The sequence below is a fragment of the Cetorhinus maximus genome, chromosome 17 (assembly GCF_964194155.1).
Source record: "Cetorhinus maximus chromosome 17, sCetMax3.hap1.1, whole genome shotgun sequence".
NCBI classification, from domain to species: Eukaryota; Metazoa; Chordata; class Chondrichthyes; order Lamniformes; family Cetorhinidae; genus Cetorhinus; species Cetorhinus maximus.
This window is the reverse complement of record NC_135895.1, coordinates 89,320,091-89,464,269: the sequence shown is the minus strand read 5'-3', so window position 1 is coordinate 89,464,269 and position 144,179 is coordinate 89,320,091. Positions and strand designations below refer to the sequence as shown.

The window sequence follows — 144,179 nt, the reverse complement described above, 5'->3', positions numbered from 1 at the left end:
ATTTACAGGGAGCGAGTGTGAGAGAAACAGCGTGGTCATTTACAGTGAGAGAGTGTGAGAGAAACAGCGTGGTCATTTACAGTGAGAGAGTGTGAGAGAAACAGCGTGGTCATTTACAGTGAGAGAGTGTGAGAGAAACAGCGTGGTCATTTACAGCGAGAGAGTGTGAGAGAAGCGGGGCCATTTACAGTGAGAGAGTGTGAGAGAAACAGTGTGGTCATTTACAGCAAGAGAGTGAAAGAAACAGCAGGGTCACTTACGGGTGAGAGTGTGAGAGAAACAGCGTGGTCATTTATAGTGAGAGAGTGTGAGAAACAGTGTGGTCATTTACAGGGTGAGAGTGTGAGAGAAACAGTGTGGTCATTTACAGCGAGAGAGTGTGAGAGAAACAGCGTGGTCATTTACAGGGAGCGAGTGCGAGAGGAGCAGGGCCTTGAAAAGTGAGAGAGTGAGAGAAGAGTGTGAGACCATTAGAGAGCACAAGAGGGGAAAGAGCGTGGAGAGCAGCTGATTGGTAAGTAGGATTGGTGAGTATTTCTAGTCTTCAAAGTAAAAGTAAGGTCTTTAGTTTGTGTTTAGATCTCTAGTCTTTTTTTTCTCTTTTTCTTAAAGATAGTTTATTAAGTACAAGGTCGATACTGGTGTGTATGAAAAATAATTATAATAAAATGTAAAGAGTGGGAAGATTAGAGTAATTAATTAATGAATTGAATAAAATACAATAGTGATGGCAGGATGGGTGATGTGTTGCTGCTGCAGCATGTGGGAGTTGCTGGACACCAAGGTGATCCAGAGTGAACACATCTGTACCAAGTGTTTGCAGCTCGAGGAACGTCGGATCTGAGTTAAGGAGCCGGAGTCTGAGCTGCAGATATTGCGCCACATCAGGGAGGAGGAAAGTTACCTGGACACTTTGCTCCAGGAGTCACACCCCTCAGATTAAGTAATTCAAATTTGGTCTGTGATCAGGGACAGGAAGGCGTGACTGCAGGTGAAGCAGGTTTGGGGGCCCAGAAGATAGCGTTGAAGGAGCTTCAGCCCCTGCAACTGTCCAACAGTTACAAGGTTCTTGTAAGCTGTGTGGATGAGAGTGGGGACTGCAGGGAGGATGAGCAAACTGACCGTGACACCATGGTACAGGGAGTCATTCAAGTGGCGGGAGGGGTGAGGTGGACATGGGAGCTTAACAGTGGTGGGGGACAGTATAATAGAGGATAGACATTATTCTCTGCAGCCGTGAGCGTGAGTCCCGAAGGCTGTGTTCCCTGACCGCTGCCAGGGACATCTCCTCAGGGCTGGAGAGGAACTTGGAGTCGGAGGGGAGGGATCCAGTTGTTGTCGTCCACGTTGGTACCGACAACATTGATGGGACTAGAAAGGGGGTTCTGCTGAAAGAATTTGAACAGTTAGAAGCTAGTTTAAAAAGCCAAACCTCCAAGGTAATAATCTCGGGATTACTACCTGAGCCACGGGCAAACTGGTATAGGGTAAATAAAGTCATGGAGTTAAATGTGTGGCTCAGAAATTGGTGTTGGAGGAATGGGTTTCAGTTCATGGGGCACTGGCACCAGTACTGGGGTGGAAGGTAGCTGTTCCAGTGGGACAGGCTTCACTTGAACCATGCTGGTACCAGTGTCCTGGCAAACCGAATAACTAGGGCTGTAGAGTGGACTTTAAACAAAATAGAAGGGGGAGGGTTCTGAAAGGGGATATGTAGGCTTACAAAGCAAAAGGATATGGCAGCCTTGCAGGGCAGCTATTTATGTAATGACACCCAGACGGTGACAGGAATGGACAGAGTTTACAAACATTTTAAAAAAGCAGCAAAAAGGGTCAAAGGGGGAAAATGATAAAAAGGCAAAATTAATGGCCTTTTACTTAAATGCACGTAGCATTCTGTACAAAATAAATGAATTAATGGCACAAATAGAGGTTAATGGATGTGATCTTATAGCCATTACAGAGACATGGTTACAAGGAGATCAAAGCTGCGAATTAAATATTCAGGGGTATGTGACTTTTCGAAAGGACAGGCAGGAAGGAAAGGGTGGTGGGGTAGCTTTGTTAGTACGAGATGGAATAAGTACAATAGCAAGAAAGGATCTTGGATTGGAAGATGTAGAATCCAGATGGGTGGAGGTAAGAAATAACAAGGGCAGGATTTTTCCATCGGTGTGCCGGTTGGGAGGGGAGACCGGACACGCCGACGTGTAAAATGATGCGCGATGGCGCCGGGTGTGCATCCCGACATTGACGCACGCCATCGCGATATTTTGTTCGGAGAGCGTGCGCCGGAGTCGGCTGCGCGCCCGCCGAAATGCAAACAGCCTATTAAGGCCACGAAGAAATTAATTGAAGCACTTGTGAACGCTGCCCGTCCAACCTTAAGGTTGGCGGGCAGGCGAAAAGCCCAAGCGGCCTTCACGTTTTTCATGTAACCTCATCCACGAGTGAGGTGAGTCTCCCTGAAGCTTTTATTACATAAATAAATAAATTTTCATAAATACAAAAACATGCCCCAATTCATGTGACACAGTTACAGGAGGGGACCTGTTTAAATTAATTTTTAAATCATTTATTTGATTATTTTAATATCCATTCAATCTCCCTGAGGCAGTTGTGTGACTCAGGAAGATTGCTGTGCTCCTTGGTGCGCATGCGCGAAAGAGCGCTGGCCCTGACTCTCCCTCCTCCCCTCCGCCCGCACAGGTAGCACTGAGTGCTACCGGCCGTGTAGTACACTGGGTGGGCCTTAATTGGCCGGTCCACGTAAAATGGCAGCACGGAGCCCATTGCAGGCGGCAATCAGCTCTGCGCCTGCTCCCGCCAAGCCCACCCGCCATATGAAAAATCCTGCCCAAGGGGAAGAAGTGGGAGTTGTCTATAGGCCCCCTGACAGTAGCTATACTGTAGGACAGAAAATAAATCAGGAGATAATGATGGCATGTAAAAAAGGCAGTAGATTAATCATGGGTGACTTCAATCTTCATGTAGATTGGGAAAATCAAGTTGACAGAGGTAGACACAAGCAAGAATTCATAGAGTATATTCGGGACAGTTTCTTAGAACAATATGTTGTGAATCCAACCAGAGATCAGGCTATTTTGGATCTGGTAATGTGTAATGAGGCAGGTTTAATAAATGATCTCAGAGTAAAGGATCCCCTAGGAAACAGTGACCATAATATGGTAGAACTTAGCATTCTATTTGAGAGTGAGAAACTTGGGTCAGAAACAACTGTTCTAAACTCAAATAAGGATAATTACAAAGGAATGAGGGCAGAGTTAGCTGGAGTGGACTGGGAAAGGAGTTTAGCAGAAAAGATGGTTGATGAACAATGGCAGAATTTTAAGAAAATAGTTAATGATCTCATCAAAGATATATCCCAGTGAGGAAGAAGGATTCAAGGAAGGGGATAAACCAACCATGGTTAACCAAGGAAGTTAAGGACAGTATCAAACTGAAAGTAAAATAACATACAATGTGGCAAAGATAAATGGTAATCCAGAGGATTGGGCACGTTTTTAAAACCAACAAAAGATGGCCAAAAAAATTATAAAAGGGCGAAAATAAACTTTGAGGGTAAACCAGCAAGTAATATAAAAATGGACAATAAAAGCTTCTTTAAGTGTATAAAAAGGAAGAGAGATGTCAAGGTGAACTTAGGCTCCTTGGAGAATGAGGCTGGGGAAATAATAATGGGGAACCAGGAAATGGCAGAGGAGTTAAATAAATACTTTGCTTCAGTCTTCATGGTAGAAGTTCCTAATAGCATTCCAAAAATACTAAGTAATCAAGCGGCAAAAGTGGGGGAGGAAATAAATACAATAACTATCACTAGAGAAAAAGTACTAGGGAAACTAATGGGGTTAAAGGCCGCTAAGTCCCCTGGACCTGATGGGTTGCATCCTAGGATATTAAAGGAATTAGCTACACAGATAGTGGATGCACTGGTAGTAATCTTCCAAGAATCCTTAGATTCTGGAAAAGTACCAGAGGATTGGAGAATGGCCAATGTAACACCCTTATTCAAAAAGGGAGGGAGACAAAAAAACAGGTAGCTATAGGCCAGTTAGCTTAACATCTGTCATTGGGAAAATGTTGGAGTTTATTATACAGGATGTAATAGCAGAACTTTTAGAAATACATAATCTAATCAAGCAGAGTCAGCATGGCTTCATGAAGGGGAAATCATGCCTGACAAATTTATTTGAATTCTTTGAAGAGGTAACAAGCAAGATAGGGGAACCAGTAGATGTAATATATTTGGATTTTCAAAAGGCATTCGATAAGGTACCACACATAAGGCTATTTGATAAGATAAGAGCCCTTGGTTTTGGGGGTAGTATATTAGCATGGATAGAGGATTGGCTAACTAATAGAAGACAGAGTATTGGGACAAGACGGGCATTTTTGGGATGGCAACCTGTAACTAGTGGAGTACCACAGGGATCAGTGCTGGGGCCTCAATTATTTACAGTGCATATTAATGACTTAGATGAGGGACATGAATGTACTATCGCCAAGTTTGTGGATGACACAAAAATAGGTGGGAAGGCAAGTGGTGAGGATGACACAGAGTCTACAGAGGTATATAGTCAGGTTAAGTGAGTGGGCAAAAACTTGGCAGATGAACATAATGTGGGAAAATGTGAGGTTATGCACTTTGGCAGGAAGAATAGAGGAGCTGAATATTATTTAAATGGAGAAAGACTGCAGAAGGCTGCAGCACAGAGGGATTTGGGGGCCCTTGTGCATGAATCCAAAAAAGCTAATATACAAGTTCAACAGGTAATAGGGAAGGCAAATGGAATGTTGGCCTTTATTTCAAAGGGAATAAAAATAGGGAAGTCTTGCTAAAACTATACAAGGCACTAGTTAGACCACACCTAGAATACTGTGAACAATTTTGGTCCCCTTATCTAAGGAAAGGTACACTGGCATTGGAGGCAGTCCAGAGAAGGTTCATTAGGTTGATCCCGGGGATGGAGGGATTTTCTAATGAGGAGAGGTTGAGTAGGTTGGGCCTGTACTCATTGGAATTTAGGAGAATGAGAGGCGACCTTATTGAAACATATAAGATTCTTAGGGGGCTTGACAGGGTAGATGCTGAGAGGTTGTTTCCCCTTGTGGGAGAGCCTGGGACCAGAGGGCATAATCTCAGAGTAAGGGGGTGCCCACTTAAAACAGAGATGAGGAGGAATTTCTTCTCTGAGGGTAGCCAATCTGTGGAATTCTTTGCCATAGAGGGCTGTAGAGGCTGGGTCGTTAAATGTATTCAAGGCTCAGATAGACAGATTTTTAATCAGTAAGGGAATCAAGGCTTATGGGGAAAAGGCAGGAAAGTGGAGTTGAGGATTATCAGATCAGCCATGAGCTCATTGAATGGTGGAGCAGACTTGATTGGGCTGAATGGCCGACTTCTGTTCCTATGTCTTATGGTCTTATATGTGCTTCCCCCAGAGTTACAGAGGCAGTAATCAGAGAGCTTATGTAAGCAGATGATTATGTCCCAGCTTCCCACAGTAAGGAAGATATCCAGGCTATGACAAACAAATTCTCAAGCACTGCAAATATCTTCAGTCTCCAAATCATTGTCTCCAAGACCAAGGTTATGTACCAGCCAGACACACACTATGAAGCACCAGATATGATTGTTGATGGCACCAGTCTCAAGGCTGGTAGAAACATTCTCATACCTTGGCAGTGTGCTCTCTAATGATGCCACGTTTGATGAAGATATCCATGCACAAATCCAGAAAGCAAGATCTGCCTATGGTCAAATCCATGGTCGAGTCTGGAAGCAGCATGGCATTAAGCTGAAGACTAAAATCAAACATGACCAGGCTATTGTCCTTACAACCCTGCTGTATAGTGCAGAATCCTGAGTCTGCTATAGACGCCACACCATAGAGTCATTCTGGCATAGAAGGAGGCCATTGAGTCCATGGCGACTCACTGTAGAACAATCCAATCAGTCCCATTGCCCTGCCCTATCCCTGTAGCCCTGTAAGTTCATGTCTCTCAAGTACCCATTCAATTTCCTATTGAAATCATTCATCTTCTCCCTTTCCGCTACCATAATTGTCAACAATTTCCAGGTCATTACCACTTGCGGTGTAAAAGAGTTTTGGAAAAAAAAAAGCTTTGGAACAGTTCCACCAAGGACACCTGAGGTCCATCATGAGAATTCGATTGCAGGGCCTTTTTACCAGTTAACAAATGTGCAAGTTTCAAAGGACATTCAGTACTCAGAAGGCTTAACCTGTTCACGAAGGCTCCTGGCTGCTCTGAGGGAGCCTTGATGGCCACATGTGTGCAATGAATTACACCCTGCACCTGAGGGAATCCAGCCATGCCCTCCGCCATTGCCTCACGCTCTGCAATCCCTCCAAATGTTCAAACCTTCATTTATCTGCATCCCAGCCTGGCTGGTTGACAACACAGCTTTACTCAATGGCTCCCAGGCAATCTGCCACTGTGCACTCACATCCTCTGAGCAGGCAAGCAGCTGATGTTCCGTGGAAGCTGTGCAACCCATGGAAAATTTAAGAAGCACTGTAAAATCATTCTCAAGTGGCTACTTAAGAGCCTCAATTTCCTTTCACCTGCCATCCTGTGTGTTCCCAATCCTGCTGCCCAATTGCCTCTGGGAAATTTTCCCGGTGGTGGGAAGGTCTCAGCAATGTGCTCCGACTTGGTCCTCCACCAGCCCCATCGCCACGAGGCTAGTAAAATTCAGCCCAACGTCTCTATTTATGAGGCCAAAAATCTCCTATGCCTTTTTAACATCCTTTTTAATTTGTCCAGCCATCTTCACAGACATGTGTTCTTACAGGCCAGGTCTCTCAGTTCCTGGACCCCTTTAAAATTGCAGCATTTAGCTAATATTGTTTCTCATTCTTCCTAGCAAAATGAATCATTTCACGTGTTAAATTTTATCTGCCCGTTTCACCATTTCATCTGCCTGTCCTCATGAATTTGTTTACTTTTCCCCTCACTGTTTAATATGAGCAGGACCTTCCCCCTCCATCGGGGGCGAAGTTGAAGTGCGGGCGCGCACAGGCGCGCTTCCGATTGGAGCCCCCGATCGGGGGTGCGCCGCCATTTTACGTGGGCGGGCCAATTAAGGTCCACCCAACATAACATCCGCACGGAAGCTCTATGCGCTCCCTGTGCGGGCGGGGGAATCCCTAAATCTGAGAGTGCACTTTTTCGCGCATGCACACGGCAGAGCGCACTCACCTCCCTGAGGCTAAGTGCAGCCTCAGGGAGATCGCCTCCACTGTCAAAAATATTCAAAATAGGAAAAAAAATCCCTGACATGTCCCCACATGTGACACTGTCACATGAGTTGGAACATGCCCATAATATTTTAAAAAAACTTTAAATTTTAAAAAATCCAAATGAAACCTCATCTTGCCGCTGGATGAGGTTTCATGCTTTTTCTAATGCCCGCCGGGGCTCCTGGCCTGCCTGCCAACCTTAAGGTTGGGCGGGCAGGTTCATTAATTAGCTAAATGACTCTATCAATGGCCTCAATTGGCCATTGACAGGTTGGCGGGCGCACAGCTGATTTTTCTGAGCGAAAAGCGAAAAACTGTGGATGCTGGAAATCCAAAACAAAAATACCTGGAAAAACTCAGCAGGTCCGCCAGCATCTGCAGAGAGGAACACAGTTAACGTTTCAAGTCCGTATGACTCTTCAACAGAACAGTTCTGTTGAAGAGTCATACGGACTCGAAACGTTAACTGATTTTTCTGAGCCCCTGCCTCCCTGAAAATTTAAAAGGGGCATGGTGACATCAGGAGTTCCGCCTGACGTCACCACGCATCAGTTAACGTGTCTGCAAGTGGGCCCCGCCCCCCGCTCACCGACGGGAAAATCCTGCCCTATATTTCTAAGTGTTGTGACACCGGCAAACTTTAAAATTCAGCCTTGTGTACCCAAGGCCAGGTTCCTTCACTTTCGGCTCCTGTCTCCCTCTACCATTCATGCGATGGTCACCTACTTCTCTTTCTCTGCACTATCCTTGTGTTCTGATATGTCAAGCAGGGTGACCATCTTCTGCCGAATCTGATCCAGAAATTCCAAATCCTCTCCAATAGTGTCAAGTGGTCAATTCCTCCTTAAACACAGAGATAATCTGCTCCACACGCTCAATTTTCCAACGCTTAATGCAAGTGCTCACCGTCTATGTGCACTTCACGCATGTTGCAAGGTTCCCTGCATTGCCACCCCTCTGTATCCACCTGGCTAAAATGTGGATCATTAAAATCTGAACTCTCACAAACTCTCACAAGAATGAAGCTCTGCTGCATCAATTTAGACAAGCATTAATTATCAAAAGAACAAGTTCTCACTTCCAGTCCTCACCCTGTAGCTCCAATCCAAATGTCCTTTCAGTGCAACTTTCTGAAGCTCCTCCTTTAAAACTAACACCATTATATTTCGCCAAAAATAAATTGCAGCTACCTTCTTTTATTGGAGAGGAGGTGGGGAGGGTGAGACAAAACAATCCAAAAGATTTTTGAGGCTTTGGTTAAAACAAAACATATTGCTTGCTTCTGCTGAAGTGATTCCTTATGTAAATTATTCAAATAAGCTACTGAGTTTAGGGAACTATCCCAATATTCACCTGCTCCAATTGTGTTGAACATGCAAAGATTACATGTGCTTTGAACCTGGTAGGCTATCTGCCATGTTTTGCTTCCATTTCCCAGATCCCGATACCATCATATTATCAAAATGACGCTCAATCTTTGCCATGTCTCAGCCTGCTGAAAATAATGTGCATAATGACAGGAAGAAGGCTCAGGTTTAGTTAGAAGCTATTGCGAGAAGGAATTGTTTTTCGGAGTGTGAGGAAAAGCAGAAAGGATGCACAGTAAAATCTTTCTTGTGCATAACCAGCAACCACAGGAAGAAGGAAAGACTGGGTAGAGTCAAGGGTTGGGGCATGCTTTGCAGAGTTGAAACAAAGAGAGGGGCAAGTAGGAATTTCCTACCTTAGTGGACCTGGTGGGGCCATTGAAATTCATTCAGCGTTGCAGCCAGGTCCTGGTGTGACCTCATGCCAAGCCCATTCCCTAACTTTCTGTATGACACAACAGCTATCTGAAGGTTCTTCCTCTCACCAGTTTGCAATACCAACCTACCTATGGCTATGTTCCATAAACTAGGTACACTGCCTGTCCCACAACTGTTGCCAGACATGCTTCTGATGCTGTTTCCTGTTGTAGGTACAAAAGGCACTATTTCTCTCCACTACCTGTTCTGTCCCTGGACAAAAATTGTCCTTTTTAGCATTATTCGAAGATTTCATTTCCAAGAACCACAGAGAGACCTGGTTCTCTGTTCTAATCATCCTTCGAAAAAAAGATTATGAATGCTGGCTTTTGGGGTGGGGGGCACATCTCTACAGCTCAGTGGCAACACTGGGGTTTAACTCACACTTTGTGCTAAATTTAACACACCAGTTGTTACACTTGGGGCTGGATTTTACCGTCGGCAAGCGGGGACGGGACCCGCTCGCCAATGTGTAAAATGATACGCAGTGATATCGGGCAGAACTCCCGATGTCACCGCACCTCATTTAAATTTTCAGGAAGGCAGGGGCTCAGCAAAATCAGCTGCACACCCACCAACCCATCAATGGCCAATTGAGGCCATTGACAAAGCAATTAAAGTAATTAGTGGACCTGCCCGTCCAACCTTAAGGTTGGCAGGCAGGCCAGGAGCCCCGGCGGGAATTAGAAAAAACATGAAACCTCGTCCACAGGCGGGATGAGGTTTCATGTAGGGTTTTAAAAATTTTAATAAAGTCCTTTTGGAAATTATGAACATGTCCCAACTCATGTGACATTGTCACATGAGGGGACATGTTAGGGAAATTTTATTTCTCTATTTTGAGCTTTTTCGCATTTAGAGCCGATCTCCCTGAGGCTGCACTTAGCCTCAAGGAGATGAGTGTGCTCTTTTGTGCGCATGCGCGAAAGAGCGTACTCTCGATTTTAGGAATCCCCCTGCCCGCACAGGGAGCGCCTAGCACTTCCCTGCACTTAATTGGCTCGCCCATGCAAAATGGTGCCGCACCTCCGATCAGGGGCGCCGATCGGAAGCTCGCCCGTACGTGCTCACCCATCAACATCCCCCCCAACAGGGGGAAAATTCAGCCCTTGATGATTGCTATTTTAATGCAGTGTGAGCCTTTTTATCAAAGTAGCTCTCAGTATGACTGCAGCGGTTCAAGAAGGCAGCTCACCACCATATTCTCAGGGGCAATTAGGGATGGGCAATAAATGCTGGCTTAGCCAGTGACCCCCCACATCCCATGAATGAATAATAAAAAAAATCAAACCCACTGATTTCCTCAGGCCAGGGAATAAAGTAATATTTTTTATAGCTTTGCAAGCTTCCAAAAGACAATGGGCTCCTGACCATCAAAGACTTTTCAAAATCTGAATATGCTTCTCAGAAAGAAGGGCGTAAATGGTAATTCAATTTCAAAATTGGGTAGGAGTCAAAATGTACATGAATTCTTAATGTATGTCATCACTGTGGTTTTATGTTGTTTGTCCAGAAGAAAAGTGACCCCTGGTTAATTTGAGCTTTTTTGTACATTACTGCCTACCTAATCCAGCAATGAAGAGGCCAGAGCCATGTTAAGGCCTGGGCCTCGATTAGGTAGAACCAGCATCACAGCCAATGAATCACAATATATTGTAATAATGATTGCTTAGCAGCTCTCAAACAGTTAATGAGACCCCTAACCAGTAAAAATTGTCAAGTGTTTTGCCAATGCCATTGTGCAGTAGACAAAACCTCCATCGTTGCCCCATGACAGAAAAGGTTCATATGGCTCCAGCGTGGGGGGTCTGGGAGGACACACTTAAAGGAATAGTCATCTCTAATGCATTTTCTTCCTATACTTTCTCCCTTTATCCATGACTAAGGAACATAATGCCACAGAATTCTTACTGTCACTAATTTTACTTCATTAAATTCAATGCAAGTGCAAAAAGGACAAATCTATTTTGTGGGAAAATTAGCACAAAATATAATATGCACCCCCCCCCCTCCCACAGAAGTTATGAAAATTGACCTTCTGGCGTGAGTTGTATAAATTAGGGAAGTGGCAGAACCAACATATAATATGGTCTATGTAAAGAGAGGAACACAATACCACGGCAACTGATAACGTTTGGAGAGGGGGGGTTGGGGGTGGTCATCTATGATATTCATTTGAATTATAGTGGAAAAAAATGTCAAACTAAACTGCCCCCAAGCCAATTCTGATTAACTGGTTTGTGCCAGTGTCTAAGAGCACTCCAGGATGTGTTACAGCTTTTTTGGCCATTTCAAAGAGCTGGCTCACAGCCTAAAACACTTGTAAATCTTTTAATCTGCTTTATTTTCCAAAAACCTGTCTAAACAACCCACTAAATAATGTTTAAACATTACTTTGATCCTTAACTAGAGATGGGTAAAGTGCTTGATGCATATTTGTTAAATACAGCGAAGCAAAAGCTGCCACAATCCACTCACTGAAATCTCTTAATGCTGACGTATTAAATGCTGTAAAAACCTTGAAAATGAGATAACACTGGCTGTATCATCTCTTGATCTGTGCATGTCCATATGCCGATGAATTCTGGTCCTTGCCCTGCTAATTGTGATTTCTTTTTTTTCAAAATCTTGATTAGAAAAGGAAATGTGTATTCATCATTTCGACTCCTCTTTCACCCTGATTTTCATTTCTTCCGGTGACATTGTGTTCCAGGAGCTTTGCTGGTGCACGGTACCAGCAAGACAAAGGGTCGGTATTCCTGGCAAATGTGCTTTCCTCTGATGTAGCACTTGGAACCATCCTGTACACTCAGTAATAAGGTTCCATTAACGGTACCTTTAGCATAATTACCACATGCCTTCATTTTTCACTTTGGATGCAACACTGGTCTCAAGCATTACCACTCAATACAACAGTGACTACACTTCAAAAATAATTAATTAGCTTTAAAGCACGTTGAGACTTTTGGTGGTCATAAAAGGTGCTATATATATCCAAGTCTGCCTGTTTTTCTTTCTTTCTTTCTTTCTTTCTTTCTTTCTTTCTTTCTTTCTTTCTTTCTTTCTTTCTTTCTTTCTTTCTTTCTTTCTTTCTCTCTTTCTTTCTCGCTTTCTTTTTTCTCTCCTTTTTCTTTCTCTCTCTTTCTTTCTCTCTTTAATTCTCTCCTTCTCTCTCCCACTCTCATTCTTTCTCACTTCCTTTTTCTCTCTCACACTCTCTCTCTTTTGTTCTTTCTCTCTCTCTCTCTCTTTCTATCTCTCTCATTCTCGCTCTGTTTTTCTCTCTCTCTCAATGGCCACAATGCTAAGCCAATTGTTCAAGGATCATTCTAATTAAAATATTCCAAACTGTCATTTCCCATATTTTTATATCCACTATGTGTTCCAGCTTACATTTGCCAGCATATACGCAGGCTTGGGCTACCAAGCCACTCTACATTAGTGCAAAGTAGTGACTATCTCCATAAGGAAAACATCCAATCACTTTTTTGTGACCTTCAACAGCACTACCATTGCCAAATCTCCCACCATCAAGATCCAGGAGTCACCAATGATAGGAGCTTAACTGGACCAGTCCCATCAACATGTGACAACAAAAGCAGAGTAAATCCTCATTGTCCTGTGACAAAGAGACTCAAAACCTAAGCCCTCAAATGCCTATCCACCTCTGACATGGCTCAAGTCAGGAGTGTGATGGAATATTCACCACCCATCAGGATATTTTCAGCCATAAAAACATTCAAGAAGTTTGGCACCATTCAGGACAAAGTCTGCTTGATCCGGACCTCTGCTACCGGACTCAATATCTGTCTGCCCCACTGGTAGTGCACTATGGCTGTGGAATAAGCTATCATATGATGCACTATAACAAATCACCAAGTTTAGTTTGACACCACAACTCAGCCCTCCAACTTCTAAGACATAAAAAAAGACTTACATTTATGTATGGCCTTTCACGACCATCAGACCTCCCAAAGTTCTTTACAACCAATGAAGTACTTTTGAGGTCTACTCACTGTTGTAATGCAAGAAACATGGCAGCCACTTTATGCACAGCCAGATCCCACAAACAGCAATGAGAAAATGGCACGGTAACAATGTTGGTTGAGGGATAAATATTGGCCAGAATGCCAGGGAGAAGTCCCCTGCTCTTCTTTGATATAATGCCACGGGATCTTGTAGGTGCATCCGAGAGAAAAGATGGAACCTCGTTTTGCATCTTATTCAAAAGAAATCACATCTGACAGTGAAGTGCTCCCTCAGTGCTATACTGGATTGCCAGCCTAAATTTTATGCTTAAGTTCCTGGAGTGAAGCTTGAACCCACAACCCTCTAACTCAGTGACAATAGCACTACCACTGAGCCACAGTTAGCATCGACCACCCAGAAGGACAAGAGCAAAAAATCTCATGGGAATACCATCACCTCCAAGTTGCCATCCAAGTTAATCGCCATCCCAATTTATACCACCATTCTTCAGCTTTGCGAATTAAAATCCTGGGATTCACCACCTAAAAAGGCATCATCGCCATAAAGACTGCAGTGGGTTCAAGTAAAAGGTCAACCACCACCATCTCTGGGTGATTAAGGACCATCAATAAATGTAGCTTTGCCTGTGTCATCCACATTATATGAACAAATATAAAAATAAATTGAAGTAGTGGTAAACTTTTCCTGATCTTTTCAATTTTGCTATAAATCTGCCATATCATTTCAGCTAAGTATTAACCTACTGTGATTCATATAACCATAGGGAGTTATTAAGATTCATAATGGTGCAATTTTCGGAATACTGTTTTATATTTGAAAGATATTAATAATGGTATTAACAATTATCTAGATGAAAACTAAAAATAAAATGCAACAAGTTACCTGGCGCACAGTGAGCTACCTTCTACGTTAAGATGCCCCATGTGTTCAGAACATTCCAGAAACTGAAAGTAGAGCCACACCTCACACCATAGGTTCTTGGTTTATTTAAAGTGGCATCTAGTTTCCTCCTCATTAAAAAGAAGCAGAATGAATTCACAGGTGGCAAAACTATCGGGCCAGGGTTTTCTCATTAATTCTGACAATATGCCCAACTTGCTTTTGTCAAGTTGCACCCGAGGACCCACCCCAAATTCATTAGAACGCACCAGAGGTTAAAATAGGTTGAGATCAGCATAAGCAATTGGGACCTAAGTAAATCATAATTCCACCTCTTGGAGTCTTAAGTTGAACGTTTTAACCCATTTAGCAATCTTTCATGCACATCAGGCATAGAGTATTTAAGGCCAGAATATTGCCATTGTGCAAAATGACAAGCGATAACATCAGGCGTGTGGCGGTTAAATCAATTAAATGGCGGCGCTCAGCCGATCGCGGGTGGCGATCAGCTCCGCACCCACCCCTGCCCGCTCCCGTCCAGCCCGCCCGACGCACGTAAGTTTCTGGCCTAAAAAGCTGAAATTGGGGAAACTTTCCAATTGTTAATTAATTTGACACATTTATGGCAAAAAATGCATTAAAATAACAGAAGATATAGAGTAAGTCTCATTGAGGACAAATGATTCAAACTAAAAAAAAATTGCAGTTAAGCCCTAGGACAGCACCATAGATCGTAGCATATGAGTCGACCTTTGAAACCTCCCAAAATCCTCCCAAAATGGGGATCAACTTATACACCGAGTAGACAATGTGAACCACGAGTGTGGATGGTCACCGTTTTGAAATGTGATTAAAGAAAACATAAGACTAGTAATTCATCATAAATTAATGTGGCACAATTTGTTGAATGAATCAATTCTACAAAGAAACCTTTAATCACAATCAAATTGTTTTAAAACTGTCAAATTCATTGTCTCCGGCATCCAATCAAAATATTTCATTGAATTCAATCTGAGCCACTATGGCTATGGCATCATCGTAAGGATCCCACTCTAGATCAAATGTGGTGTTTTTTGTTTCATAATCATCCCTCTACATCAAATCATCTTCCTCTCCAGCCATTGAATTGGATATTCCATATTTTTTGAATGATATGATGACACTGTGCACTAATAACGAAATTACACAAAACCTCCAGTGGGGCAGCATGTGTATTTCCACTCCTTGTGAAGGTTGATTTCCTGTCAATCATCCACCTAAATCATTCGGCATGAACATGATCCTTGAACCAGCTTGTTGAAGTACATATACAAAGTTTGAGCTGTTAGACTCCCTGGGATAATTGCAATTTGGATGTTATCTCTCCACAGGCACCTCTTGATCTCATCAGTTATGTGTGATCTCAACATGTCCCACACTTACAAGCTGCGTTCTTTACATGGACCACCGTGACATATTATCAGCCCATAACTTCACTCCATCCTCATCCATCTGACAATTATCACGGACATGTGCAAACACTCCTGCAGGGATCTTGATTTTCGGTATGGTTGTACATTTGAAGATGATCATAGGCTTTAATTTTGTTCTGTTGGCCATGCAGTCTCATACCACCATGTCTTCTTATGTCCTGTCATTTTTACTAGATCTATTTTTGAACCTTTCCACAACACAGTTCAGTTGCTGGGCAAATCGAAATTCATGAGCTTTTCACCCATGTTGGTGATGTGACATAATGGGTACTCATGTTTTTGCAACTGTCTGATGATGAATTGCTGGAAACTGGTAATTTTTGAATCAAGGTCTTTTGGTAGTCTCTGAGTAATTTTGGTCTTCTGCTGGAACACTACACTGTTTTGTTCCATAAAGTGGCTACACCAACTGGCTGTTCGTCTGAAACCTTTGCTGGACTCAGGGTTTGATTTGGTCCACTTAGAGCATATATATGCATTGCATTTATGGTGACAATGGCCGGGATTTTCCATGCCCGCTGGCATGGGGTGTGTTTCGTGGCGTGAGCGGACAATATGGCGAGAAGGCCTGAAATCGGCTTCACGACGTTGTGAAACCAGTTTGCGATCGTCCGCTCAGTTCGCCAATGGCAGGCTGCATTCCCCACCATTGGACGTCGGGAACCTCATTGTAATGCATCTGCATGTCATTATAAGGCCAGCCTGGTGGACTCATCCTTGCCACCCCTCCCCCAGCTGGATTGTCCCCCCACCCAGCCGACATGTTTCACAATATATATAAGGCGTGCACTTGGCGGGCTGCACTTCCCTCGGGACTTCAAGGTTTGTTTGTCTACCTTGTTTCAGTCAGCACTCGCAGTCACCAGCGCCAGGCTTCACAGACAGCACCACATCACTTTCAGAGGGGCTCACGGGTGGGTCTCTACCTACCAGATCAGCCATATGTGGGTGGCTTTTCAATGGCTGCAGGGCAAGGTCTTGCTTGGGGAAGGGAGAGAAGTGGCCTCAGGCAAGGGAAGAGGCTGCAGGACGAGAGCTGTACTGGGGAAGGAGGGTATTGTAGGGTATGTGTGGGGGCACATGTTGATCTGTACAAGTGGTGAGGGCTGAGGAGGCAGTCCCCAGAGGAGATGAGGCCAGATGGACATGTAAGGTTATGTGTGTAAGAATAGGTGGTGATGTCCCTTGAGCAGGCAGTGAGTGAGATGCCAGTGAATGTGTGATGGGTTTGAATGTATGAGTTTAGAGTGATGAGATGGTTGCCCTAACCTGGCGGCACAGATGAGATCATTCATCCTCTATCTGCATTGGATGGCCCACCTCTTCTGTGCAACACTGGCGCTGATCACCACTGCCATCGCCTACCAAGCACGAGTGGTAATGTAGCTGCCCCTCCTGTGGCCAGACCTTGGGGTAGAGGACATCAGAGTGGGCCTCCATGGCACCCAAAAGGCGCTCGAGGGCTGCAGTCTTCTTGCCTTTTGGGGCCATGTCTTTGCTGCAGTCCTGGGCTGGAAGCACTGAGTGCGGCTGTACTTTAAATGTGGTGCCTGGCGTGATGAAGCGACGAGATGACGGTGCGGCAGACGAATCACATGTTGGTGATGGGGCAGGCTCAGTGGACCAACTGGTTTCTTCCTGTCGGTATATTCATATAGTCAACAAATTACTGATACAATCCTATATGCTTGGCTAACCACCCAGCCACCTTGTCTTACACCACATTTTCCACCCTTCATGTTTTTCCATCTCTTTTCCCACGGGTAGGGGAGTATTTTCTCAAATACCCCGAAGGGAAGAAACATGTATGGCTGTGGGGAAAGGTCGGGGGAGTAGGACCAACTAAACTGCTCTTTCAAAGATCTGGCATAGGCTCAATGGGCCGAATGGCCTCTTCCTGTGCTGTAACCATTCTATGATTCTTTGGTTCTATATTCTCAGCAAACCTATCAGCATATCTGATGGAAAACATCATCAGCTGCTGCATGGCAGACCCATGAAAAACCATTGCCAGTATGTGATCTTCAAACTGGCCAAATGCTGAAATAATTATATTTATTTTAAACCTTGAACACGCATGTCACAGAGATTAACTTCTCACTTTGGGAATGCGATCCATGGTATACATTCAACCTTTCCCAGAGTGGTTGAGGCACAAGAGCATCCCCCAGACTCTTCCACTCCCTCCCGCATTGATATTACACTAATGAAAAACACATAAAATGAGATGAGCAGTAAAGTATTACTGTGCTGCAGGGAATAACGTCTTAGTTTCCCTAATTTTGAGGTGAGACGCTAAACTTCCATAGGTTAATGTGACTATTTATCTGGATGAGATTCTTTATTTATATGCTGTCAGTTTGCATTGAGACTCAAATCCATCGCCGTAAAGGTTTAAAGAAAAGCATCTTAACTGCCAAGCCACTATCCTGATAATGGCTGTTCGATTTTGGATAAAAAGAGCCACAAAAAGAGCCACAAAGATCATGTGGCATTGCAGGGCCTTGAAAGTTCCAACACGCTTTCGGGAGAGGCATGTGGAGCTTTCAAGCCACTTCCTGATGTACAGAGAAGGAGAGAAAGATTTTCAACGTTTGGCTCACCTTTCTTAGTAGCTAGTTACATGGTAATATTAAGTTAGGCCTGGGATCTGCTCTGATGTCCTGGTGAGGGGTCATTGCCTTGAAATGTTAACACTGTTTCTCTCTCCACAAGATGTTGACAGACCTGCTGAGTATTTCCAGCATGTTCTGTTTTTATTTTAGGCCTGGGATCAATCAGCCTCATAAGCATCAAAGGCCTTAAAAACAGAATTGAAGAAATAAATTATTTTTACTAAAATGGCATAAATACAACAGGGAATTGTATGACATAAAATATCAAGAAATAAACCAATTCAAGATGGCTGGAAACCTGTAGATATGTTGTAATCTGATATGTAATATACTTAAGACAAGTGTTGCGATGTAAGATCACATGATCTTAATACCTAATAGCAGTGTAGCAAGGGCTATCTCTGTGGGAGAGTCTTCAGTCAGACACTGTGGAGTGAAGACAGAGTTTTGAGTAGTGAGCACGTAAGTGTAGTTGCTGAGTTTAGTTTGTAAATAAACAGCATGAGTTTATTCTAACAATGATCTCTGGATGTTCTCTGTCTCTGTACCAACTCGGACACCCCGAAATAAGCGTGCAATCTGGATCCTCTAGCTCCTACAAACCAAGGGCACTGGATCCAACAAACTGGCGATGAGAGTAAAAGCACGAAAAGTCATGGAAAGAACAAGGTAAAAAGCAAGGAAGAACAAAGAAAATCAGAAGAAGTGAAATCAGGCCATATCTCGCATGGTACTTGTAAGTGAAAAAAAATTTCCTTCTTGATCATCAAAGTAATCCTCTCAGAGCATGCCACAATTTGGAAGAGTGGAGCCTTTTGACCTGACCTTGGACATCTGGTCTCACTATGTTGAACGCCTAATGCTCTTCTTCCAGGCAAGCGACATTGTTGGGGAGGAGAAGAGGTGTGTGATCCTTCTGTCCACGTGTGGGAGTAAGACATATGGATTAATTCGAAATCTATTGGCGCCCAGCGCCCCAGACTCAAAAAGTTTTGATGACTTAGTGAACCTCGTAAAGAATGATTACCAACCCAAGCCGTCAGTGACGATGCAAAGGTTTAGATTTAACTCAAGAATTAGAGCTGCGGGGCAGACAGTTGCTTGTTACGTGGTAAGTCTGAAGCAATTAACTGAATATTGCGAGTTCGGTACATCTATAAATGAAATGCTTAGAGATTGTTTGGTGTGCGGTATAAACGAAAATGCGATTTACAAGAGATTACCGGCTGAAACAAATTTAGATTTTCAGAAGGCATTGGAAATCACGCTGACAATGGAAGGTGCAGTGCGAGGCTTGGAAGCCATACGAGGAGCGCAAAATAGCACCATCCTCCATGTTGGGTGGGAAGCCTCAACCAAAAAGAACGCGAAAGTGCAGAGCTTTACTTAGAAGCGGGAAGCAGCCACTGCTAGCAGAAAGATTAAAAGATATAATTTAGCAGCAAAATCGTGGCATGATAGTAACAGAGATGGAAGCAGACAACTTTGTAATGAACCTCAATTTAAAAATGTTTCTTCTGCCATCAACATGGACACCTCATGCCTTATTGAATCATATAAGATTCTTAGGGGGCTTGACAGGGTGGATGCTGAGAGGTTGTTTCCTCTTGTGGGAGCATCTAGGACCCGAGGGCATAATCCCATAGTAAGGGGTCACCCATTTAAAACAGAGATGAGGAGGAATTTCTCCTCTCAGAGGGTAGTCAATTTGTGGAATTCTTTACTGCAGAGGGCTGTAGAGGCTGGGTCATTAAGTATATTCAAGGCTGAGACAGACAGATTTTTAATCAGTAAGAGAATCAAGGCTTATGGGGAAAAGGCAGGAAAGCGGAGTTGAGGATTATCAGATCAGCCATGATCTCATTGAATGGCGGAACAGACTCTAAGGGCGGAATGGCCTAGTTCTGCTCCTACGCCTTATGGTCTTATGGTCGTATGAGACATTATTAAGATAGAATCAGGCAGACTTGCAGACATAAGCAAAAACCCAATGAGATAAACAGCGTTGAAAAGCCTGAAGTAATAGATCCTGATATCTATTTGTTATATAATTTAAAGGTACAAAGAACAGATCCTATCTATGTAAGCATGAGAGAGAATGAGAAGCCTATCATAATGGAGGTGAATACTGGTGCAACCACTACAGTGATCGGTGAGCACACTTTCAAATACCTGAATCATGGAGAATGTAAGCTGAAGTTAGAAGAAACTGCTGACAAATTAAGAATCTACACGGGAGAAGACATATAAGTCAAGGGCGTATGTAAAGTCACAGTACATTACAAAACTCAAACAGTGAAATTACCCTTGATGGTAGTAGCAGGAGAGGGACCTAGTCTCCTTGGACAAAACTGGCTGAAAGAAATTAAATTGGAATGGACGGAAATCTTCTAACTGAAAACTAATGGGCTATCACAGTTATTACAAAAATATGCCTCAGTTTTCAAGGAAGAACTTGGAAAAATTGAGGGGCTACAAATAAAAATCGATTTAGATCCAGAAGCAACACCAAGATTCATGAAGACAAGACCAGGACCTTATGCAATGCGAGATAAGATAGACGCCGAACTACACAGATTAGAAAAACTGGGAGTGATACAACCAGTAAAATTTTCAGAGTGGGCAGCTCCAATTGTACCTGTTTTCAAACCTGACCGAGGCATTAGAATATGTGGGGACTATAAATTAACAGTTAACAAAATGGCAAAATTGGATCGACATCCCATACCGAAAAAAGAAGATTTATACTCTAAACTGGCAGGTGGAAAGGCCTACATGAAGTTAGATATGAGTCACACCTGCCAACAATTGGAATTGGAGAAGGTATCCTGAAAGTTTGCCACCATAAATACACACAAGGGATTGTATCAATACACCCATTTACCATTTGGCGTATCTTCTGCTTGTGCCATATTCCAAAGAACAATGGAAAGTTTACTACAGGGACAGCCCTATATTGTAGTTTATTTGGATGATGTTCTCGTGACTGGACTCACTGAAAAGGAACATTTGAAGAATTTAGAAGAAGTTCTGAAATGTTTTTCGCAGGTGGGAGTGAGATGGAAAAAGGAAAAGTGCACATTCCAGGCAAAAGAGGTAACTTACCTAGGTCACAAGGTAGATTCATAAGGCCTACATCCAGTTGAAGACAAAGTGGAAGCCATTAAAAAAGCACCAGAGCCAAAGAATACATCCGAACTGTAATCATTCTTGGGGATGATCAATTACTATGGATGCTTCTTGACTAATTTGTCGACAGAACTGGCCCCCCCTGTATTGCTTGCTCAAGAAAAACCAAAGATGGTCATGGCAAACACCATAAGAAGAAGATTTCACAAAAGTGAAACAGTTGCTGCAGTCATCTACACTGCTAGTACATTTTGACCCCAAAAAAGAGTTGATATTAACGCATCACCCTATGGAGTGGGAGCAGTGCTTTCCCATCAAATGGATGATGGATCAGAACGACCTATAGGATATGTGTCGAGGACACTCAGTACTGCAGAGAAAAAGTACTCTCAAGTTGAAAAAGCAGGCCTGGTGATTATTTTCGGTGTTAAAAAGTTTAATCAATATGTACATGGTCATCATTTTACTATTATAACAGAGCACAAGCTGTTATTAGGACCGTCTGTGGAAGACAAGGCTATACCTGCTATAGCCTCAGCAAGAGTACAAAGGTGGGCATGGATCTTGGCAGCGTATGAATATATTTTTGTTCATAGACCCAGAAGTCAAACTGCAAATGCAGACTCACTCAGTCCTTTACCCATGCAAGTAAAAGATGAGGATGTTCCAATCCCTCAGGAATTAGTTTTGTTATTGAACTTCCTGGACTTATCACCGATATGTGCAAAACAAATTAATGATTGGAAAAAAACCGAGGCCCAGTCTTATCCAAAGTGGGAAATCAAGTTCTTCATGGTTGGTTACAAAAACAAAAACCTGACGAAGTGAGAGCGTATTTCTAGAGGAGATACGAGATAACCAGCCAGGAAGGTATTTTACTGTGGGGAACTCGAGTGATTGCTCCTCCAAAAGGATGAAAGCCTTTGTTATCCGAACTTCACAGTGCACATCCCAGAATTTCCAAAGTGAAGGCAATAGCATGTAACTCTAGGTGGTGGCTGGGAATAGATGGAGAAATAGAAAACTTGGTGAGAAGCTGTATGCAGTGTCAACAAGTGCAAAAATTACCTGCAACAGTGCCGTTACACCCCGGGAGTGGCCAGGGAGGCCATGGGTACAAGTACACATTGACTATGTAGGACCTTTAATGGAAACAATGTTTCTACTTATCATAGACACTCATTCAAAATGGATTGACATATAGGAAGTGAGGTCACCACATCTTCAGTGACAATAAAGAAGCTATGACAAAGTTTCACAATTAATGGACTACCTGAAATGCTAGTATCAGATAATGGAACAGTATTCACAAGTGCTGAATTTAACCAATTTACAAGCCGCAATGGTATTGTCGATGTGAAAACATCTCCATACCACCCTTGTTCAAATGAACTCACCGAGAGAGCAGTTCAGACGTTCAAATATGGTATGAAGAAAGTGTCTGGAGATTCGATAGTGACTAAATTAGCACGTTTTCTTTTCCATTGTAGAACCACTCCTTATTCAACAACAGGTATCACACCAGCGGAATTGTTGATGAAGTGCCGTCTCCGATCAAGACTGAGCCTAATTATGCCAAACTTGAAGGGGGAAGGTAGAAAGAAGGCAGCAAAGTCAGAAAATGGGACATGATTGTCACAGCTGGGACAGAACATTTAATGTAGGAAAGAAAGCGTTTGTGAAAAATTTTAGAGAAGGACCAGCATGGTTGTTCGGTGTGATAAGTGCAGTGATGGGACCTCTTTCCCACCACTTGAAAGTCGAAGATCAAGTAATTAGGAGACATGCGGATCACGTAAGTAGAGGAGAAACCAAATACCCTGAGATGATTCCACCAGTGTTCGAGACTGAATCGACATATCCTGTTCCCAAGTACAAATGTGTTTGAAGGCTGACTGTATCTGAAAGAGTCGAATAAACAGATTTACAGGCATCTAGTGAAGAACCAGATGCTCAGATGACTCCAGTAAAGGAGTCAAATTTCAGAAGCTGTAGAGCTAAGAAGTTCTATACACATAAGGAAACCCCCCAGGGAGACTGTAAATAATTAATCTATGTAAATAACTTGATATATTGAAAAAAATTGTAAAATGTATTTTTTAGGAAAGGGAGAGGGATGTAGTAATCTGAGATGTAATATACCTTTAAGACAAGTGTTGTAATGCAGGATTACATGATCTTTATACCCAATAGCAGAGTATCGTGGGCTACCTCTGTGGGAGAGTCTTGAGTTAGACACTGAAGAGTGAAGACAGAGTTTTGAATAGTGAGCACACAAGTGTAGTTGCTGAGTTTAGTTTGTAAATAAACAGCATGTGTTTATTCTAACAATGATCTCCTGATGTTCTCTGTCTCTGTACCAACTCAGTCACCCCAAAACAAGCATGCAACCGGATCCTTTAGCCCCTACAAACCAAAGGGCACTGGATCCAACAAGATAATAAGAGAAATTAGGGATGGGGAACAAATGCTGGCCTTGCCTGCAATGCTCACATTCCATGAACAAATTTTTAAAAATTACCCATATTAAGCACTTGGTTCTTCTTAGGATCAATCATCAAATTTCTCATTACTACCCTATTGCATCAGATTATTCTATTAATGTGTCGGAATTTTGTTATCATTTGTGTAGGGACTTCTTTTCGGAAGCACTTCCTGTTCTGGGATGGCCAATCAAAAATTTACAGCAATCTCAGGCAACCAGATTAACTGACTTGGTATTAAGGTTGTTTAAATATATTCAGTAACGTGGCACACATCCAAGATGAATGTTGAGAAAAAATATTACCATTTCTCAAAATACTTGAGAAAATGTTATTAAGGAGATACTTCTGTTCAGCTAGCTGTTTGAAAAGGCTATAAAGACAAACATCAAGTTGTGGACTGGTATGACTTTATAAGAGAATGAACTTGTGTTGACAAGAAACCCATAATCTACGCATTAGAAGTACTTGTGTCCAAGTATCTCTGAATGAATAGTAGGAAATCGCTGTACAACTGTGTTTGGCCAAAGGAAATGCTTAGCAATTAAAATCCACAATTATATAATAACAAATGTCCCAGCATAGTGCTGGATAACAGAGTCGCAATAATGACTCTAGATGTTTATTTATTGGATGTTACTTCACACCAAATGGTAACTTGCATTGAATGAAACCAGGTCATTATAAACAAAGAATGCCATACTAAGTCATAAACCCTTTTGAAGTTTATTTTATGCAGGTTTCTTCGTACAGGTTTCATGCCAAATTCACAGGAGGCATATACAAATTAAATCACCACTTTTTTTGCAAAGACACATGGCAATAAATAGTTACAGTGAAACAAAATTTGCAACCGTTACTGCACTGTTAAGCTGTACAAAATTTACAAATGTTAATCTGAAACAATGACTACAAGACAAATGAGCAAATTTAGGAACCATCGAGATGTGCAGCTGAGGATGTTTTCCAATGCAGCCATATGGGTGGGCAAACACGCACACACCTACATCCACACAAACATCCTCACACGGCCAATTCTGAAAATGTGTAAGACAATAATCAAAGTTGGTGCTGCTTCCATCCTTCAAAAGTGCTTGGGGAGACTCAGAATTGCCAATGGTCAAACTGAACCTGGTAGGAGCCACATTATTATAGTGAATCTAGATTCTTGGGTACAGTTCTCATTACATCCCAGCAATGATGTGACGAGAATGACAATAGGACTTGCACTGACAACACAGCTATCACCTTTCTCCAAAACATCTTAAAGCACTTTACATACAGTAACTTGTTACTTAGGCAATAAGATTCTGAATCCCAATTTGTTGCCAAAACCTCTAATATAATCCTGCCCATGGAATACACTTTTGTTTAGGTTAAATAAACATAAAGCTTGTTTTTAGCTGGGCATTTTCCTACAGACTTCTCTCATTCTAATTGTTTGTCTGCATTAGTTTCAAGTTTGGTCATTAAAATACATCTCTTCAGGAGGCTTGCATACTTCCTTTATTCTCAGGGTGAGCTATTTTCTAATTGTACCTCCCCAACATGGTTTCCTCCTACCTCTGCTTTCCCTGTGAGAAACCTGGTTCCAGTGCCACCAAGAAACCAACTGTAATTCAGAGAAATGGCCCAGGGAATCTTCTTCCTTTTCTTTTCCCTCTCCTTCTGTGAAAATGTATCTAGGTTCCCCTTGGCTCCTCTTCAGGTCTAATTCTTCATGATGCAGGGTATCAGCACCCCCAGTATGACTGTGGCACCAGATACATTATTTTGTACTTAAGGATAAGTGATTAAATGGCACATAAATGATGACAGAGCTATATTATTACGAGTTCACTTCCTGTTTTTAAAGGACAACACATCACAACTCTTCCTGCTATGGCTGTAGACTCCTCAACCTCTGTCAGAGCTGCTCAATGATCATCCTACAGGAGATGTATCCCTGTGGTACAGGACTTGTCAGATTATTTCCTCCTCTCTGTGCAATGTGTGTCGTTCTGCCACTCATCCTGTCAACTAAGAACTCATAAGGCTAAGGATGAATGAGTGGCATGGGGGGAGTGCTGAGAGGGGCGGATCCTAACTATTGACTAGCAGATTTATGAGCTGCATACAAAGCTCAATTTTTTTCCACCTATAAATTGAGAATTAAAAAATACAGTGCAGAGAATGGGAAAGCAAAAGTCAGGTGTCAATCTAGTGTTAACTTTTTACTTTGGTTTCATTGCTTTTATTAAAACAGAAGGCAGGAGGTCACAAGTCTACTTTGAGCAGTTAGGAAGTGAACAATGTGGGTGACTAATTTGTTTTGTTTGAGGTGATTTTCATTTTCTTCCAGTTGGAAGTGGTTGTAAGATTCAACGTTAGTGCTGTCTAACACTCAGATCTGCCAGGTAAATGAGCTCTATGGGACACAGTGGGGAAGAATTATACATTTTAAGTTACTCTTTCAGTTTCTAAAATAGGCTTGTACATGTATTAAGTGTATTGAGAAAAGCTCCCAAATTTGAGAAAGCAACATTTTACCCCATGGCTTTTATGTATCTTAATGCTTTAATAATTTGGGCTCCAGTCTTTCCAGCTGTAATTCAAACTGTCAACTTCAACATTAATTTAGAGGTGAGACCCCCTTAGTCAGAGATATTTTCTATCCTACCTTTTTCCTAGCCAGCCCATGATATTAACCATGCTCAACCAAAGGTAATCTTGACTTGTACTCAGTTTATCCAGCGTGACCTGAATGCCTCTACAGCCTCTGGACAACTCTCTACTCTTATAGGACCGGTGAGGGCCTTGCCCTACTATGTAGTAATCAGTAGGTGCTCTATTTGATATTCCATCACGTTACCCTCTGTTGACTCCATTAAGTCAGTGTTCAGGGGATCAATTTGGGACAGAGATGCCTTGACCGAACCACACCCCTTCCAAAAACAAACCATCCGACTGGGAGGGTAGCCTGCTTGGATCAGGTAGGAGGCCCCTAGAATGCTTTGCTGACTTGCTTGGAGCCCATGCCCATTTTCTAGCCCCTAGTACAAATTGTTTTTATGCTGGTTCCAATAAACTGAGATGGAACATCAAACAATGTGACAGTGACACAACCAGCAATGTAAATATAATTCTACAGTAGTGCAATAATTCTGTTGTTTGTTCATTTAATCTAAAAAATGACATGAAAGAATACATCGCACACATACATTGATGGTTGGCATTTCAAATTGTGCACCTGTTGGTACCTGACCATTGAATCACTTAAGACTTTGAGCTGACCAGCTAAAACACTTTTGACTAATGGAAAACCAGTTCCTCATTTCCATTGTAACCCCTGTTTCTGTATGACGCTAAATAGACTTACATTCACATTCTTTCTGCATTACAACACAGGCATGAAACCCACCTAAAATAAACAGGTAGCAGAATATATAAAACCAGTCTAACTTTTTCTTTTAGTTTTACTAACAGTAAGTTGCTCTTTATTTTCTAATTTAGTTTCAGTTACAGAATGAGGGGTTAAATCAGCAGAGGCATTTTTCCCGCATCATTTTTCATGTTAATCCTATGGACTCATTGGCCATCCATAACCTCGTCCAGAAAAACAGTTATCAAAGTTCCAGTATACTGATTAAAGCTTAAGAAGCAATCTCCTAAAACTGATCAGTATTAACCTCATAGAAGCCAACTGTCATGGGGGAGGTGGTGGCATAATGGTTTTGTCACTGGCTGAGTATTCCAGTTGGTCTCTGGTTATAAGTTTTTTTTTATTTGTTCATGGGATGTAGGCATTGCTGGGTAGGCCAGCATTTATTGCCCATCCCAAATTGCCCTTGTTCAGAGGGCATTTAAAAATCAACCACATTGCTGTGGGTCTGGAGTTACATGTAGGCCAGACCAAGTAAGATTGGCAGATTTCCTTCCCTATTTCCATCCCATTAGTGAACCAGATGGGTTTTTATGGCAATTGACAATGGTTTCGTGGTCATCATCAGACTTTTAATTCCAGGTTTTTATTGAATTCAAATTTTACCATCTGCCGTGGTGGGAATCGAACCTCAATCCCCAGAGAACTGGGGACCCGGGTTTGAATCCCACCATGGCAGATGGTGAGATTTGAATTCAATACAAATCTGGACATAAATGCTGGCCTAGCCAGCAATGCCTACATCCTATGAAAAATTTTTAAAAATGTGCTATAACCAGGGGTGGAAGTTCATAGTCTGAATGGAACGGGAAGGTACAAGTAAGGGAGGAATGAGGGAAAGTGACCCACAGCTGGGTTAACATAGGCCAAACACATTGCAAATTCTCAGCTAATCTGAAATTGGGAAACTTAGCTTCAGAAGTAGTCCTTGAGTAACTTTGATCATGGTCTTATTATTGCTCATGACTTGACCGTTGAATATGCTGGACACTATGTACTTCCCTTCATTTTACTGATAGGGTTACACCTGGGGGTAAATAACCCAGTATGTGGGCATGAGAAGGCAGCCAAAAGGTTTATGTTTCACATTGACTCCATTTAACTTGTCTGGTTAATGTGAAACATACCCTGAAAGTTAGACAATGAATTTGGTTGATAAATAAGAAGCTAGCTGCTTACAGTATTTCACTAGTCAGGTAGAACCCAGATAGAATATATATTTTGCTCACAGATATGGTGAATTTGCTTCTTGTTTCACACTCCAGATCATTGTTACCATAGAACAGTGAAGGTGCTCTAGGGCCAGGACCATGCTATATGCTCAAAACTGTCTCAGATGAGTGGAATCTTCCTGCAGTCAGCCCTGCACACCTTGTGCCAGCATAACTGTAAACCACGCATAGAATTTCAATGGGCTTTCCTTTCACTCGCATTATGTAAATGTGCAATGGGCTAAAGACACTTCCCATTCATTACTATTGCATAGGATTCCAATAGACTCTCCTCATTCACTCCCATTGGATAGAATAGCAACCAACTAAACAAACTTTGCATTTGTATCCAGGAGTTAACGTAAGTGAGAGGATGGCATGGACTACAAGACTGCTCTTGCTTCAGAGCCGGAAGAACATTCAGAACATCCAGCCACTTTAAACATTGTTCACTCCCATTGTATAGATTTCCAATGTATTGCATTCACTCCCACTGTATAACATTTCAAAATGCCAAACCACTTCCCATTCACGTTCACCATGTAAAATTCCAATGAGCCAAACTATTTTCCATCCACCTTGTCTGTGTTAATTTCCAGGGAATCAAATCTTTTATCATTTGCTTATGATGTAGAGTGTGTTCCTGTGCATATCAAATACTTCCCATTTGCTCCCCCCTGAATGATTTCCTCAGTAGAATGTTTAAATGCAAAATGGCTAAATGTTCATCAATTATCCACCTTTTATGCTAAACACTGTACTAGTTTTTCTACAGTGTTAGCATAGTTTAGAAGTCATGTTGCAAAACATTTTAATTAAACTGCTTTTTTTTGTTTCAAGTGTGCTGTTGGATTAATGATTACATGGCAAGATTTGCAAACTGGCTTTTTCAAACAAAAAGGGAGCTAATAAAATTCCTGATCCAGAGTGTTTCATAGCAAACTGGTTTATATTTATCAGGAATTGACCACAATGCAGGAATATAACTCACCTTTCACAATTTCCCCCCCCCCATATCATCTATAGCTGTATGGTTGCAAAAACATTCACTACAAGTTGCATCAGAGCCAGAGAGGATTGTCTTAATGTCATAACATGTTCTTCTATCAGTGAAATGATTTTTAAAAATTGTCCCAGAAAGAAAGTTATAAGACTGTACCATATCTGAGTTGACCAACAAGGGAGATCTCCATTATGTGTGGAGTGCAGATGGCATTCAGCTACACTCTCCATCTCGATGGCCTAAAATGGCACAAACGTAGGGGGAAAACTTTTCCAACAGCACCATCTACATTTGGAGGATATAAATCGAGTACAGTAAAGTTCAGTATTTTACAAAGCTTTCTTTATACCAGAAAAAAAAATGATATACACCAGAGAGCAAAAAGGATGGAAAGCCTTAGACAGACTGTCCTTGCAGCTAGATTTAAACCCAGCCTACCAAAGCTGAAGGGCACTTTTCAGACCAGCACTGTGCAGCTTAGCAATGCAGATTTAAGTAAGTGACTTTTGGGAGCTTGGAGGCAAAAGGGAAGCTTTGAGCAGTTCAGGTCTTCTGAATCCACACCAGCCTGCAACAGCTGTTTGTTAATTTAAGGTTTCTTCTGCACTTGGAAATTTATAAGGATCTGCAGACAAAACATTTCTGTGAACAGCCATTTGAATTTGCTTGCCAAACAATTAAGAGTCCCCCAATCTTAAAAGACCGATGGGAAAATTCCAGATCACCTGGGCTTCCCCATGCAGGAACATGGTGCCCCAGTGTGTATCAGTTGTGATTTACACACAATGTGCTTCATTGGCTACACAATTCTCTATCAGGCTCGGTAAAATAAGTTATCTTTTTTTTTAAGTAAAACCGAGTTGTGCGAGAGAACTTTTGTATCTACAACTTATTTTACACTGACTGTCTCAACCAAATCTACCTCTTGCCATTTTACTTGTAGATTTGAATTTTAATGATAGTGAAATACAGCCTACAGTCAGGTCATCTCAAGGTCTGTTGTCTCTTTTATAATTAGGGTAAGAATGCAGTTGCCTCCTCCTCGACCCACCTACTTGTCTCCATCAGGTTTGGCATTTCAGTCAATAAAATGCCACCAACGTGCATACTTTTGCCTTCACTTGCAAGCATTAGTTCAGCAGGAAGGTCCATCTAGATGGGTGCTTGTCCCAGACCAGTGGTTTGGTCCATAGATCTCTGTGCTGTATTTGAGCTGGATTCACTTCCGCAGAATGAGGAAACCAAAGCTGTAAACACATACGTTGCTTGTCTTCAAAAGTCCTGCAGCTGCTGTGGCTACTAGTCCTCTTCTAGACGTCTTCATTGGATCTCAGACTAGTGGTATGGTGTGTTAAAACTGAGGATGGTCCATGTCATCAAGCCATGAAGCAGGACTTGTTGGAAAGTCTGGGTAACCAGCACTGCTACCTGTCGAGATATCAGAAGTAGGACCGCCTGTCATCATTCTCAGGGCATGGCTCATTCCCTGTCCTCCTTGTGCTATAATCCCCAAGTTATTGTCAATATAGCCAAGGCTGTTCATTAAGGGGGTGTGTGCAGGAGCAGAGGCTATAGACGATGGGGACTGAGGGATTCCGTAGGGGCTGCTAGCTCTCAGGTCATGGTACTGCTGCCCTATACCATCGACAGTGAAACTGCCATTCAGTAACTGTCTGCCAGCCATGTCACTCACACCACTGTAAATTCCATTAGTATGGCCCAGTTCAGAGAGGATCTGATCATCTGGAATACAGGACAAACAAAATAATTAATGCTTTTGGCTAATATTGCACCTGCAAAAATAAAATACTGCCTTTAGAAGGCAATCTTATAGCATGTGCTGAAAGGCAGATTAACTGCTGAAGGCTATCATTGTAATTGTATCTTCCTTTAATTATTGTATATTCAAAAATGTTAAATGATAATCCTTTAACACAATGTACATTACATAAAACAATCAGGAATCTGCACAGCAGATTAGCTAATTTAAACAAGAGGGTTATAGCTCAATTCTAATTTAAGGGTTATGCCCTACAACCACATAACGGGGGCATCTTTCACCAAATATGTCAGACAGAAAAGAGCCTCCAAGGTGGTGAAGATGGGGCCTAAGCTGCAATTCCAGTCTAGCCTGCACTTATTGCAAGACACCATCCTTGGAAAGAAGTCAAAGCCTACGCTAGGAACAGTCACCCAGAGGCTCATTAAACAGCTGATTGACACTTAAAATGCCTGCTGCTCTCATTGAAGAGGCTGCACAATATTTTGGTTGCTAGCACTTGTCCTAACACCCTCTCCAGACAGTGCCCAGTAAATGTGGCACTGGTGCCACTTTCAAGCACTACCTAAAGGAATACTCTCTAGCTGATGTTTATTGCTGCTGAAGCTGTGAAGAAGACCTCTGAAATACATAGGGACGCTCTGCCAAGACTCCACCAGCACTTGAGCAATATTCATTCCGGAAATTCTCCGAGAATTTTAACCTGAGGATTTTGTGGCACAGTGGGTAGCATGCCTACCCCTGAACCAGAAGGTCTGGGTTCAAATTCCACTCCAGGACTTGATGGCCAAGGAGCTGCATTCTTAACATGGTCAACACGTTGATTATCAACCTGTAAATCATTTCAATACATCAATGGCAAGAGCCACTCCTGGTCAGCCATGCTTGATGCCTCTGGCAACAGGTTGTCAACCTGTTCCAGGAAAAACTAGCTACAGAAACAGACACAAGCACATGCTTTGTCTGTCACTTGCGTCACTAGATGCAGGAGGCTTCTAGGTCCAAGTCACCTAAAAGAGTGAGTGCTATGCTACTCTACCTTAATGGACACCTTATAGGAGTCACCGGGAGAAATGGAGTGCTTGGTCATTGGCATCTTGCTACGGGTCCCTCTTGGTCTGGATGAAGACTGGAAGGAGAAAATGAGGCCAGGCAGGAGAGAGGAACAGAAGGGTCGGATGATGTCCTTTTCCCACTGCAGGTACAGGACATCCCTTGACTTCCAGTGTCACATCAGAAAACCTGTGTGCTCTCTCCATAGTTCCCTGAGCCATCCTGCAATGTGCCAGCCAGTATCCTCCACACCTTCAGTGAAAGTGGGTGCGAGAAGCCCAAACATTCTGCACCACAAAAATTGCATCTAATCAGCACTTGAGTGCTAAACCTGCAGGTTTCTACTCTAGCCACTCCATACAAGTTCAAATTATGTTAATCAACAATTGGAACCAAAATTAAATGCTGAATCCAGATGTTTAAACAGGTTTGTCTTCTTAGCACTACACCCATTTGGCATATGTTTTCACCTTTTGTCCAAAATAATCCCCAATGTATTATATAAGAAAAGCTCAAATAGTACAAACAGATGTATTATATTTCTGTGTAACACTGTGTATTAACACTTAATATTCAGGATTGTTATCACTGTGTAACTAAGGACTCAGTGTTATACATTGAGAATGTTTCACTCTTATGAAACTGGTTGCAATATTATATATTCCATTGGGCTGTTTAACCACTGTAATACAAAATGCATTATTTCAAAACATAGCTAGGGGTGCTATCAATTAGGAAGAGAATAATATAATTATGAGCAGCTCTTTCTGTTTACCGACACGTAAAATGACGTAGGGTGATGTCAGACATGCATCCCGACTTCATCCCACGTCATTTAGGTTCTCAGTTTGGCGGACATGCAGCCGACTCGGCTGTGCGCCCTCCGACCTGTCAACGGCCTATTAAGGCCATTAAAAAAGTAATTGAAATGATTAATGGACCTGCCCGTCCAGCCTTAAGGTTGGCGGGCAGGCGAAGAGCCCAGGCGGCCTTCAGAAAAAACATGAAACCTCATCCACGGGCGGGATGAGGTTTCATGAGGGATTTAAAATTTGTATAAAATGTTTAAATAAAAGAAATTGACTTGTCCCAGCTCATGTGGCAGTGTCACATGAGGGGACATGTCAGGAATTTTTTTTCTGCCTTTGATGAACTTTTGAATCTTGAGCCGATCTCCCTAAGGCAGCACTTTGCCTCAGGGAGATCTGTGCACTCTCTCGCGTGCATGCGTGAAAGAGTGTACTCCCAGCTCAGGGAATCCCCCCCCCCGCCCGCACAGGGAGCACACAGTGCCTCTTGGCGCATGTCACGCTGGGCGGGCCTTAATTAGCCCGCCCAGGTGAAATGGCGGCGCGCACCCGACCGGGGGTGCCGATCGGGAATCCGCCCACTCACGCCCGCTCCCGCACAATCTCCCCCGACGGGGGGAAAATGCTGCCCTATGAATTGGATACTAGATGGCTGCACGTCAATAACTCCAGAAGCTTGACACCATCCAGAACAAACCAAGATTTTGATTCAGAAATGATGGAAGATACATGTCCAAGTCAGCATGCTGTGTGACTTCGAGAGGAACTTGGAGGTAATAGTGTTCCCAAGCACCTGCCAGCCCTACCCTTCCAGGTGGTTGAGGCATTGGGTTTGGGAGGTGCTTACAAAGAAGCCTTGGCTAGGCACTTCAATAGGTAGTGCAGTCACAGTGCATTGATGGTGGAGGAAATGAATAAGCTGGCGAAAGAGGTACTGATCAAGCAAACTGCTTTGTGCTGGATAGTGTTGAGCTTCTTAATCTGTTGCAGTTTACCCATGCAGGTAAGTGGAGAATATCCCATTACACTCTCAACTTTTGCCTCTTATGTGGTGGAGAAGATTTTACAAGTTTGAAAGTGAGCCAGTTACTCTTGAGATTCTTCCTGGCTTCAGTTGCTTTTTCCAGGAGCCTAAAATGGGACTTGAGAATTCCTAGTCTTCTCAATGACAACCCCTGCAATAATGTGGACTTCATTGTATCTATTGCCCCCCCCCCTGTATCTACAGAGCTCTTCCTGAAGTCATAAGGCACGAGTGCAAGGGATTGCTCTCCATCCTCAGTCAACCACTAGGGCTTGAATGGTGGAATCCCCAAAAGGTTACAAAAGCATTCAAATACAATGGCCTCACTAGGGCTTACTCACCTCTGAAACTCAGCTCACTGTCACTGAGACCCCCCTCCTCCACTGAGCTTTCTTTCCCATTCTTTGCCCCTCCACGGCTTCTCTTCACATTCTTGTAATACTGTCCCCATCTGTGCCTGCCTGCGTCCTTCTTCAATCGCTTCTCCTTGGCTCTCCTGTTCTGGAACCAAACCTGAAAGAAGTTTAAGTATTTTCATTTATTAATACCTGTTCAACTCTAGCTAGAATATTTTAACATTATGTTGGACAAAATACAGTGGTCCATATATAAACCTATAGCCTCTTGATAGATTGTATCTATCTGGTTCCAATGGTTAGTTGAATATAAGGTGTACTGCACTAAGAATTTTGCACATCCTGATACTTTGGGGGCTGAATACAGCATTTTGAAAATGTATTTGGAAGTTCAAAAAGGCACCCTTAATCAACAGTTATCATCGGTAATTTGTGCTTAGCACCTTTATCAATGTAAAGTAGACATGGGGCAAGTCCTGGATCTGGGCTCAAGTCTGAGATGTGAATCGCTGTTGATAAAAATTCACTGAAACCCCAGTCTCCCCTTATCAAGGGCTCAAGTCAAGGGGCCATTTCTTACCAACTGTCCAGCCCCTAGACTGTAACCCTGACAGATGCCACCTTGCTGACTGCTCAATACCTCTACAGATGAAGACACATGAGTTGTCTAACGATCCAGAGGAATCTCTTCCACCAGGAACCAGTGAAACATGGCCTAATTGTCTGTGGCTCAATTGCCTCAGGACTAGTGTTGGACACTGCAAGGCTCTTATGCAGACTGGGGCTACAGCCAAACAAAATCTGTTGACTGTGACTGGGGAGAGGCAACCCAAACAATGAAGCATCTCCTATAATGTCCTCTACCACCAACTCTTGAACCGGATCTTGCATGGAAAAATGGCAGGGGAAGGCATAGCAACACAACAAGAAGATGATCAAGTGACAGAAAGTAAATTGAATTCAAAATCAGGTATTAGATATGCAGTTTTCATTTTAGCAACTGCTCCATTGAAAGAAGCTTCACTGGTTCTCTGCCAGGCCATTAGGTGCTTCACTTCGGGAGAGGAAGCTAGTGATAGGATAAGTTATTGAGCTGTAGCATTTAAGCTGTGTTGAAGTCCGCACCTTAGACCACCCTGGCTTCCAAACCGAAAGAAGAAAAATGGCAGGATTGAGGGGCTGAAGGGGAAGAGGCAGTGATTTTTTATTGTTTGGATATGGCAGCATGGAGGCCTATTGAGGGCTCCTTCCTTTTCCAGGGCTCAGGGTCTATGCATCATTTCCTACCCAAGACTGAGTTAGTTCACTCTCCAATTTACCCTCCCTTTCCTTTGCAGAAGCTTTGATCATCTTCTTCATAGTCTGGTTAAGATGGAGGACTTATCACAAGCAGCCAATGTTTTATCAATGTCAGGTGCAATATGTTGGATTTTTAAAGGATAGCACCACTATTCCCTTCAGTTCTTCATAACACCTAAATTAAATATGACCTTTTTTTTGCAGATTCTGTCCTCAATTTTCTCATTTATTCTCCTGACTCGTGCTGGGATAAAGTACCTCACCAAAGTGACTGCCCTTCATGCAGGAGACTGAACAATGAATTTTAGCACCCAGTTTTACAATTGGCGGGGTTGGGGGGGTTGCAATCAATGTGCTCACTCAAAATCCTCCCTCCAACAGGAGGCACTGGTGAGCGATCTGTTTTGAAAACTGTGGTTGAATTTAACCTTCTGTAATCCAGAAGTGCAAAGTCCAGCTGTTGGCACCATTATAACCACTGCAGCTCAAATCGGATAACTCAGCACACATCAAGCCTAAGATACTTCCATTTTATATGCATGACTTCAGCACTGGACAGTGTCTTTCTCAACAGAGCCATTAGGGTTGCTACAGTCCATGTCCCCCTCCTCTCCCCAATCCCACTCAGTTAATCCTGATCTTATATATACAAAACTCAATTTTTAATTATAAATATTCGTAAAGTACATCAATAGTATCTGTGCTGTAGAGGAAGAGTCAATAAGATCTAACAGCATTCATGGGGGGGTACAATGGCAGGCGGCGTTGATGGAAAATCATAATGTGAATCGTGCACCATAGAACAAGAAACTTTTACTGTGACACCCAAAGAATGTGTCTGATCTGGGCCATTATTGTTCTAGTTTAGATCCAGTTACAGACTGAATAATTTCTACAGTTGATATTTAGTGTATGGGTGTACCTAAATTGTAAGAATTCAAGCACATTACATCCATTCACGCACAACAATGAGGCTATTAAACGGTTGTGTTCAAAGTCACTGTTTCTGAATTTATTTGGATGGTTTTGCTCAGTTCTTTTAATACTCAATGCAATATTTTAGTAGACAACTTTTAGCAAATGAGGGTTATTTTTCACAAGTACCACTCTGACACTAGTTATCAAGAGTAAAAGTACATGTGAATAAAATGGCCTATTTTCCAGTGCTGCATCCTTATCCCATTCTACCCTAAAAACAACAAACATTCACCTTAGGACTGAAAAAGTTAACTGATTCACCATGTGGCATTGCTCAATCACAATACTTGCCATTGTGACATCACGACTCGTTGCCATTGTGATGTCGGCACTCACTACCATTGTGATATTACCACCCATTACGTTGTGATCTTAGCACTCACTGCCATTGTGATGTCAGCACCCCTGCCATTCTAATGTCAGCATTCATTGCCATTGTGACTCACCGACATTTTGATGTCAGCACGCGCTGCCTTTGTGATGTCAGCACTTCTGCCATTGTGTTGTCAGCACTCGCTGGTGTTATGATGTCAGCACACACACTGCAATTGTGATGTCAGCACTTCCTGCCATTGTGATGTCAGTACTCACTGCCATTATGTTGTCAGCACTCCCCACCATTGTGATATCATTGCTCACTGCAATTGCATTTAAGCTGCTTCTACTGAGAGCAAGGGACTAGGTGAACAATAACAAGTAGTATTTTCTAAAGTTAAATTGTTAATAAAATTTAAACAAGGAAAATTACTTCCCACAAGGATTTATTTTTTTACCTGTACAACCCTCATGTCAAGCCCCGTTTCGGAGGAGAGCTGTTCCCTCACATGGCGAGCTGGTTTTGGAGAGGTTTTGTATGCATTCTTCAGTGTTTCCAATTGCTTGGCTGTAATAGTAGTTCGCGGTCTCTTTGCTCCAGCTTCTGCATCAGCATCTGTGTTAGACAACAAGTTCTTACCAAATCTTAAATTACAGATGCAAACACACAATAGACCCAGTGTTCTGGATTATGTTATAGTCATTACATACATCTGTACAGCACATTTAACATGGTAAAACATTCCAGGAGTGCTTCACAGGATTGTATGCAAACAAAATTTGATACTGAGCTACGTAAGGAGATAATAGGTCAGATGACCAAAAGCTTGGTCAAAGAGATAGGTTTTAAGCAATGCCACAAAGGAGGAAAGAGAGATAGATAGATGGAGAGGTTTAGGAAGGGTATTCCTAAGTTTAGGGCCTTGGCAAATGAAGGCATGGCCACAGTGGTGGAGCGAATAAATTGGGAATGTCCAAGAGAGCACAGTTTGCTCAGGCAGAGATTTCAAGGGGCTATGGGGCTGGAGGAGATTACAGAGGTAGGGAGGGATGAGGCCATGGAGAGATTTGAAAAAAAGGATGAGAATTTTAAAATCAAGGGATTGCTTAACAGGGAGCTAACGTAGGCTAGCAAGCACAGAGGAGATGGATGAGCAGGATTTGGTATGAGATAGGACACAAGTTTTGATGACCTTAAATTTCTGGAATGTAGAACTAGGGAGTTTGACCAAGAGTGTATTAGAATAAACAAGTCTAGTCAAATGTACAATGTATAATGTTAGTGTTGTACAGCTTATAATTGTGTCCAAGTACTTCCTTGCAAAAATGTAAAGGCTGTCAAAGGATACAGTCCATTTTTGATCTTGAAGTAATTTAATTACATGTCATTGAAGAAGTCATATTTTATACGCTGCACCAGCCACAAAGGAAAACAAATTTGTAACTGATATGTAAAATAATACTAATGCCTTCTGTTTGAAAAACATTCTAAGATAAAATTACTTTTATGCACGTACAGTTATTCCTGGGATGGCAGGGTTGTTGTATGAGGAGAGATTGGGCCGACTAGGCCTGTATTCACTGGAGTTGAGAAGAACAAGAAGGGATCTCATTGAAAGGTATAAAATTCTGACAGGGCTAGACAGACTGGATGCAGGGATGATGTTTCCTGAGGCTGGGGGGCCTAGAACAAGGGGTCACAACCTCAGGATACAGGATAGGCCATTGAGGACTGAGATGAAGAGAAACTTCTTCACTTAGCGGGTGGTGAACCTGTGGAATTCTCTACCATAGAGGACTGTGGAGGCCAAGCGACTGAATATATTTAAGATGTAAATCAATAGATTTCTAGACACTGAAGATGTCAAGGGGTATGAGGAGAGAACGGGAGTATGGCGTTGAGCTAGAGGATCAGCCATGAACATATTGAATTGTGGAGCAGGCTTGAAGGGCTGAATTACCTACTCCTGCTTCTATGGAAACATGTGGATGTGTATCATTTAGCAGATGCTGAATGTTATTTACTCCTTTATTGTCAAAGTGTGGATACCAAGAGACCTGGATGTGAATTTCTGCTGGGAGATCTTTTACTCATCTGGTACAGCTTCACCAGAAGAACCACAGAAGCCCAGGAAAATGGAGTAGCTTTTCCAGTTTTTTCATGCATTTCCAGTAGACATGGGGATTAACTCAATGGTAGTTCAACCTCCATTGTTCATGAGCCATACATGCATCTTTTGATGTGTTATGTGTTTATTAAGTACACATCTTGAAAGGGGATACTTTTAACTTCAAAGAGCCAACACTTGTATAACACACATCAGAACCAACAGATGGGGTTAAAATACGGATCAGGCATGATCTGATTGAATGCCAGAACAGGCTCCAGAGGCTAAATGTCCTACTCCTGTTTATGTAACTGACAGGATGTCTGGTAGTCCATGATCCTCTGTTCCATTCCTTTTACAAAGTTTGTGGAATAGAAACTCTATTGGAGAATTAATGATCCTGGCGTAAAATCAGCACCAAAGACCATTGTAGTATAAGGGCATATGGCATTACAAGGGTTAATGTGGGACTGAGAAATAGTACCGCCCACAGTGTGATGTAAAGAGACACATGAACTGAGCCTAGAGTCAGTTGTGGGCTGGACAGAGACCTGTGTAGATGCTAGCATGGAGTTAGCTCATAGCTTGGCATATACCTTGTATATATGTACATGGTTAGGTGTTATCAGTAAACACTTAGGCCATGATTTTACTGCCCTGCATGGTGCATCCCCCAGCGAATGTGGTGAGGCATTTAAATCTCCATTTAGTTCAGTGAGACAGTACCATCCCACCGGGCGGGAGGGGCCGTGAAATCCTGACCTTCAGGACAGAATTTTACCCTTGGCGGGACGGCTCAGCAGGGTCAGTCGACTGCCGCCCGTAATTGGCAGCGCACCGCGATTTTATGCGGGCGGGCCGAGTAAGGCCCGGCCAGCGTGAGACGCGGCCTTTCAATGAGCGCGAAGGGGCGGGCGGGGGAGGGGGCAGGATGTCCAGCGGGTCCAATGGTGACCCGGCGGCCGATTCAAATATGGCCTTGGCAGCCCCTGGAAGGCTGCGACTGAAGGACGCGGAAGCCCTGTGCATGGAGACCGGAGCGGGTGGACACGGCAGGCGGGAGGGCAGGTCTGTGGGGCAGTCGGCCCCACGTTTATCGGACGAGTGTCTCACTGCCCTCCTGGAGGAGGTGGCAGCCAGGAGAGAAACCCTTGTTCCCAGGGATGGGAGGAGGAGGCCCCCTCACCTCACCAAAAAGGGCCTGGGAGGAGGTGGCATCCAGGATCAGCACCCAGACGTGGTGAGGCGCACGTGGGTCCAGTGCCGGAGGGGCTTTAACGATCTGCTGCGATCGGGGAGGGTGAGAACCGTGTTGGCATCGGTCACTTTGCAGAACAGGTAAGAGCTGCCCATCCCCCCATGGACCTCAGAGGTGTTAGAGTGTGAGTGGCAAATGTCACTGAGGCAGAATCTGGCCAAGGGGGTGAGCCCTGGCTGCTTGGTCTCAGTGTCTTGTGGCTCCAGGGTTACAAATCAGCTGAGCCCTGCGAGGTGTTCCTCAGGTGGGGTTGGGAAGGATGCAATGGGGCTGCAGGTAGAGAGTGGATTAATCAATGGGCATCAGTGAGGGATCTGTGTGGAGTCTCCCAATCAGCTGTCCGCAGTTGAATCAAACTTGTGACAGATGCTTTGTTCAGGTGTGCAGTGACTTTCATTCATTACTGTAAGGACAAGGCCAGCCAGACACAATGAGCCAGAGGCTTCACAGCGATTGCTGGGTTCCCCCTCATCCAGAGTGTAATCGACTGCACACATGTGGCCGCCAAGGTGCCAGTGGGTGAGCCGGGAGCTTTCGTCAACAGGAAGGGAATCCACTCCATGAACGTGCAGATAGTGTGTGACCACAGGATGCAGATTCTGCAAGTCTGTGCAAGGTACCCAGGCAGCTCCCAAGATGCTTACATCCTGAGACACTCCCAGGTGCCAAGGCTCTTCAGTGCTCCAGCCCGACTGGATGGATGGCTGCTGGGTAACAAGGGCTATCCACTCAAAAGGTGGCTTATGATGCCTCTCCACCACCCAAGAACAGGCTGAGCAGTGGTACAACAGGAGCCATGGCTCCACAAGCGTGGTGGTAGAGAGAACCATCGGTCTGCTCAAGATGTGCTTCCGATGCCTGGACCATTCAGCGGGCGCACGGCAATAACCCCCAGATCATGTGTCACTGATAGTGGCTGCATGTTGCACTCTCCACAATCTGGCACTGGAAAGGGGGGATGCAGTGGAGGAAGAAGATCTTAATGCAGCTGCACAGGCAACAGACAATGAATCCAGTAGTGAGTCTGAGGACGAGCCCACTCAGGAGAATGCTGAGGGCATAGACCTGGGTAACCTCCAGGGAGGCAGGGACATGCGGGAAGCTTTGAACCAATGATCCTTCAGCTAGCACACCAAATAAAAACCACCACCACATGCCAGGGCTGCAGGCTCCATACTCAATCTCTGACAGGACCAATTCCTTGGTCAACAACATAAACTATGTGCCTTTGCAATAAAGTTTAAGCAGTCACATGCCCATCATAACATCATGGTTTACCTGCACCCACAGAACAAATGAAGCATCCAGAGGCCAGTTGCAAAGGAAACATCTCATTTACTTCTGAGTGACAAACATAGCAGAAAGTAACATTCACCGGTGTTTCCCATCACACCACTAAAAAATAACAGAAAAATGAGGAAAACAAATATCACTCGTGATCAGGCCGTGTTGTGCTTAAGGTGCTTTAAGTTTTTGTTTGCGAGTGCTCTGTCTTGGTGCTCCCCCCTCGCTGGCACTGGCATTGGAGGCAGCCTGCTCACTCTGCTGTCCTGTTGGCCTTGATGACCTCGGCGGTTGTCCTCTGACCAGTGGAGCCTGTGCTGGCATCTCCCCAGTTGCTGCAGCCTCATCAGATGCCACGGTCACTGGCAGAGGGGTGGAGGAGCTGCCGCCATCACCCTGAGCGCCCTGAGAGGAGCCCGCAGGTTCGACAGGCAGCTCGTGCACCAATGTGAGGTTGCTCTGGACCCCCCTGCTCACCATTGATGGACGGGTAGCTAGCTGGGATACTGAGTGTCCAATCCGTCTCCCACACTGACACTGACCAGCTGAGGTCATTGCCAGTGTGAGGGCTTGCAGGTCCGAGTGCATCCCCTGGAACCCCTGATTGAGACCCTGGAGGAGCCTCCCCATGAGAGAACATAAGAACTAGGAGCAGGAGTAGGCAATTCAGCCCCTCGAGCCTGCCCCGCCATTCATTACGATCATGGCTGATCTCATTTCAGCCTCAACTCCAATTTCCCGCCCTCTCCCCGTAACCTTTCAACCCGCTACTAATTAAAAATCTGTCTATCTCCTCCTTAAATTTATTCAGCGTCCCAGCATCCACTGCACTCTGAGGTAGTGAATTCCACAGGTTCACGACCCTTTGAGAAAAGTAATTCCCCCTCATCTCTGATTTAAATCTACCACCCCTTAGCCTAAAACTATGGCCTCTTGTTCTGGAATGCCCCACAAGGGGAAACATCCGCTCCACGTCTACTTTGTCTATCCCCTTTAGCATCTTTTATACCTCAATTAGATCTCCTCTCATCCTTCTAAACTCTAGCGAGTATAGGCCTAAACTGCTCAATCTCTCCTCATAAGACAAGCCCTGCATCTCTGGAATCAATCTAGTGAACCTCCTCTGAACCACCTCCAATGCAAATGTATCCTTCCTCAAGTAAGGAGACCAAAACTGTGCACAGTACTCCAGGTGCGGTCTCACCAATGCTGTGCACAGTTGCAACAACACTTCTCTATTTTTATATTCTATTCCTTTAGCAATAAATGCCAAAATTCCATTTGCCTTCCTTATTACCTGCTGTACCTGCATATTAGCTTTCAGCGATTCATGCACGAGGACACCCAGATCCCTCTGCACTGAAGCATTCTGAAGTTTCTCTCCATTTAAAAATAAGTCGCCTTTTTATTCTTCTGGCCAAAATGGATAACCTCACACTTATCCACATTAAACTCCATCTGCCAAATTTTGGCCCATTCACCTAGCCTGTCCATATCCATTTGTAAATTTCTTATTTCTTCATTGCAACTTACTTTCCCACCTATTCTGGTGTCATCTGCAAATTTAGCCATAGTACCTTCTATCCCTGAATCCAAGTCATTAATATGTAAATAGTTGGGACCCAAGGACCGAACCCTGTGGCACCCCACTAGTTACAGCTTGCCATCCAGAAAAAGACCCATTTATTCCGACTCTCTGCTTTCTGTTGGTTAGCAGGTCCAAGTTAATATATTACCCCTAACTCCACGTGATCTTATCTTGTGTGTTAATCTTTAGTGTAGCACCATATCAAAGGCCTTCTGGAAGTCCAGATATACTACATCTACAGGATCCCCATTATCCACTTTGCTTGTCGCATCTTCAAAGAACTCTAGCAAATTAGTCAAACACGATTTACTCTTCATAAAACCATGCTGACTCTGATGGATTGCATTTTGACTTTCCAAATGCCCCATTACGATTTCCTTAATAATGGATTCCAACAATTTCCCAATGACAAACATTAAACTAACTGATCTAAAGTTTCCTACTTTCTGCTTCCCCCCCTTTTTGAATAAAGCATTTATTTATTAGCATTTTTCCAATCCACTGGAACCTTTCCAGAACCCAGGGAATTTTGGAATATTATAGCCAATGCATCCACTGTCTCCACTGCCACTTCCTTTAAGGCCCTGGGATGTAGGCCATCAGGTCCTGGGGACTTGTCACCCTTTAATCCCAATAGTTTGCTCAGTAGTTTTTCTCTAGTGATGGTGATTGTTCTACGTTCCTCCTTCTCCACACCCTCTGCTCTACCTGTTACTATTGGGGTGGTACTAGTGTCCTACACCGTGAAAACTGAGACAAAATATTGATTAAGCATCTCTGCCATTTCTGCTTTCCCCACTATTAACTCCCCAGTCTGATCCTCCAAGAGACTTTAGCTACTCTCCTTTTACATACTTGTAGAAACTTTTGCTGTCAGTTTTTGCATTTTGCATTTTGCATTTTGTGCTAGTTTTCTTTCATAATTTACCTTTGCTCTTTTTATTATTTTTTTAGCAACCCTTTGTTGATCTTTAAAAGTTTCCCAATCTTCCAGCCTGCCACTGACCTTTGCAAGTTGCTATGCCTTAGTTTTTGCCTTTATTTTATCTTTAACTTCCTTGCTTAGCCCTGGATGCTTTTTCCCCCTCTTACCATCTTTCTTCCTCTTTAGAATATATTTTACTTGGGAGGAATTGAATATCTCCTTAAATATCTGCCACTGTTCATCAACTGTCCTCTCCAGTCCACCAGGGCCAAATCTGCCCTAATGCCTATGTAGTTACCTTTGTTTAACTCCAGAATACTAGTGTGGGACTCAAGTTTCTCGTTGGGACGCTCATCCAATGTCATTGCACTTAATTTCACGCATGGGCATGTCGGGGCATTTGCCCACACGCCAAGGGTAAAATTCTGCCCCAAATGTTCAACCAAACAAGATTCAACCTCTTTGTGAGATCTACTGAATATACAACAGACAGAATGGTGGTAGCTAATGGAAAAACCCAGAACCTCAGAGAAGCCGGAGCAGAAATTCAAAAGCTGGAAAACTGAAGGAGCAGCAGTCTGATCTGACTGAAAGCACCTGAAGTGAGGACACAGAGGGAGGTCGCCTGAAAGAAGCTCCAATTCAGAAATGAAGGCAGAAGAAAAAACCCCACTGTGCAGCCAAGGACTCCACAAGATCTCGTGGGGTCCAGTGTGAATGCCCACAGAGTGCAGAGTCAAAGGACCTGGCAGGGGTGAGCACAAAATTCAACTCTAAGCCAGACTAGTTTAAAAAGCTTCAGTGCTGTAATAAGGCCAGAGCAGCCCATTTCTGAAAGCACTGAGTTCAGAATCAGTGCCATTACACATGGCGGCCAAGCTCCCATTAAGAAAAAAAATGGAAGGTTTAAAAACCTCAGCCAAAGCCGGGAATCAATGCGAAAATGCTGGAAAATCCTCTGATATCTCAGGGACGGCCCAGAATAGTTGATTGAGTAAATCACTGCACAAAACTAAAGGCAAAGAGCTTGGGGCTGCCATCATGTGGGAGCCTGCCAAAACATGACAAGCGTGGGAAGACTCTTGAAGAAACAGTTATTGTGGCAACATCTTTAAAACCTGCACAGCATTTAGAGCTGCACTCACCTGAACTTTAAAGGAACCATGGACAACAAATCACCATTACCAGACCAACTGGGACTGACCAGGGCCAGACCAGGCACAAAACCTGGGACATTGGTGGAAAAGATTCTTGAGATACATGATAGCTTCAGGGTTAAATAAAAAGACAGAAGCTGAACAAGTGAATACACTGCTTTAGTCAGTAGGTCCGATAGCTGATGATATTATTGCGGGGCTAGGAATAAATGAATCCTCAGGTAAACTTGATGAAATTCTAAAATCATTCAATACATATTTTAATCTAAGAAGCAACAACATTTTAGAGAGAATTAAATTCAACAAAGGTGTCCAACAGTTTGGAGAACCGGTTGACTCTTTTATAAACAAATCATACAGATTAGGTTGAAGGCTGTGACTATGGCGACCTTAAGTCAGAACTCATAGTGGGGCAGAGTTGTTTCCAGAATGGCTGGCGATGCCCTTTCAGGCATGCTACAGTACAAGGAATATCTGACTCTAGAAAAGGCTGTCCAAATAGTCAGACAGCCTGAAATCCGCCAACAACACCGATCCATTTTACGTGGCAAAAGTAAGCCAATTGTCCAGCTCATGAAACAACAAAGGGGTAAAGAGACTCCAGGCCAATGAAGGCAATACCCAAGCCTAACCTGTCTATTATTAGCTCTCTCTGGGTTGCTGGATCTGTTTTCTTTTTAATTTCAGATTGACAGCCCTGGTGCTTTTATTTTATAGGAGGGTAGTGGCTTGTTACTAAAGATTGTCAGTACAAATCGCATTAAGGCAGCTTCAGAATTTGAGATCAGTTGAAAAAAAAAACCTGGAAATAAAAAGCTGGTAGCAGTGCAAGTGAAGTAGCTTGGAGCCAATCTGCATTATTTTAATGTTGTCTCCACATTGGGACTGTCTGCGATCACACTGCTTCCATGCAGAGATCAACATTCTGGAGTCTGGAGTTTACAGCAGTTTCTAATCGCAGCCACCAGTGCTCGACAACCCTTTGGTTTCATTTTCTACCTGTCATGTTCTGCTGCCTCCATTCTTTTTGTCACTGGGAATCTCTGCCTCCCTGGTGAGGGACCATGTCAATGCTCTGGAGCCAAATGACCTCACAGGCAAGAGCACTGTCTAGCAATCTCAGTGCAGTGTCTGAACTGCAGTCGCCTGGGACACTTCAGAAAGCTATGACACCTAGACGGGCCGAGGATCCCAAGAGGTACTACATGAGGAAGAGATCCAACCCTGCTCCTTGGACGAGGTCAAGGATCCTACATTCTCTTTTGGATTGTGGACATTTAAGTAAACGGTCACTTCATCAACTTCAAATGGACACAGGAGCCAGTGTTATGGTCCTCTTGGATATGAACCATGGCCAAGAGACATCTGGCTATGAACAACAGACGCACCACTCTGCAGGTCTGGAGGAATCCGACTTCTGGTCATAGGCATGATCCTCGAACCACTAAGGTATGGCAACAAGCAGGCATTCAAAGTCATATCCATCATCCAAAACCAATCTTCTTCTCTCTTGAGCAGAGATATCTGTATTGTCTTAATCTTCTTAAAACAGCAGAAGACGTCAAGACAACCTTTGTTGTCAACTGCACAGAGCTGCAAGTTCCCTAGGGGCCCACCAGTAAAGAGACTCTCGATTGGGACATTAGCTCTGAAATGTCTTCACGCTTTGCAGGGCTGGCATGTCCAGTTTCTTTGCAGGCAGCAGAAGCTCCTCTTTGGTCAGACCAGCCAAACCTTAAGATAATCACCACTGTAACTCGAGTGGAAGGCACACAAGAAAACACACAGTGTTGCTGTCACACTACCTGTAAATGCCACGGCACAGAAACTGCAACCTCCAGCCAATGCGCAAAGCTGCAAGATGATGCTGGAGTAAGGAACTAGCGATCATCACTCACCAGAGCACAGCTCAGTGAGGCACGGAGACACACGTTAGAACACTGTGTCATGATAAACGCCAAACTGCAAGGTGGGTCCACCACTGAGGAACATCCAAATGACAGGGAGAGACATCTTCAATTCCGCAAAGATCACAGCAGATCACATGGCAAAAGGAAGACCAGGCGCTGAATGAACAGAGTGAACACTCTCTCCGGATAAAGTGGGACAAGCTGATGGTCCCCGAGCAGAGCAGACGGGGAGTTGACAAAGAGATGATTGATTCCAAGGAGTGGAAAAAAGCAGATCAGAAGACAACCATCAGAAACACTGACTACAACTCAAACTCTGAATCAACAAAGTTTGCTCGAATCAGTAAAGCCTACCATTCCTCTAACTGTGAGCAGAATGAGAGCCAGCTGAATTGTCAAGCCTCTAGACTGTCTGAATTTATAAAGCCAGAGCCTTGAGGTGGGGAGGAGGGGTAGCACGATTGTAATGGGTCAGGTAAAGACTTTGGGGGGAAGTGTAGTAGAAGGGTATCCGGCATGGCAAGGATTAATGTGGGACTGAGAAACAGCATTGTCCACAGTGTGATGTAAAGTGACACATGACCTGAGGCAAGGGTCAGTTGTGGACTGGACAGAGACCAGGCTGCCAGCACTGTCTGCACCCAGAGAATCAACATAGTCTGTGAATGAAGTTCTATGTGGACAAATTTCTTCCTTCGTGTTTCAGGAATTTTCTGAAAAAAGCTACATGGATTTCAGGACCTCCTTTTTTTTAGTTTCAAATGGGAAAACCAGCTCAGTAGTTTCATGGTCAATGGATAGAATACCCAGCCTAGGTATATGGTCCAAGGTTGGTCATTGCTCTTCAGTTATGGTTGGATGTTGCTGTTTCTACATACTAGTTTAGTTTGGACACATGCCATTTTCTACATTCTGAGATGATGCAAAGTTACTTATGATCAGCATATGATCAGAAGTCAATAAATCCATTCATAGCAGGGTACAAAAGGTGCAGCTTAGTTTATAAGAAACACAGTCTGCCTATGAACATAAATAAAAAGGTGTGAGGGATAAAGCTAAAACAGTAATAGTACAACTGTAAGAAATATTGAGGATGAAACTGATCTTTGGTTTTAAAGCAGAAGAATATCAGACATGGTGCAAAATGCACCTCCAATTTACTGTGATCCTATACTGCGCTACCATCGAAGACTAGTTTTATCCCCAATATATTTTATATTGTGTGAAAATAACTGTGTACATTTTTCTTCCTGAGTTTCCTATTCTTTTTTCTTAAATGCTGTGACACATGCTGAGCAACTGTTCCAAGAGTGCCGGGTGCTCTCCACTACACACCCAAGTGGCCATACAGAGGCAGTGGCCAACGCTTTGAGCTGTTTAACTCAACTTCAATACCACTACTTCCTACAATCCTGGCGACTTCCCTGATATTTAATCCATGTTCCCCACAAAAATCAGCTTCCATAGACTAGCTTGTGCTTTCTATCAACCACATTATCTGTGAAATATCTGGAATTGGTGATTCAGAGTGAGATATGCACTGGAGTTTAATGTTCTACCAACGTCGTGATGCATATCTGTCCAGATTGGTGGAAAAACAGCGTGTTTGCAGACCATATCATTCAGGCTAAATACATTGGGTTGAATTTTCCTGGTCCCCTGAAGGTGGGGCCAGGAAATAAGCATAAAACCCTGATGTTGTCACTCCCCGATGTTGTCCCGCCTCTGGGAGAGTTTCCCAATTCGGGGCTGCCACGGGACTTGGCAACCTGGCCTATGGAGGTGGTCAGGCAGTTAGGCCAATTAAGGCCACACAGGGGCCATTTTTAGATGCTACTGGCATTTTCCCAGCGTCGGACTGTTCCCTAACTAAGCCTGGAGGCTGGCAGTGACTTGGAGGTGCCCTCCGCCTGGCAGGCCGAGGAGCCCATCCGTGCCTCCCCTCAATGGCCCAATGAGTTTGCAACAGGTATGGAAAGACCACAGCTGTGAACAAAACCATCCCCGTGGAGGGACATCCTCTCCACACTGATGACACTGGTAACTGTGGACCTTTTTTAATTTTAAATTTTCAGCTGGCTTCCGAAAGCACCTGCATTTTCAGGCACCCTTGCACTTGCTTTTCTGTCTCAGCAGCACCCACCTCTCTGAGTGGGTTTGCCAGCCTTCTGGTGCTGCAGACCCCCCCTCATTGGGCCTCCCGCCTTGGGAATCCGTTTGCTTTCCATAATTGGATGACAAACCTGGAGGTGAGCAATCAGGGGCTCACCTCATGTCTTGTTGCACTGGTGGGTGCCTGGATGACAAATGCAAGCTTGGGACTGCATATGTTCCCAATATTGGGTTCCTGACACCCACAGGAAAATTCAGCTATTGTTTTTGAAGCAATAAATTAATACAAAGGTTAGAAGGACATCAGCAGAGGAAAATAGAAACACACTACTTAATATCTCATTGGTACTTTTAAAATCATTCTGATACCAGAACAGCAACAGCCCTTGGTTGAGCTTTTTACTAAGTGCACACCATTGCTCTCATGAAGTCCTGTTTCATTGCAGCAACCTATACATAAGATAGAATTGTGTTAGATGAGTGAAGAGCTGGTGAAATATTATCAGATTAATGTCCACTTTAAGTAACTTCTGGCTACAGAACTGCCAAAATTGATTAAAGTGAAAAAAAAGATGGACTTATAATGTTTTAGGATAATTTGAAACATGATAAGGGACACCATGAGAAGTACAAATGGCTTTGGGCCTTTGGTTCCCAAAGTTTTCCACCACAGGAGTTTCCCTCACCCCATGTATTAGCCTATTGCAGGCTAATTGGTAAAGATTGTTTGCAATGATGAGGCAATAACTCCATTATCATTATAACATGCAACTACCAGGATGGGAGAAGATAAGCTAGATGGATCTTGGCCTTTTTTAACCTAGCACTTCCTATGTTCCTTTTTAAGTTCTGGTCTCAAGCAATCATTTGCCTTCAGGACAAAGAAAAATGGGAAGAGGCTACCCTGGAGCGCATGTCAAGGTCGTCAGTCCAAACACTGATATGTTGCTGTATGTATGTCTGCATTTAACCTTTCTGTGGCTTAGAGCAATTGCAAATGTAAAATGTAAAGGCAATTGACAGCCCAGCTCCATATGAATAATTTCCATACCTTGTGCATGTTTTTCATCTGCTGGTACTTGTTAACCAATACAAGTAGCTTGGTACTATGCCTCCATTCATATCCGAAAGGAAGCTAAGCCACTTACTGATCAATGGAGTATCCATAAATTGATCAGCGGAGTTTAACTATTAGTGGATCCATCAGATGTTTTCAGAGCCAGGAGAGAATTCCTAATGCAATTTGACAGTGTGGTACTTTCAAATGGAGTGGCTGGTTTTTATTCTTACACACACTAACAAATTTCTTTCAGTTGGCAGTTTACTGAAAGCAGTTTCACTCTATCTCTTTTCAACTAATGAAAATTTTAGATTAAGAGACACAGGGTGAATAAATTATCCAGCATTGCAGCACCGGTGAGAAGCTCACGCACTGATCTCCCGACCACTTAAAATGAATGGTTGGAGAATGGAGAGCTGCACGTGTCCAGATTTCCAATGCGGTCTCCTCTTAACAGAATGGCAAACTGGGTGGGTTCTACAGCAGGCAGACCATCTGCTCAAAACAGGTTGCTGGCCCAGTGGCTGTGTTCCTAAGGTTCTTGCCACCGTTCCATGACAGGACTGAAGGAGTTAATTCATTATGCGGCTGACAGGCAGGATTGCTCAGTGACCATAAATCGTGCCTTCCTCGCGAGCTGAATGATTGGCGCAGGTGATGTAATGCACATTTGTATTTTGTGTTGTGATATCACTCAGTGCACAACACTTGCTCCAGGGACCTATTAATAACTATCTGTACAACAGGTTATTAGTAATTGTCATTAATCTCATTAATATTAGTCAATCGGTGGACTGCAGGTCAGCGAAAGACATTAGGTCTGAAAATTTCAGCAACGAGGCAGCTGTCAGAGAATCACCACTTTTTAATATAATGACCACGACATTTAACTGGCCTGCAGTGTCTTTTGGTCATATTCCTAGCACCTCTTCTTACTTTTGAAATTAGGCTTTCCTCCTGCAGGAGGTGATAAATTCGAGGCAGTTTTCCTTTAAGTCAAGAACAGGGTGTCCCTGAGTTGGCAGACTCCTTTGTTGATCACCATCACCTCTGCTGTGAAACCAGCAGACAGGACATGGATCGAACCCTGCTCATTTAAAGAGCCAGCTCAGACATCTTAGGGAATTTTAAAATAGGGTCCATTGTCTGGAACAGGTTGCTGCAGGAACCACATAGGAACAGGCCATTCAGCCCCTTGAGCCTGTTCCACCATTCAATTAGATAATGGCTGATCTGTAGCTTAAGTGCACCTACCCATCTTGGTTCCATTACATGTAGTACCCTTGCCTAATTGCCTTGCCAAAAATTTTATCAATGTCAGTGTTGGAATTTTCAAATGACCCATTGATTTTGGGGGAGAGAGTTCCAGATCTTGTCTGAAGAACACCATCCCTGAAAAGCGGAGCCCTAATTTGTAGGGTTATGCCCCCTTGTGTAGACCTCTGCCACCTGCAGTACAGGATGCCTGTGTTGCCTGCTGTGGGAATCCAGTTGATTTTTAAGCGCGGTGGCCTTTGTGGTCATAACACACCTCAACTGAGGAATGCAGCAGGTGCGCCTCAGGCCAGTAACATGCGCTGTACTTTTCAACATTAAAGGTTGTGACACAAAAACCGTTGTAGAACTTAAAAGAGCATGACACACATTTTGGTGTGAAAAGGTGAAACGGAAATTGATGGTTTTTTTTTTGAATGTTTAATTTGTTCCTACATCTCAGGGTCAGCATGAATGACACCTCACTGTACAAATACCAAGATGGGTAAAGCAAATGCAATACAGTTATCTTTTCACAATGTTGCATGACATACCCTTGCCAATATGGTGCCTACCGTTCTGTTTGGCTGTCTCATAGTCCTCCTTACACACCAGCCGGCTATCCTCCATCAGATAGAATTCATCCCCTGTAGCCAGCTGCCGGTTACACATGATGCAGGAAAAGCAGTGAAGATGATAGACAAAGTCCTGAGCTTTCCTCACCACCTGGGTTGGGGGGATACCCTGCTGGCAGGCTGCACATTTTGTCCCAAAGCGCCTGTAATTAACCAGAGGGAAAAAAAGACAAGGTAATTTTATATTCCTGGCTTGTCCCTCAAGAATGCCGCGATTTGGTTTTTAATCATCATTGATCTTAAAGAAGGCAGACTTGTATTTATATAACACCTCTCACACCCTCAGGTCCTCCCAAAACGCTTTACAGCCAAAGATGTACTTGTGAACTGCAGTCACTATTATAATTTGGGACATGCAGCAGCCAATTTGCATACGGTGCGCTCTCACAAACAGCAATATTGGTCCATTTGCATTTGAAAAGCAGTACCTGCAGTAGTGCAGCATGAGCTCGGCACTGCACTGACGTGCCAGTCTAGATTATGTACTCAAATCTCTGGAGCGGGACTCCAAGCCATGACCTGCTGCCTCAGAGACAGAAGCGCTGTCCACTGAGCCACGACTGATGCTAATGGGCATAAGTGCGGTTTTTATTCGGGTGGGGAGGGTGGTGGGGTGGATCTTCAATGAACTGAACTGGTGCCAGGGTGTCAACAGGACTTGAAACGCGATCACTGAATGCAGGCCAGTCCCTCTCTTAGTGCTGGATATCTTTGGCTGCTCGCCATCTGCAAATGTGTTTACTCATCACATCATCGTTTCAACTTTGAAAAATGATTATAATATTTCTGAGTGAATGGCTGAAGGTTGACTGGTGAGACAGTTACCCATAATGAAAAAACAGTGCACAGCATTATAGATTTCAGCACACCAGGGCCAAGTCACTGAAAGGACCACATTCAAGCAAATCCATCATCAATCACGAAACCTCCTTTTTCATATTCCAACTGCTTCTTATTAAAATCAAACTGGCCTTAAAAGCCAACATTCTCGGTGTCAGCTGTGACTCCGTGGGTAGCTTTCTCACCCGGTTCAGCTGGCTGTGGTTCAAGCCACATTTTAAAGGTTGGGATTTTCGGGCCCCGTCATGGCAGGACCTGCTGTAGGGGATTCGGCAGCCCTGCCAAAAGTCCACTGACCTTCTGTGGGACTGGACGATCCCAGCGGCAGGCGAGGCTGGAAAATCCTGCCCTAAGATTCCATCATGACAGCGAGGCCATTGTTGAAGTGCAGCACAGAGGGGGTGCTACACTGTCAGAGGTGCTGCTGTTCTGATGTTAACACAGCTGTGAGGCTTTATTCAGCTACACTGATTTGATGTGATGAAGGTGTTCAAAATTTAAGGGAATTCTCCTGGTGCCCTCAACTGGATGGGAATGTTAGACAGGATACCAGGAATAAAATGGTTCCTTACACAACAAACAGCCCTTAGAGACATGCTGAGAATGTGACAAAACTCTTTCTTTCAATTGTGTTTTATTTTGAATGCTTCCTTTTTCTCTTTCTTTTTATATCATTGAAAAAATTGGTACCATAAAGTTATTTCAATCAAATCAAATTACATTAGGAGACAAAGTGGCTTTGTGTTAGAATAATGAAATGGCAAGAATAGCAATATTATCCTCTTTAAAAATACCAGCTTTCCCCCCACCCCTCCTGCCAGGGTATATTAAATCTGATTCATTGCTATAAATCAGATGCTTTTTAAAATGTTATTATTTCAAGTAACTGACAATTACAAATCAAAACACAAAAATCAGCAAAACACAATGAAAAATTCACAATCAGAGAATAGATAAATGTTTCATTCAGATATTTCAGGGGTGTCGAATGTCAACACACATGTCGTAGCTGCGCTTATCTGTATAGTGGTCTAACATGCTTCAGGAGCAGGGTGAATACAGGAGCCTTGATAAACTGTGTAATCTAAGCGATTACATCAGGTTTGTACACACTAGGATCCTCTGTCAATGACCCTGGAGGAATCTCCTGTGTTGGGGGAGGTTCCCGTTTTGCAAGTTGATTGCAGGGCACCCATACTCCAGTAAGTATCACTCAGGGGCCCAACTGCCTCAACCCATTAGCACATCCAATGACTATTACTGTTTGCAGAGGGGATAACAAGTGCCAGCTGCACATTGTCCTCCAGCCCACAAAGAATGCAGGAGCGCCCTGGGGATAGTTGTTTGTAAAGGGGGCTGAATTAAAAATGTAAATGGTGCAATTTACTTTGTTTCCAGTTTCTCATACCATTATGCTGCTCTGTCCCCCACTTCCATCACCCACCTCTAACTCCCCCAAGTAAGCCCATGTGGACCTTTTGGTGCACTGGTATACTGCTTCTCAGTGATTCAATGGCCACCAATCCCATGCTAGGAGGTCGGGAAGTGATAACTCTTTCCCTAGGGTGTTTCTTACCAGCGTGGGGAAGCAAACGGCTATGACTTTCTCGCTAGGGTTCACTGAGCAAATCAAGGAGCTGGGGCTGATAAGAGTTAGTTTTTTTTTAACTAACACTTTTCTTGCAGGGCCCAGTTGAGAAGAATCCCCCTCCCTGATCAACTTACAAGAATGCCAAGGGTACCAAGCCTTTGGTCTCCTCTCTATCAAAATATTCTTTGTTGAAAATTTAAATTCTCCAAGATGTCAGATGTTAATGCTCGGGTGTGGAATACTTTCCACTGCTTGTACCTACAGTTAGCAATCTCAGGTCAGGAATTAGATGCCAGGTTAACCATCCACTAGACAGCGTCTGATCAAATATTCAAGTGTCAGGTCATGTCCAGAGTGACGTTTTTGCTCTGTCTCAAATAATTGCTTCATTTCTAACCTCAGAACAGCATCATTGTTATCACATGACATTTCTCTTTTGAGCATTAGCCATCATCATGGTTGTTCTGAGTGAGGCCACAAATAAGCAACAATCTCTGTCAAATTGGAGTGCCCGTCTTTCAAAATTATCCTGAAAAGGATAGAATGGGAATTGTCTGAAGTAATTTTCTTTTGTATTGCTATGGACAACAGGGAACAGAGAAGAACAGGCTGACTACAGATACTCAAGCACAAACACCAACATACATGCAACTTTTGAAAAGAACAAAAACCAGCAGGTCCATTAACGTTCACCTTGTCCATTCAGCAGTGCAACCTGTGCATCCACCTTCCCAACTGCTCATCAGGCCAACTCCAAGGGAACTGCAACAAAAATCTGCAACTAGTTTCAGGAAAACTTTGGGAAATTCCTCTTAACTTTCAGAAAAGACCTTTACATCCATTGCGCCAGGACTCAGAGCCCATTTCCTAATGTAATACAGACCCAATTCTAGTTTCTTAATTTACATTATAACTGCAGCATTGGTGTGAGTCAAAAGCATCTCACACTAACTCTATAGTTAAAGCTTGAATATACCCTTTATGATTTAAAACACAGGCAGACTTCCTTATAGCCATTGTGCTGCCATGTCACAGTCTTCCACTGCCAATACTACTGTGCCACCATCACCTGTTTGTCTACTGCCCCATACACTGAGCTACCATTTTCCAGTTTTAAACTGACGTAGCATAATAGGTCAGCTTCACTCAGCCTTCCACTGGCCCAGCAACTGTGTATTAATGCATGTCTATATTTCCCCTGACTGATGAGACTGATTATACATACAAAATCACACACACAAACACACACACATACATATAATATATACATATAACACACACAAATATATGTAGGATGTAGAATGTATTCAACCCTGCAGTCTTTTGTCAAAGTTGTCATTCTTCAGACATTAAGTGTGACAGGCAATTTGACCATGGAAGGCATTACAAGTAAGCCCAGTCCTGCCACCCAATATATACACACATAGGCACGCTCCTTCAATCAGGAATCATCGGATAACAATCACGAGTGGGAACTATAGCCGAGGTTTAAAGCCCCTTTCATCCAAACCCAGGGTTTCTGAGGTCAACTGCAGCATCTCACCATCATGCTGCCTGAGATTGGACAACTCCACACAGACTGGGAGTCAAACCCTCATGGGCTGGGGGGAGCTTGGGAGGGCAGGGCACCGCAGAGAGAGATTTACTTCATTGTAGAACCCACTTGATTTTCATTCCACAAATCCACTTTGTCTCCAGGCTATTTCTGACTGAAGAGTGCTTTCTGGGGCACTCTGGAGGGTGCTTAACTCTACATCTACCTGACTGGGAATGCTGGGTCGAGCACTGTGAAAGGATCTTAAACCTCCACCAGATTGCTTGCAATGCTGAGCATGGAGGTGTTCCCCTTCATCAGAATAGGATGAAAACAAAGATTTAACCCAGCATATCTGCTTTTCGTATCCTAGCTCATATTAATTTTCAAAAAGGAGCAGATACCCCACAAAGCATCTGCAAGATAGAAAAGCGACTGACCCAGCAGACAATCAGGCCCATCACATCCAAAATGATCCAGCAAAAAAAAAGCACAGGCAGAATGTTACAGCAGCAGACCCTATCAGTGCGGCATTTAGCCCTTCAGTGCCAAAGGAACAATTCATAAACCACTAATTTAAGGAAGTTGGCACTGGATTGCAGACTGCAACTTGCTTCGACCATGTTTCTGCTGACTTGCTGCTGTGAGTGCAGTGATAAAGGGAGTGAGATTGCATGGGCTGCTGCTGAGTCAAGCCACCTGCTCGTGGCTCAGCTGATAGACAATCTAAGAAGCCAAGCCTTTCATAAAGGGACTGGGTGCCCAGGTTTGTTCATACGTGGTTCTTCCACCATCAGAGCTGGATTTGAATCCAAGTCCAAATGACCGAACCAAAACTTCAACTCCTGGCGCCCCTGCAGGAAGTGATCGAATTGATGCGGACAGATTGCTGTGTTCAAGCGTTCAAATGTCAATAGCTACTGGCAAAGGTCATTGAAGCAGATCTTACACGTGGGGTTCCAGAGGAAACTAGATGTGTTTCCGGAGGGAGAAGAGATTCAGGGATAAGTTGACAATGTTGGGCTGTTGTGTGGGAGTGGCCCCTGAAATGTACAGGCTTGTTGGGTCCAATTACTTCCCTCCCCGTTAATAAAAATTCCAAAGATTTTTCTTGAGGCTCCTATGATGGCGGAACAGTCCAAATGCACTTTACATGGGTTGTGAGTCCACAGTAAAAAACAACCCCTAATTCAGCACAAATTAATAGCCAAATACGGAGAGGTTGTCAGGGTTACTGGTGGGAATGAAACTGTAGTTTTGAGGCAGTAAGAGGTGGTCTTCTAAAGTCAAGTTAAAAGAAACAATAAGATTGAGAATTATATAAGATTGACAATTATATACTCTACAAGATCTCTTTACTTCTCTCAAAATCATGGGTGCCCTGTGGTTCAATGACTAAATGCACCACCAAGCAACAATTTAGCAGCAGTAATGTACTAAAATATCCCAACGTGTCTCACGTAAATGATTATCAAACAAAATTTGACACCAAGCTGCACGGAGAGATGTTAGGACAGGTGACTGAAAGCTTGGTCAAAGGGATGGATGTCAAGCAGCATTGTAAAGAAAGAGGGAAATAGAGGCGTGCAGAGGTTTAGAGAGAGAATTCCAGAGTTTAGGACCTAGGCAGCTGAAGGCGAGGCTGTCAATGGCAGAGTGCTGAAAATTTAAATGGCACTGGGTCATAAAAATGAGGAGGGGTAACAGGCTCAATTATTTCATCATGCTAATTTGTTCATCTTAGACCTTGGCAATTTGGTCTGGGAAGCAGGGAAAAATCAGGAGGTTCTTGCTCTTGCCAGTATCCAACGGGTGCAGCAGGAAAGTAGCATATGTGAATATTGGGCAAGGGACTGGTTATGCCCACTCAAGGCTGACTAACCTGCAAACTCTCACCATCTAGGCTTACAAAATGAATGGATGTGGGGTGAGGTACCAGAAGGCTGCTAGTACATGTGGAACCACACCCCAAGAATGAGCCCATATCTTCAGGAGACAAGGGCGGTGGAAAATGACCAGATATCTCCTGTGCACTAAGGGTTATTCTTCTTTTACACTGCATTTTCTAGCTATGAAGATTTGCCTCCATGTGTTTCCATGGTCCACCTGAGTAGCCCTGGTTATTTATTGGCAAAAGGAAGCAGTCAAGAGCTACTGCTCTAATTTATGGGACAGAAAGGGACCAATAGGGCCGATTTGAACTGATGCTAGCAATTCAGAGTGGACTGGATGCTGAATTAAAGATGCCCAACACAAGGCGAATCACTATTGGCTCCAAGCTCAAGCCATATTTGTCGCTGCCATTTTCAGGTACTACCTAGTTAAGCAATCATAATCATCTAGAGTGAACAGGTGCATCAGTCAGTGCCACAGGCATCTCTGTCACAGCAGTCAATATTGCAATATGGTGGCTACATTGGGTGGTATGGAATATATACACTACTGAAGACATTAGAACTACTAACACAAATTCCTACTTTCTTAAAATAACACAACCATCATTTACTTTTTTTCTTTTCCCCATCCCAACATGTAACCAGTCCTGCCCCTACAGACTGGTCCTGCCCCTGTCCCAGGTGGACTGCATATATCCACTGTATACACAGGAGCTAACAAAGCATACATCAACCATCCTTAAAAGATGTTCACTTGAGAACTGGCTAAATTGGGTTCCAGTAGTAACGGTAATTCCCCAGTGACATTTAGCCCCTGCTTTAATCTTTTCGAATTTCTATAAACCTGTCATCCCCCTTGCTAGTCCTTAAAACATATAAATTTTACTGCAGCCACCCAATTTTCCAGCAAGCAGATAATTTTTTCCCCATTCACTCCCTCATTTTATTCAACGTCTTCATGGAAGAATTTCAAAATCTGAGTCAAGACATGGACTCGAAGCTTTGAAAGGTAAAGAAGGACATTGGAGAGGCTTTTGGATGGAGTTCCAGAGAGTGGGCTGAAGGGTCTGCTACTAGTGGCGGGGTAAGGGGAGGGGAATGCACAAGAGTTAGAGAATCAAAGAGTCTGAGCAGGAATGTATGGCAGATGCTACATGGTGGATAGGTTGAAGTCATGGAGGACTTGGAAGCTGACTGTTTTAATGTACTAGGGCAGGTGACAGTAAGTTAGATTAGCAAGGAGAGGCATGATGGGCTAGTGGGATATGGACAGCCAAGATTTGAACCAGTGGATTTTATGGATGGAGGTGGATGGAAGGCCAGTAAGGGGAAAAGTATAGAAACCTAGTCTAGTCTAGGCAAAAATGCAGGTACGGATTTTGGTGGTCAGGAGAAGCTTGGTAGAGGGTGTGTGGGAAAGGTAGTTAGTTGGGGTGGTGGTATAGGGTGATGTGGGAGCAAGAAGCGAACAGGAAGGAGCAGAACCATGTGGGCAGTCCTACAAAGCTGGGATTTTGCAGCTCATGGTTGTAAATACTAAACACTACTGAACGAGAATATATATTGCTTCCAAAAACACGATGCTTGCTACATCACAACAGTGACTACACTTCAAAAATACTGAATGGAATGTAAAGTGCTGTGGGACATCTTGAAGTTATGCAAGGTGATGCATAAGTTTAAATTCTTTCTTTCTTTCAACTGTGTTGAATGTCATGGAGAGGTTAAGGAGGGCAATGTATGTTAGCATACTACAGTTATGGTCGGAGGGGACGTGCCTTTTGTAATTGGCATGGGTGGTCTCAAAGGCAATGAGATGGCAGAAGCCACAGATACATTTCAAACATGGCACTGACAGGCGACAGCATATTTAAGATGCATGGAGACGGGATGTTGCAAAAGGGGTAGGATTTAGAGAAGTTATATAAGTGAATGATGGATACTTCAAGGAGGGGTTGATGAGGGTAGTTTTATAAAGAAGGGAGAGACAGAACATGCCTGAAAAAATGGGACCATTAAGTGCTGTGTGGATGGGGAGAAGAGGAAAGATAACTGAGTGTTTCGGAAATAATTTGTGATGGTGGGGTGGGGGGCAGATGGTCAAGGGAGCAGGAATAGGTCTTATGGAAGAGATGAGCTTAGAGAGGGTAGGGAGAAATGTGATGCTATAGAGTGACAAGGCACCTTCACAGGATGAGTGAGGGCTATCTGGGAAGTCGTAATTGTAGCAATGATCTCAATCTCAATGATCTCAATCTAAGAGATCCCTGAGTTCTTTGCATTTGGTGTTTGAAATAAGAATGGAGGGAATGGGGAAGGGAGTTTGGAGATATGGTTCTCCTTGGAGGCAAAGAGCTCTGGGTTATCCTTGCCCCCCAGGATAAACCTGGAGCAATAAAGGGATGTGGCTGAGGTGAGGGAGTTAAATGTGGTGACAAAAGATCTGTTGATGACTGATGAGTCAGGGTTCCTGGAAGTTTACTTGTTGATATTTGCTGATAGATGATAATTAACGCATATGATTTATGTTGCATTAAAAAAATGCTAACCTTGGGATAATTAATATATGGAAGTTACATTTTTTTTAAAAATCACTTTGAACATACCTTTCACCTCTTTGATCCTGCTCTCCCTTCCCATGCCACCCACACCTCACCACCACTTTGCTTCCTCTCCTGCTTGGTGTCAGCCTCTCTGTTCTCAAGTATTCTGTTATTGGAGGGATGCTATATAAATTCATGTTTTGCTTTGTGCCAAGATTGTCAGCAAGATTGAGTGGGTAGTTGATGGGAGGTACTTGCAACCTTTCAATGAGTAATGCAGAGAAGTACATCTTTGTTAATATTTACAAACCTCGATGTTCAGATGAAGTCGATAAATTGCTTAGGTCTTGCTATCACAGTTTGTGATGTCTCCTAACAGCCTGATGCAATATTGGTTTGTCACGCACTCACAGTCATGCCATTCTACATGCAATGTATAGGAATTAGGAGGTGATTTTATCTATATACAGGTACAGGCATGCTATTACTTGTGACATGAAGTGCAATGAAATCCAATTGCACTACAATTCAAACTATGCTGGATAACATAACTTTAATTAAAATCCTATCTCTTTGTTAGCAGTACTAATATCATCTACCATAGATGTGGACTTCCGCTCAGTATCACCACACATTGGGGTACTACAGGCCTGGCTTTATTCACGTGCAGTGCTATAATGCACTATTAGCCAACAGACCTAGCTACCTCCTTATACAATGCAACTATGTTTAATGTAAACATGGCTGAACAACATCCATGGTGCAGAAGAAGCTCTGATGAAAGGTCATCGCCCTGAAATGTTAATTCTGCTTCTCTCTCCACAGGTGCTGCCAGATGTGCTGAATACTTCCAGCATTTTCTGCTGTGATATTAATGTACTGTAAGGACATTGAGCAGTCCATGACACAGTAGACAAATGTACGACAGGCACAGTTAATTCTTCATGGCACAATATATTACTAAACTAAAGGACTGCCATTGATCTGTTTTTTTTTTGCTCTATCATGTGTCACAAATAATTCTTAAAGTTTTGGTATTTGGCCTTGTTTACTAATGCTGTCATGAGCTTGCTTCTTCATTAATAACTTGGTCCTTTATCCCTGATAAGTGCAGATGGAGTTTCTTAATAAGTAACCTTTCTAAGTCATTATCATTTTCAGCAAACCATTCCTGATATTTACTGACAGTGTAGCCCAGGTATTTGAAAGCTGCACTTGTGGATTGTGTCTCTCAATCAGCTCCAGTCAGCTTCACTGTCACCAGAAGCTGTATTTACATTACCGAGGATATATGGCACAGAAAGAGGCCATTCGGCCGAATCAGTCCATGCTGCTGTTTACGCTCCACTCAAGCCTCCTCTCATCTTTCCTATCTAAATTTACCGTTGTGACCATCTATTCCCTTCTCCCTCGTATGTTTGTCTAGTTTGTCTAACGCACCAATATTGTTTGCTTCAACCACTCCCTGTGGTAGCGAGTTTCACATTCTCACCACTCCTTTGTTCTTTTCTGAATTCCCTACTGGATTTCTTGGTGACTATCTTATATTGATGGCTTCAAGTTATACTCTTCCCCACAAGAGGAAATGTTCTTTCGGTATCCACTCTATCAAAGCATTTTATAATTTTAAAGACCTCTATTAGCTCACCCTTCAGCCTTCATTTTTCAAGAGAAAAGTAACCCAGTCTGTTCATCCTTCTCTGGTATGTATACCCACGCCAATGGTTTTGGGTAGCTGTGCAAAGTTCTGGGGCTGAATTTTTTGAAGGTGGATGAAGCCTCTTTGCCCAGGGTGGTGGATTCCTGGGATAGCATCTTGCCAGTGGCAGCCAGTGAACAGGCTGCTGCCAGGGCTGCCATCCAGTTGAAGACAGTGGCCCACTCCACCCAATCAGAGAGTCAGCAGCTCAGTGGCCTCGGCAACGCCACCGCCAGTGGTGGCCAGTGCCAAAGGGGCCTTAAGAAAGAGGGCACCTCAATGCCAAGGCCCTCTTGAAGACCAGTGAGTTTTTTGGGGAGTCAGATTTGGACAGTCAGACTTCAACAATCAGGGGTGGGCGCTGGTTGTTGTGGTGGCAAAGCCTTGGGGGATGGGGCATTCATGGCCGGTGGGGTGGGGGTAGGGTGGTTAGTTCCCTCCGCGGGCCATAAAGTACCTATTAAGGAGGGGCCTCCACCCTGGGAAACCACTGGGAGGCCATGTAGATTTACCTGGCAGTCTCCCCATGTGGGCGGCAGACCCTCCCGGTATAGGTAAGATGTCTGAGAGAAGGAAAGTGGACCCTCTAAGTGGCTCAAATGGCCACCTGGTGGATAGCCACACCACTGAGGTTCCAGCTATCAGCGATATGCCATGGCGGTGAGGAGGCATCAGCTTTCCTTCCCATGTCTTCCTCCACCATCTTACCAGCCCCGCACATCCTAGCCATCACCGTTGCGCCTCGGGAATTCAGCCCCTTGTTTTGAGCAAATGAATTTGAGTTTACTAACAGTTAACTGCTTGAGTGCTTTATTTTTCCCCAGGACCTCGGAGGAGGATTAGCAATAAAGGAGGCAATGGTCTGTCTAACATTTGTCATCTCTCATCGCTTTGTTGTTCTTGATATCATTGTTGTTGTCCTTCCTCCTGATTAAGTGGTAATCAATCAAATGGCACTGTTTGGAACAAGGATACACCCAGGATATCTTGTTTTTATTTGGCAGTCAGAGGAAGCTATTGGTAATCATCAGACTGTGTTCAACCCACTTCCTTAGCCATTGCTGTTGTCATTTTTGACACCCTGCCAGGTTGGATTGTCTGATAAAATACCGGCATTATTTATGATTATTGATAAATGAGTCTGTCATTCAGAGGTACTAGAGAGATAGTGCAAGTTAGATCTTCATAGAATTTGATTTTTATTTTGTTTGGATTTGCTCCTGATCAGTGCATTGGCATTGATGATGCTGGCCTAAGATTTCCCAGCAAGTGGCAACTTTAGTATCATCTGGTCTTTAATATCTTTGCCAAAAGGTCTCCAATTTATTTGCAATATTGGATTGAACAGAAAAACCAATGCTACCCTCATGACTTTCACCTTTAGGCCAACTATCTCAAAGAAAGTGAAGTCAGCACTTTTTCCTTAAGCTGGCTAACATCATCAAAGCAAGTATAACATAGTGCTGAAATTACTCTTTTATATCTCTGGCAGTGTTGATCATTGGAATTAAATCCCATGAAGGTTCAGACATTCCAGCAGCAATGCTGAGTAGTTTTCCCATCGACTGTGACATGCTGACCAGGGAACAGCGAAGTGGGCAAATTTCAGGGCACCTTTTCTAATGCTTTCCTCATTCAAATCTGCTGTATTCACTCCATCCTCCACCTTTTAAAACCTTACCCTTTACGCTTCTGTCCTTGCAAATTACCACCCCATCATCAACCTCCCCGTGAGTATATTGTCACTCCAAAATCCTGTCTTTCCTGGCACTCCATTTCTGAACCCCTCTAATCAAGTTTATGCTCCTGCCACTGCACAGAAACAGCCCTATTCAAAGTCACAAATGACATCCTATGCAACTGGTACCATGGTAACCAATCCCTCCTCATCCTTCTCAACCTGTCTGCAGCCTTTGACATGGTTGACCACAACATTCTCTTTCAATATCTCCCCGCTCTTGTCCAGACTGCTGGGACTGCCCTTGCTTGATTCCATTTCTATATCCAGTCATAGCCAGAGAATTAACTGCAGTGACTTTTCTTTCTGCTCCCACACCATTGCCCCTGGTTTTTGCAAAGGCTCTATCCTTGATCCACCCCTATTTCTCATCTGTGTGCTCCTCTTGATGACATCATCTGAAAATAAAGCATCAAGTTCCATATATACACTAATGACACTCAGCTCTATCTCACTAGTGTCTGTCAATCCTTTCACTGCCTTGGATTTCTCACTGTTCACCTGATACCCAGTCCTTGATGAGCAGAGATTTCCTCCAATTAAATATTGGGGTGATTGAAGCCATTCTCTTAGGTTTTTGCAGCAAATGCAATCCTGTCGTGGTCACTGCCTGAGGTTGAACCTTGATGGTTCGCAACCTTGGCATCCTATTTGACTTTCAGCTTAAGCTCCCATATCCCCTCCATCACCAAAATTGCCTACTTCCACCCTGCTTCAGTCATCTGCTACCAAACTCCTCATCCATGCTGTTGTTACCTCAAGATTCGACCATTCCAATGATTTTCAGGCTGCCTCTCATCTTGCAACCATGGTAAACGTAAACTCATCCAAAACTCTGTCACCCATATCCTAACTTACACCAAGTCCCTTTCAACCAAAACCCTTCATCTATCTTGGCTCTCACTCCATTAATGCGTCAATTTTAAAATTCTCATCTCCATTTTCAAATCCCTGTATGGCCTTTCCCCTTCACATCTGTAATCTTCTCCAGCCCTACAACCCTTAGAAATCTCTACATTCCTCCAATTCTAATCTCTATCACATTAGCACTCATTGCTGCTGCATCACTGGGGCCATGCCTGTGGCTGCCTAGGCACTAAGCTCTGGATCTCCCTCCCTAAATCGCTCCATCCTTCTTGCTCCTCTTTTAAGGTGCTACTTAGAACCTATCTCTTTGACCGCGTTTTTGACGACCTTCCCCAATATTTCCATCTGTGGCATGGTATTAAATTTTGTTTCTGTTTGATAACACTCCAGTGAAGTGCTTTGGAATGTCTTACTACGTTAATAGGTGTTATACCAATGCAAGTTGTTGTTGTAGTTGAGCAATGCTGTTCTAGAAATGGCTGCTCCATCACTCAGGGGCTGCTGGAACTGCAATGCCGCATCATTCACTGAGGAACAACTCGAAGCTCTGACTACCTGTGTGCAGCTATCCAACTACAGCTACCGGTGTAACCTCACCTACTTTTCTGCTCAGTCATCATAGCGCTCATGGAATGAAAATTTTGAAGGCAATAATGAAGGAAAATGAGTCACAAGATTTGTTAAGGGCAAATCATGTTTAACTAATTTGACTGAGTTTTTGATGAAGCAATAGAGAGGGTTGATGAGGTTAAATCTATGACTCAGTGATTCTATGATTAAATGACACACTGGCTATAAAACAGAGAACAGAGAGTAAAGGATAGAGGCAGTTACTCAGACTGGTTGAAAACAGGAAGTGCTGTGCAGCAGGGATTGGCACTGGGACCGCTGTTCATCATTTACATAAATCATTTGGACTCAGGCATCAGAAATGCAAAATCAAAATTGGTGACAACAAATTGGGGCTATGGTTAAGGTTGAGGAAGACTGTGACAAAATGCAAGAAGGCATTAATAAACTTGCAGAATGCGTATTTAAATAGTAAATGGCTTTCATTGCAGATAAGTGTGAAGTGTTACATTTTGATTGAAGTAATATGGAGCCCACCCACTCCCTGGAAAATAACAGTCTAGAAGGAACAAAGGTGCAAAGGGATTCGAGGGTACAAATTCACAATTCATTAAACGTAGCAACATAGGTTAAGAAGGCCTTAAAAATGCAACTACAACATTGGAGTTCATGCCAAGGAAAGTAGAATAGAGAAGTTGTGTTAAACTTATATAGCATCTTGCTTATACCACACTGAGAGCACAGTGTATAGGTTGGGTCCACATATTTTAAAAAAAGACGCACAAGCACTGGACAATACACAACAAAGAATTACAAGGATGATGCCAGAACTGAGCGAGTGCAACTAGCAGGAAAGTCTGAACAGGCCGGGACATTTTTCTCTAGAGAAGGGCAGACTGAGAGGTGACATGAAACTATGAAGGCATTTGACTGGGTAGAGGTGGATTAGATGTTCCCCACAAGTCCAAAACTAGGGGCTCTAAGTATAAATTAGCCATTAACAAATCCAATGAGGAATTTAGGAGACACTTCTTTACTCAGTAGGTGATAAGAATGGGGATTTCACTGCCAAAATGGAATAGTTGAGACAAATAACACAGTTGCAGAGAATGAGGGAAATGGAATAGAAGAATGTGCTGATAGGGTTAGATGAAGTGAGGAAGGGAAGAGGGTGATGTGGACCATAAACAATTGTTGGGCTGAATGGCCTGTTCCTGTGCTGTATAATTCTATGTAATGGTACTCATGTGTGAGATTGGTTTAAATGAGGGAACTTGGTCCTGAGTTTACGTGACTCTCTCTGCCACCCACCCCCCCCACCCCACCTCAAAATGAGTTGTGATATCTGGAGGCAGGAGAGATGATGGCTGGCAATACCTACAACCCATGACTATCCATACTTACAACCCGAGCTTTCCACAAAGGCTTGCTACCACCTTCTTAATTGGAGAAGTCAAAATATCTGCCCAGTTGGACGAATTTGCCACAGCCGTCCTTGTGCACTGTGGAGATGGGTGTCTCTCTATCACCCGGGATACAGATCCACGGGCTACCCTCACCTAGTTTAGCCTGCGAGCCGACGCAGTTTGCCGGGGTGTGGCCGTCGCTGTGCACAAGCGACTACTTGGAGCCATAGGTGAGAGTTGTGTAAGCAGAGAGGACCAAAGATTGCGGACCATCCAAGGGATGCGGCATGTCCCCAGTCAGAGGCACTACCTCTTCTGCTTAACACTACACCCCATGGCATGATATATTTATGTACTATAGGGACCCAAGCATTTACTAATGTGGAAAATGAATGTAATTTACCAAAATCGAGCATTCCTTGACATTAACGTACAGTAAAAGTGTCAAATGCTCACTGGCATTGTATATGGATGTACAATAGGGAAAATTGAGTATTCTGTGAAACAGTAAATTAATGAGCTGTATAGATGCAATATATTGCTGTGCACTCCATAACACAGAACATCAGTGTAGTATAGGATCAAGTGTCCAATTGCACAGTATAGTAATGTACATAGGGAAACTGAGTATTCCATGACACAGAATATTAATATACTATAGGGTCATTGAGCACTTCATGGGATCGTATACTAATATGAGTGCATAGTGAGTGCTCTATGAATGCTGTGGCTACAGCAGCAGGTCAGAAGCTGGAAATTTAGTGGCGAGTGACTCACCTCCTGACTCCCCAACTACCTTTCCACCAACTACAAGTCAGTAGTGTGGTGGAATACTCCCCACTTACCTGGATTAGTGCAGCTCCAACAACACTCAAGAAGCTTGACACTATTCTGAACAAAGCAGCCCGATTGATTAGCACTCTATCCATATTCAACATTCACTCCCTTTACCACTGGCACAATGTGTCTGCAGTGTGTACCATCTACATGATGTACTGCAGTACTCTCCAAGGCTGCTTCGATCACACCTACCAAAGCTGCATCCTCTACCACCTAGAAGTCAGGGCAGCAGACACATGGGAGCACCACCGCCCACAGTTTCCTCTCCAAGTTGCACACCATCCTTGATTTGGAACTATATCACAGTTCCATGACTGTCACTGGGTCAAATTCCTGGAACTGCCCCCTCCCACCTATCAGAATTGTGGGTGTTCCTTCACCACACAGACTGCAGTGGTTCAAGGAGATAGCTCACGACCACCTTCTCAAGGGCAATTAGGGATGAGTAGTGAATGCTGGCCTTACCAGTGACATTCACATTCCATGAATGAACATTTAAAAAAGAGATCCAGAAAGCTAACCAATAGCTTGGACAATGAGCTAGTTTTTAAGGTGTACCATATGGAGGACAGAGGTAGAAAGGTTAGAAATTTAGGGAGGGAATTCCAGAGCTCAGGGTCCGGGCAGCTGAAGGCACGACTACAAATGATGGAGCGATTAAAATCAGGGGTGTACAAGAGACCAGAATTAGAGGAGTGCAGAGACCTCAGAGCATTGTGAGGCTGGAGGAAGTTACAAAAATAGGAAGGGGCTAAGCTGGGGCGGGATTCGAAAACAAAGACAAGAATTTAAAATTGTGATGCAGCTTAACTGGGAGCCAATGTAGGTCAGCGAGCACAGAGAAGCTGGTCGAATGGAACTTGATGCGAGTTAGAATACAGGCGGCTATGTTTGAAATGAGTTTATGTAGGGTGGGTAATGAGAGGTCAGTCAGGAGATCTTTGGAATAGTCAAGTGTAGGAGTAACAAAGACATGGATGAGGGCTTCAGCAACAAATGAGCTGAGGCAGGGCTGCAGGAAGGCAATGTTACACAAGTGGCATTAGGTGGTCTCGGTAATATGTTTGGAAGCACTTCATGACATAATATATTAATGTATTACAGTCCCAACAATATTTCAAGGCACAGTATTTTAACATGCTAAAAGGGTAGCAGGCACTCCATGAAACAGCATATTAAGGTATCATAAGAAAATCAAGCTTTCCATGACAAAATATATTAATGTACCATAGGAATACTGTGACACGGTATATGAATATAGTAGTATAGGGACATCGAGCATCCCATGACATAGAATTTTATTGTACTACAGGATCATTGAACCCTCCATGCCAGAGTATATTAATGCACTTGAAATAAGCTGGCACAAGCCTAGGGCCTAGGTGGCATGCATAGTAGCTTTTAACACAAAGTTCAGCTCTTCTTCCTTTGCCTTTGCTTCAGTGTACACTTCTTTGCCCGGGAGTCTTCCCCTCATACAGTGACCCTTTCTCCCAACTTCAGAAATCTTACATTTCCCGACCCCTTCCTCTGGCCCCTTAGTTTCACTGGATATTTTCATTGGGAACTGCCAATGTGACATGGCCATCTCAATTTTTCTACTTCACTCACTCATTCAAACCTATCTCTCTTTGAATCTGTTCTCTCAGGTGCAGCCCTAGTATTGTCATTAAACCTGCTGACAAGAGTGGTGCTTTTTGGTAGTAGCTTGAGCATTGCTGAAAAAAGAGACATCTTTGTCAAAGCTTTTCGTCTTGCATTCATCAGGACATTTCTCAAAAATACAAATCCAAGGGAGACGGCAAATTTATACTGTATGAGAAGAAAGTACTGATTGGTTGGCAAGTACACTCTGATTGATAGAGGCACGGCCATGAAGAATGCACCAGTTGATGGTGACTGACAGTTAACTGCCAAGCATTGTTTGAAATTTAAACCAGGCAGCCTTACTCTGATTGGTCAAGGCATTGCCCTGAAGAATGAACCAGCAAATGGCTGTCACTTATTTTGTTTAGCAGAACCAGGCGCAATGTGTGTACATGTTCTTTCTGTCTGCTTTTGTTGTTTGGCAAGCTCATGTTTACCTTATGGAGGCTGGATGCCAACTCTCCAACACCTCCTCCTACCTTTCTCTAGACTATGACCCCATGATCAAACACCATCATTTCCCAGAATATTACTGCTCTTGCCTCCCCTGGAGACCATCCTTTCTAGGCCTCCAAACTCATAGTGCCCCGATCCTGAACAGCCTGCCTCTACCACCTTCCCAAGATCTACAAAGAGAATTGCACTGGTGGATCCATCATTTCAGCCTGTTCTTGTCCCATGGAACTGACTCCTTTTTCTGGGGACTTTCTATTTTCTCCCCTTTGCAAGTCTCTTGTGACCATCATCTGTGAATCTTCCGATGTCTTCTGTCACTTTTTCAGTTTCCGGTTTCCTGGCCCTAAATGTCTTCTTTTCACCATGGACATTCAATCCCTCTACACCTCCACCCCTCACCAGGAGGGTCTATTCTTCCAATTCAACAAACTTCCACTACTACCACCCTCCTCCACCTGGCTGTCTCCCATGGTTACCTTGATTTCACTTCCTCCCACTCTGCTTCCTTTAAAGACTCTAGTCCACTCTCTCCCAGTTTCTCTGTCTCTGTTGTATGTGTTCTTCTGATGCTAAGTTGCATGCCAATGCCTCCAATGTATCTTCTTTTTATCTCAATTTAGGATTAGAGGTTGAGAGGGCCTTTGACAGTGCTGATCCCATTTCTCACACTTCTGCTCTCACTCCTTCCCCTCCCTTCCAGAACCACAATAGAATGCCCCTTGTCCTCACCTTCCACCTCACTAGCCTCGACATTCAATGGATTACCTTCTGCCATCTCCTGTACAATGCCACCACCAAACATATATTCCTCTGCACACCCTCTTCAGCATTTCAAAGCAATTAGTCCCTCTGTGATATCCTGATTCACTCTTCTATCACTGCCAAGACCTGCCCTTCTTCCCATGGCACCTTCCTAGACAAGCACAATAGATGCAATCCATGACTTTTCATCTCTTTCCTTCCAACTGCCCAAGGCAACAAACACTCCTGTGAAATAAGGATTTACTTGTACTTCTTTCAATTTAGTATACTAAATTTACTGCTCACAATGCAGCCTCTTCTACGAAGGGGATACCAAACACATTCCATGTTATAGTATATTAATATACCACAGGACATAAAGCATTCTATTATGTATGCTAAAGGGACATAAAACACTCCATGAAACAGTATATTAATGTAGTACAGGTATATAGAGCATTCCAAAAAATATATATTAATGTACCATAGGGACATAGAGTGCTCCTTGACACAGTATATTAAAGCATTATAGGTGTATCCTCCCCCAAGGCACACACCATCCTGACTTGGAATTATATCACCACTGTCACTGGGTCAAAATCCTGGGACTCCCTTCCTAACAGCACTGTGGGTGAACTGACATCACATGGACGACAACAGTTCAAGATGATGGCTCAATGGCAGTTAGGGATGTGTAACAAATGTTGGCCTAGCCAGCGACACCCACATCCCATAAGTGAATTTTTAAAAATTGAGCAATCCATGACATGGTGTGTTAATGTATTGTAGTCACATCAACCATTCCATGGCATGGTACATTAATGTACTTGTAAGAAGCTGATGTAAGTCCAGGGCCCAGTGACCAACTGGACACATAAACTAGATCTTAAAATAAGTGAGGTTTATTCCCCATGTTGTGTCTTTACTGACAGGGAGGAACGAGACTGTCATAGGTGGATAGTCTTCAACCTACCATTTATTAATCTCAGTTTCTTCCTCATCAAATTCTACTCCACAGCTGACCCATTCCCACCCCTTTTATTCTTACAGACTAGAAACATATATGCTTAATGACAACTAAGGACAATAATTTCTTAAAGCCATACTACCTTTAAGTAACATATTGAGGTGGGATGACTTTCTTGGATACAGAGTTCACAATATCCTATGGCTTACATTTCATCCCTCTTTCACTCTGTTACAATACTTTAGGGACATCAAGCACAATGGCACACAGTATATTAATTTATAAACTGGAAAATCAAGCATTCCATGACAGAGTACATTAATGTAGTATTAGACCATTGTGTGTTCAAGGACACAGTACATTAATGCACTGTAGAGCCATCAAGCACTTCATGACACAGTATATTAATGTACTGTGAGAATGTCAAGCACCCATGACTAAGTATATTCATGTAAACCGGGTCATGAAGCATTCTGTGACACATTATGTTAACATACTATATGGGCATCAAGAACTCTATGACATAGAATATTAATATAACATATGGATTACGACAATTCAATGCCACAGTATGTTAATGAGCATTGAGCATTCGAAGACATAGTATATTAATGTACTATAGAGCCATCAAGCACCCTATCACACAGTATATTAATGCATTAAGAAGTATTGAGTGTTACATGGCACCATATATTAAGTATGAAAGGGAAATTGAGGACTCAATGCCACAGTAACATGGGCACATTAATTTCCCCAAGCAACAGTATATTAACATACTATATTGACATTAAGTATTTTTCATGACAAAGTGTCATGTGTAATTTACCATAGCGATTTTGACCATTTCATGGTATAGTATATTAATAAAGCATTCTATGGCAAAAAATTAGTGTGTTAAAGAGAAATTGATATACCATGACACTGTACATTAAAGTACATTTAGCAATCCATGTTACAGTATATTAACTTATTGTAGAGACATTGAGTGTTTCATAACACAGGATGTGAATGCACTGTAGAATCATTGAGCAATCTACAGCCTCCTATATTAATGTACTATAGGGATATTGAACATTCTGGTGTATAGTATATTGACACACTATAGAAACATTGAGCACACCATGACACAATATATTATTTCATTATAGAGACATTGTGCATTCCATATCATGGTATATTAATGTACTGTGAAGATATCATGCATATATCATATGGTTACTATAGTGACATTGATATTCCATGAAACAGTATATTAACTTACTATAGAGATGTAAAGTGCTCCATCACACAGTACATTAATGTTCTAAAGGAAAATTGAGCACAGTGACATAATATATTAATGCACTCTAGCAGTTGTTCTCAAACCTTCGTGTTTGAAGGACCCCTTTACAAATAGATCAGTAATCACAAACCCCCAAATATATTATAATATTGTATAATAGTCATAATATAAGACAGAATTTGTATTTTGGTCCCCTTTGAATTTAAGTGTATACTTAAATATTTAAAAAATAACTCTCATCTTTGAACAAGGCTGAACTCATCTGACAGTCATCACCAGCCTTGGTAATTGTGGGACTACCTTGCTGCTGCTCGCAGCCCTCCTCCATGTATGTTGCCCTCGGAAGTGAGAAAGCCAGCCACTCTGCATTCTCCTCTCGCACCTCCTGGATCACATCAAGCTCACCTCCATCCGGAACTCATTTGTGCACCGCTTGACTATTTTGCTGACCACCTAAGGTGTCTCTACGGAACTCCAGGGAGCCACAGATTCAAGTTTGAGGAACACTCCACTACAGGGGCATTGAGTGTTCAAAGGTCAATTTCTTAATGTAGTACAGGGAAATTGAGAAATCCATGACACAGTACATTAATGTACTATGGGGACACCAATCCCTCCCATGTAACAGTTTATTAATATACTACAGTGACATTGAGCATTCCATGGCACAATATATTAACTTACTATATGGATATTGAGAACTCTATGGCATTCTGCATAATTACATAGAATATACAACACAGAGATAGAACCTTCTGTCCAAACCAGTCCATGCTGGTGTTTATGTTCCACTCAAGCTTCCTCCTATCTTTCCTCATCAACTCTAACAGCAGAACCCTCTATTCCAGTGCCCCTTTTTTGCTTGTTTGTTTCCCCTTAAATGTGTCTATATGATTCACCTCGACTACTCCCCTTGATAAAGAGCTCCACATTCTCCCCACTGTCTGGTAAAAGAGGTTCATCTGAATTATCTGGATTACTTGTTGACTATTTTATATTGATGGCATCTAGATCTACTCTTAACCACAAACAGAAATATTTGGTGGAATTCAATCCAACCCACAAAACTGGGCTGCAAGGTGGGGTGGGGGTGGGGGTGGGGCAGCGGTGGTGTTGGGTGGTGTGGTGGTTACCATAGAGTCAGGAAGGAAGGCAGAGGGTGGAGTTCCCCTCACCTTCCAGACTCCCTATGATTCGGTCAGGGGTGGGGTGCATCGAGGAAAGCCTTTCCAGAGAGGCCAGTTGAGGCCCTTAAGCGGCCAGGTATGAATCACTTAAGGGCCAGTAGCATACAGATATCTATCAATTTCTATCATGAACATGCTCAGTGATTGAACTTACACATGTTTTGGAATCTGGTTTCCAGATTCACCATCCTCTGAGTGAAGAAATTCTTCTTCATCTCAGTCATAAATGGCCTGCCCCTTATTCTGAGACTGTGTCCCCTGGTTCTGGACCCAGCCAGGTGGAACATCCTATCCATATGTACCCTGTCAAACCCTGTAAGAATTTTGTAAGTTTCAATGAGATCACCTCTCATTCTTCAAAACTCTAGGAAATACAGGCCTAGTTTCCTCAATCTCTCCTCACAAGACAATCCCACTATCCCAGGGATTAGTCTGGTGAGCCTCCAATGCACTCTCTCTATGGCAAGTATATCCTTCCTTAGATAAGGAGACCAAAATTATACACAATACTCTAGGTGTGTTCTCACCAAAGCTCGATACAATTGCAGCAAGGCATCTTTACTCCTGTACTCAAATCCCCTTGTGATGAAGGCCAACATGACGATTGCCTTCCTAATTGATTGCTGCGCCTGCTTTTAGTGACTCATGAACAAGGACACTCGGGTCCCATTGGAAATCAACACTTCCCAACCTCTCAGCGTTTAAGAAATACTCTGTCTTTCTGATTTTCTACCAAAAACAGTAACTTGGGTAACTTTACACTTATTCACATAATGTTCCATTGCCATGTTCTTGCCCACTCACAGCCTGCCCAAATCCCCTTGAAACCTCCTTACATCCTCCTCACAAAATACATTCCCACCTAGTTTTGTGTCATCAACAAATTTGGAAATATTACATTTGGTCCCCACATCCAAATCATTTATATAGATTGTGAACAGCTGTGGCCCCAACACTGATCCTAGCAGTACCCCGCTAGTAACAGCCTGCCAACCTGGAAATGACCCGTTTATTCCTACTCTCTGGGCAGGATTTTTCGCTGAGTGGACGGGTGCACACCCGACCCACTTGAGCGCAAAATGTTGCACGGTGAAATCGGGCGAACGTCCCGACATCATCGCGCACTCATGCGATATTTCGGTTGGCAGGCGCACACGGGAAGCGGCAGCTCACCCACCAACAATTAAAAGGCCTAGTAAGGCCATTAACAATGTAATTGGTTTAACTTTTTTGCTGCTCGCCCAACCTTACGGTTGTCGGGCAGGTGAAAAGGCCAAGTGGCCTTTGCACTTTTTGGGAAACCTCATCCACGGGCAGGGAGAGGTTTCCAACAGCAATTAAAAATAAAATATAAATTTTGACATTTCATTAAGAACATGTCCTTGCTCATGTGACAGAGTCACATGAGGGGACATGTTTTTTTTAACAATTTAAAGTTGTTTAATTTTAATTCTTAAACTCTTCAGCTCCCTGAGGCAGCTCTGTGCCGCAGGGAGCTTTTCCAGTGCGCACCTGGGCACATGTGTGAAGTTGTGTGCTTGTCCTCTGTCCCACGCAGGCAGTGCTGAGTGCTGAAGCACATGTTTCATGCTGGGCAGTCCTTAATTGGCCTGCCAGCATTAAATTGAGGTCCGGCCCTGATTGCAGGCAGCAGTCAACTTCCCGACTGCTCCCGCCCGCTCTGGCCGAGCCCGCCTGATGAGGGGAAAATCCTGGTCTCTGTTTTCTGTCCATTAACCAATTCTCAACCCTTCCAGTAAAGAAACCCCAATCCCATGTGCTCTAATTTTGTTTACTAGCCCCCTGTGTGGGGCCTTATCAAAAGCCTTCTGAAAATCCAAATACACCACATCCACATCCAGGCTTGTCAAACATGATTTCCCTTTCATACATCCATGTTGACTCAGCCCAATCATATCATTATTTTCTGAATGTCCAGTTCTCACTTCCTTTATAATAGATTCTAACATTTTCCCAATCACTGACATCAAACAAACAGGTTTGTAGTTCTCTGTTTCTCCCTCCCTCCCTTCTTAAATAGTGGGATTACATTTACTTCTTTCCAGTCTGTAGGAACCACTCCAGAACCTATAGAATTTTGAAAGATAACCACCAATTAATCCATTCTCTCTATAGCACTCTGGGATATAATTCATCTGATCCAGGGGATTTATCAACCATCAATCCAAATAATATTTCGACTACTACTTCTTTATTACTACTAATTTCTTTCAGTTCCTTATTTTCACAAGCCCACTGGTTCCCTGTTGTTTCTGGGAGATTTCCTGTATCTTCCTCTGAAGACAGGCACAAAGTAATTGTTTAGTTTCTCCGCCATTTCCCTATTCTCCATCATGAATTCTCCTGTCTCCGCCTGTAATGGACCCACATTTATCCTTGCTAATCTCCTTTTCACATACATAAAGAAGCTTTTACAGTTTGCATTTTTGTATCTCACTAGCTTGCATTCATATTCCCCCTTTTCCTTTCTTTATCAGTTTCTTGGTTCTCCTTTGCTGAATTCTAAATTGCCCCAATCCTCGGGTTTACCACTTTTTGGTAACCTTATAAGCCACTTCCTTTGATCTAATGCAATCTTTAACTGCTTTTGTTAGCCACAGTTGTTTTACCTTTCCTGTTGGGTTTATGTGTCTTAGGAAAATATATATTTTGTTGTAGAGCATGTAATAATTCTTTAAATACTAGCCGTTGCCTATCTACCATCAAATCTTTTAATGTATTTTCCCACTCCACCATAGCTAACTTGCCCCTCATACTTTCATAGTTTTCTTTGTTCAGATTTAAGACCCTAGTTTCAGAATGAACTATATCATTTTCAAACTTAATGTAAAGTTCTATCATATTATGGTCACTATTTCCTAAAGGCTCCTTTACAGCAATGTTATTAATTAGCCCTTTCTCATTATATAATACTAAATCTAAAATAGTCCAATCCCTATTTGGTTCTCCAAATGCTGCTCCAGAAATCCATCTCATACACACTGCAGGAATTCATCCTCCACAGCATTATGTTAATTAGGTTTACCCAGTCTATATGTAAATTGAAGTCAACCATTATTACTGTATTACCCATGCTACATGCAGCTCTAATTTCCTGGTTTATACCATGCCCAGCGTTACCTACAAACAGCGTTACAGTTTGGAAGCCTATAAACAACTCTCACTAATGTTTGCGGCCCTTGCTGTTTCTTAGCTCCACCCAAACTGATTATACATCTTGAACTTTCAAACTAAGATCCTCTCTCACTAATGTACTGATCTTGCCCCTTATTGACATTGCTACCCCACCTCTTTTTCTTTTTCACCCAACCTTCTTAAATGATGGATATCCTTGAATATTCAGTTCCCAGTCTTGGTCACCTTATAACTACTTCTCTGTAATGGCAAATAAATCATACCCATTTACCTCTATTTGTGCCTTCAAATCACCTACTTTGTTGTGAATGCTGTGTGCATTCAGATTGAGCCCCCTTAACTTTGCTTTTTCAACATTAGTCTGCATTCTGATCCTACTTGATTACTGCTTTCGCTTCGTCTGCCTTCTAATTTTACTTACTGCTTTTCTAGTTCCTGTTACCAGTTTTGCTTCCCTCCAATCTGAGCTCCCTCTCAGGTTCCCATCCCCTGCCAATCTACTTTAAACCCTCCCCAACAGTTCAAGTAAATCTCCCTTTGTGGATGTTAGTCCCGGTCCAACCAAGGTGCAACCTATCTATTTTATATAGGTCCCACCTGCCCCAGAACCAGTCCCAAAGCCTCACCTCCTCCACACCGCACCGTCCTACACCAATTCAATCACTCAATCCTCCTATTCGTACACTCATTAGCATGTGGTGCTGGGATTAATCCTGAGATTACTGCTATTGAGGTCGTGCTGTTTAATTTCTTCCCTAATTCCCTAATATCTACTTTCAGGACCACATCACTCTTTCTACCTATGGCATTGGCGTCAATGTGGACCATGACTTCTGGCTGTTCACCCTTCCCCAGAAAAATGTCCTGCAGCTGCTTTCTGGCTTCCTTGACCCTAGAACCAGGAAGGCAGTTTACCATCCTGGAGTCACGTCTACAGCTGCAGAAGCACCTGTCTGTTGCCCTAACTAATGAATCTTCTATTACTATTGCTCTTCCACTCTTCTTTATCCCCTCCTGGGCAACTGAGCCATGCATGGTGCCACAGACTTGGCTCTTGCTGCACTCCTCTGAAGAAGCATCACACTCACCAGTGACCAAAATGGAAAACCTGCTTGCAAGCAAGATCGACTCAGGGAACTCCTGCACTACCTGCATGATGCTTTTAGACTGCCTAGCAGTCGCCCATTCCCTCTCTGCTTACATGCTCACGACCTGCTATCCACATAATTCTCTGCCTCATGGATGCGCCACAATGACTCCAACCACCATTCCAGTTCCAAAACACAGAGCTCAAGCTTCTGCACCTGATGACAGTTCCTGCAGATGTATTTGTCTAGGACACATGGTGCATCCATGATGCCCCACACACCACAGGATGCGCATTCCACTTAGCCGAGATGCCCTGCCATAACTTAACTTTTACAAACTATTATAAGTGGAATAGCTTGCCAGTTACTCACCAATCAGCTTCTTCCCCTGTACTGAAGTTAATACCAAATACTGGAGGCTGAGAAAGGTATATATATGTGTTGCTGACTGCCTCCCAGTCCTCCTTTTGCCCACCTTGGAGGGGAAATTTCAAGCGATGGTATTCCCATGTATTTGCTGCCCTTGTCCTTTTAGGTGGTAGACATCATGGGTTTGGAAAGTGCTGTCAAAGAAGCCTTGGTGAATTGCTGCAGTACATCTTGCAGATGGTGTACACTGCTGCAACTATGGAGTGAATGTTTAAGGTGGTGGATGGGGTGCTAATAAAGCAGGCTGCTTTGTCCTGGACACTGTCAAGCTTCTTAAGTGATGTTAGAGCTACACTCACCCAGCCAAGTGGAGAGAGTTCCATCACGCTCCTGACTTGTGCCTTGTAAATGGAGGATAGGCTTTAAGGAGTCAGGAAGTGAGTTACTTAACTCAGAATTCCCAGCCTTTGACCTGCTTTTGTGGACACAGTACTTATATGGTCCAGTTCAGTTTCTGTTTCATTTAGCCACCACTGGCATTCTACCAGCAGCAGTGGTGGTGTCCAACACACATGGGGGTCTACCCACTCAAAGCTGGTGGTATCCTTTCTGGCTCAGGTGGCCCTCTTGATCAGGCGCCTTTCTGAAACACCCCTCTTGCCTTCAGCAACAACCCCCGCCCCTCGCTGGAACTTGCCTGACTGGCTCCAATGAGCCTGATTCAGTTACTTGGGTTCAGGGGACTCCTCCATAGTTGCTGGTCCTGACCAGCAACTCTTGGAGATGGGATCTTCACCTTTAAATGGATGGAAGTCTCAACATTGGGCAATGAATTGCCTGATGGGCAATGAACTGTGTTGGGGCCTCCGGAAATGGCTGCGGCTGAATTGCTCCCAGCTTTCCAATCCATGGTGGGGGCCACCATTGCCATTAAATTTAGCCCACTCTCTCTGGCATTGACTCTATCAAAATTTCATAGTTTTAAATACATCCATAAATTACCCCTTAGCCTTCTCTTTACAAGAGCAAAGAGACCCAGCCTGTTCATCCTTTCCTGATAGGTATAACCTCGCTGTTCTGGTATCATCCACATAAATCTTCTTGCTCCCTCTCAGGTGCCTCTGTATCATTGTTATGATATAAAATGGCACACTGTATTCCAAGTGAGGTCTTACCAAGGTTCAATACAAGTTTAGCATAGCTTCTGCACTTTTCAATTCTCCCTCAAGAACCCCAGTTCTTGTTTTTTTTTATATATATAACATTATTGTCTTATAACACTATTAATGATTTGTGTATTTGTATTCCCAGGTCCTTTTGCTCCTCCACCCCATTAGATTATTATTTTCCAAGTAACATATGACCTTCCTATTTTCTTCCCAAAATGTAATACAGTACCTCACACATATCCATGCTGAAATCCATTTGCCAATTATATGTCCATTCTGCAAGTTTACTAATGGGTTCTTGTAATTTGTTGCAGTCCTCCTCAGTGTTGACTGTCCCCTCTGATTTGGTGTCATCTGCAAATTTAGAATTATCTTTTTGATTCCATTGACTGAATCATTCGTCATCATTGGCCATCCCTCGATTCAAGAATGATGCCTACTCAGGGTCGTGAGTTTCTGCCATGGGTCTTCATGTGACTGAATAGCCTGATTCTTGAGCCAAAGATCTTTGGGCACATGGATCATCATGTGGGATCTGGCATTGCTTTCTTTCCTTTCCTTCTTTGCTGCTGCTCTGCCTCATCATTAAGATGCTATGACTCAAAGTGTGATACAGTTTGATGAACAAGCAATCACCATTTTGAATGATTGGTAAACAAGCTCCTCTTAGTTATAATGTCAATGCTGTCGCATGTTGAGGAGAGCTTTAGAATGTCTTTGGAGCATTTCTTTGTCCTCCCTTGAAACTTTGGCCATTTAAAAGTTGAGAAAAGTGGACCTGGCAGGGGCCATGCTTTTTGGCCATCCAGACACAGTGTCTAGTCAATCAAAGTTGATTTTGCAGGACTTTCGCCTGAATGGTTGTGAAGCTGGCTTCAAGAAGGTTGGTAGTGTTTATTTGATGGTCCCCCCATTGAATCCAGAGGATATGGTGAGGCATCTAACAAAAGTCCTAGTGCATAGCACAGTTGTCGTTGCCACTCTCCTGCACTGGAGCGATATAAATGTGATCAACAATGGCCCAGCACTGAAACTTGTAGGATCCCACTTACTATCACTTGCCACTCTGAATAGCTCTCTTTAACCCTACTCTCTGCTTTCTGTCTCTCAGCCAACTAGCTATCCATTTTGCTATGTGTCCTCTGAATCCTCATGCTCTTACACTATTCATTAGTCTTTTATATGGTACCTTATCGGAGGTCTTTTGGAAATCTAGATATATTACATTTACTGAATTATCCTTGTCTAATCTCTCTATCAAATCTTCAAATAATTCAATGAAGTTGGACAAGCAAGACTTTCCCTTTTGAAATTCCTATTTTCTCCTTTAGTAGGGATTCCATTATTTTTCCTACCATCAATGAGAAGCTGAATTACCTATGATTCCCTGGACATATTCTACATGCCTGGTACAATGCTGTTTTCTAACGAGTTATTAAATATGTCTAATAGTGCTTCTGCTATCTCTTCCTTAGAGTCTTTAGAATGTGTGGATGCAATTCTTCTGGACCAAGAGTTTTATCCTTTGAGTTTTATTACTTTATTTAATATTTCTCCTCTGTTTATATTAAATGTGGTTATATAATTTCTAATCTCATTTTCTGATGTCATGTGCACTTGATCTATCTCCCTGATAAGCGCTGAAGCAAAATAATTATTTCATATTTCTACCTTCTTGTTATTGCTGCCTGTGATTTTAACCTGTCCATACTTAGGGGTCCTATCCCCATTCCAATTTTGCTTTTTTATTTATGTGCTTGTCGAATATTTTAATCTTTTGTTTTATATTCCTTAATAATTTAATTTCATAGTTCCTCTTTGCCTTAGTAACTGTTTTTGAGTTCTAAATCCCTTGTCATATTCTCCATTGATGTCCACATACTTAGTGTACACCTCTAATCATTTTCCCCCCTTACGTCTTTAATTTATAGAGTCTCATTTGTATTTAGCTCCTCCTTGTTTTTAAAGGAAATTTATTTTTCTTGGACTCTGTTGAACACTGTTTTAAATATTTTCCATTGCTGTTCAACATCATTATTTGCCAATATTGTTGTCTATTTTATTTTTCCCGTTTCTATTCCCAGCCAGCCAAAATATGTTTTTCTTCAATTTATTACCCATGTCCTTCATAATTATTATATTTAACTGGATTATATTCTGGTCACTACTTTCTAGGTGTTCTCCTATATTTACTTACCTTATTTGTTGTGTTTCATTCCCCAATACTAAATCCAGTTGTGAATCCACCCCAGGCTTCTTACATACTGGATTAGAAGTCCTATACACATTGTAGGAACTCCATTCCTTTATCCTCTTTACCCACCTCATGTTCAATTAATCCATTTCCATCAGCTGTTAGGATAGGAGCAAAGTTGTGATATATATAGGTTTCAGCACATTGTAAAAACACCGATCATGCCTCTCAGCTAGATACTGCAGTTCATCAGCTTTTGCATTTCACCAGTCATTCATCATTTCACTTAAAGCACACTGGAGCTTGTGTTTAGCAATTTTATATTCTTGATGCTTGGTTGCTGACTATGGAGCTCCTAGAAGACTTGCATGCCTGGGCTATTTTTGTTTGAGAAGATGGGAAGCCAAGCAACAATAATGGCAATATGAACTGCCAGTCCTGTAGACGTCCATACTGTCCGTTTCAGACTCTTCAGTCACGAGAGGACCCACGGAAGGTGATGAATTCACTTACAGCTTGGACATATTGAATAATGAGGAGTTTAGCAGCACTCCCACTCTGGTCAATTAATATCAGGGTAGCTGAAAAACCTCATGCCTATTTTTCTATGCTTTTTACTCATTTCTCAAATTTGTTTATGTTTTTCTTCCTCCATCTCAATCCCTCTATTAGGTGATCTATAGATACCCCTATTGTAGTGATTGATACTTTATTATCTTTTGTCTCTATCTACAGGAATTCTTTTTCTGTCTTGATGCTTACAACACTTTTTCTGCTGCCATTGTTATCTCTAATAAATATAGTGACTCCACCTCACTGTTTTCCATCTCTCTCTTTTCAAAATATGTTATTCTCTGTATTGTTTAATTCTCTGACTTGATTATTCTGAAGCCATGTTTCAGTAATCCCTACTTTATCTAGTTCCTCACAATGTATTATTTTCTTCAGTTCCCCTATTCTATTACAGACATTATGTGCATCACCGTACAGACAGTTTAGCTCATTTATAATACAGTTCCTTTCAATCTATTTTAACCATCTTTTTATGCTGCTGCTCTATGTCTATTTATTCCTTGGCCATTTATGTCCTCCTTTAGTTTAGATTGCCTTATGTTCTCCTTTCCCACTTTGTTTATGTTTAGGCAGGTTTCATTTCTTTGCAAAGCCCCTTACCTTTTATGTTAACTGTCATCTATTCTCATATTCTCTCTTTGCAAGTCTACTTTCTTTTTCACTTCTCCACTCAACCTAATGTATTTGGTCTGGTTCTGGTTTGAAGAACACAACTGACGTGCCTCACATACAGCTTCTTTTATGGTGTCATTGGGCAGAATTTTACGGCCCCATTTCGGCGGGGATGGGGCTGTAAAATGCGGCGAGCCGTTATAAACGCCATTGACTTCAGCGGGAACTTAAAATCCCGCTGCCGTAAAATTCTGCCCATTAAATTCTCTACCTCCCTTGTCATCCAAAGAAATCTGGCCTTGGTTCCCCTACATTTTGCCCATGTTGGAACGCATCTAGCATGTACCTGAAGCATGTCCATCTTAAAGATCACCCATTGTTCCATTACAGTTTTTCCTGTCAGTCTTTGGTTCCATTTTACCCTGCCTAGATCCCCATTCATCCCACTGAAGTCAGCCCTCTTCCAATTTAGAAGTTGTGCTTTAGATTATTATTTGTTTTTCTCCATTACTAATCTATTCCTTATGATATTCCACTTAAGCCACTCCCCGATACCATATATTCACGTACAATGTGTACATTAAGCATTCCATGGCACAACATATTAATGTACTATAGTAACATGGAGCACTACATGACATTGTATATTAAAGCAGGGGTTGTAAACTGGAGGTCTGTGGTCCCTTATGAGTCTGCGAGATCGTTTCAAGTCTCCACCAAAAGTGACCAGACAATGAATACAATAAAATGTCGTAATGGAGCAAAAAGAGTTAGAGTTGGCACAAGGCATGGCTGAGAATGCTTCAAGTGATAACATCCAGTGCGAGCAAATCAGAGTTGGAGGTCTCTGTTTTTGCTCAGGTTTTGGTTGAAGTGTAAAAAAGAGAGTGAAAAAATCAGGCCAGTCCACACACAAGGCAACGGCAGCAATTGGACGCAGCATGCAGAGGGAGATCTCAGAAGGAAGGAGTGGACAGCAAGGAGATGAGATGCTGAATCTTTGCTCAGTAAACAGCATAGATAATCTTGCCAGAAAAAGAGAGACCATGATTTAAAGATTCATCTCTTGTTTCCCTAGTGACATTGAGTATGGTTATGCATCAAATTAGTTGACAAAATTTTCCGTGTGCCCATATATTCTTTGCACTTCTGATTTCTCCTTAGTTCCACCTCGGGCATGTAATTTCATTCTCCCCCTAGCCCCTCCCCCAGAAATTCTGTGCCATTGGGAATTACAATTGCATCCAGCGCAATTGCACATTTATACAGTACGCTCAATTTTTTTTTTAAAATGCTCGCTTGAAGTACAAAAGATTGCAAATTTGAAGGATAATTATGTGAGGTATTTCTTGTCAGTCGGATAATGGAGAAAAGAGAGAATCTTAGCCTAAGAAAGGGAAAGATTGGAGGATGGCAGTCAAGGTATAAGTTAAACAATAATAATAATGATGAATATATGTTTAATCGTATGACAAATTTTTGTACAGAAAAAGAAATTTGTGTTACTTCATAAACTTCATAACCTGGGAGGGGTCTCAAAAGCAAAAAGATTGATAACTCCTGCATTAAAGCACTGTAGATTCATTGAGCATCTCAATACACAGCATGTTAATGTCCTACAGAAGCATCAAACATTCCACACAATGGTACATTAGCATACTGCAGGGAAATCAAACAACCATGTACTGTAGGGAAGTCAGCCATATCGCAGAGCATTAGTGTTCCACAGAGCATTCCATGCCACGGTATCTTAATATGCAATAGGATATAAGAACAGGAGTAGGCCATTCAGCCCCTTCAGCCTGCTCCACCATTCAATGAAATATTGGCTGATTTGCAACCTGGCTATATGCCTTACTACTTTTGGATAACAGAATTCTATTAATCTCAGATTGAAAATTTACAATTGACCTAGCATCAAATACAATTTGTAGAAGAGAGTTCCAAACTTTTACAACCTTTTGTGTGCAGAATTGATTCCTAATCTCACTGCGGAAAGACTTGGCTCTAATTTTTAGACTATGCCCCCTAGTGCTAGGCTGCCCAGCCAAAGAAAAATCGTTTCTCTCCATCTACTCTATCTGTTCCGCTTAATATCTTGAAAACTTCAATTAAATCACCCCTTAACCTTCTAAATTCTAGGGAACATAAATGCTAGCAATCCATTAGCATTTCTGATTGTTTTCTGTTCATGACCTTTTAACAATCTATGTGCCTGGAGCCCTAAATCTCTTTGGACTGCCACTGTTTCCATCTTTCCACCCTTTTCTATCCTTTTTAGATCTAAAGTGGGTGACTTCATATTTTCTTACATTAAAATCCATTTGCCACAGTTTTGCCCATCTACTTAATCTGTTAATATCTCTTGGTAATTTTATGCTTCTATCTGTTTACAATGCTGCAGTTCCTTGTGGCCAATTTGGATATCCGGCTTTCTATTCATCATCTGAGTCAGTAATAAATAGGATTCAGCACTGGCCCTTGTGCAACACCACTAGTCACATCCTACCAATTAGACAACTGCCCATTATTCCTACTCTTGATCTCCTGCCGCTCAGCTAATTTCCTCCTTGGGTCAATAATCTCTCTTCACCATGGGTTTCAACTTTAGCTAACAGTCTCTTATGAGGGACTTTATCAAAAGCCTTCTGAAAGTCCATACAAGTACCATTCATACACATTCCCCTGTCCACTACTTCAGTCACCTCTTGATATTCTATCAAGTTCATCAGGCATGACCTTTACAAATCTATGCTGGCTCTCTCTGATGAGCTGAACATTTTCAAGGTGTTCAGGACTTCAGGTTCCACATGACACAGAACATCAATGTGCAATAGGAGCATCAAATATTCTATAATGGGGTAAATTAGTATATTATAGGGGCACTGAGTGCTCCATGTCACAGAATATTAATGCATATTAGGAACATTTACTGTTCCATACCACATGACAGCATTATACTTATCAAGATATTGAGCCTTCCATCACACAATATGTAAATGTACTATTGGGACACTAAACATTCCATGAGACTGTACATTTTTTCGTTTGTTCATGAGATGTGGGCGTTATTGTCAAGGCAAACACTTTTTGCCCATCCCTAATTACTGCTGAGAATGCAGTGGTGAATCACCTTCTTGAACTATTGCAGTGCACTGAGAGTGTTGTTATAGAGAGGCAGTTCCAGAATTTGGCCCTAGCAACAGTGAAGAATTGGTGATATATTTCAAAGTCAGGAATAATAAGACTGGAGGGTAACTTGGAATTGATGGTGTTCCCAGGCGTCTTACACTTCTATGTGGTAGAGGTCGCTGGGTTCAAAAGTGCTGTCAAAGAAACCTTGGCAAATTGCTTCAGTGCATCTTATAGATGGTACACACGGAAGCCATGGTGTGCCAGTGATGGAGGAAGTGAATGTTTAAGGTGGAGGATTGCCAATCATGTGAGCTGTTTTGTCCAGGATAGTGTTGAATTTTTTGAGTATTCTTGGGACTGCTACTCATCCAGGCAAGAGGATAGTCTTCCATGACACTCTTGGCTTGTGCCTTGCAGATGGTGGACAGGCTTTGGGGAATCAGGTCAATTACTTGCTACAGAATTTCTAGCCTTTGTCCTGTTCTTGCAACCACAGTATTTATATGGTTGGTCCAGTTCGGCATCTGGCCAATGGTGGGGTAATTAAAGATGGTAATGCAGCTATATGTCAAGGGGAGGTGTTAAACACTCTTGTTTGAAATGGCCATTGCTTGGCACTTGTGTGGCATGAATGTGACTTGCCGCTTTTCAGCCCAAGCCTGTCTGAATGTTGTTCAGCACTTGTTGTATGTGGACATGGAAATCTGAGGAGTTGTGAAAGGAAATAAATACTGTGCAATCATCAGCGAACATCCTCTTGGAGGGAGGGTCATTGATAAAGCAGCTGAAGATGGTTGGGCCCAGGTCACTACCCTGAGGAATTAATGCAGCAATGTCCTGGGGCTGAGATGGTTGGTTAAATCACCACAACCACCTTCCTTGGCATGACTTCAACTAGTGGGGAATTTCTCCCAATTCCCATTGATTTCAGTTTTGCTTGGGTTTCTTTATGCCACACTCAGTAAAATGCTGCCTTGATGTCAAGGGCAGTCACATTCACCTCACCTCTGGAATTCAGCTCTTTTGACAATTTTTGGAGCAAGGTTATAATAAGATCATGAACAAGGTGGACCTGGTGGAAGCCAATCTGAGCAGCGGTGAGAAATAATTGGTGAGCAAATGCCATTTGATAGCACTATTAATGACACCTTTTATGATATTGCTGGTGATTGAGAATAAACTGACAGGCGGTAATTGGACGGATTGGATTTGTCCTGCTTTTGTAGGTTTTTTTTATTCATTCACGGGATGTGGGCTTCGCTGGCTGTGCCCTTGTTGCCCTTGAGAAGGTGGCGGTGAGCTACCTTCTTGAACCGCTGCAGTCCATGTGGTGTAGATTTACACACAGTGCTGTTAGGGAGGGAGTTCCAGGATTTTAACCCAGCGACAGTGAAGGAATGGCAATATATTTCTCAAGTCAGGATGGTGAATGGTTTGGAGGGGAACTTCCAGGTGGTGGTGTTCCCATCCATCTGCTGCCCTTGTCCTTCTGGATGGTAGTGGTCATGGATTTGGAAGGTGCTGTCGAAGGAGCCTTGCTGAATTCCTGCAGTGCACCTTGTAGATGGTAGACACTGCTGCTACTGTTCCTCAGTGGTGGAAGGAATGAATGTTTGTGGATGTGGTGCCAATCAAGCGGGCTGCTTTGTCCTGGATGGTGTCAAGCTTCTTTAGTGTTGTGGGAGCTGCACTCATCCAGGCAAGTGGGAAGTATTCCATCACACTCCTGACTTGTGCCTTGCAGATGGTGGACAGGCTTTGGGGAGTTAGGAGGTGAGTTACTCATCGCACGATTCCTAGCCTCTAACCTGCTCTTGTAGCCACAGTATTTTTATGGCCAGTCGAGTTCAGTTTCTGGTCAATGGTAACCCCCAGGAAGTTGATAGTGGGGGAATTCAGTGATGGTAATGCCATTGAACATCAAGGGGCAATGGTTGGATTCTCTCTTGTTGGAGATGGTCATTGCCTGGCACTTGTGTGGTGCAAATGTTACTTGCCACTTGTCAGCCCAAGCCTGGGTATTGTTCAGGTCTTGCTGCATTTGGACATGGACTGCTTCAGTATCTGAGGAGTCGCGAATGGTGCTGAACATTGTGCAATCATCAACGAACATCCCCACTTCTAAGCTTGTGATGGAAGGAAGGGCATTTGTGAAGCAACTGACGATGGTTGGGCTGAGGACACTACCCTGAGGAATCCTGCAATGATGTCCCGGAGCTGAGATGACTGACCTTCAACAACCACACCATCTTCCTTTGTGCTAGGTGTGGCTCCAACAACTGGAGAGTTTTCTCCCTGATTCCCATTGACTTCAGTTTTCCTAGAGCTCCGTGACGCCACACTTGGTCAAATGTGGCCTTAATGTCAAGGGCAGTCACTCTTACCTCACCTCTGAAGTTCAGCTCTTTTGTCCATGTTTGAACCAAGGCTGTAATGAGATCAGGAGCTGAGTGGCCCTGGCGGAACCCAAACTGGGCGTCAGTGAGCAGGTTATTGCTAAGCAAGTGCCTCTTGATAGCACTGTTGATGACCCCTTCCATTACTTTGCTGATGATCGAGAGTAGACTGATGGCAGCATTGGATTTGTCCTACTTTATGTGTACAGGACATACCTGGGCAATTTTCCACATAGCTGGATAGATGCCAGTGTTGTAGCTGTACTGGAACAGCTTGGCTAGGGATGTGGTAAGTTCTGGTGCACAAGTCTTCAGTACAATTGCAGGAATATTGTTAGGGCCCGTGGCCTTTGCAGCATCCAGTGTCGTCAGCCGTTTCTTGATATCACGTGGAACGAATCGAATTGGCTGAAGACTGGCATCTGTGATGCTGGGGACCTCCGGAGAAGGCCAAGATGGACCTAGGTGTAACATACCTGGGTAATTTTCCATTTTGTTGGGGAGACACCAAAGTTGTAGCTGCACTGAATCAACTGGGATAACAGTCTAGCTAGTTCTGGAGCAAAAACCAGGAGTTTGTTGGAGACCATGGCCTTTTCTGTATTTCATGTGCTCAGCCATTTCTTAATGTCCCATAGAATGAATCACATTGGCTAAAGACTGGCTCCTCTAATGTTGGAGACCAGGTGGTGGAGGAGTTTGCGAAAGATAATCCTCTTGGCACTTGTGATTGAAGTTGGTTTTAAGAACTTCAGCCTTGTCTTTGGATTAATGTGCTGGGCTCCACCATCATTATGGGTTGGGGTATTAATGGTTCTTCCTCCTCCTGTTTAATTGCCCAGCACCATTCAATACTGGTTGAGGGAGCACTGCAGAGCTTTGATCTGATCTATTACCTTATGTTCACCTCTGTCTAGAGCATGTTGCTTCTACAATACATATGAATATATATGGACATCAATCACTATGAGGCACAATATATTGATGTGCAATTGGGATTTTTTTCACTAATACAGAATATCAAAGTGCTATATGGACACTGAACATTATAGGCATGGTATATTAATGTACATAGGGACAATGACATCTAATCACAAATTATATTAATATACTGTAGGGACATCGAGCATTCCATGACACAATATGTTAATGTTGTGCAGGAAAACTGAGATCTCCATGGCACAGTATATTATTGACTTATAGGGACATTGAACACTCCATATCAAGGTAGATTAATGTACTTTAGGAATATCGAGAACTCTATGAAACAACACATTAATGTATTTTTAAGCCTTTGAACTCTCTTTACCACAATATATTAATATATTATAATGACACTGACTGCTCCTTGACTCAGTATACTAAGGCGCATGGAGGCATTGGGCGCACCATAAACATATTAATGTGTCACAGAAACTGTGACTACTCCATAGCGCTGCAAATTAATATGCTATAGGGACATTGAGAATTTCATGATACAATATAGTAATGTGCAATATAGTCATACAGCATTACTTGGAATAGTATGTTAATGTGCCTTAGGGATATTGAGCATTCCATAATGTGAAGAAATGCCACTGTAAATATGGAGTTATAAGATTAAAAAGAATGATTCTCCTATGAAGTAGGGATTAAAAATTGAAAGCAGAGTTCATCTGCTGGACAAAGGTTTAAAAGTTTATAAACATGTCTGGGCATAATTGTGTGCTCAAGGACGACAACATCAGGCAGCTCTGAAAAAAAAACAGAAACTGGCCTTTACATCACCTCAGCAAGGCATTGGTAAATTGTAAGATACTACAATCTAACAATGGATAACCTTAAGGATGATCCTAAACAACTTGTTAGCTGAATCCTGGAAACTGGGTGTTGCAAGGAAGTGGCCATTGTCTGCACCTCTCAGTGTCCTGTTTGATTGAAAGATTTTGATGAAAGCCTGATGTTGCCCATGCTTCCTGCTGGTTTAGTTCTTTTACAGTATAAATATTAGAATTACACAGGAGGATTTTTAGATTCATTAGATTCACTCCAGTGTCTCTCAGGCAAAGGTAATTGTACTGTTGTGATGATAGCTCTCCCCTTAATTGAGGTAGAGGTACCCTTTTAGACTCGGTAGCTTTCTAATTGGGGATTTAAGGTAATTACTGCTTTAAATATTGGTGGATATCTTAAATAACTCTCTGTAACATTAATAAGTCTTGGATTCTCTATTAGAAACAGGATTATACTTACTTTTCCTAGAACCGTCAATGTTGTGATTGAATTACCATCAAAAGTGCATTGCATGTTAGGTTTTTTAATAAACTCTTATATAACTTAGAAAACATATTGTCCCATATAGGCTTCTGTATCCAAACTTGAAAGTCCATCTCCCTACACTCTTCAGTGGAGAGATATATCATTGAAGAGAGATTCCCAGACCCTTATAATATCCGGGTTGTTATAATCTAGCTAAAACTTGTTAAAAAGGCTATTATGAGGATAGTAATATTCCCTAGTGGTTCCTTTCCTTCGGGGAGAGTTGGACCAGTTCTTCAGACCCATTTAAGTATCTATGGGGCCTGTCTTTCACAACCTTAAATGAAAGTGATCATCCGAGGAGTATGCCTGATCTGGAATTGTCCCAGAAAGGGGCTAGGATTCTAATCCACTTCAATAACACAGCACATTACTGAACTGGAGGATTAACGAGCATTTTTTGACATAGTATATTAATAAATTATAGGACATTGAGCTATCAATGGCACAGTATATAACTGCAATACAAGGAAATTGAATGTCCCATGGCAGTATATTTTAAGCAATTATGGAGTCATTGATCACTCCATAACTTTACATATTAATATACCATAAGAACATCAAATATTCCATGACAAAGTATAAAAACATATTGTAGAGAAATCGAGTACTCCATGGCACCATATATTATTGCACCATAGGAACACTGACTGCTTCATGACGCAGCATAGTAATATACTATAGGGACACAACATTCCACCACATAGAATGTTAATATACTAGAGGAACACTGGGTGCATCATGACATGCTATAATGTGCTACAGGTGCATGGAGCATTCCATGACATGGTATGTTAATGGGCTAGGAGAATAGCAATTCATTAATGTATTATAGGAACACAGAGCAATGATAATTCAGTATATTGACCTACCAGAGGGATATTGAGAATTCTAAGACAAAGGAGCAACAATGGAATAGGAATAAAAACAGAACATGCTGGAAATACTCAGCAGGTCTGGCAGCATCCGCAGAGTTATTGTTTCAAGTCATTTCATCAGAACTGGCTTGATGTTCAGTGGTGGGGTCATGGTCCAGGGGAGGTAGGAGAAAGTGTCAGAGGGTTGATGGTCAGCCAGTATTTTGCTTTTGTACTGGAACATACGAACCTGAGTAGACCATTCAACCCCTTGAGCCTCTTCCACCTTTCAATTAGATCAGTTCTGATCTATATCTTTGTTCCATCTTTCTGCCTTGTTTCCTTAATAGCCTTACCAAACAAAGTCTATCAATCGCAGTCATGAAATATTCCTTCTCTGAGGAAGTGATTTCTGACATCACCCCTGAAAGGCTTAGCTCTAATTTTAAGGTTATGCCCCCTTGTTCTGGACTCTACCACCAGCGGAAATAGTTTGTCTCTATTCACCTTTATCAAATCCTTTAATCAGCTTAAACACCTCAATTAGATCATCCTTTAAAACTTCTATACTCAGGGGAATATTAACATTCAAGAGGGTCATTGAGTGATCCATGACAGAGTATATTAATGTGCGATGAGGAAATTGAGCATTCCAAGATATAAGATCAACCTAGGAAAAGAGGAATGTGAGTGGCCATTCAGCCCCTGCAAGCCTTTTCTGCCAATTAGATCATGCATTACTAATACCTTAGCTCCATGTCTTGGTTCCCATGTCCCTTAATAGTATTGCCAAATAAAAGTCCATCAATGTCAGTTATGAAGTTTGCAGTTGATGTATCCTCAATACATTTCTGGAGTAGAGAGTTCCAGGTTTCTCCCAATTGTTGAAGAAATCCCTTATGAGATCACCCCATTAGGGTTGAGATCTACATTTAAGGCTATGTCCCCTTGCTTTGGATTCTCCAACCAGATGGAATAGTTTCTCGTTATCTCGCCTATTAAATTCTTTAATCAACTTAAACAAATCAACTTATATTTTATACTCAAAGGAATGCAAGCCTATACTACGCAGCTTGTCTCAAAATTTAACCATTTTAGCCCAAGTATCATTCTGGTGAATCTGCACTCCACCTATCTTAAGACAATATGCTTCCCAAGGTATATTAATGTGCTACAAGGACATTGAGCATTTAATAACATGGTATATTAATGTAGCATAGGAACATTAAGCAATTAATGGGCCAGTGTATTACTGTACAAGAAACTCAACGAGCATTGGAACAACATAGGAATAGCAGTAGGCCATTCAGTCCCTTGAGCCCATTCTGCCATTAAATTAAAATCTGCATTGTAACTCCATTGTAAAACTCCATTGTTAAATTAAAATCGCCATTGTAACTTGATTCCTTAACACTTAATACCATCACCAAGCAAATACTTATCAATCTCAGTTGGTGAAATTTTCAATTGACCCAGGCTCAAGAGCTTTTTGAGGGAAAGAGTTCTAGATTTTCATTATCATTTGTGAGGAAATATGCCTGGCATTAGCCCTGAACAGCCTAGCTCTAAATTTTTGGTTATGTCCCTTTGCTCTTGACAACCTCACCAGAGCCCAACAAATCCTTTAATCAGCTTAAACCTGTCAGTTAGATAACCCCTTAACTTTCTATACTGAAAACAATAATAATGTGTTATTGGAGCATCACGTTCTCCATGACACTGTATTTTCATGTGGAATATTAGGCATTCCATGGCACCGTACATTTATGTATAATAGGGATATCAAGTATTGTATGCCGCAGGATAGTATAGTTCTATATGGATATTGAATATTTATGACACAGTATATTAAAGTGCTATAGGGAAGTTGAGCATTGGAGCAAAATGGGAACAGAGGAATAGGAGCTCCATGATACAGCATATTAATGTACCACAGGTGCATCGACAATCCATGATCCAGTAAATTTATGGGCATTAGAAACATTCAGCATTCCATGACACAGTAAATTTTCAAGTGACATATCCTCAACATTTTTTTGGGATAGAGAGTTCCAGATTTCCATCACCAATTCTGCGACTAAGTGTTTTCTGGCATCATCCCTGAACTGTCAAGCTCGAATTTTAAAGTTATGCACCCTTTCCCTGGACTGTCGCACTGCAGGTAACAATTTCTCTCTATTGACCTTATTAAGTCCTTTGCCTATCTCAAACACCTCAATTAGATCATCTCCTAATCTCCTATTGTCATGGGTACATGAATATATCATGGAAAATTAAGCTCTCCATGACACAATACCCTAATGTACCATTGGGTAGCAAGCATTCCATGACACAGTATATTCATGTACTATAGGCCAAGATTTTTTGGATGCCCTGCAGCCACTTAATACTCCAACGTGCTTTAATTGGCTGGAGATGGGACTTCTGCCTCTCACTCAGGTCATGCCTCAGAGAGCTGCCAGTCAATCTCATTGGCCAGCAGCTCTGTGGTCTCAGCAGTGCCAGGAGCAGTAGTGGCCACTGCCAGGATTATAAACAGATTGAAATTCCAAGTCCCAGAGTCCGAGACCAGGTAAAGATGGGGCATTCAAGGTGAGGAGAGGAGGTGAGGTCCGGGGAGCATGGGCAGAGGGGGTGTGGGGTGTTGTTGGAGAGGACGGGGGTGGGGAGGGAGCACCTACAGGGGCAGATTTTATTAAGCCAGGGTGGGGGCTGAGGGGGGCAGGGGGGGGTGCGAGTGGGCATTGATGGAGGCACCGCACCCTCTGCTTCCTGGGCAAGATGGGTTTCTGGGCTTACCCCTGCTCCTGAACTCCTCCTGCCTGCTTCAAAATTTAGGCCAGGCAGAAATGCTCCTCAGGCAGCTATTAATTGCCCACTTAAAGGCCTCAATTAGGCAGGCAGGCCTGGGCCTCGCCTGTCCCACTGTAAAATTGTGGAGAAGTCAGGGCCAGCGGAAGGGCAGTGGGAAAGCCACCCAGGGAATTTTGTGCACCCCCCTCCACCTGCAAACCCGCTGGCAGAGAATCATGAAATTTTGCCCGTGGAGAGAATTGAGCACCGCGTCATAGTGTAGACTAAAGTATTATAGGGAATGTCTGGCACTGGATAGCAGAAAAACTGATTGTTTTTCTTTTGGACAGACCTAACACTCTACCAAAATAATATGCTAATGTACTTTCAGGCTAGACAGCATTCTGTCATGCAATGTTCCAATATACAAAGTGGCCTAGCTAACAGTTTGTGGTATGAGGGCTGCGTGACATTAATGTGCTACATGGCTTACTCTATGCTGGCACACTCTCATAAAGTACTAATGTATTACAGGGCTCAGCTGCCACATGTGGGCATAATTGCACAAATAAAGAAATTCAGATTAATGTGTCCTGAATGTCACGATTAAGGCAAATCCCAGGAAGGAATAGCGCTCAAAATTACAGGAGCACATATTTGATAAAACATAATTCAAAAAAGGTACCAATGGAGGCAGTACATTTGGATTTTCAGAAGGCATTTAATCAGATTCCACTATAAAGGATATTGCCAAATAAGGGCTTATGGTGTTGGGGGGTAAAATATTAGCACGGATAGATAATTGGTTAAAGAACAGAAAACAGACAGTAGGAATAAATGGGTCATTCACAAGTTGGCAAACTGTTACTAGTGCGGTCCTGCAAGATGAGTATTGGGGCCTTATCTATTTAAAATCTATATGAATGACTTGGATGAAGGGACCAAATGTAATGCATCTAAGTTTGCTGATAATACAAAGCTAGGTGGAGCAGTATGCTGTGAGGAGACACAATGAATCTACAAATGGATATAGACAGGTAACGTGAGTAGGCAAAAAGATGGCAGGTGGAACAGAATGTGGGGAAATGTGAGGTTATTCACTTCGGTAAATGATGAGAAACTGTTAAATGTTGGTGTCCAGAGGGTGTCTTTGTACATGAAACACAGAAAGTTAACAAGCAGATAAAACAAGCAATATGCAAGTTAAGTGGTATGCTGGCCTGTATTACAAGGGGTTTGAAGTACAAAAGTAAATAAGTCTTGCTGCAATTATACATGGCTTTATGAGACTGCACCTGGAGAACTGTGCAAGTTTTGGTCTCCGTACCTAAGGAAGGTTATACTTGCCTTATAGGTGATGCAACAGAAGTTCATTAAATTGATTCCTAGGATGAGAAGCTTGTTTTATGAGGAGAGATGAAGTAGAATGGACCTATAGTCTCTGGAGTTTAGCAGAATGAGAGGTGATCTCATTGAAAGCATAAGAGGCTGAGAGGACTTGACGGATAGATAATGAGAGGATGTTTCCCCTGGCTGGAGAGTCTAGAACTATGGGGCATTGTCTCAGGATTGGGGAAAGCTATTTTGGATTCAGATGAGGAGAAATTTCTTCACTCAAGTAGTTATGAATTTTTGAAATTCTCTACCCCAGAGGGCTGTGGAGATTCAGCCATTGAATATCCAAGGTTGTGATCAATAGATTTTTGAGCTCTAGGGAATCAAGGGATAGGGGGGATCAGGTAGAAAAGTGGACATGAGGTCAAGGGTCAGTCATAGTCCTACTGAATGACAGACAACTCTACATCTGCTCCTATTTTTTATAGTTCTTATAGTCTTACATTCTTATATATATACCATGGACATATGTTGTAGCATGCCCCATTATTTAGACTTATAAATGCACATTAAGGTTTTAAAACATTTTGCCTACAATGTTGTTGGAAGTATGAATTGATAATGGCATGATGAAAGCAATAAGGCTTCTCTGACTTCAGCGAGTAGTGGGACAAAACAAGTCTGTCCTGAATTGATGAGATTAAAGGATTAAGAAATAAACAGAGGAAGAACTGAGAAGGAGGGTAAATTAGAGTGGAGGAATTCAATGCCAAATCAGCTATAGGAAAATAAATAGGGAGGGAAAGAAGGATTGGAGTAAGAGAGAGGCAAACAACAAACACAATGGAAAAGTAAGAAAAAGGTTAAATATAACATTTAATATTTTGAAAATCTCCTAAAATAATTCACAACCTGGATGAAATGAAACTCCACATTTATATTTATTTAGTTTCTAGGTCAGCCAGGTTGATTAACTATTATCATGTCATTACAAAGGTACTAATGCTGATAATTACTAGAATTGTCTTTGTGTGGTGAGCTTAATGAGCAACTAATTCAGCAACTTCATGAAAACCATGGGGAAGTTAAGCATAAGATGCTCTTTTTGTGTAGGTAATGGCAGAGCAGCAACATGTGGCAATTCACAATTCATGGGTATTTCTTCCCCGCAATAAAGTTGTTGGCTGATTAGCATATTAATAATAATGTCATTCAGATGCTGTTATTTTTGCAGCAAAATCTGCATTGTAATTAATAGTACCCTTTTACCATTATAATCATTGTTAATGACTGTCAATCAACCTCTCCATCCCAGAACGTGGACAACTAAAAAGCTGGAGTCTCATTCCTTCAGGTAGTGAATTGTTTTTGGGAGTTTTTAAAAATGCCAAACTTAACATTTAAATGCTCTCTTCTCTTTCCTTTAAGTCCCTTCTTTCTCTTTCTCTAAATCCAGTCTTTCTTTCCCTCTATTTTTCTTTCTGTACTTTATTTAGCTCTAATTAACTTTCCTTTTTCAGTGTTTCTTTAATTTATTTCTCAATCCTTAAATCTTATTGGTTAAGGAGATACACTGTAGGTACTATTGTTCACTAAGGTCTTACAAGTCCTGTTGCCCTCAAGCACCATAATCAACTTGCACCTCCAGCAACTTAGATGGCAAAAAAAATCTTTAAGGTGAAAGGTGCAGGACAATGTTTAACTAACTAGACACATTGCGAGATATCCCGGTCCAGAACATTCTGGGCCACCTGAGATGGAGAAAGAGACATAGATAGGCAAATTGCATTGTTGTGTAGATTCTACCTTTTTAAAAACCTATTTCTATTTCATCAATAGTCAGCAACCCACTGCTCCAGTCTTTTGCCCTGGTATTGTGAGCAATGTTCATAATTCATTGATTCTGGTACTGGTTACTCATGCCAGTGAAAGTAAAACAATGCTCATGTAACGCTCCACTTTATGCAAGGGACAATTCTCAGCAGGATTCAACAATGGTGAGAATAATTCTCAGATCCCATACTGCCTGCACTGCTGCATTGTAGACCTGTCACACTCTGTAAAGAGCAGTGGTTCTGCTTCTGCAGCAGTGCAGTATCTGCATTTCATTCAATACCAGTTTGTTGCAGTTTCTTAAACCATTGACAGTTTCATAGCAAGCTGCATATAACATTAAATTCAGCTCATGCCAAAGGTTGACAATGGAATTATAGTAAACAAATGGTGCTGTGATATTCAAATTGATTGCTGCCAATGCCAGGCACACAGTTCTCCCTAGTTTGCCTGCACTCCATAATGTAAATGGTTCAACATTCAACAATAGCTTGCATTTATATGGCACCTCAATGTTGTGAAATATCCCAAGGCACTTCAGAGAAGCGGCAATCAAACAAAATTTGGCACTGAGCCATATAAGGAGCTATTAGGACAGTGACCAAAAGATTAGTTAAAGAGGTATTTTTTGGAGGGCCATTTTAAAAGAGGCGAGAGAGAGATAGAGGGGCAATGAGGTTTCCAGTGGCGGGGGCTGGGGCGGTGGGGGGGGAAGAATACAAGGTTCTAGGGCCAAGGCAAACCAATGGTCTGGTTGCCAAATGTGGAGAAAGAACATTTAGGGATATGCAATTCAGGAATCCAACCGCAGGCTAGTGAAACCCAAGTTCTGTCACTGAATCATGGCCATCTATTTCAGCCAGGCATACACTTAATGCGGAGCCAGGCAAACACACTCCCAACATCAAGCAATAAAGGGGGAAAAGCCCAATATGAAAATTGCTTCCAAGAAACAGGATTTTTTAACTTTATATATAAGTGCCATGGTGGAAGTATTCGCACAACTGCATTATAAAACTTGGTGGCACCGGGCATAATTAGTGTAAATTCAAGCCAGATGGAAGGAGAGAATAAAATTGATTTATCTCTAGGCTGCCTTTACATTACAGTGCAATCTTAATTCAAAACAATGCAATTTAAATTCTCTACCAGTTCAAATGTTAGTGCAAAACTTATTTTAACTAATTAAGGATAAGCCACACCACCACCATCAACTCCCCCAAATCACAAACCATCTGACTTGGGCATGTATTGCCATTCTTTCATCATCATTGGATCAATATCTTAGAATTCCCCACTCACACTATTGCAGGAGTTTGATCAGCGCTAGGACTGCAGCATTTCAAGGACAAGGCTCACCACGGCCCACTCATGGCAACTGATGTCAGATAATAAATGTGGCCTTGCAAGACCAATATCCTGAGAATAAATAATTAGAATCTGAGGGGTAATTCAAGAGTCAAGGACCATCTGACTCTGAAGCACAAATCTATACATTTAAATGCTAAGAACGTACATGACGAAAATAAGCCTTTCAGGCCTTACCAGTCCATACTGACATTTATCATCCATACGAGGAAATATTTCTAATCGCATTTACTCACACTGTCCCCATATCAATTCAACTCCTTTCCTTTTGTCTATCTGTTCAATGGAATCGTGAATGTTGATATGGTTTGGCCCTCAGCCATGAAACCTGGAAGTAAATTGTAGACTCACAACCTTCCAGGTGAAGAACTTTCGCCTATCCTCTGCTCTAAATCTCCTAAATTTAATCTTACTTATACAGCCCCTTATTCTTGGCCCCATAACTATTGAAAACAATCTGTTTCTATCTACATTGTCCCTTATATCATTTAAAATACTATCATATCTTTCCATAATCTGCATTGCTGTAGTGAAAAATGAGCCAATTTTTCAAAACTTTCTTCATAGTTGTATTTGCTCACATTATCCTAGTGTATTTGCTTGCATTATCCTAGTGTATTTGCTTGCATTATCCTAGTGTATTTGCTCACATTATCCTAGTGTATTTGAGGTACAGTCCCTCTAAAGCCTCAGTATTTTTCCTATAGTGTGGAGACCAACACAGCACACAATATCCTTGATGCCTTCTAACGGTATCACATAGGCTCATCATTACATCTTGACCTTTATATCCCATAGTGAGATAAAACCCAGAATTCTATACTGTGCAATTCTATGCATAGGGGTGCGCTTTGCCATACAGTCAGATCAGACCCTGACTCAGAGATAAAACACCCGGTCTGGACGGAATGAATCCACGCATTTTTAAAGAATCTAGGAAAGACAGAGCAGTGGCACTATTTCTCATATTTAATAATTCATTAGGAAAGGTGAAGTGCCAGAGGACTGGTGGGCAGTTAAAGCTACACCTATATTTAATATGGCAGATAGAACATGTCCAAGGATTTATAGACCAGTTGGCTTAACATGGATATTATGAAAAATAATAAAAACTCTGCCAAAGAAGACAATAGAAAAACAGCTAGGAACCAAAAATATAATAATGAATTGTCACGGAGCTTTCAAAAGGGAAAGCATTTACTTGAGCAAATCATTTGAGAAAGTAACAGAGGGTAGACCAGGGTAATGCACTAGATATAATATAACTAGACTTCCAAAAGACCTTTGATGAGATACCATCTAATAGACTAATCAATAAAGTCAGCGCATGCAATCAGTGGACAAATTGCAGTAAAGATAGCTGGCTGGCTGAAAGACAGGAAGCAGAGAATAGGTGTTAAAGGTAACCGTTCAGAGCATCAAAAGATGGGAAGCAGGGTCCCCCAAGGACTTTGGAATTAAAAATACAATTTCTAAATGTGCGGACAACACTAAAGTGAGAGGGATGGTCAACACTGAGAGGGACTGCAACAAATTATAAGCAGACATTAACAAACTTGCAGAATTGGACATAATATTGGCAAATGAATTTCAGCCTAGATATGTGTGAGGTATTACATTTTGGGGAGGGAAACAAGGAGACCACATATTACTAGAAAAATATGCATTGAAATGTGGAGGAACAAGAGGGTTTGGGTTTCCACAAAGCTAAGTGGGTACATGGCTTTGCAGCACTCTGAAATATACTGCATAAGCCTTGTTCTGTGACAAGTAATGAATGTGTGCAGCACTGCTAAAAAATTAAAAGGGACCGTGTGCTGAAATCAATGGGTTGTGCTCGACAACTAAATTTTAAAGGGAACATTGAGAGTATAAATACACAAAAAATTGTGCCACAGGTCAATAAGGCCATAACAAAAGCAAGCCAACCATTAGAGTTTGTTTCTGGAGGGATAGAATTGAAATGTTATCCTAAACTTTTTTAAAAACTTGGTTGAACCACATTTTGAGTACTGCATGCAGTTCTGGTCACCATAGTATATTATAAAGATGATACAGGCATGTGGGAGAGGGTGAAAAATAAGACTTTCAAGGATGGTGCCAGAACTGCCTGTGAGGTTTTACCTATCAGGAAAGGATGAACAGGCTGGGTCTCCTTTCTCCTGAAGGCTAAAGAGTGAGGTCTTTAAAATGATCAAAGGTTTTGAGAGAGTAGAGACACAGAGTATATTTCCACTTGTAGGGAAGAGCAAAATTGGAAGGCATCAATATGAGATCGTCACCAAGTAATCAAATAGGGAATTCAGATGAAACTTCTTTACCGTCTGTGCTGTGGAAATGTGGAACTCTCTACAGGGTTATGATGACAGAGTGTGAAGAGAATGGGAGGAGGCTCGAGAGGAATATAAAAGCTGGCATGGGCTGATTGGGCCGAATGGCCTGTTTCTGTGTTGTACATTCTATGCAATTTCAAAGTTTTGTTTTACACTTTTATCAACCTGAGATGTTGCCTTTAATATCATGTGAACCTATACCCTCAAATGCTGCAGTTCTTTCGCAACTCTGAGCCTACATCTAAGTATAATTGCTGCCGTTTTTTTTTACCAAAATGCATCAGTTCACACTTACTGTCATTGAATTTCATTTGCAACTTTTAAGGCCATTCCCCTGCCGCCACCTTATCAATATTCCTCCAAGTACTTCCTATTTTGCTATCATCTACAAATTCAGAGACCACTTTTTCCTGGTGCACACAGTGAGCAGAAGTGGCCCCAGAACTGAAGTTTGTGCGACATCACGAGTTTCTCTTTATTTAGGTACTTGATAATTTGCACCTAAATTAATGATTAAAATGTATCCCGGGGTCTATTTGAGCACCCTCCAGTCTACCGGCGGGCATCTCCGCTCAGTATTCACCCGGAAATGTAATTCCTCAGGCCTTAATGCAATTCCCTCCCTCAAGCTCCTTCGGTATTTGGGAGTGTATCCTTTCGGATCCTGGCGCTTTTGTCTGGCCCTAGTTTAACTAATTTATCTTTTAAAAAAAGATGTAATCCATCCCAATGTGGCATAATCCAATGAGAGTGTAACGCAAGTTTGTCAGTGGAGACGGTTAGGGTCCTGACTCGTGGTTTACAGTAAAAATACGAGTAAAGGCTTTGCAGCGAGTCAGCAGACGCAGTGGAAGCGCAGCCTCGGAGAAGGATGTGAAATTTAAGGGATGGATGGCTTCATTCCGAGATGGGAAGTGAACTCGGGAGTCCCAGCCTCCGGTAGGAAAGTCGCAGGGACCCGCAGGCTTTCCGCCAAGCGCATCTGCAAGAAGTGATTTACCCCTAGCGTTTGCTCAGTTTCCAGGCTGCTGATCTACTCTGACCGTCAGATTTCGTGGTTTCCTCACTGTGACATCCCGCAACAACAATAAAACAACCAGGTTACAGCGCTGGCTTGTAAAGCATCCCGTCAGAATGGGGAATTGGGTGAGTGAGGGGGAATCGAGTTACCTGTCTCGATTGTCAGCCGCCCCTGGATTGAATACACGCACACACACACACACGAACAAATATATACACACACAAATACATAAAATACACGCGCACAAACAAATATACACACATAAATATACACAAATACACAAAATATACACACAAATACACAAAATACACAAATATACACGCAAACGCACACACAAATACACACAAACATACACAAACACAAACAAATACACACACACACACAAACAAATATACACACACAAATACACAAAATGCACACACGAATATACGCGCACACAAATACACAAACCAATACACATATACACACACAAATACGTACACACACAACACACACACAAATATAGGAGTAAATTGTTTCAGTAAAATTAAACCAAAGGTAAACTCGCCACAGATAAAGTCAGCACAGAACGAACCATTCACTGATTCCTCAGCTTCGCTGGAAACATTATCTATCCTCTCTGGATGTTCCCGTAATACAAGGAGGTCTCACACACATCAAGTGATCACTGAATGAGTTATTGCGCCAAGGAATTTCACTATTAATTATGGACAGTCTTAGTTACACACACCATGTTAGCCAAATCCTGCTGTGAGGCTCAGCGATTCACATCACTGTATCATTAAAGCATGTTTGCAACGGATATATTTCATTTTTCGAAGGGCAATGTGTACACGGGGAGCTGTTTTTGAAATCCTCTACACTGATAAGCAAGAAAGAAAACAAGCCTGGAACATTTCGACCGTGAGTTACTGAGCAAGTCTGGAGTCCAGATCTTTTAATGGAAAGGTAAGGGAGAACAAAGAATTCACAGGTTGTATGAAAGTTTTCTTTTCTGTTCCGACCGTCAGAAACGGCCGAACTACCCCGTGATATAAAGCAATGTTCAGCCTCCAGTTCTGATCTGAGTTGCTTGGCCGGACTATAGTCGCTCACAGCAAGGAAAGGAATTTCCAATGTGGGATAGCTCAGGTGGTAAGGTCAGAAGGAGTCCCCGTGAAACTCACTCTAAAATTCCGTGCACACTTCACACGCCAGTCGCACTTCACCTTCCAATCTGGATCAGACTTCACCCTCTAACCGTGATCACACTTCACACACTAATCTGGATCACACCTCACCCCCTAACCCAGATAACACTTCACCCTCTAACCCGGATCACACTTCACCCTCTAATCCAGATCACGCTTCACTCTCCAAAGCAGATCAAACTTCACCCTCTAATCCAGATAACACTTCGCCCCCTAATCTGGATCACACTTCACCCTCTAATCTGGATTACCCTCCAATCTGGATCACACTTCACCCTCTAACCTGGATCACACTTCACCCTCTAATCCGGATCACACTTCACCCTCTAATCCGGATCACACTTCACCCTTTAATCCGGATCACACTTCACCCTCTAATCCGGATCACACTTCACCCACTAATCCGGATCACACTTCACCCTCTAATCCGGGTCACACTTCACCCTCTAACCCGGGTCACACTTCACCCTCTAACCCGGATCACACTTCACCCTCTAATCCGGATCACACTTCACCCTCTAATCCGGATCACACTTCACCCTCTAATCCGGATCACACTTCACCCTCTAATCTGGCTGACATTCATCACCCCGTTTGTTCTTCATATTCTGTCACATTCAGCCCTGAAATCCTGAGCACTTTCTTACTGATCCTTCTGTTCCAGGTTCCATTTCCTTATTAGAATTGATTATATTTCTATCTCCTGCCTGTGAACTGGGTTTGTTTCTGGCTGCCCGTCCCTCACCATCCTACGGTTATAAAGTTACTTTTACCAACATTCGTTTTCGTTGACCACCGTTAAACAGGAAGCGCTTGCCTACATTCTCAGACATTATATTTGTTTCGCATAACAGAGCCTCAGATTTTTATTCCGTTTGAAATCGCAGCGTGGCTGCCCGATAAAGTATCAGCGGAGCTTCGCGCGTTTCTGCCTGGTCCTAAAGGGTGAACAAGATATAAATTCTCAGGCTTTCCTTTATCCCAACGGCTCGTGGGCTCCGATTTCAGTTTGAAACTGCTAAAACGGGGCAGGCATGATTATGGAATAGCAATTCTAACTGGCGTTCGCTTAAAAAACACTTCGTTTTCCTATTTTTAGCAATTAACACAAAAGTCTGAAATCGTGTTTTATGTTCTTGCGTGTTCGCTAAAGGGTATTATTGCTGATACATGTGAAGCATGTTTGGAGGGGAATAGGAATCCCCCGCTGAATTGCTACCTGGGCTATGGAGTATCGCACAGTGACCGTCAATTCCTCTTGGTTCAATGAAGGGTTAATTGAGGCACACAGCCCCGCACAAGACAGCGAAGGAATTTTATAGAAATTACGCCTCAAAACAACCTCTGATTTCCGGTTTCTAAACCGGTTGAAGGTGGGTTTTTGTTTTAAACCTCCTAATGTTAAATTCCTGCTACAAATGCGTCAGATCCACCCCCGCCGCCCAACAGATGCACTATTCAAAAATCCGCAATATTCCGCCTTAAAGATCACTCAGATGTAAGCAAAGATCACACAATATTCCGCTTCTCAAACCGGTCGCGCGTTTAAACAATGCCCGGACAATGTCCCCTTGTAGAGATTAGAGTGAGGGGAGTTTAAACGCCGGCATCATTTCGACAATTATCTTAAAATTACCCGGTTAAATAACCTTCCCAAATTTAATCAGTGACCACGCAATGATGTCGGCTTGACGACCTGCCTTATTTAAATGGTGATGGTACACTATTCCCAAATAAAGATCACTCCAATGTCAGTACTGATCCCAACGCCAGGAACAGAACAGTCCCAGTTCCACAGAAGCTGCACAATCTGCAGCTTTACGGACAATCACCTTTTTAACAAAGATCCAACTCCATCCCGACATCTCACTTTAAACTGTGAAGTACCAACTTCGACTTCACAGGGGCAAAAGGTGCATTTGTTGACATTCTGCACTTTTTCCCCCCTAAAGACATGACCTTAATTTGAATAGGTATTAATGCCTTCAACTCAAACCAGGAAACAACGGCATTTTTTTTAGAGAGGAGACAGATGTTGTTTGGCGAGGTGATTAAAGGTTCGGATTTTCAGTGTAATTCAGTGGGAAACCCGCAGAAGTTAATCTTCAGCATTTGGGTCAAGGGGATAAATCAGAGGGAGAGTGGGGGGGTGGGGGGAAACACAGAAAGACGAGAGCAGATAGAGATAGAGAGAGCATAAAATCAAACCTACACTGAAAATACCGAATACAACACAGGGTTTCTGAAACACAACGTTTTATCCACAAGTGTGCATTTGGCTTTAAGAATAATAACTGACAGGAAAAGAGCGAGTCTTTCCCAAAACAGGGCAACGAAAGCAGACTCCAGTTTAAAACCAACATCTTTCTCTATGCGCTGTACAATATTTTTTTCTTTCGTTCGCCCTCCCACCTCCAGCCACCACCGCCCCCTCCCCACCCCAACCTCCCCCATCTTTAGTTCCACAAAAGCCTTTGCAAATCTAGCCGACCACTCGTTCTCTCTCGCAGTGCCAATATACCAGCTGTCAGCTATGAAGCCTGCAAATCAAGTCGGCTTCCTTCTTGTCCTATGGTAACTAGGCGGCTTGCACTGATTATGCAGCCGGCAGCTGATGAAGCAAGAGTATGTGAGATTGTAATCTGCCTGTATCTTTCTCTATATGACTAAGTATATCTACAATTCGATGTATCAGATAGCTATCGCTCTCAATATGTATATATAAGAATATTGCATATATAAACTAAATATACGTTTAGCTCGCTCTTTAGGTACATATCTCGGTTTATTTCGAATCATTTACTTTCTCACAGTATGAATTTGATAATTATATTTTTGCTGTGTAACTCTAGTCAAGGCTGAAGCATTCAGGGTTAGGTCGAAGACCATTCTTCCCAGAATAACCCCCGTTTCCTTTCTCAATGCCCTTTCCTTGAGGCCGGCGCTTTCTCGAAAGGTGAAGAATTGGTGGTGTGATTTCCCCCCCATCGCCCCCTGCCACATAACTTGTTTTAAATACTGGAGGATAACAGGCCTGCCCTGTAGGGCCAAACCGCGGAATATATTTTCGCTCAACAGCGTCCCACTATTAATAAATAAAGGTCAGCAAAATCCCAGACTTGGGCAGACCGATTCTTTTAGCAGATGAGGTTCTCAAATTGGCAAATTGCATGGAATTAATTGTTAATTGTATAAAATTCTCAGGACGGAAACTGCAAACTATTGATGCACAATCTTAATGCAACAGGTTTCATAATGTTGACACGAACCATCCCATACTCGCCTATAATATTGATACAGCCATCTTAATTCCACAGAAAGTACCAGTTACTCTACAGCTGCCCACCTGTGGAGCCCAGCCCGATGTGAGTACTCCGCTTGCTATCTATCAGACACGATTTGGTCAATTATCTCATTTCGGTCCAACCTATTCAAGTAACTCGCTCTAAACGGTGTAAGCACGTTTATCCTCTCCCTCTGACAGGAAATATTCCGCCCCTCTCTGTTGTGACTTGTTATTTAAACAGACCCGCCCCTCTTTAACTGTTTTTTTTCTGATCTGACCTGTGCGTTTTGTCTTGGATTTCAACTGGAGCAAACCTAATAAGACACAAAATGAGGGCAACAAAGTACTCAATGTAGCACACCAGCTGTACACCCAGACTAATGCGGAATGCTGCTGAATGGGCGGGAAGTATGGAAGGGACAGTGTTGATATGGCCTCTATTTACAGCGATCTCCCTCACTCTAGATATATACAAGTCACAGGATTCATCTGCATTCTTACAACAACACAAATCTAGAACAGTACATCAAACGTTAAACAGCATCAAACATGGACAATTTGTGATATTTTACAGGTCAGTGTTAAGATGGAAAGTCCGTATGAAAATTGGATAAGCATTTTGTTTGAAACGAGGTTGCTGGCCGGGTTATAGGTATATCGGCCCGGATTTCTACCTGGCGATTTACTTGATGCAATCTGCAATTTGTCAGTCTGCAGGGGTGAAACTGGGCCACTTAGAAAGGCGGGAAGGTAAAACATTACGGCAAGTGCCCCGGAGCAGTACCTATATAGTAGACTTTAACTGTACTTAACGCAGCGACAGTGAAAAATAATTATCAAATCATAATCTTGTGCATATCAATTTACCCCTCTCAGCCACAGATCACAGAAGGTCCCAAGCGGGCCAACGTTTCCTCTGGAGGGTCAGTGCAGTGGATGTGGTGGGAATGGATACTGAGTGGGGATGGTGCTTCTCTGCAACCACTCCCCCTCCCCCCACAACCACCCCCCCTCCCTCCCAACCTGTGCACGTGTTTTTCTTGGGCCACGCTGCCCTTTGACCGTTGCCACATGCAACCCGAAGTGACTCACTTGAAAAAGTCTTCCTTGCAGTAAACGCTCCCGGCCCTGGAGAAACATTTGTCTGTCAGCTGCGCCTGGCAGTCAGCACATTTCAGGCACTTGCTGTGCCAAGAGCGGTCCAGTACCTTCAGGATGAACTTATCCAGGATGTGCTGGTTGCAGCCTGCACACAGCGGGATCTCTGCAAGAGGAGAGGGAGAGAAGTTAATAATAATGGAGGGGAAAAAAAGCCTACGAGAGATACAGTAACTCGATAACAGGGGGCGGGGGAGAGGAATTATACCTGTGTGAGGGAACTGGCGGAGAGCAAGAATCAAACACAAAAGCAGGATATGAAAAGGGAGTAATAAATCTCAGAAAAAAAGTAATGAAGGCGGTTTAAAAAAAAAGCATTTGCACGAGAATTTAGATAGATAGAATATGAATACCAAACAGTTATCAAGCGAGAAGAGAACACAAGAACAAATAAAGGTGATATCTGTTGAAGGATGTTACCCAGATCAATAAACCACAGCTGGCTTGGTTTAACAGGACTGTTGTTACTATGAGAATATTACTTCTGTTCAAATTTTAAACTTTTCAGATGTCCCATTTATATTTAATCATTTTCATTCTTCAACCGGGAATGGTACCTGTTCCAGGCGAGCGCAAGGCTATCCGAATTCACCCTTGCTGGGGCAAGTGTGGAATTATTTCACAAACTGTCAGCGCGGATCCTATGGAATATGAGCTGCGGTAGACTTGCATTCCGTTTTTGGGGGAAACCAGGGGACAGGCAGTGAATAGACCTAGTGTAGTTTGACCGTGAAACTACTCTGTAATTTCAACCGACAGATTGTCGGCAGATTGACATGCTTAGGAGTTTAAGGATTTCTGATTGAAATACTTTTAACCACAACATGGGAACAGCATTTCAAATATAGTGGGAGGCAAACAAAAAAAAAGCACTCTTTTCAATCGTAACCGAGAGCTATATTGACCTAGAGATAAACGAAATAGGGGGGAGATTAATGAATGGAGGAAGACACTGTTTAAAATTATAAGACGTGGGGCAGAGCGTCCCATTGAACCTAAATAAAAGACTATAGGTAATTCCGATGTCCAAGTACCCAACCCTATTCCTTCCACAAACCCTTGAATTTGGCCGTGTTTAGGGAGAAAGTGTTTTGGTTCTCCCAGATGTGGCTTTTTTTTAAAAAAAGAAACCAAATAATTCAAAAAATGTCCAAGTTTTGCGCTGATGAAAATGAGGAAGTATCTATAGGAAGGTGAGTGTGGTGACTAGGAATTCTCTTGTAGTGTTGTACCGGTGCGGAATAAATTTGCTTCGTATTCCAGTGCAAAAGGCACTGACAGCCGAACGTCGTGTGCATTTGAAAGCAGAGGAATAGGGAACCAAACAAATGAAGTTGCATCGAAATGTAGCAGTGCTTCAGTATTGAAGTAGGGGTTTCAGACTGCGGGTCAGGTACAGTCCCTCCAAAATGGCCGGCTCCTGAGAGGGGTTCTATACTATTCTCCTGCCAATTTTTCCACGGGACACTTTGTTGCGGCTGTTCGTTAGCAGCTCGCTTGAAGCAACTCACTAAATGTTGTCGCTCCTATCTGTTGACTGAGCAACGTTACCCTAAACGGATAGCGCTTTAGCTGCAAGTAGTAAGTAAATACATATTTCTATCCACTTTTCTCTGTTAGATACATTATGAAATCTCCCAAGCGGCTGTTCCCAGTCTAGGTACAAGTATCCCGATCTTGCTGCTTTGAGCATAACAATGTTTACACTTTTATCTATTTACCAGCGAGTTTTAATACAGGCTTGGAACCCTGTTTAATTTTGGTATTGATACATAGATATATTTACTCTTTTCAGCAAGAGAGAGATTAATAACATGCTCCGGGCTATTAATAGGCCTTGTGTATACAAGATTAAAACTGACAGATAGCCTGTACATAAAAACTGTTAAGATCATTTACCATGGTCCCTAAATCTTTGTATCGAGCGGGCTTATTTTGAATGGGTTCCCCCCTATTGCAGCGTCCTGTACCGTGTGGAATGGATACAGTATCCCCGCTCTGAACGGTATCACGGTTACACGCTTCAGCCAGCTATCCAACACCTCACTACCACATTCCCCCTGCTGCCGGTTAACATGGGATATCCTCCCCGCAACCCCCTCCCCAGCTGATTCTGCCGATCCGATATACATTGCTTTCTTGGTCAAGTCCACCAGTCATCTCAGCGGAAATGGCAGTCTTCCTGCAGCGTTAGAGGACTGAAGTTGGCTGGGACTTTTCTCTATCATTGCACAGTGGACGGGCAACAGAGCAGTGAAGGGATATCTCAGTCCAGCTTGGTGAATACTGGAATATTCTCATTGCAACGGGAGCGCTCTCTTATTCCCGGGCACTCCTGGCACCGTGCACTTGATAACAGGTGATTTATGTAACCGAAAGCCACAGTTATAGGTATATATATAAAAAAAAATATAACCTCCTACCGTAGCTAGCGTTCCTAATGATAAAGTTGCAACACTCACGCCCTGACCCAACACGGGGAATACATCACCATCGATAATAAACTGTCACCGTCGTCTTGTCTCTGGGCCTTACTGATACTGCAGCCTAAAAAAACCCATTTTAATGGCTTGTTCGAATTCCTGCAGTCAGCAGCCCATCCGAGTTCCCTCTGATACATCTTTCTGCCAGCCTCTCTACACCATGCAACCCGCCCCCACCCCCCCATCACCCTCCCCTTCCCTCCCATCCGCCACGAAATGCAGGCTACCCACCACCCTGCTCCTGGATCAGCTGCCTTGGTCGCTTGGTTCTGAGAGAGTATGCAATTGACAGGTGGATTGGCAGCAAATATATATATATATATTTTTTAAAAAGGCTTTCCGCGGCTTTTCACGTCCCTGTACTGAAAGGTCCTTACGTTGTACCGTGACTCCCAACAGCTCCCGAACTCCTTTCCCAGGACTCTCTGTGGCCATGGCTGCACTTTGCATCATTTTCAAAACGGAGTCCTCCCCCTTCCCCCAGCAAGACAAAAAAGAAAATAGCTATGTATCTATGTACAGTGTAAATCCGGCCTGTCTTCCAAACGGATCCGTCCAGATATCAATAAATAAATCCACTGCCCCAGTGCCTGTGTTGATGCGGGATTCCCTCCCTCACTGATCCATCCACATCTCTATCATCCAGTCAGCCCAACACATCATGACATCATCGGCTCCCACCTGCCAATCATGGCCCAGGGTGCCCCCTCCAGGGGCGCGACTTTACCATAAGAGGAGATCATTGGCTCTGGCTGGGCGGGATCTCCATTAATTGGGGCTTCATTAGAATCAATGCGCCACCCATTCTTGTCTCTTTTCACTTCATGGGACTCATTAAAGCCGCAGCAGACTTTGCACACACTCCCAACTGCTCTGCCAAAATTTGGCACCGAAGGCAATGGTTCGCTCCCTTTTGCCGATAGATTCCTGATTCGGGGTGAAATCAATCAGACGTCCATGTTCGGATAGTTACACAAGTATCGCATTAATTCTATTATTCCCAGTCAATCGGTCCTAATGCCATTTGGTGTGGTTGAAAGATTGACTTAGTGAACGTGCCCTGCACACCACCCCCCCCCCCCCACTCCCCCCGCTCCGCCCCCTGGCAGGATACACTGCCATGTATCCAATCATAGCCAGAGCATTTCTGCCAATGGCTTCTTCAATCAGTCCCTTACCTCAGGAGCACCCCCCACCGCACACACAGACACACCCCAAGGACCTATCCTTGGCCCATTTCTCTTCCTCCAACTCTGACCTCTTGGTGCATCCCCCACATACTTTGCCCCACCCTTGGTGGCCGCACCTTCGGCCGCCTGGGCCCCAAGTTGTGGAATTGCCTCCTCAAACCTTTTCCCTCTCTGTCCTTTAAGAGTCTCCCTAAAACCCACCCCATTGACCAAACGTTTTGTCGCCTGTCGTAATGTCTCCTTCATTGACTGGCTGTGATTTTTTTTTGATTGGTTACATTCCCGTGAAGACGTTGGGAATTTTACAACGTTAAAATGCTATATAAATGCAAGTTGTTGTTGGTATTCCTTGTTGACATCATCTGAAGACATGAGTCTGCTTCCCCATGTGCCCTGACATCACCCATCTCTGCCTCTTCAGTATCTCTCTTCACATATCCAATGCCTTTGTGCTGTGAGTCAGGGTGAACAGTTTTAGATGAACCACAATTTCCTCTAGCTTAACATTTGGAAAAATCAAAGCTATCTCTATACCCTGTATCCTATTCCACCAAATTCCATTCACCCATCACTCTTCTCAATGGTCTCCCAGCCCACAACACCTCCAACTTAAAATTCTCACCCTTGTGTTTAAATCCCTTCATGGTCTTGACACTCACAATTTCTATAAGCTCCCCCAAGCCTCCACTCTGTCATCTTCACCCACCATTGGAGGCCATGTCTTCAGGTCTGCTAGGCCTCACGCTCTGGAAGGGGCCTCCCCCTCGATCTCCCCACCTGTCTGGCCAAACCTTTGCCCACCCGGACTAATATCTCATTCTTTGACTGGCGGTTCATTTTTGGCATTACTGCTGTGAAGCATAATGTGAAACTCTACACCATAAAAGGAGCTAAATAAATGCAAGATGTTGTTGTTCAGTTGAAATAGTAATTGGTTGTTGATTTATTTCTCATGGAAATGCATACTTGCTTCAGATTTGTTATTTGTCAAATAAAAACTTACATTAGCCCAAACAAAAATTTTAAACCGGGTTGGATTTTAATTTAAATAATAGTGTTGCTCATTTGTGACTGGTCAGCAGCAGCTCCATAAAATATATACATACACATACTAGATACATAAAGACATACTTGGGTGTGTACCATAAACTGTTAACCATATCTAATATATACATGTAGGCATATCTGGACATTTACTATGAGCACATACAGACATTCCATATATACTAATCAGACGTGGTCGACACATGCAGACATAATGGAGATATACCATGCACAAACAGATAATATACTTCGATATGTGCCAGACATGTACACCTTGGGAAGCATTTTTCGGTTTCTCAGTCACAGTCCGATTAGTAATGCAATTATTAATAGCACTAGCAATAAGACAGTCATCAGTAGGATGACTGTCACAGCAAAACGTAGGTCTAAACTTTCAATGCATCCAAAGTTACAAGGTGAAAATTGATAACTTCCGGCAGCTCCTGTTGTGTTAATAATCACACACAGTTTTGATGGAACAGATTTTATTTCTGTTCTGAATGTCTTATCATCACGGCCATCATCAATTGTCTGCTTAAGGCGGATACAGGGTCAATTCTCCCCTGTCCATCCCACTCTGGCTTGTGCTTCCCCCTGTAATTCTCCACACAAACTCCCGCGCTTCAAGCGCTTCAAAATCTTCCTTCTTTTTCTCCTAATATCACAAAAGGGGGGAAAAAAAACCGCGAATGCTGGAAATCTGAAACTAAAACAGGAAACGCTGGAAATACACAGCAGGTCTGGCAGCATCAATGGAGAGAGAGAGAAACAGAGTTAATGTTTCAGGTCTGAACTGATGAAAGGTCACACACCTGAGACGTTAGCTGTTTCTCCCTCCACAAGTGCTGCCAGACCTGCCGAGTTTTTCCAGCATTTATTTCGTTTCCTTTCTCTTGGTCCTTTCCTTCCACCCGTCCCTCTATCGTTTCTTTAAGCGTCCCATCTCCTCTCAACAGATGCTCCAATCCAATTCATTCTGATCACATTAATCAATCTACAATCTACTTGTATCATTGCCAACAGCTTCTCATGATTCTCTTATCTACTTTAATTTTTTATTGCGTCTCCACACCTACATCTCAAAGCTCTCTGGAAGCCCTACCACCACCACCTCCTTTCTCAGCTTTCACCATACCCCGTGTCAAACTCTCCACTAATCTTGTCTCTAAGCTCTCTATTCAGTTCTTCAGTCAGTGTCCTCTTCCTTCAATGAAGCGCAAATTTAGCCCATTTTAACCCCAGACCTCGCCTCCTTTACACACGCGTGGCCACCTTCAATCGTCAAACCTCTCAGGTCATTTAATTATTTCTTTATTCATTAAAGGGGATGTGCGCTTCGCTGGCTAGGCTAGGGTTTATTGCCCATCCCTTAATTGCCCTTGAGAAGGTGGTAGTGAAAATCCGTCGGCACGAGTGGAGCAATATCTTGGCAATGAACATATGGGGTAGTAATGGTAACGCGCGAGTTCTGCACGAGAGGAGTAAGGGACATCATGGAAAATGTGCATTTCCCTTGTAGATTTCAGTAACACAGACTGAACAAGTGGGAATACCGAAGGACATCCACGTGTGTCGGAGAAATGGGGACCGGGTAAAGATTCGACACTGGGGACAAATTGCAAGTGTGCGGGTGATCGAGGGAGAGTAACATGCAGGAATGTTTGGAGTTGGAATGCCACAAGGATATTGCTTCCCAGCTGTGTTATTCAGTGTGGATGTCGAAGGTTTAGTAAGTCAAACGTTTAATCGGGTGGGGGACAGGTGCAAGTTAGAGATCAGCTCATGAAAGCTGTCACAGGCCCTCGGGAGGCAAGAGTTAGCTTGGATTCTGCAGGAGTGCGTTTTATGGAATGACCAAAGCTATCAAGGAATGCAGGCGAAAGAAGGAATAGTTTTAAAAAATGGGAACTATTGGATTAGCAAACTTTGTCGGAGTATGACTGCTTCTTTTCCGAAAATGGGTTTGAGTGATTGTAACTGACTCCATAATTGTCTGATCTTGAAGACACTTTGCTATGGAGTACAGAGTGCAGTGTCTTTATCAGGAGACTACCTCTCCAATTCCCATTCGTTTGATTCAGTTCGCTCTACTGGAGCCTTTTTCTGGGAACATGTAGCTGGGTCGGTTCTTTCCGGGACTATCAGATTAATCCCACTACTTCCTCCCTCTTTCCCCCATAGCTCTGCCAATTTTTTCCCTTCAAGTATTTCTCCAATTCCCTTTTGAAAGGTCCTAATGAATGTGCTTCCGCCATCCTTTCAGGCAGCGCATTCCTGACCAGAACCAGAAAAGAGTTTCCTCCTGATGCCGCTGGTTCCTATGCCAATGACATTAAATCGGCGCCCTCTCGTTAGGACTCTTCCGCCCTTAGAAACAGCCCCTCTGGCCTTACTGCATCAAAACACTTCACGATGTTGAACAACTTTTTCAAATCTGCCCATAACTTTCTCTGATCTAAGAAGACCAACCCCAGCTTCTCCACCGAGCTGAAGTCCCTCATCCATGTTGCTATTCCATTAAATCTCTCTGTACCCTCTCTAAGACTTTAACATTCTCCGTAAAGCGCGGTGCCCAGAATCGAACCCAATGTCCCAGCTAAAGAATCCACGAAGTAAATGCACACCTCTTGAATATATTACACCCTCCCCACCCACAGGCATTTCCCCCGCCCCGCCCCGTGCTATCGTGAAAAACACAGCAGCCTCATAATGGTTAATCAATGTGCCCTGCCATTCATACCTAGTGAACAGGGGGGCGCCAGGTAATACAAAGTCAGACCTCAACTCCCTCCCTCGTATGCATCATCTCCCACTTTCCCATTGACTTGTCTGTACACAGCCCGCCAGTCCATTGTGACATATATTATATATGTAGTTTATATGACATAGAAAAGTTCCTTCGGCAATTATTCACGTTTCAAAGCTGACCGCTATCACCTATTTTGTCAGCCCGCAGTTTCTGCCGTGTAGGACCAGATTGCCCATTGGCACCTTTCCGCTCTTTTTTCACTTCCATCCTCGCAAATGCTATCTTAAATCGGATTCCATCGCTAAAATTATCCCAAATGCGGACATTCCTTACTGTATAGATTCTACAGGATTCAGGATTGAGAACTCTTATTTCTCAACACAGCCAGGTTTGTAACAACTTCCTTCCTGTAGAGCAGAGTCATATGTCTGATAAGTTGTGAAGAAGGTAATGGCATCAGAGCACCGCTCCGGGTCTATTACACCGCTCTCTTCATCATTTTCAGTATTGCAGCTGTGGTGGGTCGTGAGGACTTATATCGCGTGGTCCTGCATCAGTAACAACACAGTCTAACACCATGGGTTTCATTGGGTTTGTGTGTGAGAAAGTGAGACTTTATAAATTAAACACTCCTCCCCGAGATTAGAACGCAAAACATCTGAATTTGAAACCATCCAGCAACTTAAATAACAGTTCTTGTGAATTAACCCGCCGCACAGCACCCAGCTTTTCAGTTCGTCCCACAGTTGTCTCTGGGGCGCTGCAGTTTAGTGCAGCCAGATCAAGGGTACATTACTCGCACCGAGAGAGCAATACACCATCTAGTTTCCGATTCCTAAATTAACACGGCCCCGGGCCAGTGTGTGTATGTGTATGCGCCTGTGTGTTTATAAAAGTCTCTGTTCCCCCAGATAGGTCGGAATAATAACCAAGTGAGCCCCGAGGGAATATCTCACTGGATTGTCTGCCCCGTGTATTAATCAGCGAATGAATTGATTCTCATTGACTTTATTGATCACCCCTCAAAATGGAACACAATCAATGTGGTATCTAGCAAAGATTAATTTTAAAACATATCGTGGGGCAATCACTCTGGGAATTGCAGAGCACCTCAAAGCATGGCCTTGGCAGCAGAGAGTGTTTTGCCTGTGCTCCGGCATCTAAGGAGACAGAGGGCATCATCACTGCAACACCTTGCAAACAAACAAAGAGCATCTCTAACACACAGACTACTACTCAAGCATATATGTGTCCAAAGGGGACTGCAATCAAAGTTTCTTATTCATTTATGGGATGTGGGTGTCACTGGCTAGGTCAACTTATATTGCCCATCCCTAATTGCCCTTGAGAAGGTGGTGCCTTCTTGAACCACTGCAGTCCATGTGGTGTAGGTACACCCACAGTGCTTTTAGGGAGTGAGTCAACATGAAATTCAACCAACACCCATGAATTCCCATACATCACAATCCTTTCCCGAGCAGCATTACAGGGAGAACATTCGCAAGCTGGTGTCCAACCCTGATGCAAGAATAAACTTCTCAGTCCTTCTTTGCACTCTCCTTGGTGCAATGGTAACACACAGCCTGTCATCACCTTAGCATGAACATGTTGGGAGGCAAGTCCCGAACGTATTATCATGTTTAGATGTCGTGACGGGAAGACGCTGGGTTTGGTATTTTTGGGAAGATGGGGTCAAATGGAAATGGAAATATTCAGCTGAATAGACTTTGAGGAATGTAGAAATTATTGCAGGCAGATGGAAGTGCTGGACAGATAGGACAGGATTGTTCCCTGATATTGCACCTATACACTTTGCAGTAATCCCCACCTAGAATTCCTTCAGCAAGTTTCAGTCACTCTCCTGCACAATTTCAACAAATTGCTGGATTATAAAATGGAAATCGCAGAGTGAAATTGACAAGACGTCGATCACAAATGTCTTCGCTGCTTAGCTCATAATGGGCTTTCATCAGCAGTCTGAGAAAAAGTATAAATTAAGACAACAAATAATTTCTAAAATAAAACTTCACTTCAGGCCCTAGGCTTCTCAGAAACACCTGATGATAACTCTAGCTGTTATTAGCACCCACAATGCATACAAACGCTTAAACAAAACTTTAAACCAACAAAATTATCAGCACATTTATACAGAAACAGCAACACAAATACACACACATTCACAATAACACAGAGAAAAAGTGACAGGAACAATAATACAAAGAAAAAGTAACACCAACACAAATATACAGAATGACTATCATCAATACTCTTAAACCAAACCATCATCAAAATGCACAGGGACATGAATACCAGAAGAGAGAAATCATAACATAAACAAGCATAGAAAAACTAGCACCAAGACAAATACACAGAAATACTGACACAAATACACTGAATCAGAGACACAAATAGACAGAATCACTGAAACAAATACACTGAATCACTGACACAAATACACAGAATCACTGACACAAATACACAGAAATACTGACACAAATATACAGAATCACTGACACAAATACACAGAAATACTGACACAAATACACTGAATCAGAGACACAAATAGACAGAATCACTGAAACAAATACACTGAATCACTGACACAAATATGCAGAATCACTGACACAAATACACAGAAATACTGACACAAGTACACAGAATCACTGAAACAAATACACACAATCACTGACACAAATATGCAGAATCAGTGACACAAATACACAGAATCACTGGTACAAAGACACAGAATGCTGACACAAGTACACAGATTCAATGACACAAATACACAGAATCACTGGTAAACAGACACAGACTCACTGACTCAAACACACAGAAGCATTGACACAAATGCAAAGAATCACCAATACAAATACACAGAATCACTGACGCAAGTATGCAGAATCACCAAGACAAATGCACAGAATCGCTGAAACAAATACACAGAATCACTGACACAAATACACAGAATCACCTACACAAATATACAGAATAAGGTACACAAATTTACAGAATCACTAACACAAATGCAAGAATCACGGACATAAATACACAGAGTCAGCGACAAAAATAATCAGAATCACTGACGCATATATGCAGAACCACAAACACAAATTTACAGAATCAATGACACAAATGCAAATATCACTGATGTAAATACATAAAATCAGCAACACAAATAATCAGAATCACTGACACAAATACACAGAATGACCAACACGAATGCAAGAATCACTGACAAAATACACAGAATCACTGACACAATACAAAGAATTTCAGACACATATACAGAGAATTATTGATACAAATATACAGAATCACCAGCATAATGCGCAGAATCATCGAGACAAATACACAGAATCACTGACATAAATACAAAGAATCACTGAAACAAATATACAGAATCACAGACACAAATGCACAGAATAACTGACACATATACACAGAATCACTGACACAAATACACAGAATCACTGACATAAATACAAAGAATCACTGACACAAATACACAGAATCACTGACACAAATACACAGGTTCACTGACACAAATACACAGAATAACTGACGCAAATATACAGAATTAGTGAAACAAATGCACAGAATCACTGACACAAATATACAGAATCATTGACACGAATGCAAGAATCACTGACATAAATACACAGAATCAGCGACACACATACACAGAAACTACGACACAAATACACAGAATCACCAAGATAAATATTATGAATCACCAAAGCAAATACAGAGAAACACTGACACGAGTACGCAGAATAACATACTCAAAAGCATGAATCACATCAATACACAGCTTCACTGACACAAACACACGGGATCATTGACACAAACACAGAATCACTGAACAAATACACCGAATTACTGACACAAATAGACAGAATCACTGACATAAATACACAGAATCACTGACTCAAATATAGAGAACGACCAATACAAATATACAGAATCAGTGACAGAAATACACAGAATCACTGACATAAATACACTGAATCAATGACACAAATCCACAGAATCAGTTAAACAAATGCACAGAATCTACAAACAAATATATAGAATCACCTATACAAATATACCAAATCACTGACATGAATGCAAGAATCACTGACACACAAATGGACAGAATCACTGACACAAATACACAGAATCACTGAAGTAAACACAGAATAACTGACAAAATGCACAGAATTACTTATGCAAATAGACAGAATCACTGACATAAATACACAAAGGCTAAAATCTTGCGTTTGGCAGGCGGGCGGGCGGGTGGAGCAGGTGCTGACGCGGGCGGGCGTGGACCCAATCGCTGCCTGAGATCGGGGCTGCGCTGCCATTGTGGAGGAGTGTGGAGGTTGTGGCGGGCGTGTACAGACCGCCGGGTCCAATGGCAACCCGGCAGTCTGTTTAAAAGAAGGCCTGGCAGCCTCTTGTAGGCTGCTCACTATGGCCAACTGCAGGTGGCACTGCAGGGGGTCTGCACAGCAGGTCAGTGTTGAGGGAAGACCAGAGGTGGAGGGCAGGCTGCAGGGTGTTGCCCCAGGAGCAGGGCAGGCTGCAGGGTCTGCCCCAGGAGCAGGGCAGGCTGCAGGGTCTGCCCGAGGAGCAGGGCAGGTTGCAGGGTGTGGCCCAGGAGCAGGGCAGGTTGCAGGGTCTGCCCCAGGAGCACGACAGGCTGCAGGGTAGGGCAGCGGGGGGGAGGGGCCAATGTGCCCCTCACTTTCCTGATATTTGCCTTGCGGCCCTTCTCAAGGAGGTGGCAACATGGTGGGAGGTGCTGATTCCCCAGGATGGGAGGAGGAGGCCCCCCCACATGACGAAGTGAGCCTGGGAGGAGGTGGCAGAGGGGGTGAGCTCCCACGGTGTGGTGCGGTGCACCTGGATCCAGTGCCGTAAACCCTTCAACGATTTGTTGTGCTCTGGAAGGGTGAGTATCATGTTGTTGTTGGGCATTTAACCCAGCAGGTAGCCTTAGCCTTTGAGGGCACCCCTGCCCGCCCAAGTCTTACTGTCTTGACTGCATTGAATCATGTTGAGCATTTATTGTACACTGGGTGGGCAAGCAGATAGTGCCCATGCTTACATCAGCCTCAGTGGTTCATGAGGAGATGGGTTCTCCCCTGCACTATGTGTTGCTGTTAGTCGCACATGACTAGTCTGGGGGCAGCCTGCAGGAGGTGCAGCTGGGTGCATACTCAGAACTCCAACACATGTCTTATTCACAGTGATGAGATTGTGGAAGGGGAGCCTCAAGGTCTCGTGGCCAAGAGCCATCTGCCCCCCTCAGCACCACACCTAGTTGTGCCTCTTTGCCATGGGAGCGAAGACCGTGTGTTTCTGAAAGCGATGGACACAGAATGTGTCCAAGGTGACCGTTGAGGGGGGTGCAGTTGAGAGTAGTCGTACCATATTTTTGTGACCGATCAGCAGTAGCATGGACAGGAGGCACTGGAGGCCTCAGATGGGCCACTGTGGTTGGGGTGCAGTGTGCGTGTGCAGAGTACATGTGCGGTTAGCCCCAATGAATAGTCTTCTCTGTTTTGCAGGAGAAAAATGTGCACAATGCCTCTGAACGTTTGTGCACTGGAGGCGGCCAGGCCCAGTTGGTGATTTTGAGCCATTTTGAGCAGGAGGCCCTGGAGCTTGATGGGCGCCATGCGCCCAGGTCCACAGGTGTCTGTGAGGCTGGGGTGGAGCGGCCAGGTATTTTATGTCCACAGTCACATCCGCTTTGTCTTCCCATCATCCAAAGCACTGATGATTGTTGGGATCATTACTGTAGCAACACTGCTCATTCACAGACTGATAGAGTCAGAGGTGTGGGTCATAGACAAAGGTCCCTCGGCCCTTCGAAGATGCGCGTGTCCAGCACCTTCCAAAGTTACCTTATCCCATTTCCGACCACTATCCGCATGGCCTTGTGTGCCATGGCATCGCAACTGCACATCCAAATTCTTATTACATTTTGGAGGGTTTTTGCATCCACCACCCTTTCAGCCAATGCGTCCCACATTACTGTGTGAAAAAGTTCCTCATCACCTCACCTGTTAACCTCGTACCACTTACCTTAAATAAATGCCACCAGGTTACTCATCCCTCCGCCAAGGGGAAAAGTTGGTTTCTGTCCATCCTATCTATGCTCCTCATAATGTTATGAAGCCCAGTAATGTCACCCCTCAATCTCCTGTGCTCCACGGCAAATATCCCCAGTCTATGCTATGTGTCCTCATAACTGCAACTCTCCAGCCTGGCATGAACCCTGGTCAATGACCTCTGCACTCTCTCCACTCCAATAACATCCCTCCCGTGAAGAGCTGATCACAACTGCACACAGAACTATAGCTGTGGCCTCGACAGCGTTTTCTGCACTTACAACATGACCTCCCTGTTCCTACATTCAATTCCTCAGCTAATAAAGGTAAGTATGGCATTTATCTTCTTAAACGCCTTATGTACCTGCCCGGCTACCTTAACTGTCGACATGCCCAACAAGGTCCCTCTGATCCTCCTTACTTTCCATGCTCCTACCATACCTTATTTGTCCTGCCCAAGTATATCACCTCACACTTATACACATAACATTCCATTTGGGATTCCTTAGGCCATCTGACCAGCCCGTCTGTATCTGTCTGTAATGTTTGATCCTCCTCCTGACTATTTGCCATCCCACCAATACTCGTCTCCATAGGTTCTGGAAGGTTGAGCACGTAATGAGCCTGGGGGAAAGGGATGAAGTGTGTCACTGTGTGGACACTAACTGATCCACTGTCCTTGTTTTTATTTTCAGCATCATCAGAGGCTGGCGACCAGGCTCCATTGCAGATACCCCTTCTCACACCCGAGGGCCCTGAACTGTCACCTGTGTCACACCATTGCTGCCAGGCAGGCACCAACGCAGATACTAGCACATCGGTGAGAATTGCAACATCGGCTAGTGTCCCGGGGCACAGTGGAGAGGGCACTTCACAATCGCTGGAGGAGATGGCAGTGACAGAGAGTGCCGATGGCGTCAGCAGCCAGAGGACTGCAGGGGACCAGACACATGCTGAGTCGGGGCGTGAGGATGTGCCTCTGGAGTCGTTCAAGATGCAGCAACTGCAGGAAATGCAGCCAGGTGTGCGGTAGCATCTGGGAGTGTTGCATGAGACCATGTTTCGCTTGGTGTCCGTGGTGGAGGAGTCCACATGGAGCATGAGTGATGCCATGAGCCTCATGTCAGAGCGTCAAGCTTCCTCCATGAAGAGAGTGGCGACTCTCGTGGAGAGGGGCTTCCAGGAGAACAAGCAGCTTCTCCTGGGGATACGCTCGGACCTGCAAGCCCTCACAATGCCAGTGGCCACAGCTGTTCATTGCCAATGTGGGAGATGGTCTGGGCACCAAGTTTCCCGGCTCGGTGGCCATCCACCTACGGTGAGCAGGGAGGTGCAAAGCAACCTCATATCGGCGCAGCAGCTGCCTGTCGTCTCTGCGAGCTCCTCTCCACCCCTCTGCCAGTGACCGTTGCATCCATTGAGGCTGCGACAACTGGGGAGATGCCAGCTGTGGAACTGGCAGCTCCCTCCCAGGCGTGGTCAGCACAGGCTCCACGGGCCAGAGGACGTCCGCCAAGGTCATCGAGGCCACCAGGACAGCAGAGTCAGCAGGCTGTCTCAGAAGCCACTCCGAGCGATGGGGCAGCACCAAGACATAGCACCCGTAAACGTAAGCGTAAGGCACGTTAGGCACACCACGGGTTTCTCACTGGTGCTTTTGTGTTGGCCCTAGGTTAGGGAATTATTATTTTTTGCTGTTGTAAAAACGTTTTGCTTTCATTTTGTTGCACCATATCATGGATGAAATTAAATCCAGATGTGTTACCATGGCTGAGGGTGGCTCCTTTGTGCTGCATTTGTATGTTTTACAGACATGTCATGAGTGTTTGAGTGGACATTGAGTTTTGTGTCCAAAGCCCTTAGTTGTAGCTGATGAAGTGACAGATGTAGCACTTCAGTGCTGAGTATGAAACTGCCAGGCAAGGCTGGTCCTCCTGATCCATTTGTGTGGAACTAGCTGAAGGTTCGTTGGATTAAAGTCTCCCGGGTGTCCCTGCCTCCTTGTTGTCGTGCCGGGTCAGCGTTCAGCCCCTCATCATTGCCCTGTGCTTCCTCATCCTCCGAATCAGTGCTGGACTCATCGTGTGCAGCCGCATCCACTGCATCAATGTCTTCATCGTCCACTGCGTCCCCCCTTTCCAGCGCAAGATTGTGGAGAGCGCAGCGTGCAACCACTATTAATGACACATGATCTGGGGGGTACTGGAGTGAGCCCCCTGAGCGGTCCAGGCATCGGGAGCGCATCTTGAAAAGACCAATGTCTCTCTCCACCACAGCCCTAATGGAGGCTTGGCTCCTATTGTACCGCTGCTCAGCTTCTGTTCTTGGATAGCGGAGAGGCGTCATGAGCCACCTTCTGAGGGGATAGCCCTTGTTACCCAGCAGCCACCCACCCAGCCGAGCTGGAGCACTGAAGAGCCCCAGCACCTGGGAGTGTCTGAGGATGTAGGCATTGTGGGAGCTGCCTGGGTACCTTGCACAGACTTGTAGAATCTGCATCCTGTGATCATACACTATCTGCACGTTCATGGAGTGGAAGCCCTTCCTGTTGACAAAGGCACCGGGCTCACCTGCTGGCACCTTGATGGCCACATGTGTACAGTCTATAGCACCCTGGACATGGGGGAAGCCATCAATGGCTGCGAAGCCTCTGGCTCACTGTGCCTGACTTGCCTGGTTGCAGCGGAAGTGGATGAAGGTCAATGCCCGTCTGAACGGAGCGTCTGTAACTTGCTTGACACAAGTGTGTACAGCTGATTGGGAGGCACCACAAAGATCACCCACCGAGCCCTGGAAGGAGCCAGATGCATAGAAGTGGAGGGCAACTGTGACCTTCAGAGCCGCTGGCATGGGGTGTCCACCCACACAGTTAGGGGAGATCTTGGGGCCAATCATCTGACAGATGTAGTTGACTGTCTCCCTTGAGAGTCGGAGCCTCCTTCGGCACTGCACCTCAGACATATTGAGGTAGCTGCCTCGCCGCCTGTATATCCTGGCAGCAGGATAGTGGCGGCTTCTGCAGCCCCTTCCACCTTGGATAACTTCTTGGCCCAGCGCCCCTTGTGCCTGCGCCTGGTCTCCCAAAGGTAGCTCCCCTCGAGGCTGAATGTGCACTCCTGGCCTCCTCCTCATTTTAGCCCTCCCTTCCTCCTCAGAGAAGCTGTCTCCAGTGGGCATGTCAGAACCCATTCCCAGGCTAAAGGGAGGCCTCCGGGAAGCTGCAGGCCTGATAAAGATTCCTGACTGAAGAGTGCAGAGCTGAAGGTTCAAAGGACAGAAAAAGCTGCTGGAATACGTTCTGAACTGCAGCAGGTCACACAGGCCAGTTTAAAAAACTTTCTGCAACCACACTGACCCCTCTTATCCCGCCCGTGGATGAGTTTTATTAAAAAGTCGCTTACCCACCTGCCCGTTGCACCTATGCGCTGAGCCGAAAATCACACGGGTGCCTGAAAATTGGTGTCGATTGCTAGGGTTATGGGCCTTAACAAGCCCATTAATTAATTGTTGGAAATATTGTGATGGCGCGTGGTGATGTGCGGGGCCATTTTATGCGCTGATGTGCGGGGCCTGACGCCTGCACGTCAATCAGAAAAGCCTCCCCAAAATCAGTGACATAAATGCACAGAATTACTGACATAAATACAAATAATCACTGACATAAATAACAGAATCACTGACACAAATACACAGAACCACCAACACAAATACACAGAATCATGGATACAAATACACAGAATCAACAACAGAAATACGCAGAATCACTGACACAAATACACAGAATCACCGATACAAATATACAGAATCTCTGACAAAAACACAGAATCACTGACACAATACAAAGAATTTCCGACACATATACAGAGAATTATTGACACAAGTACACAGAATCACCAACACAATACGCAGAATCATTGACACAAATACAAAGTATCGCTGACACAAATACACAGAATCACTAACGCAAATACACAGAATCACTGACACAAATACACAGAATCACTGACACAAATACACAGAATCACCGACACAAATACACAGAATCACTGACACAAATACACAGAATCACTGGGCAGCATTTTCTGTTCGGCATGTGGGGGTGGGCCCCGCACGCCAATGCGTAAAATGATGCGAGGTGACGTCGGGTGTGTGTCCCGCATGCGGCGGAGGTGGCTGCGCACACGCCGAACTGTCAAAACCCTGTAAAGGCCATTATTGAACTAATGAAAGTACTTGTCAGGGCTGTCCGTCCAACCTTATGGCTGGGCAGGCGAAAAGCTCAGACGGCCTTCGCATTTTTCATCAAACCTCATCCACGGGTGGGATGAGGTTTAATGGAGGGTTTAATAAAATAATAAATATTTTTTAAACATTTCATAAACATGTCCCAGCTCCTGTGACGGTGTCACATGAGGGGACATGTGTGAATGAGTTTTAACTTTGTTTATCTTAAACTTTGAAACTGAACTTAATCTCCCTGAGGCAGCCCCGTGTCTCAGGGAGATTTTGGCTCTCTCTTGCGCGTATGCGCGAAAAAGTGCAGGCCCTGCCTATCCCTCTTCCCCCTGCCTGCACAGGTAAGCGCTACCGACCGTGTGGCATGCTGGGCGGCCTTAATCGGCCCACCCACACAAATTGGCAGCGCGCAGACGATCGCGGGCTGCGATTGGCTCTCTGCCCGCTTGCACTCATACCTAACCGGCCTGCCCGACAGGGAGAAAATTCTCCAGACACAAATACACAGAATCACTGACACAAAAACACAGTCACTGACACAAATAGATAGAATACTGTCAAAAAAACCACAGAATCACAGAAACAAATACACAGAAGCACTGACACATATATACACAATCACTGAGACAAATACACAGAATCACCAACACAAATACACAGAATCACTGACACAAATACACAGAATCACCAACACGAACGCAAGGATCACTGACATAAATACACAGAATCAGCAACACAAATACGCAGAACCATTGACACAAAAAGAGAATCACTGACAAAATACACAGAATCACTGACACAAATGCACAGAAATGCACAGTGACACAAATCTGCAGAATAGCCGAGACAACTACACAGAATCGCAGAAACAAATGCAAATAATCGCTGACACGAATACACAGAATCACTGATATATCCACAGAAACAGTGAAACAAATGCACAGAATCTCCAAAATAAATATACAGTATCACTGTCAAAAATACACAGAATCTCTGACACAAATAGACAGATTAACTGACACAAATACACAGAATCACTGACAAAAATACACAGAATCACTGACATAAATACACAGAATCACTGACATAAATACAGAGAATCACTGACACAAATACACAGAATCACTGACAGAAATACACAGAATCACTGACAGAAATACACAGAATCACTGACACAAATACACAGATTAACTGGGACAAATACACAGAATCTTTGACAAAAATACACAGATTCACAGACATGAATACACAGAATCACTGACACAACTACACAGAATCACTGGGGAGAATTTTCTCCCCGTCAGGCAGGCTGGTTGGGAGCGGGTGCGGGTGGGCGTGGAGCCGATCACCATCTGCGATCGGCTGTGTGCTGCCATTTTACATGGGTGGGCCAATTAAGGCCCGCCCAGCATGACACACGGCCGGTAGTGCTCAGTGCTACCTGTGGGGGTGGGAGGGAGGAGGGAGACTCGGGGCCTGCTTCTTGCCTCAGGGAGATTAAGTGTGGCTGGAAAGTTGTAAAAAATAAATAAATAAAATTATTCAGGCATGTCCCCTCATGTGATAGTGTCACATAAGGTGGGAAATATTTATGAATTTTGATAAAAAAATTTATTTCATTAATAATTCCTACACGAAACCTCGTCCCGCCCCTGGGATGGACGGGCAGATTTCTCAATTGGGCTAATTGATTTACTGACTGCCTTAACAGGCCTTTGACTGTTCTGCGTGCGCGCATCTGACTCCAGTGCACGTCCGCTGAACGCAGGATCAGAATGACGTGCGGTGACGTTGGGACGCTCGCCTGACGTCACCTTGCCTCACTTTATGTGTTGGCATGCAGGGCTGGCCCATTGACACAAATCAACAGAATAACTGTCACAACTGCACAGAATCACTGTAACAAATACACTGAATTTCCGACATAAACACAGAGAATTACTGACACAAATACAGAATCACCAACACAAAAGCAGAATCAATGTGACAAATACACAGAATCGCAGAAACAAATATAAAGAGTCTCTGACACAAATACACAGAATCATGGATACAAATACACAGAATCACTGGAACAAATACACAGGGTGACCTACATGAAAGCAAGAATCAGTTACATAAGTACACAGTTTCAGTGACACTAAATACACAGAATCACTGATACAAGTGTACAGAATCACTGACACAAATAGGCAGAAGCACTGACACAAATGCACAGAATTACTGAGACAAATACACAGACCAACTAACAAAAATACACAGAATCACTGTCAGAAATACACAAAATGAGCAACACGATAGCAAGAATCACTGATATCAATACGTAGAATCACCAACACACATACACAGAAACACTGACACAAATACACAGATTCACATATACAAACACACAAAATCACCAACCCAAATACACAGAATCACTGGAACAAATAAACAGAATGACCATGAATGCAGGAATCACTGACATAAATACACAGAATCACTGACTCAAATACACAGAATCACTGACATAAATACACAGAATCACTGGCTCAAATACACAGAATCACTGACATATCCACAGAAACAATGAAACAAATGCACAGAATCTCCAAAATAAATATACAGTATCATTGACAAAAATACACAGAATCTCTGAAGCAAATATACAGAATCATTGACATAAATATACAGAATCAGTGACACAAATACACAGGATGACCAACGCAAATGCAAGAATGACTGACATAAATACACAGAATCACTGACAGAAATACACAGAATCATTGACAAAAATACACAGATTCACAGACATGAATACACAGAATCACTGACTCAAATACAATGAATTGCTGATACAAATACACAGAATCACTAAATGCACAAAATAACTGACACAAGTACTTAACAGAAATAAACAGAAGCACAAATACACAGAATTACTGAGACAAATACACAGACCAACTAACAAAAATACACAGAATCACTGACAGAAATACACAAAATGAGCAACACGATAGCAAGAATCACTGATATCAATACATAGAATCACCGACACACATACACAGAAACACTGACACAAATACACAGATTCATGAATACAAATACACAAAATCACCAACCCAAATACACAGAATCACTGAAAGAAATACACAGAATCTCTGAGACAAATATGCAAAATAACTGACAAAAATACACAGAATTACTGATAGAAATACACAAAATGAGCAACACGACAGCAGGAATCACTGAAATGAATACATAGGGCAACATTTTCCCCACGATGGGTGGGATGTGCAGGAGCGGGTGGGCATGTTCCTGATCGGCACCCCCGATCGGGCCGCGCCACAATTTTACATGGGCGGGGCAATTAAGGCCTGCCCAGCGTGACCTCCACCAGGAAGCGCTATACACTCCCGGTGTGGGTGGTGGAGGGAGGATTCCCTCAGCTGTGGGTGCTGCCTCAGGGAGATCGGCTCAGAATCGAAACAGTAAATAAAGATGAGATAAAAATTTCGCTGCCATGTCCCCTCATGTGACAATGTCACATAAGTTGGGACATGTCCCTAACTTTTATTTTAACATATTCTGGAATTTTAAAATTCCTCATGAAACCTCATCCCACCTGTGGATGAGGTTTCATGTTTTTTCTAAAGGTGGCCTGGCCTCCTCGCCTGCCCGCCAACCTTAAGGTTGGATGGGCAGGTCCATTAATTACCCTAATTACTTTTTTAAAGGCCTTAAGTGGCTGAAAATCTAAATGATGCAGGGTGACGTCAGGACGCCCACCTGATGACACCTCGGGTCATTTTACGCGTCGGTGAGCAGGCCCCGCCCCCACTCGCCGACCAGAAGATACAGCCCATAGAATCACCGACACGCATACACAGAAATACCGACACAAATACACAGATTCACGGGTACAAATACACAGAATCACCAAACCAAATACACAAAATCACTGGAACAAATAAACGGAATGATGTTCATGAATGCAGAAATCACTGACATAAATACACTGAATCACTGACGCAAATGCACAGAATCACCAACAGAAATGCACAGAATCACTGACATAAGTACACCGAATCACTGATACAAATACACAGAATCACTGACATATAAAGATAGAATCACTGACACAAATAACTGGAATTACCGACACAAATGCACAGAATCATTGACAAAAATACACAGAATCACTGACATAAATACACAGAATCACTGATTCAATTGCACAGAATCACTGATGCATATACGCAGAATAGCTGACACAAATAGAGGGAATCATTGACACAAATACACAGAATCACTGACATAAATACACAGGTTCACCGACACAAATACACAGAATCACTGACACAATACAAAGAATTTCCTATACAAATACAGAGAAATACTGACACACATCCACAGAATTAGCAATACATAGGATTACCAAGACCAGTACACAGAATCGCTGATGCAAATACAAAGAATCGCTGACAAAAATACACAGAATCACTGACACAAATAAACAGAATCGCTGAAACAAATACGCAGAATGACCTACACGAAAGCAAGAATCACTTACGTAAATACATAGGCCTGATTCTTCTGGTTGGCATGCGAGGGCGGGTCCTGCTCACCGATGCATGAAATGATATGCGGTGACGTCGGGCGTGCGTCCTGATGTCACCGCCTGTCATTCCGATCTTCAGTTTGGCAGCTGCGCTCTGCTGTGCGCCTGCCGTTCTGTCAAAGGCCTATTAAGGCCATTTAAAAAACCAATTGAAATAATTAACAGAGCTGCCTGTCTGACCTTAAGGTTGGCGGGTGGGCAGGCGAAGAGCCCAGGCGGCCTTTGCATTTTTCATGGAACCTCATCCACGGGCGGGATGAGGATTCATGAAGGGTTTATAAAAATTTTTAGTAAAACTCATTGACATGACCCAGCTCATGTGACACTGTTCACATGAGGTGACATGTCTGAATAGTTTTTAAAATTCTTATTTTCAAGTTTTCCAAATCAAATGAATCTCCCTGAGGCAGCTCTGTGCCTCAGGGAGATTTCTGCGCTCTTTAGCGCGCATGCACGAGCGAGCGCAGGCCCCGACTCTCCCTCCTCCCCCTGCCCACACAGGTAGTGCTAAGCATTTCCGGGTGTGCATCATGGTGGGCTGGCCTTAATTGGCCCACCCGCACAAAGCGGCAGCGTGCAGCTGATCGTGGGCGGTGACCGGCTGTGCGCCCACCTGCGCCCACTCCCAAAAGGCCCGCCTGACGGGGAGAAAATTCTCCCCATTGATTCACTGACACAAATACACAGAATCACAGACATAAATACACAGAATCACAGATACAAATACACAGAATCACCGACACAAATACACAGAATCACCGACACAAATACACAGAATCACAGACACAAATGCACAGAATCACCGACACAAATACACAGAAACACAGACACAAATACACAAAATCACCGACACAAATACACAGAATCACCGACACAAATACACAGAATCACAGACACAAATACACAAAATCACCGACACAAATACACAGAATCACAGACACAAATACACAGAATCACAGACATAAATACACAGAATCACCGACACAAATACACGGAATCACAGACACAAATACACAGAATCACAGACATAAATACACAGAATCACCGACACAAATACACGGAATCACAGACACAAATACACAGAATCACAGACACAAATACACAGAATCACAGACATAAATACACAGAATCACCGACACAAATACACAGAATCACAGACACAAATACACGGAATCACAGACACAAATACACAGAATCACAGACACAAATACACAGAACCACAGACACAAATACACAGAATCACAGACATAAATACACAGAATCACCGACACAAATACACAGAATCACCAACGCAAATACAGAGAATTTTTAACACAAATACACAGAATTACCAATACAAATATGCAGAGTCACCAAGAAAAATACACAGAATTGCTGAAACAAACACAAAGAATAGCTAACATACTGCACGGAATCACTGACAAAAATACACAGAATCTCTGAAGCAAATACAGAGAGTCACTGACATAAATAAAAAGAATCAGATACACAAATACACTGAATCACTGACAGAAATACACAGAATCACTGATATTAATACATGGAATCACTGACACAAATACACAGAATCGTGGATACAAATGCACAGAATGACTGACACAAATGCACAGTATCATGGATACACATATACAGAATAACCAACACGAATGCAGGAATTACTGACACAAATACACAGAATCACTGACACAAATCTACACAGTCACCGACACAAATAGACAGAATAACCAGCACAAACACAGAATCACTGACAAAATGCACAGAATTACCAACACGAATACACAGAATCACTGACACAAATACATGGGGCAGGATTTAACTTATGGTGGGTGGGTTTTTCGGGAGTGGGCGCAGGTGGGCGTGGAGCCGATTGCCGCCCGCGGTGCCATTTTATGCCGGTGGGCCAATTAAGGCCTGCCCTGCGTGAATCGCGGCTCCCGAGATCAGCGGGAAGGGGCGGGCGGCGGCGGGAGTCACATGACCGTTGGGTCCAATGGTGACCCAGCGGCCCATTCAGAAACGGAGCAGGCAGCCTTCCAGAGCCTGCCGCCGATGTCGCAAAGCAGAATGTCGGACAGCGCTGCCGGAGAGCAGGACAGGCAGGAGAGCAGGTCAGCGGGGCATAGTGCCCCGAGATTTTCGGATGAGTGCCTCCCTGCCCTCATCGAGGAGGTGGCAGCACGGCTCAACATCCTTGTTCCAAGGGACGGGAGAAGGAGGACCCCCCAAATGATGGAGAGGTGCCATGCACCCAGGTCAACCGGCCGCGGTGAGGTTGGGGTGCCACTAGGAGGTAAGAGTGCAGCACCCTGAGGTCACAATGTCTGTCACCTCAAACATTGCACTGTTGACTGTTTATTGATTTCAGCATCCAACACGGGATCCCCATTGATAATGGAATGAGGAACACATCCTGATCCGGGTGCCAGGCTTACACATTAACAGTGTCACGACTTCTACTAATCAAATGTCCTTGTTCTTCCTTTCAGCCTCACCGGAGCACGCCCGGACTCAGGAGGCAGAGGGACCGCCACTGACCCCTGAGGGCCCAGAAGATATAAACTCACCAGCATCACACCCTCTCAGCCAGGCAGGCACCAGCGCAGATACCAGCGCCTCGGTGCGGATAAGATCATTGGCTAGTATCTTGGTGCACAGTGGTGAGGGCACTTCACACGCGCTTGTGATGCAGTCAGAGTCAGAGAGTGCCCAGGGCACCGGCAGTTGGAGGAATGCTGGGGACCAGGAACATGCTCAGTTGGTGGCTGATGTTGAGCCTCTGGAGTCATCCCTGAGGCAGCAGATGCTGGATGTCCAGTAGGGTGTGCGGGAGGATCTGGCGGAGATACATGAGGGAATGTGTGTCATGGTCTCCATTGTGGAGGAGTCCATGCGGAGCATCAGCAATGCGTTGACCCTCATGGCCGAGCACAATGTCTCCTCCATGGAGAGAGTGGCGACTCTCATGGAGAGGCTGCTCCAGGAGAACAATCAGGGCTTCCTGGGGTTATGCTCAGACCTGCAAGCCCTCACAGCAGCATTGACCTCAGCTGGTCAGTGTCAGTGTGAGAGATGGATTGGGCACCCAGTATCCCAGCTAGGTGCCCAATGGTGAGCAGGGAGTTCTGGAGCAACCTCACATTAGCGCACGAGCTGCCTGTCGTCTCTATGGGCTCCTCTCAGGGCGCTCCGGATGAGGGCAGCAGCTCCTCCGCCCCTCTGCCAGTGACCGTGTCATCTGATGAGGCTGCGGTGACTGGGGGGCTGTCAGCCATGCCACTGACCTCTCCCTGCCAGTCAGGGCCAGCTCAGGCTCCATGGGCCAGAGGACGCCCACCAAGGTCATCAAGCCCGACAGGACAGCAAGGTGAGCAGGCTGTCTTAAATGCAGATGCCAGCGAGGGGGGAACACCTAGACGTAGCACCCCCAAACGTCAACGTAAGTCACCTTAGGCACACCACGGGCTTATCACTGGTGGTTTTCCTTTGCATCCCCGCTTTCAGTTGTTTTTCATTAAGTGTGCAGCTCAATACCTTCTAATGTACTTTCATTTCTGTGTGCAAGTATGCAACCATTAAATGTTTTGGTGCTCATTAAGCCTCTGGGTGCCTCATTCCTTCTGCTGGTGAAGGGGAACCCATGATGTTATGAGTAGCTTGTTTGTCTTTGAGCTTTATTGACAAGGCACATAGTTAACGTTCCTACCCAGGCAGATTTTGCTCTCAAGCATCGAGTATGGAGCCTGCAGCCCAGGCATGTGTTGGAGGTTCATCTGTGGTGGGCTAGCTGAAGAAACATTGGATCAAAGCCACCTGGGTGTCCCTGCCTCCCTGGAGGTTGCCCGGGTTAGCGTCTATCCCCTCAGCGTTCTCCTGTGAGTGCTCATCCTCGGACTCACTACTGGACTCATGGTCTGCAGCCAGAGCATCTACGTCTACATCTTCTTCATCCACTGCATCCCCCCTTTCCAGCGCCAGATTGTGGAGAGCGTAGCACGCAACCACTATCATGACACATGATCTGGGGGATATTGGAGCGCGCCCGCTGGACGGTCCAGGCATCGGAAGCGCATCTTGAGAACGATGGTTCTCTCCACCACAGCCCTTGTGGAGACATATAGAATCCTGGCCTCCTTCCCTTTCTGGCCCTCTCTTCCTCCTCAGAGGAGGTGCCTCTAGCGGAGAGCACAATCCCAATTCCCAGGGTAAGGGAAGGCTGTCTGATACCTTGAAGGCCCCAAGTCCTGACCTGAAGCCTGTTAATTGTGCCAAAGCAGCTCTGAAGAGAATTGAGGTTCTTCTGCTCACACGAGCAAGTAGCAGTAAGTTTAAAAAGTAAATTACTAACAACTCGCATTCAAGAGCCCACTGAGCCCTCTTATCCCACCCGTGGATGAGGTTTTTAAAAATGTGGCCTGCCCACCTGCCCATTGCGCATGAGATGCACTGAAAATCGCATGGGCTGCTAATCACAGTCAATTACTGCTTCAAAGGCCTTAACTGGCCTGTTAATTAATAGCGGGCATGCCTCCGAAGTCATAGCCCACCCGACCTCTGAAATATCGTGATGGTGCGTGGTGACGTTGGGACGCACGACCGATGCCATCACCTGTCATTTTATGCTTTGGCTTGTCGGGCCCGCCCCCACACACCGAAACAAAATTCTACCCACAGAATCACTGACACAAATACACAGAATCACCGACATAAATACACAGAATCACTGACACAAATACACAGAATCACTGACACAAATACACAGAATTTGTGACACAAATACACAGAATCACTGACACAAATACACAGAATCCGTGACACAATTACATAGAATCACTGACACAAATACACAGAATCACCAACACAAATACACAGAATCACTGACACAAATGCACAGAATCAGTGACACAAATACACAGAATCACCAATACAAATACAAAGAACCCCTGACACAAATACACAGAATCAATGACACAAATACACAGAATCACCAACACAAATACAAAGAACCCCTGACACAAATACACAGAGTCACTGACATAAATACCCAGAATCACCAAAACAAATACACAGGATCACTGCCAGAAATGTACAGAATCATGGATACAAAAACACAGGAGCACCTACGCAATTACACAGAAACCCCGAAACAAATGCATAGAATCACTGACACAAATATACAGAGTCTCTGGCACTAATACACAGAGTCATTGACACAAGTGCACAGAATCACTGATATAAATACACAGAATTACTGACACAAATAGACAGAAACACAGACACAAATACACAAAATAATTGACACAAATACACAGAATCACTGAGACAAGTGCACAGAATCACTGCCATAAATAAACAGAGTCACCGACACACATATACAGAAACACTGACACAAATACACAGAATCATTGACACAAATACACGGGATCACCAACATAAAAAACACAGAATCACTAACGCAAATACACAGAAACACTGACACGTCTACGCGGAATCACTGACATAAATAAACAGAATCACTAACAGAAACACAGGTCACTGGCATAAATAGAAAGAAAAACTGAAACAAATACACTGAATCATTGACACAAATACACAGAATCACCAAAACCAAAGCACAGAATCACTGACAGAAATACACAGAATCAAAGATACAAATATACAGAATCGCCAGCACAAATACACTGAATCACTGACACAACTACACAGAATCACTGCACTAATGCATGGAATCACTGACACAAATACACACAATCACCAGCACAAATACACAGAATCACTGACAGAAATACACAGAAACACTGACACATCAACACGGAATCACTGGCATAAGCAGACAGAATTACTGACACAAATACACAGAAACTCTGACATAAATAAATAAAATCACTGACAAAAAGACAGGTCACTGACACAAATAGAAAGAAAAACTGAAACAAATACACAGAATCATTGACACAAATACACCAAATCACCAACACAAATGCACTGAATCACTCACATAAATACACAGAATCACCAACATATCTGCACAGAATCTGTGACTCAAATACACAGATGCACAGATACAATTACACAGAATTACAAACACAAATATGCAAAATCACTGAAAAAAACAACAAAGAATCACGAACAAAAATAAAGAGAATCGCTGGCACAAGTACACAGAATCAACAACACGAATACACAATATCACCAAAGCATATACACAGAATCAGTGACACAAATGCAAAAATCACTGACATAAATGCAGAGAATCACTGACACAAACACGTGGAATCACTGACACAAACACACAGACTCAATGACACTAATACACAGAATCACCAACACAAATACACAGAATCACCAGCACAAATACACTGAATCACTGACATAATACACAGACTCACTTACAGAAATACACAGAATCAAAGACACAAATACAGAGAATCACCAGCACAAATACACTGAATCACTGACACCAATACACAGAGTCACTGCCATTAATACATGGAATCACTGACACAAATACACAGAATCACTGACAGAAATACACAGATTCAATGACACAAATACACAGAATCTCTGACACAAATACACAGAGTCACTGCCATAAATACATGGAATCACTGACACAAATACACAGAATCACTGACAGAAATACACAGATTCAATGACATAAATACACAGAATCTCTGACACAAATACACAGAGTCACTGCCATAAATACATGGAATCACTGGCACAAATATACACAATCACTAGCACATATACACAGAATCACTGACAGAAATAGACAGCATCAATTACACAAATACATAGAATCAATTATACAAATACACACAGGACCACTGATGCTAATACACAGAATAACCAAGACAAATACACAGAGTCCCTGACACTGGGGAGATGGTAGTGCAGTGATAATACCAGTAGACTAGTAATCCAGAGACCTAGACTAATGCACTGTGGGTAGGGGTTCAAACCCTACCATACCTACAAGTGGAATTTGAATTCAATTACAGTAATAATTACCTGGAGTATAAAGCTAGTCGTAGTCAGAGTGACCATAAAACAATTATCAATTGTTGTAAAAACCCATCTGGTTCACTAATGTCATCTTTACATGCTTTGGCCTACATGAGACTCCAGATCACAGCAATGTGGCTGACTTTTGTGTTTCTCACGTGTCGGTGCAGGCTCGATGGGCTGAAGGGCCTCTTCTGCACACTGTGATTCTGTGATACATATACACAGGATCACCAACCCAAATACACATAATCACTGACTCAATTACAGAGAATCACTCACCCATGTACACCAAAATACCAAAACAAATACACAGAATCACTGAAACAAAAACACACAATTACAGACACAAATACACACACTGACAAAGGCACAGAATCACAAATATAAACACATGGAATCACGGACACAAATACACAGAATCACAAATACAAATGCACAGAATCACAAACACAAATACACAGAATCACTGACACAAATACACAGAATACTAACATAAATGCTGACACAAAAACACGGATTCAATGACAGAAATACACAGAATCAAGGACACAAATACACAGAATCACTGACAGAAATACACCAAATCACTGTCACAAATATATAGAATCACTGACACAAATACACAGAATCACCAACAAAAAATTCAGAATCACTGACACAAATACACAAAATCATTGACATGAATACACAGAAGCATGAACACAAATAGACTGAATCACCGACATGAATACACAGAAGCACTGACACAAATACACAGAATCACTGACATGAATACACAGAATCACTGAAACAAATACACAGAATCAATGACACAAATATACAGAATAACTGACACAAATACACAGAATCAATGACACACAGACACAGAATCACTGACACAAATACACAGAATCACTGACATGAATACACAGAATCAATGACACAAAGACACAGAATCACTGACATAAATACACAGAATCGCTGACAAGAATATACAGGATCACTGACACAAAACCACAGAATCATTGACACAAATACACAGGATCACTGATATAAATACACAGAAGCACCAACATAAATACACTGAATCACTGAGACAAACGCACAATCACTGACACAAATACAGATCATCACAGACACAAATACACAGGATCACTGATATAAATACACAGAAACACTGACATAAAAACACAGACTCACTGACAGAAACACAGAGAATCACCAACAAGAATACATAGAATCACTAACATAAATATACAGAATCACTGACACAAATACACAGAATCATTGCCATAAATACACGGAATCAAATACACACGATCACCAGCACAAATACACAGAATCACTGAGACCAATACATGCAATCACTGCCATAAATACATGAGCCACTGACACAAATACATAGAATCACCAAAACAAATACACACAATCGCTGACATGTCTGCACAGAAACACTGACACAAATGCACAGAAGCACAGACAAAAATACACAGCATCACTAACACAAATATGCAAATCACTGAAGAAACTACAAAAAATCATGAACACAAATACACAGAATCGCTGGCACAAAAAACATAGAATCACCAAAACAAATACACCGTGTCACTGAAACAAATGCACAGAATCATCGACACAAATACACAGAATGACCGACTCAAATGCACAGACTCACCAACACAAATACACAGAATCACTCACACAAATACACAGAATCACTCACACAAATGCATAGAATCACTGATATAAATACACGGAATCATGGACACCGTGTCACTGAAAAAAATACATGGAATCATGGACACAAATACACAGCATGACTAATACAAATACAGACAATCACTGACACAAAAGCACAGAATCATTGACACAAATACACAGAATCAGCGACCCATCTACACAGAATCACTGAGACAAATGCACAGACTCACTGACAGAAATACACCAAATCACTGACACAAATATATTGGGCTGAATTTTGCTGTCGGCGAGCAGGGGGTGGGGCCTGCTTGCCGACGTGTAAAATGATGCGGGATGACATCAGGCGGAACCCCCAACGTCATCCGGCCCCATTTAAATTTTCAGGAAGGCGGGGGCGCAGCAAAATCAGCTGCGGGCCCGCCAACCTGTCAATGGCCAATTGAGGCCATTGACAGGATCATTTAAACAATTAAAGGACCTGCCCATCCAACCTTAAGGTTGGCGGGCAGGCCAGGAGCCCCGGCGAGAACTAGAAAAAACATGAAACCTCATCCGCCGGCAGGATGAGGTTTCGTGTAGGGATTTAAAAAGTTTAATAAAGTTTTAGTGAAACTTATGAACATGTCCCATCTCATGTGACATTGTCACATGAGGGGGACATGTTAAGGATTTTTTTTTCTCTATTTTTAATGTTTTTAAAGCTGTCAACGATCTCCCTGAGGCAGCACTTAGCCTCAGGGAGATGTGCGTTCTTTCATGCACAAGCGCGAAAGAGCACACTCTCGCTTTTGGGGAATCACCCCCCGCCCTCATAGGAAGCGCATTGCGCTTCCTGCCGGGCGTCATGCTGGGTGGCCCTTAATTGGCCCGCCCACGTAAAATGGCGGCCTTGCCCGCTTCTCCGGCGGGGATCGGCTCCCTGTCCGCCGGAGATTGTGTCGGGCCCGCCTGCCCGCCTGACAGGCAGAAAATTCTGACCATTGAATCACTGACACAAAAACACAGAATCACTGACACAAAAACACAGAATCATTGACACAAATACACAGAATCACTGACGCAAAAACGTAGAATCATGAACACAAATACATTGAATCACCGAGACAAATACACAGAATCAGTGACACAAATACACAGAATCAATGACAGAAATACACAGAATCAATGACACAAATACACAGAATCAGCGACACATCTACACAGAATCACCAACACAAATGCACAGAATCACTGACACGTATTTAAAGAATCGCTGACACAAATATACAGAATTACTCACAAAAGTACATGGAATCACTGACACAAATACACAGAATCACTGCCATAAATAGACAGAATCAAATACACACGATCACCAGCACAAATACACTGAATCACTGAGACCAATAAACGCAATCACTGCTATAAATACATGGAGTCACTGACACAAATACATAGAATCACCAAAATAAATACACAGAATCACCGACACGTCTGCACAGAAACGCAGACACAAATATGCAGTATCACTAACACAAATACACAAATCACCAAAGAAACTACAAAAAATCATGAACACAAATACACAGAATCGCTGGCACAAATACACAGAATCGTTGGCACAAATACACAGAATCGCTGGCACAAAAACATAGAATCACCAAAACAAATACACCGTGTCACTGAAACAAATGCACAGAATCATCGACACAAATACGCAGAATGACCGACACAAATGCACAGACTCACCAACACAAATACACAGAATCACTCACACGAATACAGACAACACTGACACAAAAACACAGATTAATTGACACAAATACACAGAATCACTGACTCAAATACACAGAATCAGTGGCCCGTCTACACAGAATCACTGACACAAATGCACAGAATCACTGACAGAAACACACCAAATCGCTGACACAAATATATTGAATCACTGACACAAAAACAGTTGACACTAATTACTGACACAAATACACAGAATCATTGACACAAATGCACAGAATCATGAACATAAATACATTGAATCATCGACACAAATACACAGAATCATGACACAAATAGAAAAAAATCACTGACGCAGATGCACAGAGTCACTGAAACAAATACACAGAATCTCTGACACAAATGCACTGAATCACTGAATCAAATAGAAAGAAACACTGAGGCAACTACACAGAATCACTGACACAGTTAAACTGAATCAATGAGACTAAAACATAGAATCACCAACACAAATACACTGAATCACTGACATGTATACATAGAGTCTCTGACATAAATATACAGAATTACTCACACAAATACACAGAATCAATGACACAAGTATATGGAATCACTGAGAAGGATACACAGAATCACTGCCTCAAATACACAGAATCAGTGACACAAATACATGGAATCACCGACACAAATACACAGAAACACTGACACATCTGCACAGAATCCCTGACACAAATGCACAGAAACACAGACACAAATACAGAAAATCACTAACACAAATACGAAAAATCACCGAAAAAACTACAAGGATTCACGAACACAAATAAACAGAATCGCTGGCACAAATACACAGAATCAATGGCACAAATACACAGAATCAATGGCACAAATACACAGAATCGCTGGCACAAATACACAGAATCGCTGGCACAAATACACAGAATCAGCAACACAAATGAAAGAATCATTGACAAAAATGCACAGAATCACTTACACAAACACACTAAATCATTGACAAAAACACAAAGAATCACCAAAACAAATACAGAGAATCAGTGACACAAATGCAAGAATCACTGACATAAATACAGAGAATCACTGACACAAACACACGGACTCACTGACACAATTACACAGAATCAATGGCACAAATACACAGAATCACTGACACAAATACACAGAATCACTGACACAAACACACGGACTCACTGACAATTACACAGAATCAATGGCACAAATACACAGAATCACTGACACAAAGGCACAGAATCAATGGCACAAATACACAGAATCAATGGCACAAATACACAGAATCGCTGACACAAATACACAGAATCACTGACACAAATGCACAGAATCAGTGTCACAAATACACAGAATCACTGACACAAATACACAGAATCAATGGCACAAATACACAGAATCACTGACACAAATGCAAGAATCACTGACATAAATACACAGAATCACTGTCACAAACACACAGACTCACTGACACAATTACACAGAATTAATGGCACAAATACACAGAATCACTGACACAAATACACAGAATCAATGGCACAAATACACAGAATCACTGACACAAATACACAGAATCAATGGCACAAATACACAGAATCGCTGACACAAATACACAGAATCACTGACACAAATGCACAGAATCAGTGACACAAATACACAGAATCACTGACACAAATACACAGAATCAATGGCACAAATACACAGAATCACTGACACAAATGCAAGAATCACTGACATAAATTTAGAGAATCACTGACACAAACACATGGACTCCCGAGCACAAATACACAGAATCACCGACACAAATACATAGAATCACTAACACAAATACAGACAACACTGACACAAAAACACAGAATCAATGAGACAAATACACAGAATCACTGACAAAAATACACAGAATCAGTGACCCATCTACACAGAATCACTGACACAAAATTCAGAATCACAAACACTAATACACAGAATCACTGACACAAAAGCGCAGAATCATGAACAAAAATACATTGAATCATCGACACAAATAGAAAGAATCACTGACGCAATTTCACAGAATCTCTGACACAGTTGGACTGAATCAATGAGACTAAAACATAGAATCACCAACACAAATACACTGAATCACTGAGAAAAATACACAGAATCATTGCCTCAAATACACAGAAACACCGACACATCTGCACAGAATCCCTGACACAAATGCACAGAATCACCGACACAAATACAGAGAATCACTAACACAAATATGAAAAATCACCGGAAAAACTCCAAGGATTCACGAACACAAATAAACCGCAACTCAGAAGGGGATTGAGGAGGACCCACTGTCAAAGGACAGAATAGCCCCAAACATTACATTGCTGTAGTGTTTCCATCCCTCCCTCCTCCTCAAACCAAAAAAAAATAGAGAGAGAGGGAGAGGCAGTACCTTCAGGACTGCACCAGACCTGCGAGGGACACTCTTCTGAAAGTGGATTTTAAAAAAAGCGGCTGATTGGTGAGTAAATCCTGGTGAGTTTTTTTTTCAATCTATTAAAGTAATTCATTGCTTAATACTGAGGTAAGAGCTAAAACAAAAAGTATAGAGTAGTGCTGTACAAGTATAATTAGTCAAGAAACAGGGTTCCTAGCTAACATAAATAAGGCCCTGAGCCAACGTATTTTTTAAGGGAGTAATTAGCTTAATCGAGAGGGACGTCATGGCAGGAGAACTCAGACCCGTGATATGCTCCTCCTGCAGGATGTGGGAAATGAGGGACGCTGGTGACCATGTATGTGGAAGGTGTGTTCAAATGCAGCTTCTAGCTAACAGGATTTCGGAGCTGGAGCTGCGGGTGGACTCATTGTGGAGCATCCGCGATGCTGAGCAAGTCTTGGATAGCACGTTTAGCGAGGTGGTCACACTGCAGGTGAAGATTACACAGGCATAAAGGGAATGGGTGACCATCAGGAACAGTAAAAGACTCAGGAAGGTAGTGCAGGAGTCCCCTGTGGTCATCCCCCTCTAACAGATATACCGCTTTGGATACTGTTGGGGGGGATGGCCTCTCAGGGGAAAGCAGCAACAGCTAAATTCACAGCACCGTGGGTGGCTCTGCTGCTCAGAGGGGTGGGAGGAAAACAAGTGGCAGGGCTATAGTGATAGAGGATTCAATAGTTAGGGGCACAGACAGACGCTTCTGTGGCCGCCAACGTGAATCAAGGAT

General features: G+C 43.1%; 1 protein-coding gene across 1 annotated transcript; it reads right to left on the bottom strand.

Moving 5' to 3' along the window:
- Positions 1 to 30,593: 30,593 nt before the first annotated feature.
- On the bottom strand, positions 30,594 to 111,081 carry lhx4 (LIM homeobox 4). Its single transcript, XM_078561856.1, has 6 exons — positions 111,006 to 111,081; positions 108,080 to 108,251; positions 52,119 to 52,321; positions 37,346 to 37,503; positions 34,281 to 34,452; positions 30,594 to 31,016 (listed from the first exon to the last, which is right to left on the bottom strand). Exons 1-6 carry the CDS (start codon positions 111,079 to 111,081, stop codon positions 30,625 to 30,627), a joined length of 1,173 nt encoding a protein of 390 aa, XP_078417982.1. The 3' UTR covers positions 30,594 to 30,624.
- Positions 111,082 to 144,179: the final 33,098 nt, after the last annotated feature.

Bases quoted from the DNA above. Each gene is read 5' to 3' on its own strand.
- lhx4 (XM_078561856.1), bottom strand. From the start codon at position 111,081: ATGATGCAAAGTGCAGCCATGGCCACAGAGAGTCCTGGGAAAGGAGTT. The intron at 37,504-52,118 runs GTAGGCACCATA...TGTCTAACACAG, and splicing joins TGAGACAGCCAAACAGAACG to ATGCTGATGCAGAAGCTGGA. The intron at 34,453-37,345 runs GTAAAAAAATAA...AACTTCTTTCAG, and splicing joins TTGACATGAGGGTTGTACAG to GTTTGGTTCCAGAACAGGAG.